Genomic DNA, 126,384 nt, shown 5'->3' with positions numbered 1-126,384 from the left:
AGCAAGAGCCGTCTCGAACCACCCAGCAGCACTCTCGTTGGAGCCAAACAGGCAAAGCCGCCTCTGAAACCCGTCCTTCAACATCTAAAGCTTTGAATATATATAGTAGCAGTTGCAGTCACTAGCGCAGCAGCTCCCACAGGTTAAGGAGTAGCACTAGTCGTAGGCGCAGCTGTTCACCTGCAAAAGGAAGAAGAATGCAGAGGTAAGGAGTAGCCGTGCAACGTCTCTGAAAGCAGCAAAACACTAGAGCAGTGACTGCTTCATGTTGCTGAAAGCCTGGTTGCAATGGAAAATAACGAGCCACGTAATGCACTCTGTGTTTTTTGACTCTCGGTTGCTGCAGAGAGCTCATATTCAACTTCTCTTTGTCTCTGGTGTTCGACTGGCAGGTGTCGCTACTTAAAACTGCAGAAGTTTGCGACAGTAACAGCTGCAAAACAGGTGAAATTGCAGAAGCAACTACACAGGCACACGGGCAGTCAGCCAGATGAAGCGCAGAAGAGAATCGACTGAAACTCCAGTGACTAGAGCAACAGCTGCCACACGAAAAAGCAAGAAGAAAACTGCACTAGCACCACTTAACCACTACAAATCGCGCATCAATCTTTCGCCTTCTACTAAAGATTGCCGTGTAGTTTCCGCATATGCGCAGCCTCCACTGAAAAAGCGCAGCAACCGTAGAAAGTAGAGCAGTAGTAGTAGTAGTTGTTGTTGTTGTTTAAGGAACGCAGAGCAGTCGTCAGGAAAACGAGAGCGCAGCAACAAGCAGCCAGTCAGGCAAGGTTGAGAGAGAAGAGCGACTGCACTACCAAAAGTCAACAGTTATTGGCTCAGCCTCAGTATTGGCACAGCCTCCTTTCATCAGCAACAGCAGTCGCCTTCGAGCGGAAGGCTGCAGCTGTCGAAGCAGTGCTAAAGCTGTACAGTAGCGATAGGCAGAAAAAAAAAACTAGCCTGCAACAACAGCTGTCTCAGCAGCTTCAGCTCCTTGCATATTTTGTGCACTTGCTACGTGACATTGTGGAGCCACTTTGGCGTTAAAAACAGTATAGCAAACAGACGCGAAGAATAGTCACAGCGTGAATTCTGTTTGCCGCGCAACAACGCAAGAAGTATCCACACATGCACGCAGAACTGCAGAGAAAAAAAAGCTGCAAACACGAAAAACAAACAACGACTGCAGCAGCAGCAGCACACAGAGAAGCAGCATGCAAACCCTATCAGCAGCCACCAGGCTTCTCTGCTGAATCAGTGGAAGCTGGCGCTGTGTGGACGGCTGCAGTTCCTAGTCGCAGAAGCACCTCACCGCAGGAGCAGCACAAGCAGTCGCAAAAAACGCCAGATGGAACAGCACCATCGAATACTGGCTTTGTCTCTATTTCCAGGTGGTAGACGGATTTTCGGCCGATTGATCAAAGCGTTAGAGAGAGAGGAGCAGCGACTTCAGAAGAGCGCGAAGCAGCAGCAGCAGCTACGTCAAAAGAGACGAATGCACCACACCTCATGTGTCTTGCTGTCACTGCTCTTGCACAAACTACTGGTGCTGACGCTGCCGAATATTCTGCTAGTCCTGCTGTCTCAGCTGCTGTTGCTGCTAAGCTACTACGGCGCTGCTGCAGAGTTGCTGCTTTACAACAAACCGCACAGCAGCTGCTGTCGTGGCGTGTCTCCACAGCAACAGCCTAAATTGCAGCAGTTTCCTACGCTGTCACTGTCATACAATAGTCGGACACAGTTTCTTTGTGCTGACGCAATAGGGAAAAAACAGCAGCAAAAACTGCCCTGCAGCTCAGCAGGACTGTCTCTGCGCAGCTGCTTTAGTCATCAAAAGGCTGCTGCTCTTTGCCCTTCACTACTGAGTCTGAAAAACGTTCACTTACAGCCAGAAGCAGCAAGGAGAGAAACAGTCGCAACGGCAGCCACAGCTAAGCCTCTTTGGGACATTGCTGCAGCATCTCTCTGTGTCGTTCTTTTCCCATTCTTTTCCACGCCACCACAACTCGCTAAAAAAGAAAGCAAAATCCGTTCCAGTCTGACGCACGCGAAAAGCACAAGTAAAATTCATCCAAAAAACCGTGTCACTGCTGCTGAGACTTTCGGCACTTCGTCTGCTACTGCCCGTACTACTGCTGCTGCAGCTGTTGCTATTGCCTCTGCTGCGAAGTATATAAAGTTACTGCTCGAGATTGCGGGCTATCTAGACATACACGAGTCGATTGAAAAAGAACGTTTGCTACAGCGGCAGGAACAACCAGAGCAGAGACAGCAATCTCGTAAGCGACAGTCGAACAAAATTCCCTTTCTTGAGTCTGCGTATGTTGCCGACTGCGTGCAGCAGCATGCCCACCAAGTTTCTCCTCATTTTCCGCTTAGGTTCAGCAACCAGTCAAGAATCGCTGGCGCGTTGCTACGGCTGCCGTGGACTACTATCATCAGCCAGCAGCAAATTCGCTACACTCTGCTTGTGTTTCTCTGCCTTGTTTCTGGTCCACATATGATCTGCAGGTTCAGTTACAACAGCATGCGCAGCAGGTGTAGACTTGTGTCGCCTAGAATCTCACACTTAATCAATGCTCTCCCGCAAAACTCCGATGCTTCTTGAAGTCGCTTAGCTCTCTCGCATTTCTGCAGCTTCAGCTGTTACAAGTGCTGCTCGATCCACTTTAGATTCTGGCTGCGATTTCCTACACATGTAAACTGCTGCGCATTCTGGTGTTGCAGCCTAACCCGTTCAACAAGGTGTACGTGTTTCTGCCTGTCCAGATCTTTTCAGTTTTATTGAGAAATCTGTCCAGTGCAGGGTTGCATTTCGTAATGCGGTGGCTCTTACAAAAGTGATCAATTCAAGCTTCTGTGTTTTCGCAATGTTGCAGCTTCTCTCCCCGCTCCTGGTGCTGTTGCCGCTGGCAATCTGTTGCTTTACTGACTCCTCTTGCACATCCTCAAGCAGCTTTTTATCATTCGTTACCAAGAAATTCCGTTTTTTACATCTGTCTTCGCCGCTTTTGCTTGTCTCCTTTGCTCTCTTTCGCTCTGCCGCTCCTTTCGCGTCTGCTACTGTCGCTGTATTCGGTTTTGCGCTGCTGCAGCTTCTTTTCCTTCACCCAATTCAATTGCTGTTACTTCCCCTGCGGGTGTTGCCCTCTTTCAGGTTCTGCTTCTCCCAGCTTCGCGGCTGCAGTTTGCTTTTCAGTACCTTTAAAAACGTCGGCTCGCAACCGCCGCCACACACGTGCACAACAAACATATCACAAAAAAAAAGCATCTCTCCGAACACTCTCCTCACGCTATCGTATCTTATCTAAATTCGCAGTTTCTACACCTCCAGTTACGTTAAACCTACGCAGCGTTTTGAAAAGCTGCTCTTTGGAGAAATCTGTGCAATTAAGCAATTGCGAAGATAAGCAGGCTTCCCGAGCGGCTGTACAACGGCCCTTCCGTCCTTCGTCTACTATTTATGCTTCTACTGGGACCGCATCTTCCTCTGTCCTTGCTGTTGCTTTGGGTATTCGTGCTTTTCCATTCGCTGCTACAACGCCTCCTGCTACTATCGATGATTCTACAGCAGCTGCTTATGCTTTTATTACGGGTGCGGGTTGTCCTGCAACCGCTGCTGTCAATGTATGTGTCTGCTCTGCTGCTGCTACGCCTCATAGTTCTTGTGTTCCGGTCTCATCTGCCAAGCACTTCGATCATTTCAGTGCACTTAATAGCTCTTACGACTTTGCTCATGAAAAGGCAAACACAAGACACAGTCGCACGGTAGCACAGTCTGCTTCTTCTCTCTTTTTTTCCTCTGCGAGTATGAATGCACTTTCACCTCTTTTCAAATTTCCCGTTAAAGGTCGTAAGATTCTTTGTAAGGAATCACACTCTCCACACATAAGGAAAAAAACATTGAGTTTGCGACCAGCTTATGGGTATTCTTCCTCCTCTTCTGCAGTATTTACACTGTGTTGCCCATTCATCTATGGTAGCGAGAAGCGCCACCACACCGCAAAAAAGAAACAACACAGTGAGTGCAGAGAGAAAGTGCAACTCTCTGCTGCACTTTTGTCAACTGTCTTGCTTAATTCCGATAATTCTCATCCGAGAGGATTTCACCGTTGCTCAGCATTTGCTCACCGGCGTCATCTCACAGTATTTGACCATCACAAAGATCCGATTTCCTGCCGAGATAAACAACACATTTTTGGTTGTTCCACAAAATATACGTCAAATAGAGATCTGCTGCCTACTGACTTTGAAAACCAGAGTAATTACTTTTGCGGCAATAATGGAATAGAATCATGTCTCTGCTGTCAGAGCAAAGTTAAACAACCAAAAGGACTTCTCTTTCTCAAAGGTTCCTTAAAAAAGAAAATCAATTACGAGTGTTGTGAAACTGATCACAAAAGCAATATCGATGCAACGACACCGCAAACAGCACTTTCCGCTTTCTCTTCGCCGGCTCTCTTTCCTACTTCCTCGTCTTGGACACAACCTAAAATCAACACTAGTTCTTATCGGGCAGCTAGCTTGTATTTCACTTTGTCCCAGAGTACTCGATTCTGTGCAGAGAGCAGCATTTTGACAAATCAAACACCTCATACAACAGCTGCATTTTCAAAGTTCACACATTGGCGCTACAGTAGTGCTGCTGCTGGCTATTCAGCTGTCTCTGCTGCTTGTGCTTTCTCCCGGCTGAGTTCTGGTTTTTCTCTCACTTGCTTATACGCAATGTTACGTAGTCGTTATGGCCCTCGTCTCCTCACACCCCACCCCCAAATAAGAATTCGCAAGAAAGAAAAGAAACCTGTTAAGAAGCCGAAGGCCGTCTTGCAGTCGCCTTCCATTTGGCCAGCTGCACTCCTCACTTTCTCTCCTTATTCAATTTCAGTCGCAAACCCTGCATTCACTGCCTCACATGTGCTGCTGCCGGTTGCCCCATCAGTCGATTTCGCGTGTCCCGCTGCTGAACACATGCCGCACAGACTTATCGCCAATTTTCCACTTAGCAGTCATGCTGAAATGCTGCTTCAAAAAGTTATTTTACTGCAAGAAAGCGCAATGCAACATGACTTATCACAACAGCAACATCCACACGAGACACAGCAGCAAGCGAAACCACAATTCCCACCGCAAATGACACAGGTGAAACAGCAGGAGCAAACCGAGGCTTGGCAACAACCAGCGTTGCGAGTGCAAGATTTGGAATTTTCAGTGGATAGTAGTAGTCAGCCATACTTCGAGAGAATGTTGCAATTGCATGATAAGCAGCTACGGCGGGAGGACACAGTTGTAAAGTTACCCGAGCAGCTACCGAAAGAACACGTTCTGGAAAAAACCAGTATACCGAAAGCCCCAGATACAGCAACGACACCAAGTGAGGAAGTTTTGCTGAAGGAACTCAAAGTGAAAATTAGAAAAGGCGGTAGTGCTGAGCGAGCTGCAGCCGCAGAATACAAAGAACTACTGCTTGCTGTCGCTGCTATCAAGCAACAGGTGCATAGAGGGCAACGTCAAGATGTAAAACAACAGCGTCCGCTAGAAAGTAACCTGCAAAGGCTGGAGAAAGAGCAACAGCAGCATGATGAGGGAATGAGCGTAAAAGCCGGAGCATTGTCTGACTCACTTTTTTCTTTTGAGGAAATAGCGCAGGTTGCAGAGAAGCAGAAACAGTTTTACAAAGGGAAAAAGCCGTGGAGAGAAGATATTCATGGGGCCAAAAGTTTATTTGACAGACCAGGGTTTCCTGGTGATGCTTTGCCTCTCATCGAACGCTATAATGAAGACATGTTGAAACAGGGAAAATTCGATGAACTCATCAATACTGAGGAGCTCATATGTGTAAGTACACCATCATAATATGCATGTCAAGCCTACGCATATATATATATATATATATATATATATATATATTTTTATGTATTTGCGTGAGTATGAGCACATACATGTTGTCTGAGAAAGAACCTTTGTCGACCTTGCTAGTGGTGAAGACCCTCGAGCGTTCGCCTCAAAGTGTATCTGCTCTTCAGCGTAACACGCGTTCGTTATATGCCTTCAAGTCTACATACTCATATTCAGAAAGGAACCCTGTGAAGTCGGCTTGGCTGTTTGAGCTTCATGACGGAGCGGGCTTTGAACCCGGGTCTCCTAACCGCTGGCTCTCGCGTCGGTTGTCCAGATTCGTGCTGAGCAAGCTTTTCTCTTGGTTGTGTTCCCAGCGAAAGCCGACGACATTGTGGGGCCCGTGACCCACGAGCTGGACAAGAACGTGGTCCACCTGCGCTGGCAGGAGCCGAGGGAGCCCAACGGGCTGATCATCCTTTTACGAGGTGAACTACGGGCGCCTCGGAGATTCGGAGGTGAGGACCCCCTTCTTCCCCTCTCTACCTTTTCTGGCTTCCCGCCCCAGAGGATGCGCATGCGATATGCCGTTCTTAACCTTCTCCGACTGCCAGTAGCGTGATCAGGAAAGCGCCATTTCCCCAATAGGTTACAAAAACCCTTCCTGGCGCTCCCTCAGCGCTGTGATCCACCCAGGGCTGTGCAAGCCACTGCTCTGAAGGATGTGGGGTGGGGGGCGCCGGGAGACCCCACTGAGCATGCCGTCTCCCCACAGGAGCAGCGCTACTGCCTCTCTCGCCTGAAGTTCGCCGCTCAGCAGGGCTGCAAGCTGACAGGGCTGCAGACAGGCAACTACAGCGTCCGGGTGCGAGCCACGTCCCTGGCGGGGAACGGCTCCTGGACGGAGCCCATCTACTTCTACGTCTACGACTATTGTAAGATCCTGGGGGAGGGCAGGGGGGCACGGAGAAGGAGCTTGGCTCCCACAACCACCCACCCAGGGGACACGGTCCTCTCTGCAGGCAGGCGGGCAGTCGTGCGACTGTAGATTAGGGCTTTCCAGACAGCTGCTTTGGGACTATGATTCCCATCATCCCTGGCTAGTCCTGGGATGATGGGAGGTGTAGTCCAAAAGCAGCTGGAGACCCACATTGTTTCATACTTTGTGTGTGTCTGTGGCATGTGCGTACATACCGATTTTAGGTATTTACATCGATAAAGCATTTATAAATCCATCAAATATATCAAAGCGGTTTACAGCGACAGAGCCACATAGAAAAGCCACAATTGGGTACCAAGCGGCTGTAATTATTATTATTATTATTTATACCCTGCCCTCCCCATCCAAGGCCGGGCTCAGGGCGGCTTACAAGCAATAATAAAAACAAGTTGAATGATTACAACTTAAAAACAAAATTAAAATACATTAAAATAATGAAACATTAAAATATTAAAATGTGGAAAGATGAACCCTAAATTGCCCACGGATGGAGAGTTTTCAGTGGGCATTTGGGAGTTTGAACAGCAGGCGCTTGCTGCGGGATCTCTAGTGGCAGAGGGTTCCTCAGGACGGGGCCCGATGCCATGAAAGCAGGACTTGCTTGTTGCTGTGAGAGAGGTTGTGTGCCCTTTTGTGGGGGGTGAGAGAGAGGGGCAGGGCACAAGACGCTTTGGGGGGGTGATGGGGGAGGTGAGTCCTTTTTAACCCAACCTGACCTGGTCCTCCCTCTCTCTCCCCCACTGCAGTCCCCCCCAACAATAACCTGGTGAGCATCATCGTCCCCATCATCTTCGCCGTCTTCTTCCTGGGGGTCATCGGAGGCGCCTACATCTTCATCAAGAAAAGGTGGGGTTGCCCTCGTTTGCAGATTCCTCCCCATAGACTCTGGACTTCTTGCGGCGGGGGGGCGGAGCTGGCAGGTGCTTGCAGCCGCAACCAAGGACACCGCCTCCCCCCCCCCCGATCCACGAAAAGCTTTCCCACTGCGGCTGGTGGGCAGCGCCTTCTTCCCCCGTCACGGACCGGGCAGCAACATTTCCCACCCACCCAAAAAATGGGTTTTAGCTGTTCTTGTTTTATCCGTTAGACGCCTTGAGTCCCTGATAGGGGAAAAGGTGAGGTATCAGTTAATTTCTTCTTCGTCTTCTTCTTATAATAATAAGCATTGCGTAGGCTGAGTGTGTGGGGTCACATGCCCTCACCTGGTTTTGCTTTTTCTTTTCAAGGCTTTATTATGAAGCTTTTCCTTCCTTCCTTCCTTCCTTCCTTCCTTCCTTCCTTCCTTCCTTCCCTATCCCCTGGTTTTGCTTGAGCATGTCCCTTTAAGTGCCACAAAACACACACATGCACCGTTCTGAGGACTAGAAACCTCCTTGCGCCTTTAGGTGATCGCTCGAGTCCTTTTGGATTACGCAGGCCCCTCCGTGCCCATGCATGCCCCTCTCACACGCACAGCCATTGCCGCTCTGGTTTTTGGGATCCCCGATGGGTGACAGGCACCTCTCTGTGCTTCCTCCCCCCCCCCCAGGCAAAAGGAAGGACCGACGGGGCCGCTTTACGCCTCCTCCAACCCGGAGTATCTCAGCGCGAATGATGGTGAGTGGCAGGCCGAGGTGGCGGGCCCTTCCTCTCCTTCTTTGGCTCAGGGAGGGCACGATCCACTGGGAAGAACAGATGCTCCTCCTTCCCTCGCTGCCCTTCTGGCCACGGGCATTAAAGGAGGCGGATGCAGCCATTCCGGACTCGGACCAGAACCGAGCTGGAGAGAATCCTCTGGGACGCCGAGCTGAGCTGCGTGCCATTCTCCCCTGGGCCGGCCTCTGCCCTCCTAGAGACCCAAGCCTGGAAGGGACCCGAGGGCCATCTAGCCCAACCCGCTCCCCTCTTTCCCCGACTTGCAGTGTACATCCCCGACGAGTGGGAGGTCCCCCGCGAGAAGATCTCCCTCCTGCAGGAGCTGGGCCAGGGCTCCTTTGGGATGGTCTACGAGGGCATCGCCAAGGACATCGTGAAGGGCGAGCCGGAGATGCGGGTGGCCGTCAAGACGGTGAATGAGTCGGCCAGCCTGCGGGAGCGCATCGAGTTCCTCAACGAGGCCTCCGTCATGAAAGGCTTCAGCTGCCACCACGTGGTGAGGGGTCCCGAGGGTCATCCAGCCCAACCCCCTGCGATACGGGGGTGGTGGGAGGGCTGAGAAGACTGCTCCTCAGGGGGGGCAGTTGCAAGCGGGGGAAGACCGATTCCTTGGCCCTTCAGGTCCTTTGGCCACCGAGGGGACAGGCGGCCGGGCCCTTCCTCCGCTTGCTGCGGGGTTCTTCCTTGGCTGATGGGCCCTTCCCTCTCGCCCTCCTTCTCCCCAGGTCCGCCTCTTAGGGGTGGTGTCGAAAGGGCAGCCCACCCTGGTGGTCATGGAGCTGATGGCTCACGGAGACCTGAAGAGCTACCTGAGGTCCTTGCGCCCAGATGCAGAGGTAGCAACCGGTGTGGGGTTTTTTGGGGGGTTGGCGAGGCAGAGAAGCTGGGGCCCCCTTTTGCTCACGCTGCCTCCTCTCGGCTCCCCCAGAACAACCCCGGCCGCCCCCCGCCCACCCTCCAGGAGATGATCCAGATGGCGGCCGAGATCGCCGATGGCATGGCCTACCTGAACGCCAAGAAGTTCGTCCACCGGGACTTGGCTGCCAGGAACTGCATGGTGGCCGAGGACTTCACCGTCAAGATCGGAGGTGGGGCGGCTTTCCTCCTGGGGGGCGGGGGAGGACCCCAAAAGGGGTTCATTCCGAGCCCCTCTCAGAGCGCGGCACGAGCCCCACAGCTGAAACGGCCAAAGGGAGAGCCAGAAAGACGCATGTCCTCCTTGAGTGACATTTCTAGCAGTAAAACACACCGAACTCTCCATATCCTACAAGAAATACATTGGGGTTGGGGGATCGGGGAGTTATTCCATAATTGGGGTGCCCCCACTGCAAAGGCCTTTAATATGTGTGTGTGTGTACACACACACTTTTCTGTTTTCTGTTTTGTTTTGTTTTCTTTACATACCGCCCTATACCCAGTGGTCTCAGGGCAGTTCACAGAATAAAATCAAACCACAAAATACCTAATCAAAATAAAAACAACACCCCCATAGCAACACCCCCAAAAATAAGCACACAATTTTACAATTTAGAATATTCATTTAGACAACCTTAGAATATCAGTGACTTCCCTTCTTCTCTTTCCATGGTTCATTTAGCGGAGCATAAATCCCTGCATATTTTACATAAACTAAACCATTCAGTATTGCATCGTTTCCAAAGGCCTTTTCCCAGATCACCGAATAATGGAGGTCTCCAGACAGCAGGCGAGCGTTGAGGACGCCCCGTGTATCCAGGGGTGGTGGGGGCCTCTGGGTTGGGTTCCAAATGTGGCCCCCCAGGACGGGTCCCCCCCAGCCATGCCCCTGCAGACACACGTCCTTGAGGGAAGCTCTGATCTCCCCCCCCTTTTCCTCTCTCTCCCCCCTTTTCCTCTCTTTCCCCCCAACCCCCAGACTTTGGCATGACCAGGGACATCTACGAGACGGATTACTACCGCAAAGGAGGGAAGGGGCTCCTCCCCGTGCGCTGGATGGCCCCCGAGTCGCTGAAGGACGGCGTCTTCACCGCCTGCTCTGACGTCTGGTGAGTGCGAAGCCCCCCCACCCCCCCGGGGCTGCTCAGAGGCCCCCCCCCCGGCCGCATGCAGGAGGACACTGGCTCTCCTTGTGGGCCTAAGAGGCCGCAGGAAGCCGCTCTTGTCCCGAGTCAGGCCATCTGGCTCAATATTGCCAACTCAATATTACCTTTCCCGCCCCGCCCTGGCCACAGTGATCCATGCGACGGTCATCTCCAGGCTTGACTACTGTAATTCGCTCTACGCGGGGCTGCCCTTGAAGCTGTCCCAGAAACTCCAGCGGGTGCAGAATGCTGCAGCGAGGCTCCTCACGGGGTCTCTGCCATGGGAGCAGATTCACCCAGTGCTTTTCAAGCTGCACTGGCTCCCGGTGGAGTACAGGGTCAGGTTCAAGGTGCTGCTTTTGACCTTTCAAGCCCTTCACGGCCTTGGACCCTCGTACCTACGGGACCGCCTCTCCCGGTCTGCCCCACGGAGAGCCTCAAGGTCCATAAATAGCAACACCCTAGTGGTCTCTGGCCCTAAGGAAGTTAGATTGGCTTCAACCAGAGCCAGGGCCTTTTCAGCTCTGGCTCCGACCTGGTGGAACGCTCTGCCTCATGAGACCAGGGCCCTGCAGGATCTGATTTCTTTCCGCAGGGCCTGTAAGACAGAGTTGTTCCGCCTGGCCTTTGGCTTGGAGCCAATTTGATTCCCTCCCTCTCTTTCTTTTTTCTTTTCCTTCTCCCTCTGCGATGAGGCTACATTTTAATATTTTAATGTCTCAATATTTTAATGTTGTATTTTTTAATTTTGTTTTTAAGTTGTAATCATTTAACTTGTTTTTATTATTGCTTGTAAGCCGCTCTGAGCCCGGCCTTGGCTGGGGAGGGCGGGGTATAAATAAAAATTATTATTATTATTATTAACTCTGGCTGGCAGCAGCAGCTCTGCAGAGCTTCAGGCAGGGGGTCTTTATCCCGGCCCATCCTGGGAAGGGAGCCCATTGGGGAGAAGGGAAACTCTGATCCGAAACCTCCGCTGCCATGTGGGGTATTTGGGGAGAAAAGGCTCGGGAGTAAACCCCACCCAAATCCAGAGCGGAGTCCCTAAGGCAGTTGGGTGGCTCCTTCTGGCAACTCCTGCAGCCAAGCAGGTGGCAGACATCTCACTCTGCTTCCCTTTGGCCAAGAGGGGGGTCTTGCCGTCTGGGCAGCCCAGGACCTCCAGACACACGGCCCAGATTACGCCCCAGGGAAGTCACTTGGGTGCTGCTAACACAGTAGTTTGACTTCACCCCCGGAGGTGCGCTCCATTGTCTCTCGAGATAGACAGGTGCCATCATTTGGGACTGAACCTGGGACCTTCTGCATGCAAAGCGGGTGCCGTGCCGCCGCTGCCCAGCTCATTCCAATCTCCAAGGCTCTGAATGGAAGTGTGGGGAGCCGCCCTTTCCCGAGTCACAACAGTGTGGTCTGCACTGACTGGCAGCAGCTCTGCAAGCTTTAAGGCCGGGGGTCTTTCTGCGCCCTTTCTGCGGAGAGTCCTTCTCCTCCAGCAGTGCCCTCGGGGAGCCGGGGACTCCAGCCTTGCAGGAGTGGGTGGGCACCCTGGAACGGCTGCCTGGGGGACAGCCTCTGCCTGGGGAGACCCTTCTGCTTCCTGGCCCTCACCCTCCTGTGCCCCCCCCCAGGTCCTTTGGCGTCGTCCTCTGGGAGATCAGCAGCCTGGCTGAGCAGCCTTACCAAGGCCTCTCCAACGAGCAGGTCCTCAAGTTCGTCATGGACGGCGGGTGCCTGGAGCAGCCGGAGAACTGCACCGAGAGGCTGTGAGTCGGGGGGGGGGGAGAGAGGGGCTGCCCTCTGGGTGCCCCTCCGGGTGGGTGGGTGGGGCACCAGGCAACTCCTTTGCTCCCAGGTGGGGACAGTCCAGGGTTTGCTCCATTAGGGGGAACAGGCTCCCTCTGCCCTGCCAGCCAGTTTCTCAGGCTGGTCCCTTATGGCGGAGTCAGGGGAGAAGAAGCGGGCTCTGGCGCCACCTGCTGGCAGGCTCCTTGCCTCCTGCCCATCGGTCTCAGGAAGTGGTGGCGAATTCATGCCATGCAGCCAGGCAGCACTGTGCTCTAAACCAGTGAGCCTCTTGGGCTTGCTGATGGGAAGGTTGGTGGTTCGAATCCTCACGACGGAGTGAGCTCCCATTGCTCTGTCCCAGTTTCTGCCAACCTAGCAGATCGGAAGCTAGCGCAAGTAGATAAATAGGTACCTCTCTGGCGGGAAGGTAAACGGCGTTTCCGTGCGCTCTGGTTTCCGTCACGGTGTCCCGTTGGTCCAGAAGCGGTTAGTCCTGCTGGTCACATGACCCTGATAGCTGTCTGTGGACAAACGCCGGCTCCCTTGGCCTGAAAGCGAGATGGGCGCTGCAATCTCAGTCGCCTTTGACTTATCCATCCAGGAGTCCTTGACCTCACCTTACCTTTCCTGCCCCCTTGGCGCAAAAAAGGACACAGGTCCTTTTTTTTAGTGTAGGGGGGGGAGGTCTCAGCCTTCTTTGCCCCAGGGTTGCTAGTGGCAACCCCAGAAACAGAGGGCTTGGGGGAGGCAGCAATGGCCATTTGGCATGGGAATGGTTTTTGGGGAGCTGCCCGATTGACCCCCCGGTGCCTTTGTCCCCCCCCCGCCCCGCAGCCACGACCTCATGCAGCTGTGCTGGCAGTACAACCCCAAGATGCGCCCGACCTTCACGGAGGTGATTGAGATGCTGAAGGACGAGCTGCACCCCTCCTTCCGGGACGTCTCCTTCTTCTACAGCGAGGAGAACAAGCCCCCCGAGACGGAGGACTTTGAGATGGACTTTGAGAACATGGAGAGCATCCCCCTGGACCCGGCCTCCTCCTACTCCCAGCGGGACGACAACGGCCTCTCGGTGGCCCTCAAGGGCAGCTACGAGGAGCACGTCCCCTACACACACATGAACGGCAGCAAGAAGAACGGACGCATCCTCTCCATGCCCCGCTCCAGCCCCTCCTAAGGGCAGGGGTGGGGGCGCACCCGGCTTTTATCTCCCCCCCCCCCCGCTGCCCCAGCGGTTCCTCTCCCACACAAATCTCAGGACTGGCAGTATTTTTGCAGACACAACCGCGGACTCGCTTTCTACCGAAAAGACGGACTTTTTAATCGTCGTGGAAGATTATTCTTATTACTACTACTAGGACAGTGACTTTACTCCCCCAAATCATGTCGTATTTCTGGGTCGGGGTGGTTTTGTTTTGTTTTTTTTTTTTGAGGGGGAGGGGTTAGGGGCGTGCAAACGTCGACTCACCGTCAGCAGCCTTCATCTGTGAAAGACGCAAGCGGCCGTTTTGCCGCACTTCCGCCCGGCCCGGATCCCCCTTGCACAACGCTGTGGCTTTGAGACGGGAAGGGGCTTCTCGCGAGTAGGAGGGAGAGGGGAGAGCCCTCTGCCTGCCTCCAGTCCCATGGTGGTGGTGCTGGGGGGCTCTTTAATGCGCCCACAGCCCAGAACCACCTTCTCAAGCAGAACCCGGAAACGTGTTCCCTCTCTTCTTGCCTGTCCCCCTCTTTCGGAGGGGATTCCTTTGCCATTTTTTTCTCTCCTTTTTTTTTTTAAAAAAAAGAATTAGGATCTGAAGGATCTCTTAAGGCGTGTCCCACCCAGATCTGTCTTTCTGTCCCGATTTGACCAACTGCTGCTGCTTTTCTCAATGGGTTAATCGGTGCGTGTGTGTGTGTGCGCAGGGGGAGCGAGCGAGCGAGCGAGTCTTTTTGTACAGAACCGTTCTCTCCAGCCACGGAGGGGCGTGAGAGCCAGCCCCCGCCCCGGAGTGAATGGATTCTCAAGAGATTATTTTTATACTGAAGAACTTTTGGGGGTGAGGGGTTCCCCACCCTGTCGTCGTCGTCCCCCCCCCCCAGCAAAGCGAGGTAGCCAAAGCAGTAGCCAACCCCCCCTTTAGGATCCCCCCCCCGAGTGCTTTTTGGCGGCTTAAAAATAGCACAGAGTGAGCCACTTCCCTTTGGGCCCTGTCCGGTTAGCGTCCCATGCGTGTGTACATAAATATATATATATATATATGTTTGTTGTGACATATTTAAGTCCGAGGTAGCCAACCTCCTTATAAATTATTGTTGCCTTTGTTGATTCCCCCCCACCCCAAAACCTTCTAGGGTGGGGGGGAGCCTTGCTTGGTGGCGGAGCTGACATGGAGACTCGCTAAGTGTTTGGGTTTCTGTTTTGGCAAAGTTGGCAGACGACGCTAGGGAATTTTGGTGGGAAGTTCCCGCAGGATCCATCACGGCCTCCTAGGGTCCCGCAGCCCCTTGGCCAAGCCGCTGGTCTGCAAGCAGGATGTCCGGTTAGACTGGGGGGGTGTGGAGACACCCCCCTCTTGAGGGGCCGCCTGCCAGCGGATGGAGGGCCATAGTGAGGCCTGGCATATTGCCGGAAGGAAGGCAGACCCGCCGTCAGAGCTCCTGCTTGGCATACAGAAGGTCCCTGGCGCGCGCCCTGCTGGCAGCGTCTCCAGGCAGGACTGGCGAAAGGGCTCCCCGCCTGGAGAGCATGCTGCCGGTCCGTGCAGACAACACTAGCCTAGGTAGGCAAACGGTCTTGCTCTGGCCTTGTGCCCCCTGTGCCTTTGCCTCAGCCCCCCTTTTTCTTGGGGGGGGGGATAAGCCCAAACGCTGTGATTATTTGCCAGGGAGGCAGAGATGGAGGAGGAGGAGGCGGCTGGGGAAATGTTTCTGCCCTGCTAAACCTGGTCAGTTGTGCAATCTGCCTGTGTGTCTCCCGCCTGTGAGGTGGGGGCAAGAACTTCACCCTCTTTAACCCCTGGGTTTTTTTTTTTTTTTTTAGGGTCCCCCCCCCCCCCCGGCTAACCTCCCAAGTGTTGCACTTTAGAGCTTTTCTGCTCCAGTCAGTGGGCCCCACAGAATCTGTGGGGTCCGCCCTCTGCTCCTCCCCCCCCCAATTCAGATTTCCTCTTCAGTCCCAGGCGATTGTTCGCCTGCTGGAATTTGCATCGCCAAAACCTCTCTCTTACCTCAGTGTCATTTGAAATAAGCTTTTTCTTTAAAAAAAAAGAGAAAAAAGGAAGAAAAAAACCCCCGTATTTCCTTATAATGTGAATCGTTCTGAGAAAAAGAAACCGATGTGGATCTTGTCAAGTCGACGGAATAAGCTGATCTGTAGGCCTTGAACAGACTAATTGCACATAGGTGGTTCTGTGCCCCCCCCCAAAAAAAATCCACTCTGCTTGCCTTCGTTGAAAATGCACCTTGATTTATCTTCTTTTTTTATGCTGAGCACAAAGAGGATGGAGGTTTGAATTTGATGGGGGGGGTGTGCTGGGGAGAGAGGGAGCTTGTTTGGGGTTGTGTGCCTCTCCCAGGAAAGCAGGGTCGTTGTTAGGAGCTGCCTCAAGGGCCTCCCTCTCAGAGCGGTGGGGTTTTTCGTGGGCGCCAAGGTCACCGTTAATAGCACATTCGTGGTGGGCTCCTCCTGGGCCTTCCATGCAGCGTTCCTGCGACGCTTCCTCAATGTTGGCGCCTTATTGCCGCCTGCAGGGGCATCTCTTGGTGGGACAGAGCGGGAAGTGTGATGTTTGGGAACGAAGCAGCCCCGAAACCTTTGCAGGGTGGCGTCAACCCACCCCTAAGGCCATCGAGTATTGATGCCTAGAAGGGGGGCGGTCCTTAGCCTCTCCTGCCAGTCTGCAATTTTGTTTTGCGCCCGTTTGAAAGATTAGCGAGCCTCGAGCACCCCAGAACTTTCCAGTCCCTCCGGACGCCTCTGGCCCTGGTTTGCACAGAGAGAGAGAGAGGAGGCCTCACATCTGCCGGCCTGGGTAGAGATGTGTCACGTTGCCGTTCAAAAGTTTTTGGTGCTATCCATATCGCGGAGCCTCTTGCACTTAGGGGAGAAGGGCCCAGAGTGCCTGTCCATTTGAGGGGAGCCGGGGGGGGGGGCTGGTGTTGGAAGGGATTGCAGAAAGGCACACAGAAAAAACCCTTTTTGAAAAGATTCCTATCCTGAGAACCTCAGCTCAGTGGTTGAGTACTTGCTTCGCGGGGGGGGGGGGGAGAAGGGGGCTTGTCCTCCTGCAATCCCCAGCAACCTCTCCTTGGCAGTAGGGCTTTTAAAAAGCTCTCTTTGTGCCCTGGGCAAACTGTGTCATCTCCAACGAAGTCCAGTTCCTCGATGGCATCAGTGGGTCTGTTCTGCGTTGGGTGCAGTGCTGCGTAGACGAGTCTTGTGGGGTAGGGAAGCAGCTCCCTAGATGTTGGCCAAGGGGTGAGGGTGGAGGCTGGTCCAGTGGGTGCAATGGGGTGCTAGGCGGTCAGGGTCCCCCTCTTGTATGGCCATTGTAGCTTAACTGATGCTGCCATCCCACTGCTGCCCCCTGAGGCAAGGGCCTCGCGCTGTCTAACGGAAGGGCCGGGCGCGGCCTTCGGACCGCTTTGTGCCAGGATTGCGGACGAGGCGCTGTGAACTGGAAGTGAACCAGGCCGGCTGCTCGGCTTGTGTGTCCTCCGCCTGCTCTCCCTCCCTCGCCTTCCCAATTGCCCCTTCTGCCCGCAGCCACCATCAAGTAGCTGCCCTCCAGTGCGGTTCCTCCTGCCAGGACGGAGGGGAGTTTCCGTTGTGCCTTGCCTCCCTTCGGAATAGTTGCAAGCAACTGGCAAGACTTTTCTAAAAGTGGGGTTTCGTTTAGGTTGTTTCCCATTAAGGTTACAAACTCCGGTTTTTGAGTTCCGGCCTGCCTTGAGAACTCCGTCTCGCCAGCCTTTCGTTCTGTCCGAACCCCGTGGAGGATCCTGCAGAGTGGAAGAAGCATCCCTCTCTGTTTTGCCAAGCGAGACCCACAGAGGCGACTCCAGCTTGCTTTGGAGTCAGCCGGCGTTCTCTTGCTCGTGTTGCAGGGGGTTGGGCTGGATGACCCCCGGGGGTCCCTTACGATTCTGTGAGCTCTGCGTGTTCTCTAGGACTTTTGCTGGACGCAGCCATCTCTCTTGTGTGTGCTCCTTCACCCCGGTTTATTTCTGTGGAAATCCGTTGAGCGCTTCTCAGCCCTGTCCCGGAAACAGAAGGGGGATTTTCCCACCGTCTTGCCTGTTGGTAAAATCACCTCGCCACCAACACACACTGCTTTTTGTTGATTTTTGTTGCTGCTGCTGCTGCTGCTGCTGTTCAGTACTGGTCCAGCTGTCTTAAAGAATCACAATGCAAGCGTTTTCTAGGGACGTTTTGAATTGCCCCATTGCCGGAACGTTGGAAAGGTTAACGGATCTTTGCACGGAGAAAGCTGGGCTGGCTTCCCCCTTGCGAGGCGGGCAGGCAGGGGGGGCCGCCTCCTGGGTCCCACCGAGGTCCAAGCAAAGGCCTCGCCGGGTTCCCCAAGCCCGCCGTGGAGTGCCTGAGAAGCCAGCCCCCCCCCAACCCCGCTGCCCCTCTTTCCCCATACGTGCAGACGATGGTCCCCGAACACTGAGAAGGGGCGGCATTGGAGAGAGAGAGAAAGGAAAGAAAATACCTCTTGTTTTTAAAATAAAAGGATCAATATCAATATGTGCCATGGTTTTGAGAAGAATTCATAGAAAAAGAGTAGGCCCACTTGATTTTTATTTCTTTTGTCAGTGCTTTTCATATCGGAGCCCAGGCAGTGATGTGTACAGAGAGTATCTTTGAATATCAAACGGATTTTTCTTTGCTGTGTGTAAAATATTGAACAATTAACTGTTTATATTAAAAAAACACAAAAACAAAATTCTGAATAAATTATCCAAGAATGCCTCCGACTCCCGAGGGTCCTGGTCTGCGCTGCTAAACGCTGCTTTGTTCTCCGGCCTTGCAAACCCCAGCCTGCTGCCTCCTCCTTCTTCGCTGTTTCTGGGCCCCTTTGCAGGCTCACAAAATCTCTTCCCAGCCTGAAGCTACCAGGGGGTGTTGCGTTAGACCAAGATAAAAATGGATTACTGATGATAATAACAATAATACTGTAATAAAGAAATGCAGGCTTGTGTCCAGTGCCGCTGTCCTACTCAAGAGTCATTTGAGCCCTTCATTTTGGTGAGTAGGACTTCGCTGGAGGCAACCCACTGCCAACTCGGTGGATTTAAATGGCAGGACAGGAGATTCTGACCACAGTAGGAAGAGCTTCCTGGCGGTTTGGCAGGTCGGAAGGTGGCGGGCTTTCCTTCCCTGGGGGGGGGGGTTTCAAGCAGAGGTTGGGCGGCCACCTGTCATGGGTGCTTTAGTTCCTGGGGGTTGGGCTAGATGACCCCAGGGTTCCCTTCCAACTCTGCGTTTCTAGGATTCTGTGAAGCCCATGATTTCTTAAAGTTGCTCCCGCAAACTCTGAGTAGCAAACCAGTTCATGTTCCCATAAACCTTAGTTTAAAAGCCTCTTCTTTCAAAGCCTGGCAATGGGCAGCCAGCGATCGATGTGGGACTCCCAGCTCCTGTTGCCCGTGCTGACAAGAGTTTGGGCTGCAGGAGCTGCCTTCTTTGTCCAGAGTCCGACCCTCGCTCCGCCTAGACCAGTATTGTCGACGCAGGTCCACCGCGGCACGAGGCGAAGACCTCGGGGTCTCTGCCAGCCCCAGCTGCATTTGGAAGTGGGGTTCTTTCTGCACACCAAGCAGGCACTCTGCCAGGGAGCTATGCGCAGCCTTCTCCCCGAAGCAGCATTCTGGATTCCTGCACTGCAGCGGGGTGGACTAGATGGCCCTTGGGGTCCCTTCCAATTCTGTGGTTCTTCAAGATAGAAGCTGCCTTATCAGCTTGTCGGTCCATCTCGCTAAGGACTGTCCGCACTGGTTCTCAGGAACCTGCCCTGCATGCGTCCCTCGGGCTGAATCGGCCTGTGGCTTTGAGGCTGAGAAGCGGCTGCTTAGCAGTCAGGTTGCCCAACTTCCTTCGCAAGGACCAGGCGCCTGAGATAAGCCAGAGGAACTCCCAGCCCTGCCGGTGTTTTGTTTCAGGAGTGTGTCTCTGGACGCCCTTTGGAAATGTGGCACATAGAAGCCCCCTGCTTTTTGGCCTCCTTGGCGACTCTTCCCCCAACCAAGCGCCTTGGGACTACAACTCCCATTGGCCCCCACAGCCTGTGTAATATTGGAGCTCCAAAGCTCAGGAGGGTGTCCCATTGAAGAAAGGCTCTTTCTGTGAGTTTTAGCACAAGGGGGGAGAGGAGGTACATTAGCAGTTGCTCTGTGTGCCCAGGTACGTTTGTGGCGGCTGCCAGGCGCCTTGACGAGTCCTGAAGTGGCCCTGCGCTATGTTTCCCACAAACGGTAGCTAGATGCAGCGCTGCTGCTGGCAAGAGTGAGGCCTTGCCGGCCTGTAACGCCTGTGGCTCAGAGATCTGCTGCCGGGCCAAGTTCATAGAATCGTAGAATGGTAAAACTCAAACCCACAACCCTGAGATCAATAGCCTCATGCTCCCCTGGACTGAGCTACTCAAGGTGTTACTATTAGTACCCCATAAGTGCCTGTTAATGTTAATTGAGTATCTTTAAATGCTGCTGGCTGGTTTTTATTGATGGTTTTAATATTCCCTGAAAAACCACCTAGCAGTTCCATTGCAATTGAGCGGTATGTAGACTTTGTTAACTGAAACCAAACAGCATTCCATATCGGAATCCGCCTTAAACCATGGCAGGACACCCCACTCGAAAAGCCTGCAGAGCTGCTGCCAGTCCGTGCAGGCAATACTGAGCCAGGTGGGTGCCAAGGACTCCGTACAAGGTGCTGCCTGTATATTTTGTGGCCCCCAGAAAAGGAGGGCCATTAGCAGAAAGCGAGAGGCATGAAGAAGGGGTGAGTCAGTCTCACCTTCCGGAGATGGGAGGAGGTTTCTTAAGAGAAAAAGGAAGTGGTTGGTTTCGAACTGGTTACCCTAGCGAGCCAACTGCCTTTATTTCACTTTATTTTTGGCTGCTCCGAGTGCCCAGCAAGAGAAGTGGCGGCAGGAAGCAAGAGAAATAGAATCTGGGTAAGTCCGCCCCAGCAGAGAGAGCAAGCTTCTGAGCTCAGCAGAACGCTTCTTCAGCCTGGATGTTAAAACGCAGAGGGAAGTGGGGTTGAGAGAGCGAGGAGGAGAGAGCGAAGATGCTTCTGGTCCTCCTGCAAGTTTTGCCACAGTCTTAAAGGGAGGAAGGTCAGCAGGAGGAAGAAGGCGATGCGGGGAACCAGCTGGGGGCAGAAGGAGGTCGGGTGGGGCAGGGGCAGGGTCACCTTTTGCCCCAGCAGACCTCCCAGCGCCCTTCTCCAGCTTCACCAAGTGCCTCGGTCTCAAAGAAAGTCCATAAAACCCCCAAACCCAAGTTTTGGAAGAGGGAGGGAGGCTCTATTCCACAAGACAGAACAACATCCCCACTGGGTGGTAGCCTGGGGGGGGGGTCAGTCGCTCAGTCTCTGCCTGAGCTACCTCACAGGGTTGTTGGGGGGATAAAATGGGAAGGAGGGGAATTGCGTAGGCAGCCTCGAGCTCCAGGGAAGGAAAACGGCGGGGCACGAATTTAACAAATGGATGAAATGGGTGATGAGAGACCTGCCCCTTCTGTGCCCCAGAGTCGTCTCCTGACCCCTCCGGCCCCGCTTCCAAAGTGACAGCGACACCCTCTGGCCCCCTTTAAGTGGGGCAGTTGCTACAAAGCCTGCCTTTTATTCAGGCTCGAGGTGTGTGCGTGTGTGTTCAGGTATTTCTTGTGCTGTGCGCTGATCCCCGAGGCTTCGCCAAGTCGCTCTGAGCCACTTTCATGCCAGGAGGCAAACGGGGGTTCCGAGTTAAGGCTGGAGATCCCATCCTCACAATGCGACGGCCGTGCACAAAGGGTGAAAGACGCAGGATTTCACTGGAGGGAGTTAAGCAAAATGCCAAGGCAGCGGGCGTCCCGATTTGCCTCTCCAGAGCTGCCTGTGCGCTCCGGTGGGCGCGCCCGAGCAGGTGCCAAGGCTGCCGGCTTGCCTCTACTCCTGTGCTCCTCCTCCTCCATCATCAGCTGATGCCTTTGACAAAGTCCTTGCCTGTCTCCTCTCTCCCAGTCCTCCTCGCTGGCTTCCCCGGGAAGAAGCTGCCTCCCTCTTTCTTTTCCTTTCTTTCTTTCTTTCTTCCTTTCTTCCTTTCTTCCTTTCACAGCTTCTCCCCTGCAAAGCCCCCCCCCCATGGCCGACTCCCTCCTCAACCACTCCTGGCCGTCTTTCTCCAGGCGATGGATGAAAAGGTGGTCCTTCAAGCGAGGTAACCTGGCCAAAGGGCAGCGCCAAGCGGGGTGGGGTGGGGTGGGGGGTGGAGGCTGCCTTTGCAAAGGGTGGCAGAGTGGGGCGGGGGTGTGGGGGTGTGCACTAGGATTTGCTTTGACCCCCGCCAGCACCCGGGGCTTCCTGCTTCCAGGGAGGAGAAAGGGGCGGCACAGCGAGGGTCCTCCGGCCTCAGGAGACTTCTCTTTGAAGTGGGTTCCGTTGAATGAATCGATGCAACCCCATTAATCAACTGTTGACCCGCTCTACTATTTCTGCCTGCACGGTTTTAATTAGGGGCGAGGTTGGTTTGACATGCATGCTGCTACGTGGTTTTTACATTGTGCCCGGAGTTCTACAGTATGCCGTAACCCCGGGGGTAGCGGGTTTGGTATTTCAGGCTGGAAATTGCAATAATAAATAGCCGGTGCATAAAATGTGGGTTGGATGTAGCTGGCAGGATTGGGCTGTGCCTGTTGAACCTCCACCTGCCCTGTTCAAAGGACCAGCTGCTTCTGAGGCAGGAGCCAACCTCTCCAGGTAGCCAGGAACCCCTCCAGTGCCTCAACTCCTTTTCCTGGACCCCGTTTTACTCCGTCGCCCCCAAATCTTGACTCTGTCTTTTGCAAAGGGAGGTGTTGTAGCTCAAGACTCTCTCCCTGGAGAGCCCTGGTGCTGCCAGTCAGTGTTGGCGGCCCTGCGCTCTGGCACCGGTTCAGGGCAGCTTCCTCTGTTCCTGAGCGAACAGATCCTTTTGTCGCAGCCGTAGGGGCTGAAACCTCCAAGGACAGGCCCATCGCTGGCTGGCAAGAGGTGCTGTTTTTCAGGAAGAAGGTCCCAGGCTCAGTTTCTGATGGCGGCATCTCCACCCCCTGCCTGACCCTCTGCTGCCGGTCAGTGCAGACTAAGCCTCTGACTAAGCCACAGGAGGCAGCTCCCCATGGCCCTATTTAAACCAGCACCTTTTTCACGGGTGTCCCCTGCCCAAAATCCTGGAGAGCTGCTACCCGGTGCCTGGGCCCTGGGGCAGAGGCCGTTCCGCTTCCGTGCTGCAGCCATAGCCTTTTATGGTTCACCGTTGGAGATGGGCAATTTGCAGGATCTGCTTCATGTCCCCAGGAGCTTATTAAGAACATCGGAAGCGTCCTGAAGCAGGATGTTTGTCATGCCAAAGGGGGCCCATGGGGTCCGGCCTGCTGTCCTCGTGATGGCCAGACATGAGTCCCCAGGGGAAGAATGTCCCCAAGGAGGACTGGGCGCAGCAGCAGCAACTCACTGCTTGCGATTCCGGTCTTATCCTCTGTGAATTTCTCTAATACCTTTTTAAGGCCATGCTTCCGAAAAGCCCTATGGCTGGATCAGGCCACGGGGGCCCCTGCCTAGTCCAGCACCCTGTCCTCACATGCCCCCAAAGGGAAGCCCCCCTAAGCCAGGGCCTGAGAGCAACAGCCTCTTTCCACTCTGGTTCTCCACTGTTCTAAGGTAGGCTGGCTCTGCCCATGGAGGCTCCGTGGAGGAATCAGAATCGCAGCAATGCAGGAATCTCAGTTAATGCATCCATGACTGCTGACCGTCCAGCCCACAACCTCTCGAGGGAGACCGTTCCCCCGTCCAACAGCTCTGACTGTCAGAAAGTCCTTCCTGATGTTTAGTTGGAATCTCCTTCCTCGTCACTTGAAGCCATGGGTTCGAGTTCTACCCTCTGGAGCAGGGGAAAACAGCCCTTCAGATATTGGAAGATGGCTCTCCTAGCTCCTCTCAGCCTCCTCTTTTCCATGCTAAACATACCCAGCTCCTTCAACCCTTCCTCGTCAGGTTTCCAGACCCTTGATCCTCTTGGTCGCCGTCCTCCTTAAACTGTGGCGCCCAGAAATGGTCTTCCTAGAAGAAACTAGGAAAAGTCCTTCAGCAGCTGGGTCAGGCCAGAGGGGGGCCCCCCTTGGTTCAGCACCCCGTTCTCACAGTGGCCGACCAGGTGTCCCAATGGGAAGCAGCCCTCAAGCAAGGCCTGAATACAGCAGCAGGGACTCTCCTTTTGAGGTTCCCTGCAACTGGTATTATTCAGAGGCGTTTGCCGAGTTCCTGCATTTAAAGCAGACTTTTGCTCAGAGTCATGAGAACTTGCTTCATTGTAAAGGGGAGGACCATGTCTCAGTCGCATGCTTCTCCTGGGTTCAGTCCTCTCTGGGTAGGCTAGACTGAAGAGCTGCTGCCAGCCAGTGTGGACAGTACAAAGGTGGGTGGGGCTGGTGGTTAGAGGACCACAGCTCCTTCAGGGAGAAGCCATCTGGCCTGTCCCTTTCGCCTTCTCGATTCACGTGCCCCGCTTCTCTAGGTGCCCTGATAGATTCGCACCCCACATTTTCCTCCAAAGGGGCCTCTCCCCTCCCCCCCGTTAGTTTTCTTCTCACAACAACAGACCTGTGAAGGAAGGCCAGGCTGAGGAGAGGGGCTGAACATTGTTCATTGGGGCTCCGGGCTGAATCCAAACGCTGACCTGAGCACGCACACCCATCCCCAGCCATTCCTGAATTGGGTTGTGGATGGGAGGAGAGTGGGCCCTATTCTAGTCTGTGGGCTGCATTCCCTTTCTGGGGGCCGCACAGAGAGCCTTGGAGGGCCACATTCTGCCTCGGGACGCGTGTGCTGAGGATCCCCTCCTGCCCTTTTGAGACTGCCCTTTTTCCAAGAAGGCTTCAAAAGCTGAGGCTCTCGTCCTGGTTTCTATCTGGTTCAGGTTGTTTTTATGCCCGGTTTTATACTGTTGATATAGATGCATCTGTTGTTAAGGTTTTTTATTGCTAATTGTTTTAGGATGTCTTTTATGGGAAGTGACTCATAAACCGAAGTAAACCAACGAGAGGGCCTGGGAGGGTGTTGTTTTCCTGGGTGTGCAGGCCGCACCTCGGGAGGCGAAGGGAGAACTTTCCCCGGTGCTTGTATCTCGGCCAGGAGGGCGGCCCTCTTGGAAGCCTGGAGACAAGGTGGCAGGAATCTGGGAAAGAGGGAGAACTCCCCATTGAGAGGGGAGGTGAGCAGAGGCCCCTTGCGTCTCCCATCTTCTTCTCTTCCCTCCAGATCCTCTGCGTTCTGCATTGTCTCACTGATGCAATAACTGTGGGCCGTCCACACAGCTGTTCCGCTTTGTGAGTTTGCTTCCCCAAGGTTGCCACCCTATTGCTATCCGGGGAGGGGTCAGCTCTTGTGCTACACAGCAAAGGAAGCGGGGCACAAAATTAAATTCAGGTTAACTGGAACTCTTGTGGCGTGGGAAGTTTCAGGAAGTCAGCAGCGATAGGGAATGAAAGTCAGAAGAGCACGCGGGATCAGGCCAAATGCCCCCCCCACTCTCTTGGGCCCCCCCCCAAAAAAAATTTAAAGGGAAAAAAGACTGGATGTCCATTTCCAAAATATAAGATAAAAAACAAATGAAATAAAACCTACATCCAGCAACAGTGTTTTGTGTTGTGTCAGCAAGTCATGGGCCCCGCCTGCTCCCTAAAATATCCCTGGTTTGCCCCTTTCTATATATAGGGTGTCGACATTCTGCAGGGACTGGTTGAACGGCAACATGTGCAAATGGCTTAAGATACTTAGTAGGTCCATAAATTACTATATAGCATATGTTCAACACAAAAAACAGTGACAATTTGTTGTTGACAAAGGACAGCTGGACATTTAAAGGGCCCCATTACCTTCAGGAACTTAGGGCCTCATCCAACCTAAATCCGGCCCTGGTCAAGATGGTACTGAAAGTTGGGTGGGAAGGGCTGCCTTATGGGGCGCTGCACATTTCTGTTAATAGGCTGCTGAGCAGGATTTGTTTTCAGGGCGATGTCCACTCGTTTAAGGAGTGTCCCCCTGCCTCCCATTTTTTTATGGGGAACTTAGAGGACTCAACGGAGAGGCGAGATGATGGGGCGGTGGCTGCTGCAAGGCAAGCGATGCCCCGGAGCGACTTCCCCACCGCCCTCCTCGTCACAACCCCCACCCTCCAAAGGACCTTTGGAGGAAGTGGGTTTTCGCTGCGCAAGGCGTCCCCCCGTCACCCCTGATTGCACAACCTGAGCTTGCTGCTGGCCTGTGAAGCGAAAGATCCAATAAGGGCCTCCTCCCGTGTCTGGTCTTGATCCAGCATTTGTTGTTGTCCTTATTTTTACCAATGTTGCCATTTATTACCTGCCCTCCATCCTAATGCCCTGCAGGCTGTGGCTGGCTGGCGGGAGGGGTCACCAGAAAGGAGCATTTCATCCTGGTTGCCTTGCAGGCTGCCCAGAGCTCTTCCTGTCGATCTGCCGGACGCTTTTCGATGCATTTACTCCCTTGTCGCTTTCTCAGCTGCAAAGGCTTTGCTTCTCTTTGTGCACGCCTGTTTTTAAACAGAGTGGATCTGATGCCACAATCTGCTGGAAATGTGCAGCCCCGAGGTTCTGGTTTCCTCCTGACTCCCTCCTGAGAAACAACAGCAATCTGGAGCAGGAACTGCGGTGGGCACTCTTATGCAGTGGCTCTGCTCCTTCCTCCTGGGCCGTGTCCAGAAAGTGGTGTTGGAAGATGAGTGTTCAGACCCCTGGGCTCTCACTTGTGGGGTGCTTCAGGGCTCCATCCTCTCCCCCATGCTTTTTAACATCTCTATGAAGCCGCTGGGAGAGATCATCAGGGGGTTTGGGCTAGGTGTTCATCAGTATGCAGATGATACACAGCTCTACATCTCTTACAAGAGAACCAGTGAAGGCGGTGAAGATCTGGTGTGAGTATCTGGAGGCGATTGAAGGATGGATGGCAACTTAATGGATTGAGGTTGAATCCTGACAAGACAGAAGTACTGCTTATGGGGAACAGGGGTGGGGGACTCCCTGATCCTGAAAGGGGTAACTGTGCCCTAAAGGACGAGGTGTACAGCCTGGGGGTCATTATGGACTCACAGCTGTCCATGGAGGTGCAGGTCAATTCTGTGTCCAGAGCGGCTGTCTACCAGCTCCATTTGAGACCCCACCTGCCTGCTCCCTGTCTAGCCAGGGTGGTACGTATTCTGGTTATCTCCTGCTTGGACTACTGCCATGTGCTCTACATGGGGCTATCCTTGAAGGTGACTTGGAAACGACAGCTAATCCAGAACGTGGCTGCCAGACTGGTGACTGGGAGTGGCCGCCGGGACCACACAACACCGGTCCTGAAGGATCTTCACTGGCTCCCAGTGCTTTTCCAAGAACGATTTAAAGTGTTGGTGCTGACCCTGAAAGCCCTAAATGGACTTAGCCCTGTATCCCTGAAGGAGCGTCTCCATCCTGGACACCGGGATCCAGCTCCAAGGGCCTTCTGGCAGTTCTCTTCACTTGCAAAAAGTGAAGCTACAGGGAACCAGGCAGAGGGTCTTCTCGGTGATGGTGTCTCCTAGAGCCATTCGAAAGTGGAACAGGCTCCCTCGGAAGGTGGTGGGGTCTGCTTCTTGGAGGTTTTTAAGAGGTTGGGGTGGCCACCTGTCAAGGGATGCTTTAGCTGTGAATCCTGCCTTGCCAGGGGTTGGACCCGATGACCCTTGGCGGCTCCCTTTCAGTCCTGTGATTCTACAAAATGGTTTGCCGAAAAAAAGGTGCTTATTGGGAGAATTTAGCACTAAAATGCTAATGCATCTTCACAAGGATTTTGTTGCAGAAATGTGGAAAAGGGAAAAGCTGGAGTTTGACAGCTCCTTCCTCCACCTGGGCTGGAGGGACGGCTGGGGCCAGTGGTGTGACCTGCCTGGCCTTCCTTGATGGAGGGGGGGGGGGTCTCCCCATCCCCTCCTGCCTCTGGTGCTCCTTCACTGCCTCTCTCCATGGTACTAACTGGGGATTGCCAAGCAGACCAGACCGCAGAGGGCCTTGTGTCTGTTGTTGGTGCTGCGTGTGAGAGCGAGCCAACGAGAGTGCCTGGTGTTCTCATCCATGGCAGCCTGCACATTGCCTAAAATGGTCTCCCTGCAGCCTCGGGCGCTTCCTCTCCCCTCGAAGCAGCCGCCCCTCCTGCGCACGGCATGTCCCGGAGCCCACAGGGCCTGATTTATCGCTTGTTGAGGCTGGAGCATCTCCCATCTCTCGGGTGGCGGGGGGAGAGGTTCGGGTTTATGGATCAATGTTAGAGAGGCCCTGGGTGAGCCTAGGACAGCACATCTGGGGCTGCAAAACATCCGGGTGTTTCTCTTCTCCCCACCTCTCACTTGAAACAGCAGCAGTTGCAAGCACAGCTGCTCTTCTGTGAACAGAGTTGAACTGTGGAACTCCCTCCCACAGGAAGCTCTAAAGAGGAGAGGGCAAATTCACGGTGGATCTCATGCCTTCCTGCTGAAATCCAGCAACTTCCCACGCCGCAAGAGTTCCGGGGTGGTGGTTCTTGCCCCCGCTTCTGTTTCCTCTCTACTGCGAGTCATGGGGGACAAGGGCTGTCAATGGCTCCTGGCAATGGATAGTAGGGTTGAAGGGTTCAGGTCCTGCCTACAGTTAGTGCCGCACCTTGTTTCTCCAAAGGCCTCAGTTCAGACAAGAGCTGTTTGCCCCTCCTCTCAAGTGGGCAGAGGGGAAGAGGATGGCCAGAAGGTTCCCTGTAAGTGGGAAAGCAATAGAGCCCCTTGGAGGCTCGCTAGGTGGGGAGGAAGCCGGACAGAGAGGGGGGGTGTAGGGAAGAGGTTGGCACTGGGAAGCGGCCCCTCTGCAGCGGAAAACGTGGCCCTCGGCCCTGCCTCCTGTCATGCCTGCTTGGCACGGCAATGGAGTACAGTTGAAGCTCAGAAAGAAGAAAATGTGTAGAGAGAGAGATAGTCTGGAACAAAGGTTCTGGAGTCTTAATCTTTGTGACGTGGAGTTTGCGAGCACACTTCGTAGGATGTATGAACTGCCGTGCTTTTCTTAGTCCAGGGGTGCCAAAAATCAGTTACAGGGGCTGAATGCGGCCCCCAGGCTCCTCTTTCTGGCCCACAGAACCTTCCTGAGGTTCCCTCCCCCCATCTTCCTGGAGTGTTTCTGTCCGGTTGGAAAGTGCCCTTGAACATCGAGAATGTCTCTTTCTGGCCCAGATGGAGGACACAAACTCCTCGCTCGGTTGGGAGATTCTTTTTCATGGGGGCCGCAGTTAACTCCCTCCTTCCTCTTCAGGGTCTGAGTGCAAGCCGGCAGCGCAGGATTTCCCCGGCAGCCGGACCATCCCGGCCTCGGGTTGCAGCAGCCCAGACGCCTTGTCCCCGTCCTTGACCGCTGAGGATGAGGTCTTCTTCAGCAGCATGGCGGAAGAGAGGGTAAGGAAGCGCCATGGGATCCGTCCCAGCAGTGGGCTGGTTGCATGGGTGCGGAGCCTTGGGCCAGGGAGCGGGATGCGGCCCTCGAAACCCCCTTCGGCCTCCAGCCCTCCTTGAGAGTTCCTGCCTCTGGGCTCCAGGGATTCCTCTCATTTGTCCGGACGGAGGGCAGAAAGCAGCCTACAGTCAACATCATGGACTGGTTGCAGGCAGAGGAATGATGAGAGGCACCAGCTGGGGAACTCCCAGGTGAAGAAGGAGGCAAATGAATGTGATAAATATCATATTTACTGTGCCCCGGTTGGTCTCTGTTGCCTTTCTGTCCCTCCAGGGAGCTCGAGGGTGGCACCCCTGCGAGGTAGGCTAGGCCTTTTGCCACTCTGACCCCTCCCTCCCTCTCTCGGCAGGAGGACGCCTCCTCTCCAGAACAGGACGCCTCCCCGGGCACGATCCACAGCAGTGCGGAGGACCTCCTCTCGATAGACTCGGCTCTGCAGGGCTCAGAGTATTACAAGGACTTGGGACTCTCCTGGCCGCCCATGGAGGTTGCTGTGGCTGGCGGTGTGGCTTCCGCAGCGGCCTTGTCCCTCGAACGGACATCCCGGGGGGCCGCCGGCTGTTGCACATTGGCTGAGAGGCCCAGGGGCCACGGTGGGGTGCTTCCCCAGACCCCTTGCCCCTGTGGCCCCGAGGGGCAGGCCAGCTTGGACACGACACCTCACTACCTGGATGCGGACTGTGCCTGCTCGTGCGGAGCCGGGGGCCGGGGGGCCTTCTCCGGGGAGGAGTCGGGAGCCGCCTTGGAGGGCACAGAAGCATTTCCCATTTTGGCCCGGTCCATGTCCACCTCTCGGAGGCACAGCTGGGAGGCGCCCTTGTCTCCGACGGACGGACAGCGCAGGTGAGTCTGGCTAGGGTCATTCCAAAGAGCCCCTTCTCCATACCAGCTGGTGAGGCCTTGCTGGGGGTGGCACCGCCAGGGGCAGCCCAGTTGACTTGCAACAGGGCCTTTTTGGTAGTGGCTCCCCAAGTGTGAAATTGTCCTCTACAGCAAGGCCTGAAGGAGCCATTCAGCGGGTCGGAAGAGTTGGGGGAAAGCCACCCCCTACTGGAGCCTTCTGCTCCGGGACACACTCTGCGTGTGTTCAGATGAATAGGCTTGCCTGGGCTGAGCCTTTGGCTCTGTCGGGTGTTTCTTTTTTCCAGGAGATTTTCTGGGCAGCCTTGACAAAGGAGACGGTCTCTGTTCTTTCTCTCTCTCTCTCTCTCTCTCCCCAACTCTCTCTGACCTGCTGTCAAGTTGCTGCTTCTCATCACCCTTAAGAGCCTTGCGGACTCTGTGCGGTTGTGGGAAAATAGCTCCACTCAGACAAAAAATAAACAGTGGAAGGGGGGCGGGAAGAAGCCTCCTCCTTCCATGGTTTTGCATCTACTTGGAAACAGGCCCGCTGAAGTTAATGGGCCTAAGTTAGTCATCTCTCCATGGAAGTCAATGGGTCTGCTCTGTGTCACTGGATCTACAGCCCCGTCTCCCTGGCCTCGCAGCCAGGCTGGTGCAAGCAAGGCCTCATCCAGGCTTCCTTCTGGTGGAGAACGGCAAAGCAGAAGAACGTGGGGAATCACAGTATTGCAGAGTTGGAAAGGGAATGCGAGGGCCGTCCAGTCCTGGGCAATGCAGGGATCTTTTGCCTGACGTGGGGATCAAACCCACGACCCTGGGAGGCGGTTTGGCCCTTTCTGGGCTTGACTCTTTTAACCTAAGGCAGTTGACTTGAAGGAGGAGGGGAGGCATCCTGGTGGGGTGCTGAGCTTGCAGCTGGGAAATGGGGATCCCTGATGGTGGCCGAGCCCCTCTTGATCTCCCCATCTGTGAGCATAAGGAGGGCAATGACCCACCTCGCGCACCATCCTGCTCTCACAGTGGTTAATGCCTTGACACGAAGCCCGCAAGGAGGCCAGGAGAGCCTCTGTGAAACCTCCCCTCCTGTGATTTCCAGAGTTTGTTATCCAGAAGCTGCGGAAGGCAGAGTGATTGCCACGAACGCGTCCTTTCCTCTTAAAGCCATCTGAGAAAAGGCGACATGGCAGGAGTTTATAAAATTATGCGAGGCATGCAGAAAGTGGAGACAGGTACGTCTCCTCCCTCTCAGAGGCGTACCTGGGCTCCTTAAGCAAGGAGTTGTAATGGCGCCTCCGAAGCTGGGAGAGACTCAAAAAGTTTGCTTTGGGAGCCTTTTGCACTCTGCCAGTGACTTCCTCCACAGCCATTGGAGTCAGGCCTGCTCTCCTCCTCCTTCTCCACTGTTGGTCCATCTGCCTGACTTCCTTGTATCCGTCCTCGGAGTGGAGAGGAGAGGTTTTTGTGCCGCACCCCTGGGCCTGCGTGCTGGGGGGGGGGGCAACCTGTTCAACCTCCAGTACAGCCTTTGTTCCCTCTCTCATAACACTTGGGAAGGTGAATTTTGGAAGGTTCTTCTTCATGCAGCGCGGAGCCAAACCACGGAACTCCCTGCCACAGGAACGCAAGGAAGGCCAGCAACTTGGCTTTTTAAAAAGGATGGGACAAATTCCTGGAGGAGGAGAGGGCTAGCGATGGCTGCTAGCCAGGAGGGCTCTGAATATCAGCTGGAGGGGAGAGCTGCTCATGTGCTTTAGCTGGGAATGGGGGCAGCCATTGTGGGCTAGAAGGGCCCCTGGCCTGATCCAGCAGCTTCCCTGGTGCTCCAGTTGGCCACCCCTGCCTATGCCGTTACTCAGCTCTTGCCTTGCCACGGAATGTGCCCTTGATTCAGCTGCCTTGGGTGAATGCCTGAATATTCTGCCAAGTGCCCCCAGTTTGCTCCGGTGACCCCCGGCCTCGCAAAGCCGGCTTGGCTCCTGTTTCTCGTTCCCAAAGTGACGCCGCTCAAAAGCCATCTCATTTAGGGTGCCAAGCGACAGAGACAGAGACAGCTTTTGGGCTTTAAACCTGCCCTGCCACTTCTGCAGAGTGGAAACGTTGGCAGGGCCTGCAAAGGAGAATTAAAAATACATTTTGTTCCGTGGGGCTACGGAACTGATGCCAGGCGGCCACCCTTTTTAAGGCTGCGGCTGAGCAGATCTCTCGCGGGGGAGATGTCCCTCCCCTGCGGCTCCGAAGGGGCACTATTGATCAGCCAGGAGAGAGAGGGGCTATTTTTAACTCTCCCCTCCTTATAAGGTGCCAGGGCAGGGTGGGGGTGGGGGAAACAATCTCCCTTGGCGATCTTGGCAGGGCTCTCTTGTCGAAAAGGGGCAGGAGCTGCGCTGCTTGTGTCTGAGGCCTGGCAGACGGGGCAACACTGGTGGCAACCTGAGCCAAACTTGCACATAGATGATTTTTTTGCAAAGGGGCTGGAACCCCTCCCTGCCCCACATCTCACCAGCCCTCACCAGCGAGCACAAAGGGGTAGAAGTATCTGTACATTTCCTTCTGTCAGTTTCTGTCAAGCTCCCTGCATTTCTTTATAAATTCTTTATAAATCCTCAAAACAAAATAAAAAAATTCCTTCCAGTAGCACCTTAAAGACCAACTAAGTTAGTTCTAGGTATGAGCTTTCGTGTGCATGCACACTTCTTCAGATACACTGGCTATAAATCCTCAGTTTAGGGCAAATTCTGCCAATACGCACTTTCTTTGGTGACTGTACAAGCAATCCCTCTTCCTCTAATGAATTGTTGTGTATTATTTTCCACGAACAACATATTCATTTCCATGCCCGCTTCCCTCTCCAATATGCCCGTTTTCCACAAAAGGTTCTCTGCTTGGAAAACGGCCTCGCAGGTTTCAGAGGAGCGTGGACTGTGGAGGGAGTCCTGCATTTCGGTCCTCACGGTGTCCTGGAAAGAGTGGATTTGATCATCCCGGCTTTAAATGTGAACCGGGTCGAATTCCTCCCCCATCCCTCACCACCACTTCCTCTCCAGCATTAGAGAACGACTGAAATTGACCATGCCCATTGATTTCAAAGAGGGCTTTGCCTCCCTGGCTGTCGAGTCTGAAATTTTGAGGGGGAAACTTGAGCAAAGAGCTGTAAGGGGTGGGGAGAGTCAGGGCCTGTTTCGTCTTAGGACTCGTCACTTCCCCCAGGGAACCTCTGACTAGGATGGCTTCAGAAAGAGATGATGAGACGAACCCAAGGAGGACATTGGTGACTCCTAACTGCAGAGTTTCTCTCGTTGCCGCCAAACCTCTCCTTCCTTCCCCAAAACAACCAGGTTCAGCCTAGACGCCTCCGAAATGGGAAGCGACGCAGAGCAGGAGGAGGATGAAAAGGAGAAGCCGCCTCCCGATCCACCACACGCGCCTCTAGCAGGACTAGCAGCTTGGAGCAGCGTCGGCAGCAGCAGCACAGTGATCAAAGTGGAGATTGAGCCCTTGCGCCTGGACCTGGGCCTTGTCCAGCAGCCTGGCAAAGACGTGAGTCGCCTTAGGTGGTAGCGATAACGCAGAGACTTATCTGGCGTATGAGACGAGATTCCGGGTATTAAATAAGAATAATAATACTATTTTGCAGCACGAAGTTTTCTATGGAAAGGGATTCAACCAGATTTGTGGTTTGGGGATGGTTTTGGAATAGGATTCAAAGCCCTACAGGGCCCTTCATGCTAACAGAATCCCCTCCTTCCTTCCTTCCTTCCTTCCTTCCTTCCTTCCTCCCTCCTCCTCTTCCTTTGCTTTTCCCAGGGTTTCAGCAGTGCTGGAGGGAAGCGGCTGAGGTCCAAGTCTGTCCCAGCCCCCTGCGATGGCGCCTCCTCCTTGCGCATGTCCCGCAGCCTGGAGGTCTCGCTTCCGGTCACCATGGGTCAGTGGTCCTCGTGGGACATGGTCTTTATTGCATGCAGGCACAGTGAGAGGAGTGGGAGAGGGCTTCTTGTCCAGCCCCAAATTTGGTGGGACTCATTTATGCAGGCTGATGGGTCCAGACCCAAAGAAAAGGGAACTCTCCGTTTTTCCTTAGAAGTTGTTTTTGGAAGAGAGGTTCTCCCAGGCTTCTCCCTACGGCAAAACCATCCCAGGGAGTCTATAGGCCTTGAGCTGGAATTCTTGGGCCCTTCTGGAGTCTGCTGCTATTTCATTCCATTCATTTCATTTATATAATGCACCTCTTTCCAAGGGCCGCAGGGTGGTTTGCAGTATGAAAACACCAAACTGTGTTTGTGGATGGGGATGCAAATCACACAGCGGCAAATTTGGCTTGCTTGAGCAAAGCTGCTTTGGCCATCTGGCGCAATGACCCCATTCCCGCACCTATCCCACCCCAAAAATATATCAGCCTCCCTTTCTCTTTTGCCAAGAAGATGCACAGGAAAACGTGGGGGTGATAGCACTTTGCTCTGATGCCGTGTTGTTTTAACTTCCCTGTGCAAGTAAGTTGGAATGGATGCTCAAGAAGCGCGAGACGTTGTCTAATCCACATGTCTCCCTACCATCCCCGCCGCAAACTTTCATGCAGACAAATCAGGATGTGGGGCTGTTGTGGTTTTGTTTTTTTAAAACACAAAGGCTGATCGTTTTACAATGTGATCAATTTATCCATCTTTTCAAATAATAAGTACCGTACTTTTCCATGTACAAGACTAGGTTTTTTTTCTTTAAAAACTAAGCTAAAAAGTGGGGGTCATCTTATACGTGGATAGTGCATAGGGTGGATAATTAATTGGCAGCTGCCGCGGCTGTAAGCAGCTATTGGGCGTGTTATTGGCAGCTTCTGCTGGCAAGGGGACAGACGAGAGGCGGATTTTTTAACACGTGCGGGTGAGTGATTTTCAGCAAACCCCCCCCCCAAAGATACATGGAAAAGTACAGTGAACAAATGTTGCTGCTTCTGGTGTTGCATTTCAGGGATAGCGCCCCCGGTGCTGGAGCTGATTGAAAAGGACCAGGTAGCCCCGGAGCAAGTGTAAGTGGCCTCTGCCCTTTGCTCCCAGTTCACACACCCCACAGACTCTGAGGATGCCCCCAAACACTTCCACCACCGTCTGCTCTGAAGCGCTGCGTAGTGCAGAACTGGAGAGCCCCCTCCCACAAGGACCCAGGTCCGTTTGAAACGGAGCTGTGAGGAATCTCCCGCCGGGAAAATTGGCCTGATGTATTTTCTTTAGGGACGCGGGTGGCGCTGTGAGTTAAACCACAGAGCCTAGGAGTTGCTGATCAGAAGGTTGGCAGTTCAAATCCCCAAGACGGGGTGAGCTCCCGTTGCTCGGTCCCTGCTCCTGCCACCTAGCAGTTCAAAAGCACAAAGTGCAAGTAGATAAATAGGTACCACTCCGGCGGGAAGGTAAATGGCATTTCCGTGCGCTGCTCTGGTTCGCCAAAGTGGCTTAGTCATGCTGGCCACATGACCCGGAAGCTGTACACCGGCTCCCTCGGCCAGTAAAGCGCGATGAGCGCCGCAACCCTAGAGTCGGCCACGACTGGACCTAAGGGTCAGCTGGGTATTTTCTTTACACGATAGAATTGCAGAGTTGAAAAGGGACCATGGGGGTCATTTAATACAACCCCCTGCAGTGCAGGGATCTTCTTTTGCACTTGAACCCACGACCCTGAGATGAAGGGTCTTGTGCTCTACCAACTGAGCTGCCCATGGGTCCCAGGAAAAGATCCAGGGCTGTGGACATAGCTGTACCCCTGATGAAGGCAGGGAGGGGGGCAGATGGACATGACACGGGCATCAATTCTCGCCTCAGTCCCGTCTCTGACGTTATCCCTTCTCTCAACAACAGGCTGATGGTGCAACAGGTGCTGAAGGAGCTGACTCAGTACCACGGGTGAGTCTTGGTGGTTGTGGGAATGAATCATCATCTCAGAGTGGGACGGGGGAGGCTGGAAAATGGTGGCAGCAGAGCATGTGCTTTGAATGCAGAAGGCCCCAGCTTCTGAGCCCCAGCGCTGAGCCTGTTCCCTGAAGCATCTCTGTTTCGTAGCCACCATTTTGACACTCAGCTCAGAGGAGACACACACCCACCCTCCTCCTGACATATTTCCACGCCTGGTTCCCGTTCCAGGGCAAAGCATGGGCTGTGCGCCCCCGAAGGCAACGGCGAAGCCCCGCAGAACCTGACCTGGTTCGAGTTCCTGTCTAACGAGTGAGTGATGCACTCTTGCGGGGGGGGGGGCAGCGTGCTCTAAAGGTGTAAGAAATAATTTAATAAAGCTCACACGAGCTCCCTGAACCACCCTCCGCCCTTTCTTTCCCGACCCCAGGACTGAAGACAGTGGGAAGAGCGACAAGGCCGAGAGAGGGACCAAGGTGAGGCGCCGCTTGAGCAACCTCCGCAACCGGGTCACCGGATCGTGGCAGAAGGAGAAGGTGAGGGGCAGAGCCGGGCGGAGGTTTGGGTGGTCTTTGCTGGTTGGCTCAGGAGGGAGAGCGCTCTCCTGCTCCACCCCAACCAGTGGAGGTGGGTGCCCACCGGAGATTTGCGGGGTGGGAAGCAGGGAGCCTGGAAAGGAGGCGGAGCCAGAGGCAGGGAGAGGCGGAGCTAAGGCTTCCCTGAAAGGCAGTGACGGCTGGTGCCCAGAAAGGAGGCGGAGCCAGAGGCAGGGAAAGGCGGAGCTAAGGCTTTCCCAAAAGGCAGTGATGGCTGGTGCCCAGAAAGGAGGCGGAGCCAGAGGCAGGGAGAGGCGGAGCTAAGGCTTCCAAAAAAGGCAGTGGCGGCTGGTGCCCAGAAAGGAGGCGGAGCCAGAGGCAGGGAGAGGCGGAGCCAAGGCTTCCCTGAAAGGCAGTGGTGGCAGGTGCCCACTGGGAAAGCAGGGAGCTCCAAAGGGAGGCGGAGCTAGAAACAACAAGAGGTGGAGCTAAGGCTTCCCCAAAAGGCAGTGACGGCTGGTGCCCAGAAAGGAGGCGGAGCCAGAGGCAGGGAGAGGCGGAGCTAAGGCTTCCAAAAAAGGCAGTGGCGGCTGGTGCCCAGAAAGGAGGCGGAGCCAGAGGCAGGGAGAGGCGGAGCCAAGGCTTCCCTGAAAGGCAGTGGTGGCAGGTGCCCACTGGGAAAGCAGGGAGCTCCAAAGGGAGGCGGAGCTACAAACAAGAGGTGGAGCTAAGGCTTCCCCAAAGGGCAGTGGCGGCTGGTGCCCACTGGAGCCCGGGAAGGAGGCAGAGCCAGAGGCAATGAAAGGTGGAGCCAACTAGTTCTAGCGTTGCCCCCCCCCTTCTTGAGTTCTGCAAGGGGCAGCAATGAGCTGGAGGAGGAGGGTCACCCCCTTGACCGGTTTTAAGCAAGGAGGTGGGCAGGTGGGGGGCAGGCTGAGAGGTGCGGAGGGCCACCTCTGGCCCCTGGACCTGAGCTTGCCTGCATTTGGCCCCGGTGGTTCCCACGGTCTGAATTTTCTGCTCTTCTTTTCAGGGTAAGAGCAAAGGCCGCGAGAAGGAGGCGGTGGAGGTGAAGGAGCGGCCGCGGGCACTGCATGGGCATGAGCTGACGCCGGGCGCCTTCTCGGCCACTGCCTGCTGCTCCCTCTGTGGCAAGAGCTTGTTGAACAAAGCGGGGCTGCAGTGCTTGAGTGAGTAGCGCCCCCCCGAGGTCACCGGGGGCTCCCCTGGCCCACGCACGCCTGCTTGGCGGGGGGGGGGGGTGTGTGTCCCGGGCACCGTTGCACCCTGGCTTGGCACCTGCTCCCTGCAAACTCCTCTCCCTCTTCACATGCGATTCCCAGCCACGGGCAGAACTGCTTTCGGACAAAGCTGCAAGTTTTGTGGCCAATCGGAAATCGGTTCCGTTTGGGTATCGATTGCTCCGTTTTGCGGGGTGGCATGGAAAGCGGCACAAAACAGCGCCAAACCCAGCACACACAACCCTGGCACTGGTTTGGGGTCAGGTTGGGTTCGGGGGCCATTTGCTTGTGGACCCAATTTGAGTGTCGATCGCTCGGTTTTTGGTGGGGAGGCGGCACAAAACATAGGGTTGGCAGTACAAAACCGGCACAAAAATTTGGCGCCTGTTTGGAGTCCATCAGAGGACCAGCATTAATTAACTTGTGACCCCGATTTGCTGCGCCAATTTCTCCACTTGGAGGGGAGGCACGAGAAATGCAAGGTTTTCACCACAAAACAGGCGCATTTCGGGGTCGCCCGTTAACGGAGCTGGCAGCCGTTGAAATATTGCCTTACCATCAGGGTGGATTTGATTTGATTCACGATTTAAAGCATTAGTCAGTAAGAGTTGATTCAAATCACTTTTTTTACAGAATGGCTCAGCCTTGCTGGTATAATCTTAATATTTACAACCAGATGCAGGTTTCATTTTTGGAATAATAAATTTTTAGAGTAGTTTTTACAGTTGTATCAAAAATTGCAGATTTGGTTATACTTTTAGAAATACATTGACAGATAATTATGAAATTACGGTGAGTTTTAATAAGTTAACTGTTTATATTTGGACAACTTTTCTGCTGTACTTTATTTCCTTAGTAACAATTCAAACATGTTGTATCCATTTTTGTTAACTGTATCCATGTTTGTTAACTGATGTGGTTAAATGGATTTTATTTATTTATTTTAAAAAAGCTTAAACTGAGTTTTAGCGCACATGAAAAACTTAAAACAAATCATCATTTCCTGATGAATAGCCTTTGGTCTATAATGTAACTTAAATAGAAAAGATTTTTCCTCCGAAAGCATTTTATTTTTAAAATCCGATTTAAATGAAAAACCCCCGGATTTAACCCAGAAAAAAACTGAATTTTAAATTATTGTTTTAAAAAATAATTGATTTTTATTCACCCTACTTACCATCCACCAGGAATCCACATCTTAAAGCCTTTCTGTTGGTATCTGTCCTTCATCCGGGCAGCTTCTAGGCGTGGGAACGGCAGCTAGGGAGATAAATAAGAGCAAATAAATTGAATGTCTGAGTGCAGAATTCTATCGTGGAATTGGAATAGGGTTGGGAGAAAGGGACCCCTGTGGGTCATCTAGTCCAACCCGCCAACATTGCGACACATAAAAAATATTATTGGTTTGTTTGCCCGAAGGTTGCAGCATTGGAAACAATTTGAAACAGCTCAATGAGCTTATTTATGCAGCTTATTTACGCAGTGTAAATAAGATGACATAAAATGATGACTAAAAGGTTGTTTTATTTTGTTTTATTTTTGTTTGTGAAAAATTTAATAAAAAGCATTTTAAAAAAAAAAGAAACAGCTCAATGAAACCAATGGCTGTAAACATCTATTTTGAATGCAAATTAACAGTGATTTAAATAAAAATTAAAAGAATATTATTATTTTTGTAAACATTTACAACTAAGGAAACAAGAGTAAAGGTTAATAAATAACAATCTGGGAATTAATTAAATGCAAGATGTAATTGGAAGAGAATTGGGTATAAAAGTGGTAAGAAGATAAGAGCATTAAGTTTAAGATGGAAAATAAGTCAAAAATTAAGCAGAAGTAGCAAATAGTTAAAGAACCAGAAGGGGAAGCCGAGGGTGGGGGAATTGTGCTTTATTTTTCTCTTTATTTTTCTCTTTTATATGTTAAATGTATTGAATATTAAATTGCAAAATCTAATTTAAAAATAAAATTAATAATAATAAAATTAAAAAAAAAACATTATTAGTTTTCAATTACCATCCAATAATATCCTCATTATAACAATACCAATTTATAATACAATTATTAATACTGATTAAAATATTAATAGAAAAATCAAATATTTGTTAGCCAAGCCAGACATTTTCTTTTAAATTGAGCGGGTTTTTTAAATGTTTGATCAGACTTTGTGAACCGAACAGTTCAAGCAGAAAACACCAAACATCGTAGAATTTAATTTAAATCCGAGGGGAAATAGGTTTTATACTCAGAGCAATGAAAGATCATGACTATTAATTTCAGAGTAGAATTGAGATGGATCTGCTAAAACGCTAATTTATTTCCTCAGGACTTTGATGGACAAAGACGCCAGCCGAAGGCGGACATTCAATTCAAATTTTATTACATTAAGTTTAAAGGCGCTTTGACTTTAAAGCTGAGGTGATTTTGATGTTAAAACACTAAAACATTAAAATCACCTCAGCTTAAGGGTTTCAAGGCGGCCTGTCAAACCGCCTTTAAACTTAATCAATGTAATAAAATTTGAATTTTGTGTGGTTAAAAATGATTTTGCGTATATTAAATTGATATAAAACACGTCTGCATTCTCCTCTTCCTTCATTAAAACCAAGCTCTGTGTGGGGTGTTTTTTTAATATATAAATTTCATAAAATTTAGACACGGCCTGATTGTTAAAAATGATAATAAAAAATCCCTCAAAGCATTTTGTGAGGAGATAAAAAGACGACACTGAGGAAAATTTGCAACCCTGCTTTAAAATTACCTCAGCTTTTCTTTTTTTCTCAAAGGCAGCCTCTCAAACTGCCTTTAACTTTAATATTAAAGAGTGAATTATCACAGTCCACGAATTCCCACGAGTTACAAAGGGGCGGTGTGAGGAAATAATTAATAAAAACTGAAGGAGATATCTATAAAGTCAATAAATAAATAAATAAATAGTCGGCTGAAACTAGAAAATCGAATTAAAATACAAATAAATGAAATTGAAATTGAAATAAATTGAAATTGAAACACAAATAAATGAAACGTATTCTCCCCCCCCTTTATTTTGCACTGACGAAAAAAAATGCGAGTTAATTAAAATAAAATAAAATAAAATGAAGGGGGAAATGTAAAAAACCCTATAAAGCAGTGAGAAAAAGGAGCGTGTGTTGTTTTATCACGATATTATTATTATTATTATTATGTGATTTGCCGGTATTATTTTCCCCGCCAAAATAATAAGACCTCGAAAAGCCGACGCGGTTGCCATAGCGACCAGCCGTCGCGAGAGGGAGCAGCAGAGGCGAAGTCTCGCGATACCTTGAGCCTCCGCCTCTGCTCCTCTCTCTACCGAGCCGCGGGAGCTTTCGAAAGGACAGCCGCGGGATCTCGCGAGATCTCGGGTGGGGGGGGCGTGGCCGACCTATCCCTGCTCTCCGTGGCCTGAGGGGAGGCGCGCCTCGCGAGAGCCTGCGGGAATGGGCGGGGAAGTCTCGCGAGATGGAGGGCCGAGGGGGAAGTGGCTTAGCGAGGAGGAGGAGGAGGAGGAGGAAGAAGAAGGAGGAGAGGAGGAGGCTGCGCCGGTCGGGCTTCCTCGGGGCGCCAGGAGAACCCGCCGCCGCTGAGAGAGAGCCGGGTAGGCGACGCGGGCCTGAACGGCCGGGCCCCTCCCGATGACGTCTGGCCCCTTCTGATGACGTCAGAGGTCAGTGGTTGCCAACCTGTTATGCCAAGCGAGGGGGGGGGGTGTTATTCCGTGTGTGTGGAACTGCATGGAGCTGGGTGTCTTGAACGTCAAGTTGCTAGTCCTCATGCATCTGAAACGAGGATTGGAAAGCCTATGGCTCTGCCAGGTGGGGAAAGTCAAGTTGCTAGTCCTCTTGAGGAAACAAGTTCCTAGTCCTCTTGTATCTAAAATGAGGAGGGGGAGCCTGTGGCCTTCTCAGATGGGGAAAGTCAAGTTGCTAGTCCTCTTGCAGAAAATCAAGTTGCTATTCCTCATGCATCTGAAACAAGGATTGGAAAGCCTATGGCTCTCCCAGATGGGGAAAGTCAAGTTGCTAGTCCTCTTGCAGAAAATCCTAGTCCTCATGCGTCTAAAACGAGGAGGGGGAGCCTGTGGCTCTCACAGAGGTGGGAAGTCAAGTTCCTAGTCCTCTTGAGGAAACAAGTTCCTAGTCCTCTTACATCTGAAATGAGGAGGGGGAGCCTCTGGCCCTCCCAGATGCAGAAAGTCAAGTTCCTAGTCCTCTTGAGGAAACAAGTTCCTAGTCCTCTTACATCTAAAACAAGGAGGGGGAGCCTCTGGCCCTCCCAGATGCAGAAAGTCAAGTTCCTAGTCCTCTTGCAGAAAATCAAGTTTCTAGTCCTCATGCGTCTAAAACGAGGATTGGGGAGTCATTGTTGTTGTTGTTGTTGTTTAGTCGTTTACTGGTGTCCGCCTCTTGGTGACGCCCTGGACCAGAGCACGCCAGGCCCTCCTGTCTTCCAGTGCCTCCCGCAGTTTGGTCAGACTCATGCTGGTAGCTTCCAGAACACTGTCCCACCATCTCGTCCTCCGTCGTCCCCTTCTCCTTGTGCCCTCCATCTTTCCCAACATCAGGGTCTTTGCCAGGGAGTCTTCTCTTCTCCTGAGGTGGCCAAAGTCTTGGAGCCTCAGCTTCAGGATCTGTCCTTCCAGGGAGCACTCAGGGCTGATTTCCTTCAGAATGGAGAGGCTGGATCTTCTTGCAGTCCATGGGACTCTCAAGAGTCTCCTCCAGCACCAGAATTCAAAAGCATCAATTCTTTGGTGATCAGCCTTCTTGATGGTCCAGCTCTCACTTCCATACATCACGACTGGGAAGCCATTGTAGTGAGAGGAAACTGCCCCCTCCATCACCATGGGGCCTCCAGACTGCAGAGTATGTATGGGGATGCTGGAGGAAGATCTCTGGCCAGGTGGAAGGACGGTGGTCCCTGGTTCAAATCCAGAGTGCAAGCCCCACCCCACCCCGGGAAGGGAGGAAGGGGCTCCTGTGGTGCTTGGAGAGGCCTGCCCCCCCCCCCGCTGTCCTCAGGACTTGCGCCCGCAGAGCATGGCAAGAGGGCACTGGGTCCTGGTGGCGTCCAGCCCCCTCTCCCTCTCCCCCCTGGGACATAGAAAGGGGATCCCGGCAACCCCTCCCACACATGGGGGACCCTCAGAGCACCCGGGATGGAGGAGATCCTGCAAGACGTCTGAATAAGGCCAGTTGCCTGGGAGTCACAGGTGGGGAGAGCCTCTACCATGTCGCTCAGATCCTCTTTCGGGCATTTGGTCACTGTGGGGACAGGAGAACGACCAAGGAGTCTGCCGGATCCATCCCAAGAGGGCCCATCTAGCCCAGCATCCTGTTCTCACAGTGACTGACCAGGATTCGAATGCAAGATCAACGCCCCTTCTGTAGTTTGCCGCAGCCAGTGGGGGGGAGTTCCACCGTTTAACGCCGTGCTGCATGAAGGACCCTCCCACTGTCTCTGACCGCTGGCCGGGTTGCCTGAGACGGCCGCCTCTGTTGACTGGGGCGAGCAAAGCCCTGCCTCTCCCTAGGCGTGGTTTGGCATCTTGCCTCTGACCAATTCCCTCCGGCCGCTTCTGGTTAACTTTCAACGGATGTTTTGGCCGAGAGCGTTTTGGGCGAAGGGGAAGAAGGGAGCGAACGCCGACCTTGCGAAGGACAAGTCCTCGCTGGCGCATCCGAGTTTGTGGCTGAGGGCCGTGTCGCCCAGAGGCTTCTGCAAATACCAGCCCAAACCACCAATAATAATAATAATAATAATAATAATAATAATAATAATAATTTTATTATTTGCACCTTGCCTATCTGGATGGTTCACCCCAGCCACTCTAATCAGACGTTAGAAATGGCTTCTAAAAGCTGTATAGTTACAAAAACCAACTGAGCTCTCTAGGCATCAGATTTAGATTATTCCTACAGTTTTAATTTTGGACACAATGTGGTACATTATAGGCATGACAGTGCTATAATATAACAATTGTAATAGGTTAAAGGAAAGCAACAATTTATCAGTTTTAGAGTTAGGCCCGTAACTAGTTGCATTTGTCATGACTTTACTGTTCCCTGCGGGTTCACCCAACGCCTTAATTATACAGTTTCCTTTGTGTGTTTAAGACGCACCTCTTTTAACTTGGACTTTTGACACATTAGGAGCCACCCTATAAGAACACTTTTTAAAACTGCGTTTTAAAATGGCTCTATCCTGCCAGTGGACCTTAAAGGGGGATTATTATTATTATTATTATTATTGTTGTTGTTGTTATTATTATTATTATTGCCGGGAGGACTGGAATCCTCTTGTTTTGCGGGCTTGCGGTGTTCGAGAGCCAAAACAGATGAGTACCAAGGTTACGACTGTATTACTACACACAAGGCGGTTTATGGCAACAAAATATATGACGAACATGCACCTTATAATAAATTCCAATACTAAAAGTCACAAGGAAGCAGAACTTCAAAACAGAACGGCTTGTATCAAATAAAGTAATATTCAGTGATCTGTTAGAATATAATAGTACACAATAAAATAAACTCTCAGGTCATCAGCAAACAGATAAATTCCTGTCCGTGGTCGCCCTCCCTTCGCCACCTCCCTCTGGCAGGGAAATTTGGGGGGGGGGGGTCTGTTAATTCCTTTTCCTAAACATACCCTCCCTCACTGTTTATATGCCAAGGGGTTGGAGGAATCCCAGGAAGGCCTTGGCAGGACTGGGAGGGCCGTGCTGGGGGTCCGAGAGCTATACAAAGTTTGCACAGATGTTGAAGAGAAGCCTCTCCTCTCAGCCTCCTCTGTTCCAGGCAAAACATACCCAGCTCCTTCAACTGCTCCCCATAAGGCTTGGCTTCCAGACTCTTGGTCACCCTTCTCTGTTAAAATCTAAATTTTTAATATCTTCTCATTTTCATAGCTCCATTAGAATGCATGGTGCTTTATTAAGCAGCATAAAGATTAGGTCCCTGGCCCCAGGGGCCATATATGCATGCATGTGGCAAAATGCGAAATTTTGTTTATTTATGATAATCCCATTTATCATCCTTATTGTCTCATTGACATCCCCAGCAAAACTCCTAATTCTAATGTATTGCATGCATTATTTTTAATCAAAGTAAACATAATGGTTATAATAATAAAATGGGAGGATGGAATTGTCAAGGTGGAAGGGAGACTGTTCAAATCAAACCCAAAACCTTGGCGTTACCAGCACCACGCTGGAGGAAAGACCTTCCTGCTGTGTATCTCTGGCTGCACATTTCCCCCGCTCTTGGAGTTTTCTTCCGCAAGCAAGGCATGGCCAGAGGTGTCTTGACCAGCAGCTCGTGTTGTTCCCTCCAGATGCACTCCAAGCTCAGCCCTGTGATGCAGCAGCAAGCAAGGCCGATGCAGTTCCTGGCTGCATCCACAGAAGTCTAGCGTCCAGGTCAAGGGGAACTAGGCAGGGCCATATATCAATATATCGCCCGAAACCAGTTTAAAGTCCGGGGGAAATAGATTGGTATATGCTTAGCTGATGGTGCATCACGATGCTGAAAACCAGATATTGCCCTAGTAGAAACCAAACCTTATGAGCAGCCGTTGAAGAAGCTGAGCATGCTTAGCCTGGAGAAGAGGCCAGACACAATAGCCATCTTCAAATATCGGAAGGGCTGTCACATTTTTATACATATTTTTATTTTTGCCGCTCCAGTGAAACCTGGAAGTAAATGATTCGGTTTTCGAATGGTTTTCGGAAGCTGAACGTGCCTTGTGGCTTCCGTTTTGAGTTTCCCTGTTGTGCCGAGGCTTCCGCTTTCAGTTTTCAAATGTTTTGTTTGTTTGCTTTCAATTTTTTTTATTAATTTTCCAAAAATTTAAACCAAACATACATACAACCTGTTTGAATCTTGGTAACATTATTAAGTGACTTCCTCAAATCCCCTTGGTTGGATTTCATTATATATCATTTTAAGTTTTCCAAAATCAATTTTCACAAAAAAAATTAACTTGATCACTTAACATCTTTCATTCTTTCTAATTTAGCTTTAAGCATCTTAAATCCTATCCTTACATATTTAAATCCTAAGCCTATCTGATATTTGCAAGCTTTTCCAATTAAGTTATCTTAACATATTTAGCTAAATAGTCTTTAAATTTCATCCATTCTTCCTGGTACTCCTCCTGTTGAGGCTTCCACTTTCAGTTTTTGAATGTTTTGGAAGCTGAATGGTCTTCCGGAACGGATTACGTTCGAAAACCAAGGTCCCACTGTAGCAGGAAGCTGTTTCTGAGTGTTAAGAGGGGTTTCGACAGGGGGCTGGACTCCCCCAGAAGGAGAACTCTCCTCTGTTGGCGGTTTTCAAACAGATATTGGGGGCCAAGGATTCCTCCGCTGTGACGTCTGCCTTGCAGAGGGTCCCTTCTGCACCTGCAGGCCTCAGCCGGGTCTCGCTTTCTTTGCCCCACCTGTCCGGACACGTGTCCTGGGGCCGGTCCCCTCCCCGCCCCAAGCCACTAACTGCACTCCATGAATCCTCCCCAGATTTTGCCCCCAAGAGCCCCTGCAGGAGTTTGTGTTTTTAAACAAGGCAGACGGGAGGGGATCTCTGGAGCCCGGCCTGTTCGGTTTCTGTTTATTTTTGCCCTTTCCCACTTCCTAGATGCTCGGAATACCTTTCGGGGTGAGGTCATCCCAGGCACGGGAGTTCCTGGTTTCCTTCACCCTTTCCTTGCTGCCTAAAAAAAACCACCGTTCTGATATAGCTGGTTTTGGGGCTGAAACGTGTTTCACCTTGGGACTGTCGGCCTTGAGGCGAAGGATCCTTTGCAGGTAGAAAGAGATGCCTTTTTGTGGAGTGGGGGCCATTTAGAGATTAGCTCAGTGGCTCTCATCTGCCTCCCCCTCGCTCTTTCCAGACCCCATCCCCTTTTAGCAACGTGTATAAAACAGAGCAGTTATAAAGGATGAAAATTAAAAGTGGGAAACATCTGGTCCGCTCGGTCGGTAGAGCACGAGACCCTTTAATTCTCTGGGTTGCGAGTTCGAGCTTCCTGGTTGGGCAAAGTTTTCCTGCATTGCAGGGGGTCGGACTAGGTGGCCTTTAGGGTTATGAGCACTGCTGCCAGCCTCATAAACAGCCACTCCCCTGTGACGAGCGGAGATCTTCTCCAGGCGAACAGGCTTGGGGATGAACAGAAGGCTCCTGTTTCCTGGGCCCCGAGTGCCCAGGCACACATGGAAGTTCTGTTTTTATCTCCCAAGGGGGCTTAATTCCCTGGTGCCCATGGGTTTGCAAAGCCAGTTGCCCCCTGACTATGGGAACACCCTGCTGTGGGCTCCCCACCCCCTTCCCACCGGCCTCTGTCTTGCGTGAATTGCTGAAGCCAGTTCAGCTTGTCTTGGAGACAGCAGCCTCCAATTCCTGACGTCTTCTGTGCTTCCGGCAGCGGCAGGATGAAGGCAGCAACGAAACTGGTGGTTGCCAGTTCAAGAAAGAGCTTTCAAGGGTGGGTGTGTTTTAAGCAAGAGCCTCTTTATCCAAGGAACCTTGTCGGAGCAGCCAAACTGTCTCTGGAGGTTCCCAGGGTCATCCTCTGCTACCTGCAGACCTAAGGATTTGGCATCTCGGCCTGAGAGCCAGACTGAGCACAGGCCTGCATGATGGACCTGTGGCTTAGCTTTTAAAGTTTTCAACGTTTGATGTTTTATCATGTTTTTAATATTCTGTTGGGGCTGCCCAGGGTGACCAGGGAAACCCAGCGGGGTATAAATAATAATAAAAAGGTCAAGGCCCCGTGGGCGGTTAAGTCCTGTCCAAGGCAACTCTGGGGTTGCGGCGCTCATCTTGCTTTCAGGCTGAGGGAGCCGGGGTTTGTCCACATACAGCTTTTCCGGGTCATGTGGCCGGCAGGACTAAACCGCTTCTGGAGCAACGGGACACCGTGACGGAAGCCAGAGCTCACGGAAACGCCGTTTACCTTCCCGCCGCAGCTGTACCTATTTATCTACTTCCGCTGGTGTGCTTTCGAACTGCTAGGTTGGCAGGAGCTGGGACAGAGCAACGGGAGCTTATTCCATTGTGGGGATTCAAACCGCCGACCTTCCGATCGGCAAGCCCAAGAGGCTCAGTGGTTTAGACCACAGCGCCACCCCTCTCCCTTTTTACGAACAATAAATATTATTATTAGCATGGGATCATAGAATCATAGCTTTTTGGAGTGGGAAGGGATCCTGAGGGTCATCTAGCCCAACCCACAGCAACGCAGAAATATTTTGCTCACCATGTGCTCGAACCCACAACCCCGAGATGAAGAGTCGCGTGCTCCACTGAGCTATCCCGGCAATCAGAAACTCAGATATATAAGCCAGGCGCCAAATGGCTCCATAAACCAAGGTTGCACTTCCCACAATGGAATGTCCAGTTGCCATTTATTTATTAAAAAGTCTTTATTTTTCAAAGGATGGACTTGCCGTGATTGATTCTCATTGAAAGATCTGGCTAGTTCAGAGGACCTTGAGCTGTGTTCAGAGTTTTGAGAACTTAAAAGAAAAGTCCCTTTCTCCTGGGACAGTCTGGCAGTTGCTGTTCCCTGTGCGCTGCATGTCATCTCTGTGGCACTTGGCGTTGGCTTGTGACTTGTGGGACCGGCCTGGCGAGAAGGTAGACCCACGCTTCTTTTTCTTCTTCCCCTCCTTAGATTGTGCAGTAAACGTCCACAAAACCTGTAAGGCCCTCTTGCCTGAATGCAGTGGGGCTAAGCCCAAGGTAAGCCACCTCCCTTTAAATCTCGGGCCGGGGGAGGGCGGGGAGACACAGAAGGAGCTCTTGGCCTCCCTTCATCGCCAGCTAAACACTGTGATACAGCAATGATAGATCATGACATCTGAAATAAGGACCGGGCTATGCAAAGGCGTCGGCTGGCTTCGTGGTTTTCCCCGCACCCTGATTTTTGCCTTGCCTGTTCTTGCTTGTAAAGGTAAAGGTACCCCTGACCATTAGGTCCAGTCATGATCGACTCTGGGGCTGTGGCGCTCATCTCGCTCTATGGGCCGAGGGAGCCGGCATTTGTCCGCAGACAGCTTCCGGGTCATGTGGCCAGCAGGACTAAGCCGCTTCTGGCAAACCAGAGCAGCGCACGGAAACGCCGTTTACCTTCCTGCCGGAGCGGTTATCTACTTGCACTTTGACATGCTTTCGAACTTGTAGGTTGGCAGGAGCAGGGACCGAGCAACAATGGGAGCTCACCCCGTCATTGCAGGGATTTGAACCGCCAACCTTCTGATCAGCAAGTCCTAGGCTCTGTGGTTTTACCCACAGCGCCACCTGTTCTTGCTTAGGGAAGTTTTTAACGTGTGATGTTTTATCACTTTTTTATCATCATTCTTATTAATATTCTGTTGGGAGCTGCCCAGAGTGGCTGGGGAAACACAGCCAGATGGGTGTGGTATAAATAAATAATTATTATTGTTGTTGTTGTTGTTGTTGTTGTTTTTATTGAAATTCGCTGAGCTGGCTGAGTTAACAGGAGCTGCAGGAATTGAGAGAAGCTTTGGCCAGCTTCATGCTTTTCCCCAAACAGTGGTACCTCGGAAGTCGAATGGAACCCGTTCCATAAGTCCATTCGACTTCCAAAACATTCAGAAACCGAGGCACGGCTTCCGATTGGCTGCAGGAAGCCCCCACAGCCAATCAGAAGCCACGTGGGACGTTCATCTTCCAAAGAACGTTCACAAACCTGAACACTCTCTTCAAGGTTTGCGGCGTTCGGGAGCTGAAAGATTCGACCCGCAAGGTGTTCGGAATCTAAGGTACAACTGTATTGTGATTTTTGCATAGCACGCAAATGTCACGCGATTCATGATATCTTGCCACGTTGAAGCCCTTCAAGTCCCGTCTCCTGTTCTCATTGTGCTTTGTCTCTCCTGCCTCCCCTCCCCTTTTCTATCTTGCAGCAAAGAGATTTGTTCCTCCGCCCTCCGAGCTCTCCACCCAGTTCGCTCCGGAGCTACAGCCCAGGTTCATACCCCCAAAGTAATCTGTTTCTGCGGCTCTAGCTTTCCTTGCAGACGGGGCTGTGGCTTTTCCCCCTACCAGGAAAGGCGGCGGCATTTGGGCCTTTTCAGTTCAGAGGAGAGGCAGGGAAGAGGCCACCTGGTTGAAGTAAAATCACGCCTGGCGCATAGCAAGTGGGCACAGGAGCTCGCATGCACCCAAATGTTGGAAGACCTGGAACCGACAGGAGGAAATATTGCCTGCAGCACATGGTTAGACTGTGGAACTCCCTGCCACAGTGACGGCCACCAACATTTTAAAAAGAGACTGGACAACTTGGTGGAGGAGAATTGGGCTATGATGGCTGTGCCCTTTTGCATCTATCCAGGAGTTCTTCTGAATCCCAGTTTCTGGAAGCCACTGGAACCAGTAGAGAGAAGGTGCTCTCGTGCTCACGTCATGCTTGCGGGTATCCCATAATAGGCAGCTGGTCGGCCGCTGTGAGGTCAGGAACGCTACTAGATGGTCCATTGGCCTGATGGAATGCTACAAACGTGGGGGGCGCTCAGCAGCCCAGAAAGCGGCTCCCCCTTTTCCTCGCTCGGGAAAGCTCTAGAACGCTCCTGAGTGGCCTAAAATTTCCCTATGTGCGCCTTTTAATGCTTCTCCCCCCCCCCCTTTCATCTCACCTCATTGTGAAACCTTGACAAAAAAAGGGAACGAAAAATATCACAGAGCCCTGAGAAAATCGATAAGCTGTTTTCCCCCTATCGATTGCTTGCTTGGCAGCTGTGAAACGGGGAAAAATAGATATCTATCTATATTATCAGGTTGGCTGTTTGTGCAGGCGTGTTAAATTGTGCCGGCTTTCTTGGCTCCCGGCACTGAGTGGGGCTAAAAAAGAAGAAGAAGGAGCTGGGTAAGGGATTGGAGGCGGGTTTGGGGGGGGGGGAGAGCAGGCCTTTTTTCCCTCTCTGCCTAGCGGTTGAAACATCTCTGCGGTGCGCAGTCTGGTCTGTCAAGAGAAGTGGCCGGGGAATCAATGCCTTTCCTCGGCAGCCTGCAGGCCGTGCTAATTGAACTCAGAGAACGGCCTGCTTGCTTTTCGGGGAGCCTGGCTTGTGGGGGGCGGGGGGGGGAGAGAGCTGGCCGGACGAGAAACTGTTTCGGGGGCCGGCGGTTCTCCCACTCACCTCCTGGCCCCCCCTCCCAAGCCAGCGGAGGGCAGAAAATGAGATGGAGGGGGGCATCCGTTGGACGGCTCCAGGGCTGTGGAGTTTGCATGGCTTTCAGGGTGGAATGGGGGATGGAAGCGCCCGGGGGGACGACTTCGTTTCGGCAGCCCCCTCTGCATGGCCGTGGGCCTGTGCGGTGAGAATCGTTTCCGTGACGGACGTGGGAAGAGCCTGCCTTATCAGGCCCCTCCAGGCCAGCTTCCTCGTCTCACGGCGGAGAAATACCCCCGAGAACCCAGGAACCCAGGTAGACTGCCCCCGAGATGGAGGCTCTATAAAAACTCAAGCTGAGTCCGGCTGCCGCAGCATCGGACCAGCCCAGCCTCCTCACAGTGGCCAACCGGACGACTCAATGGGAAACCCGCAAGCCAGATTCGAGTGCGAGAACCCTCTGTCCTCCTGTGGTTCGTAGCAACCGGGATTCAGAAGCCGAGCCGCTGTGGCCGTCAGCCTTCGGCAGCCCTCTCCTCCTCCAAGGATTTGTCTCTTTGAAAGCCGCCTAAGGTCAGTGGCCGCCGTGGCCGCCTGCAGCAGTGCGTTCCACAGTTCAGATCTTGCACTACGCGAGCAAGCCCTTCCCTTTTGCTACTTAAAGCTGTTTTCCTCCTTCCGGTTTTTTCGCCCAGAAGAGCCAAAACGTAAGCTCCCCACATGTGGATAAAACCTGCATGGATCTTCCCAGCGTCTGGTTTGGGAGAAAAGGCTGGGCGACTGAAGCGATGTTGGTTCCTGGGAGAGATTTTCCCCCTCCTCCTGCCCCTTGCGGTTTCCCTAGAGCTCCATTCCAGCAAAACAAGCTTGTCAGGAGTAAACAGGCCCCCATGGGGAGAGGCCGGCCAGCCTTGCTGTCTTCTTAAAGTCCAATATTCCCAGAACCCCAATATCCTCAGTGCCGCCAGCACTGTCTGGCAGCAGCTGTTCTGGGGGCTTCTGCTGGGAGTCTGCAGGCAAGGGCATCGCTTCTCTGCTCAGCTGCGGCGCTTGCCGTACGAATGAAGCAAACCCACCCCCCAGAGTCCTTGCAATTCCAAGTTAGGTCCTTGGTCTCTTGAGCTTGGAATTGCCTGCATGGACTCGGCAGCAGCTCCCCAAGCTTCCAGAGCCAGCTCTGCCTCCCCTGTTCGAAATTCGCCCAGCACATTTTGCACCTGGCTTTGAACCTCTTGCGACCCGCTGACGTCTCCGTCTGGGAATCCTTGGGTCGTTCCTGTTTCCACACGCTCAGACCCCATCCCGTTGAATTCTATCCGTGGTGTTTCATCTGTACAACGGGAATGAAATTTGGGGACCCAAATGCTTTTTCTGGGTAGCCCAAGCGGCAGCAGCAGCAGCAGCCGACGTTATAGCGGATTGTCTGCCTCTTGTCTTTGTCTTAAAAAGAGATGAGAATAGACCAGGCTTCTTCCTCAACCTCGGCCCTCCAGATGTTTTTGGCCTACAACTCCCATGATCCCTAGCTAGCAGGACCAGTGGTCGGGGATGATGGGAATTGTAGTCTCAGAACATCTGGAGGGCCGAGGCTGAGGAAGCCTGGAATAGACCAATATATCGGTGGAGTGTCCCTGGATCAAGGGACTTTCCTGTTAGTTCTCAGAGCTCTTTACCTGGCTCCAGGTAGTCCTCTGAACTAGCCGGGTGAAAATCCATCCCAGTCAGTCCATCCTTTGGAAAATAAGACTTTAGAGCTGTCTTGCCCAAAAATGGCACCTGGGCGTTCCGTTTTGACAACTGCCACCTTGGTTTAAGGGGCTGTTCGGCAGCCAGCTTATATATTGTGAGTTTCTAACGCTGTCTAGCTCTGACCCTTCCCCTCCTGGCTCTGTGTGTGTGTTTGTCTTCTCGCATGTGTGTTTGTGTACCTTCTCTCCTCCTTTTCTTGGCCACAGCAGTGTGCAATTCTTAATTCGATTCCCCCTCCCCCCCCTTAATTGCCAATGTCTCCAGCCGACGAAACACGGCCTCCCCCTAATTATATTTCTTTTACACCGGGCCGTTTTGTGCATCAAACGCCACGGAGGGCGAATGTGCTGTGTCCGTTTGCTGACTCGGCTCGTCTTCCAGCTCCTCGGAGTCTCAGTTTGGTGGGGCAGCCGTGAACCACTCACCATTCCCCCCCCCCTTCCCTCCCTCCCTCGCGGTTGTAAGATAATTCTATTCTTTGACACATGGGAGCATTTTCTGCCTTAGGGAGCCGAGGTGTAAATAATTGTGGGCTCCGGCCGCCAAACGAGGGACTTAGCAATTTCCAGAGCACGCAGTGGGGGCCCAATTTCCTCCCCTCCAGACTTGCCTGCTGGTTCTGCCAATACGCCCCCTGCTGCTGAGCGGCCGCGCTTGCCTCTCTGGACACTTCTAGAAGGGCCGGGCGGGCAGTATAAAAGCGTGTCGTGCCCCCCGGGCCACTCTGCCGCTTCGCAGGCATGGGCAATGCCACGTCCAAGGGTGGCAGCGGCGCCGCTGCGCCCTCCGAGCTCCTCTTCTGTGGCTCCTTCTCCAACCGCTGGAACGAGAGCGTCTTCCTGGAGAATGAGCTGCTGACCTCCCGGATCCTCTCCGTCCTCCGGCCCCACTCGGACGGCCGGGGGCTCCTGCGGGCAGCCGGACCGCCCTTCGCCGCCCGCTTTCTGAGCACCAACTCTGCCTTTGCCTCCGTAGCCTCCGCCTTCCGGGAGCACCCTCACGGATCCCTCCTGGGCCCGGATGGCGGCGCCCTCGGGATGACGATTGCGCAGAGGGGGAGCTCGCCCACGCCGCTGGCCGACGCAGCTTCCGTCAGGGCTGCCGCTAAGCCCGGGTGAGTAGGCAAGCCTGCCCTGGGGGCACCTGGGGGAGGCAGCGGGAAAGAGCATCCCCTCCTTTGGCACAGCCCTCCTGTCTTTCTCTCCTCCTGCGATACAATAATCTTTCCTGTCATTGTCCCATGCAGAACAACGAAATTGAAAAATCTACATAAGGCATTCAAAACCCAACAAGTCTGCTATCCCAGCTGTCCCAACCTGGTTAGCCTCCCTTTTGCAGAAAAACATGGACCCCCCAAAACGGGGAGACTCTCCCCCCCAAACCCCGGACTTGTGACAGATGCAAGCATGATTTTAAATTGGAATATTTCTGGTTCATTTGGGGGGGGGATGCAGCTTCAGGAGATTTTCGTCTGGTGTTTTATAGCACGAGGCTGCTGTCAATACGAAATCCTTCCTTCCTTGGTTTTATTTCTTCGCTCAGAACGCGACTCAGGTCCGTGGGTTCGAGCCCCACGTAGGGCAAAAAGATCCTTGCACTGCCGGGGTTGGGCTGGATGACCCTCGGAGGTCCCTTCTGACTGAACAACTGTATGATTCTTTAGTTCTGATCCCTGCATTGCATGGGGTTGGACTAGAGCACCCTCGGGGTAACATAGAGAACATTTAGAACAACAGGTGGAGATCAGATGGGAAGCAAAACTGTCCGACAGGCATGTAGGCTTAGTCCAGTTGCACGGGGGTTAAAACTGCAGAGCCCGGTTGAAGGATATCAGCCGTATCTGGTTATCAAGTCTAGTTCAATATTTTTCCCCGGCTCAGAATGAGAGTTGCCTTGAAAATGCATGTGCAATAGAGAAAGCGCTTGGAGGTCCTTGTCAGAATCTCAAGTTGTGCATCCTTTGTTCCAGAGGGGGGGGACCAAGCGCCCCTCGTCCGGTTCAGGGCTGCTTCCCATTGAACTGGTGTGGGGTCTTGGTCCCCCTCTGCTCTGCTTTCCGAGTGAAGGAACGGCTCTCCCTTTGGGCTTGCAAACGTCTCCTGATGCCGGCAGGCTGAGGGCCAGCCCTCAAGTGTGGGGAGTGAGATTTCCAGGGGGCTGGAATTTGCAAGAATTTGCGAGGGAGAGGGGTGGGTGAGGGCAGGGATCAGCCCGAGTTTGCCGTCGGGGACAGCAAGGAGGGTGGGCAGAGGTATTGCCACTGGAGGGAGCGAGGAGGCACAGAAAGGAGGTTTATTACATAACCGAAACGCCAGCTCTTCAAAACTCATTGGCACACAGCAAAATCTGCTCTCAACATGCTAGCAAATCTCGGCACGCAGATTTCTAACGGATGGTTTTCTCTGTCCTGTTTTTGTAAATCTTTCTGCTGGGACGGGCTTGCGGGGTCCCACCCCGTCCCACCCCCTTACAGCCCCAGAGAGCTTTTCTTAATTTTTGGTTTAGAGAAAAGGCGAGCTGGGCAGTGGGAAAGATTTTCCCCTGTCCCCGGCAACAGATAAAAGAAGGACCTCCTTCGCTCGGCATGGAGTTAATCTGCGGAACTCCCTTCCACAAGAGACAGGGAGGGGGGCCCCCAACTTGGATGGCTTTGCAAGTGGAGGGGGCTTTCGAGGGCTCCTAGCCCAGGACAGCTCTGCCTCTGCCTCCACCGTCTGAGGAAGCGATGCTTCTGAGTTCTGCTTGCTGGAAACCACAGGAGGGCTCTTGGGTTCGAATCCTGATGGCCAGTTTGCCACTGAGGCTTCTGGCTGGCCAGTGAGAACAGGATGCTGGCGCAGACATTGGCCAGATCCAGCAAATGCGCCTTAAGTCATTGAGCTCTGGACCTGCTCCAGGCCTCCAGTGACAGAGGGAGTCGTGTGGTTTTCCCACCTTTCAGAGTTTTCGTTTGCTTTTTGCAGCACTGAATGTTCTCCCCAGACTTGGTGTTTTTAGATCCCTTCCTCGATGCTCTTAAACTGAAGCAGCCCCCTGCCTCCCCCAGTTCTTACAGTTAGCGGAGCATGTGACTCTTCATCTCTGGGTTGTGGGTCCGAACCCCCCCCCAGGGGGTTGGACTAGATGGCCCTCCGACTCTACAATCCTACGATGCTGCTTCTTCCTCTTTCGTGACCTCCGCCGTCCCATTCCTAAAGGTGTGAGGGCCCCCCCCCATACCGTGTGACACCCGGCTAGGCGGTCAAACGGGGGTGGCAGCTCCTCTGACACCAGCTCTGCATTTCCCCCTGTTCAGGCTCACGGGGGCAGAGATGGACGAGGGGGATTCGGGTTTCCTGAAGCCCAAAGCGGCCTCCGAGGACGTTGTCTCCGTGGCCTCCTCCACGGCGGAATCGGTCTTTGTGGAAGGTAAGTGGGGGCCTGATCCTGTGCTGTAGATGTGGGGGTTGTGGTGACAGTGCGCTGGGACAGGGGATGTTCATGTGTGTGCGAGAGAGAGAGCGTGCGTGTGTGTTTGCGCGTGGAGAATCAGAATTGTGTAGTCAGAAAAAAGCCCCCAAATATCTAGTCCATCGCCCCGCAGGAGCCACAGTTAGAGACAAGCGAGCGGCAGAATTAGCAGGGCTTTGCTTTCCGGCCGCAAAAAGGCCAGAGCTCTACGTCGGACGGCGGGGGGGAAACCAACCGTCAAGCACTTTGTCTGCAGCAGCCTCTTCCTCCCCGCAGATGCTCAGTACACCTCTTTGCGAAATGAGCTGGAGACGGACGCCCGGGAGTTTGAGGCCCCGTCGTGGAGCCTCGCGGTGGAGCCAGCCTATGCCAAGCAGCAGGAAAAAGAGGTCGCCAAGAGGCAAGACGTCATCTACGGTGAGGAGCCCGGAATCGCCTCCGCGGGGCCTTCTCTGTGGCGGCTCTGGCCGGGGCCCCTTGTGCTCGGATGGGGGGGAAGCAGGGAGCCCGACAGCAGGGGGCGCCAGAGGCAGGGAGGAGTCCCAGCTTTGTCTCTGCCTTCTGCCTGCCTGTGTGGAGTTCTGCAAGGGGAACAACAGAGACACGAGGAGGCAGCTGGCAGGCAGGACCCCTGACTCCAGACCCCTAAGCTAGCTGGGAGGGCAGGTCCCCAGTCACACAAATGGAGCTGCCTAATGCAGTTATAAAAGGGGGAAACCGGTGAAATAGAATATTAGTAGAAATAAGTCGATCAAGAAGATTTGGTCTTGGGGAAGCTCACCTAACAATGCTTAGAAAAAATAAGGATAAGACAAGAAATTGTATTGTTTGTATTTCTGTGTGTATTGTTTATTTGTGTTATAAAATGAATAAAAAATTTTGAAGGAAAAAAAGAGGATCAAAAAGATCAGTTAAAAGAGGCGTGGGAAAAGGAGACAACAGGGGAGATAGTCAAAGCTAGGGGGAAACAGGAGAATCGTGCGTTGAAACTGTCATCTATAAGAATAAAAGAAAATTACTATAAGTTAGCTTGGAGATGGTACTTAACACCAGTCAGATTAAATCAAATAAACAAAGGATATTCGGAGTTATGTTGGAGGGTGTGCCAGGAAACCGGGAATTACATTCACACGTGGTGGGGGTGTAAATAAATGTACAATTTTGGGGGAGTCGGGAGGGATGCAAAGTCGGGAATCAAACGAGGGTGATGTGCTTCCCCCTGCAGAGCTGATGCAGACCGAGATGCACCACGTCCGGACGCTGAAGATCATGCTGAAGGTCTACTCGCGAGCCATGCGGGAGGAGCTGCAGTTTGGCCAGGCCACCATCCTCCGCCTCTTCCCCTGCGCGGACGAGCTGCTGGAGCTGCACGGAGCCTTCCTCTCGCAGCTGAAGGAGCTGCGGCAGGAGGCGCTGGAGGAAGGCAGCGAGAGGAACTACGTCGTCCAGCGGATCGGGGCCCTCCTGGTGCAGCAGGTGGGTCCGGGGGGGGGGCGCCTCTCTCCCCTCACCCCCGCCTGCAGAGCAACAACCCAATAGCCCACCCCAAATTAAAAAAACACATTAAAAAAGGGCATAGGATGTCAACCAAAGGCCTGGTTAAAAAGGAATGTTTTTGCCTGGCGCCTAAAGATGTATAGTGAACTTTCCTGGGGAGAACATTCCCACAGACGGGGAGCCACTGCAGAGAAGGCCCCGTTCTTGTGTTGCCACCCTCCGCACCTCTTGAGGAGGAGGCGCACGAAGGAGGGCCTCGGAAGGTGATCTCAGGGTCCGGGTGGGTTCATATGTCAAGAGGTATTGCAGTCCTGAGATGCAATCCCCCCCCTTTTTCTCCTGCCTCCCCGGTTTCCAGTTCTCGGGGGAGACGGGCGAGCTGGTCAAGGAGAAGTACGGCGTCTTCTGCAGCAGCCACGGAGAGGCGGTCGCCCACTACAAAGAGCTCCTGCAACAGAGCAAAAAGTTCCAGAACCTGATCAAGGTAAGGGGGCCAGGAAAGGAGAGCTGGGGGGGGGGACCTTCAGCCAGCGGGGCATAACGGTGAAGAACAGATTATGACCTTGGGAGACCTGGGTTCGAATCCCCACTTGCCCCTGAAGCTCCTTGCAGGGTCCTTGTGAGGATGGAAAAAGGGGGGGGGGGAGAGGAGGAGAACGTTGGAAGAAAAAAAGGAGCGTATAAATAAAAGAATAAAAGGAAATTACAGGGGTACCTAGGTTCCCCAACAGCTTGGCTCCGGGACAAATCGGCTCCTGAATGCCGCAAACCCGGAAGTGAGTGTTCCAGTTTGTGAACGTTTTTCGGAAGCCGGACGTCCAACACGGCTTCTGATTGGCTGCAGGAAGCTCCTGCTGCTAATCAGAAGCCGCGACTTGGTTTTCGAACCGTTCCGGGAGTCGAATGGACTCCCGGAATGGATTAAGTGCGAGAACCCAGGTTCCACTCTGTGTGTGTATATAACCAAGCCTCTGCGTTCAGTTGGCAGTCTGTCTCGGGAGAGCGAGATTTGGGGGTCTGAATTGGGCAGGTTGGGGGCTGCAAAGCCTTTCCCACGAAGCAAAGCCCTCCCCGCCCAGACCTCTCGTCTCCCTTGCCCTCTAGAGAATCAGCAACTCTTCCATCGTGCGGCGGCTCGGGGTCCAGGAGTGCAACCTGCTGGTGACGCAGCGCATCATGAAATACCCTGTCCTGGTGGAGCGCATCATTCAGAACACGGAAGGTGCGGCTTGCGGGGGGGTGGGTGGGATAGAGGACCTCTAGAGGTCCCTCCCGGCTCGATGGCTCTATCCCTTTCCCCCTCTTGACTGAACTTTGAGGTCCATTCGGGTGTGGGGAGAACCCTTTCCAGCCTCAGGGGGGCTGCCTTGTTGGGCCCCCCCCTGCATTTAGGTGGTGGGTGTTGCTAAAGGGGAAAGTGGGGGGAGCGATGGCTTTGATTCCTCCCTGTGGGTCCTGGAAGCTTAAAAAGTTGCAAGGTTTCCACCAGGGTGCATTTGATTTAAATTGATTCAAATCACTAGTCAGTAAGGCTTGATTAAAATCACTTTTTTTTTACAGAAAGACTCATTATCGTGGGTATACTCTTAATATTTACAACCAGATGAATGTTTCGGTTTTGGAATAATAAATTTCCAGAGTAGTTTTTACAGCTATATCAAGAATTACCAATTTGGTTCTGCTAGTAGAAATACATAAGACAGATAATTATGAAGTTATTGTGAGGTTTAATAAGTTAACTGTTTATACTTGGACAACTTTTTCTGCTGTGCTTTATTGGAAGGAGAAAAACAGTCATTTCCTTAATAACAATTTAAACAATTTATTTAACTAAAACAATGACATTGTAGCACATCTATCCTTGTTTGTTAACTCATGTGGTTAAACAATAAAAAAATAAAACTTAGACTGAGTTTTAGCACACATGAAAAACTTAAAACAAATCCTTATTTCCTGATGAATAGCCTTTGGACCGTAACGTAACTTAAATAGAAAATCCTTAGAAGCTTGGGGGCTTCCCTGCGGGGGGGGGGCTCTGTTTGCCCACTTTGAGGACAGGATGCCAGCCCAGAAAGCCCCCCAATGGCCTAATCCTGCAGCTAAGCTCTCCTTAGCTTCTTGCAGTCCCTGAATGGACAGAGCCCCCCCGCCTTCCTTAGAACGAGGAGCGAATTCCTTCCTCCAGCGTCCCCCACTTTCTTCCCCGCAGCCGGCACCCAGGAGTACGAGGACCTGACGCGGGCGCTGGCGCTGATCAAGGAGGTCATCACGGCCGTCGACGCCAAGGTCAACGAGAACGAGAAGGGGCAGCGCCTGCGCGAGGTGGCGACAAAGATGGAGGTGAAGTCGTCGGGAAAGTTCAAGAACGGCCTGGTCTTCCGCAAGGAGGACATGCTCCAAAGGCGGCTCCTGGTGGACGGCGTTCTGTGCTGGAAGGCGGCCTCCGGGCGCCTCAAAGGTGGGTCCTTTCGGCTGCCCCCCCCCCAAAGTTTGCTGGGACAGAGGACGGGATTTGCAGGCAAGCAGGACGCGGATGGCACTGTGGGTTAAACCACAGAGCCTACGACTTGCCGATCAGAAGGTTGGCGGTTCGAATCCCCGCGACGGGGAGAGCTCCCGTTGCTCGGTCCCTGCTCCTGCCAACCTAGCAGTTCGAAAGCACGTCACAGTGCAAGTAGATAAATAGGTACCACTCCGGCGGGAAGGTAAACGGCATTTCCGTGTGCTGCTCTGGTTTGCCAGAAGCGGCTTAGTCATGCTGGCCACATGACCAGCATCTCGCTTTACTGGCTGAGGGAGCCGGCGTACAGCTTCCGGGTCATGTGGCCAGCAGGACTAAGCCGCTTCTGGCGAACCAGAGCAGTGCACGGAAATGCCATTTCCCTTCCTGCCAGAGCGGTACCTATTTATCTACTTGCACTGGTGTGCTTTCGAACTGCTAGGTTGGCAGGAGCTGGGACCGAGCAACGGGAGCTCACCCCGTCATTGTGGGGATTCGAACCGCCGACCTTCTGATCGGCAAGCCCAAGAAGCTTGGTGGTTTAACCCACAGCGCCACCCGCATCCCCATTATTAATTAGTTTCCCCGTAAAACACATTTTGACGGTTTGGTTTGAAGCCGACCCTGCTGAATGAACTTGTACGGGAGCGGGGATTTTTCAGTCCACCCACAGATTTCCCCCCCAATCTCTGCTAAAGCCTCTTGGTCTGACTCCCGTTTCTGTCGACTTTTGGCAGAGATCCTGGCCGTGCTGCTGACCGACGTGCTGTTGCTGCTGCAGGAGAAAGACCAGAAGTACACCTTTGCCTCTGTGGTAGGTGGCCCAGCCGGGCGATACCTGCTTCCCCATATATATTGCCAGCTAAACCTCGTGATAACCCCATTATCTTACAATGTTGGGAGGAGGCAGATGAGCAGCGCCACTATTTGCAGTATCTGTGAATTTATTGGTGTTAGCCGCCCTGAGCCTGGGGAGGGCAGGGTATAAATAATTTATTATTATTATTATTATTATTATTATTATTATTATTATTAATTATTATTATTATTCTGTTTCCGCCTAGTTTCTTTTTTTATAATATTTTTTATTAATTTTAACATATAGATTATAAAATACACCACAAAACTTATCCCTTATACAATCTTTTTAGACTTCCATCAGCACCTCTGATGATCCACCATTTTAACCACTTCTTGTGCATTTCTTAACTTTATATCGCCTTTCCCTCTCTTAACAAATCATCCTCCCCTTTGTCCATTTTTACAATACTTCTAATAATACTCCTCACAAAACTTATTGCAACCCTACAAACATTGTCTGTTCTTCACAAATACTTTTCAAATAGTCCGTAAATTTACTCCAGTCTTCTGTGAATTTCTGGTCTCGCCGGTTTCGAATCCTTCCTGTTAATTTATCTTCTTCTTCTTCTTCTTCTTTATTATTATCTGCCGTTTCCTGGTGAGGCTGGGCGTGTGGCACGCATGGCACAGCAAACGCGGAGCCCCAGGGTCGCCGGCCGCTGGCTCACCCCGACAATAGCCAGGTGCCATACAAACTCAAAACCACCACAATGCCTATATATAGGGCCCTGCAGGATCTGATTTCTTTCCGCAGGGCCTGTAAGACAGAGTTGTTCCGCCTGGCCTTTGGCTTGGAGCCAATTTGATTCCCTCCCTCCCTCTCTTTCTTTTTTCCTTTCTCCTTCTGTGTTGGAACTCCTATTTGGGGATTCCCCTCGCTTTTTTCTGGCCCGTGTAGGACCAGTCTGGATAGTTAGCCTTGGTGAAGACTCGACGTTTTTATCCCCAAAAAGGTTTTTGATTGAGTTTCCACTGAAATGAGGCTGCATTTTAATGTTTTAATGTTGTATTTTAATCTTGTTTTTAAAGCTGTATTTCAATCAGTTGTTTTTATATTTGGTGGTAGCCGCTTGGCTGGGGAGGGCGGGGTATAAATAAACTTATTATTCTATTATGCGAATCCCAGTTGCTAAAGCACGTGAACGTAATAGGCTGTATGATAACAATCACAAAGTTATTTACCAGAAACGACTTCTCAAGATTTAGATGCAGCTTCTCATAGTGTCAAAATCAACAAGGCGACATAATATATTAAAGCGTAATAATATATTAAAGCGTAATAATATATTAAAGCATAGCTCATTTGGTTGGCCACCAAGTCCAGTATGTACAAAATACAAATCCTATTTTGTCAGTGCTGTAGAAACGTTGGTTTCTAATTTCTTCATCTTCTCTTGTGTTCTTCTGTCTGGCGTATTCCTTAGAAGAGTGACATCATCATCATCATCATCATCATCATCATCATCATTTTTTATGTATACCCCGCCCTCCCCAGCCAAGGCCGGGCTCAGAGCGGCTTACAAGCAATAATAAAAACAAGATGAATGATTACAACTTAAAAACAAAAATAAAATACAACATTAAAATAATGGAACATTAAAATATTAAAATGTAGCCTCATCGCAGGAGGAGAAGGAAAAGAAAAAAGAAAGAGAGGGAGGGAATCAAATTGGCTCCAAGCCAAAGGCCAGGCGGAACAACTCTGTCTTACAGGCCCTGCGGAAAGAAATCAGATCCCGCAGGGCCCTGGTCTCATGAGGCAGAGCGTTCCACCAGGCTGGAGCCAGAGTTGAAAAGGCCCTGGCTCTGGTTGAAGCCAATCTAACTTCCTTAGGGCCCCGGACCACTAGGGTGTTGCTATTTATGGACCTTGAGGCTCTCCGTGGGGCAGACCGGGAGAGGCGGTCCCGTAGGTACGAGGGTCCAAGGCCGTGAAGGGCTTTAAAGGTCAAAAGCAGCACCTTGAACCTGACCCTGTACTCCACCGGGAGCCAGTGCAGCTTGAAAAGCACTGGGTGAATCTGCTCCCATGGCAGAGACCCCGTGAGGAGCCTCGCTGCAGCATTCTGCACCCGCTGGAGTTTCTGGGACAGCTTCAAGGGCAGCCCCGCGTAGAGCGAATTACAGTAGTCAAGCCTAGAGGTGACCGTCGCATGGATCACTGTGGCCAGGGCGGGGCGGGAAAGGTAAGGGACCAACTGCTTGATGCGGCGAAGGTGGAAAAATGTCGCCTTGGCTGTTGCTGTAACCTGCGCCTCCATGGAAAGGGAGGCGTCAAGGATTACACCCAAACTCTTAACGGAAGGCAATGGCACTAATTGGGCACCCGCAAGAGAAGGGAGTTGGTCCCTCATCCCCATGCCATCCCGACCCAGCCATAGGACCTCTGTCTTTGAAGGATTTAGTTTCAATCGGCTCCCACAAAACCATCCAGCCACAGCTTCCAAGCATCTGGTCAGTGTGTTCGGGGTCGAGTTGGTGTGACCATCCATCAGCATATTGAGCTGAGTGTCATCAGCATATTGGTGACAGCCCAGCCCAAAGCTCCCGATAATCTGGGCAAGGGGGCGCATAAAGATGTTAAAAAGCATCGAGGAGAGAATTGCGCCCTGCGGCACTCCACACACCAAGGAGTGGCACGACGACATTTTCCTCCTTAGTGCCACCCTCTGTCCCCGACCAGAGATAAAAGAGCACAACCAGTTATGGGCTATGCCCTGTATCCCCACGTCTGCGAGGCGGTGGTCCAGAAGATCATGATCGACCATGTCAAAGGCTGCTGACAAATCTAAAAGGATCAGCAGTCCTGACCCACCTCGATCCAGTTCTCTACGGAGATCATCTGTTAGGGCAACCAGAGCCGTCTCCGTCCCAAAACCAGGACGGAAACCGGACTGAAATGGATCTAATGCCGATGTTTCCTCCAGGAACCTACCAAGCTGTTCAGCAACCGCTCTCTCAATTACCTTACCCAGGTATGGAAGATTTGAAACTGGGCGGTAATTGGATAGGTCTAAGGGATCTAATGAAGTTTTTTTTAAGAGTGGATACACCACTGCTTCCTTCAGTTCCCCTGGGAATGTCCCCGTGTCAAGGGACAAATTGATAATTTCAACCAGGGGGGTCCGCGCAACATCTGGACACTCCCTAATCAGCCAAGACGGGCACGGATCGAGGAGACAGGTGGTGGGCCTACCAACTTGGAGGAATCTATCCATGCAATAATCGAAGTGCCATACAAGGCTCCCTGGGCTCCCTCTTCTAAGAACGCTTCAGAAATAATAATAATGAGAATAATAGTAATTTTATTATTGCTACACCGCCCATCTGGCTGGGTTTCCCCAGCCACTCTGGGCGGCTTACAACACACACAAAATCGTAAAACATTAGGCATTGAAAATTTGTAAAGAGGGATTTTCAGCAGGTGTGTAAAAGGGCGTTTTGAGGCTTGCAGAGGTTGCCTGCGAAAGATTCTTACGGGATTTTTCCCAGAGGCCTTTGCTGCCCTGTGGTGTCATGACGGTGGCCGCAGCTCTCGCCAGATGGGCAGGATATAAATAATAAAATTGTCGTTGTTGTTGTTACTGCTCCGCAGGACGCAAAGCCGCCGGTGATCTCTCTGCAGAAGCTGATTGTCCGGGAAGTGGCCAACGAAGAGAAGGCCATGTTTCTGATCAGCGCTTCCCTTAAGGGGCCGGAGATGTACGAGATTCACAGCGCCTCCAAGGAGGAGAGGAATTTCTGGATGGATCAGATCCGCCGGGCGGTGGAGAGGTGAGCGGGGGGGGGGGGGGGAGCTCCCTGGCCCTGACTCCTGCTGGGAATGCAATATTAATAACTTATTATTTGTACCCCGCACATCCGACTAGGCTCCCCCAGCCACTCTGGACAACTCCCAACAGAGAACAAAAAACAGAATAAAACATTAAAAACTTCCCTGAACACGGCTGCCCTCAGATGTCTTCTAAAAGTCAGATAGTTGTTTATTTCCTTGACATCTGGTGGGAGGGCGCCACCACCAAGAAGGCCCTCTGCCTGGTTCCCTGTAGCCTCACTTTTTGCAGTGAGGATACCGCCAGAAGACCTTTGGGAGAGGGACCCCGGTGTCCGGGGTGGAGACGCTCCTCCAGGTCTACTGGGCCTTGGAGGCCGTTTAGGGCTTTCAAGGCCAGCCACAACCCTTTGAATTATGCTTGGAAACGTCCTGGGAGCCAATGCAGGTCTTAGGAAACAAAGCCGTCCTAAAGAGGTTTTTTTGGGCGCTTCTGTCTTTTCCGCTCAGCTGTCCTGACGAGGAGGAGGAGCTTCTTACTGACCCTGAAGAGGAGCGGAGGCAGGCCGAGGCGAGGGCAGTGAAGCTGAAGGAATTCCAAGGTAGGAAGGCTTTGACTAGATGACCCTTCGGCAGGGGGGAGGCCTGGCCTGATTCCTACGTCCGAGCTCTTCAGGGGCTGCAAGGAAGGTCGCCCAGAAGGGAGAAATTCCTGTCTCCCCAGGAAGGGGAGGTGGCCCTCTGCTCTCTTTTTTTCCTGCTGTTCTTGGCTTGGCTGCCCCCACCCCTGGGTTCTGCGCTGCCCTGAACTCTGCCTCCCGCCTCCAGACCGCCTGAGCCAGAAGGACGAGCAGATCTTGCAGAGCCTGAGCGACAAGCAACAGATCTACCTAGAGATGGCGGAGATGAATGGCTTCGAGGACCCGGCGCCCGGCTCCCGGCCCCGGCTCATCGGCAGGGCGGACTCCCCGGAGAGCCTCCAGGGGGAGGCGATCCTCAAGAAGGCAGTGGCGGAAGGTGGGTGCCGCGCTCGCGAGACGCCCTGGGTGCTCGGGACTGTGACTCCCAAGGGCCTGGGGAGCGCCCGGCAGGCAGAGGCTCGGCTGGGTGCTGGCCTCCTCTCCTCCGCCTCCCCGCCGAAACCAGTTTTTGTGTTTGCAGTGGAAGGCCTACAGAGCCTGATCTTCACTCAGCTAGGGGGGTCCGCGGCCCCCGCCCGCTCTGAGGACACCACTGGCGGGTCGAGCCTGCTGAGGCGTGCTGAGACCTTTGGGGGGTACGACAGCGCCACGGCCGGCCTGGCCAAAAGTAAGTGGCCCCCTAAAATGGGGGGCGAGGGGGAGACAGAAAGGCTTAATTGTCATGGAATGGTTGGAGGCAGAGGGATGGTGGGAGAAACTAGCTCGGGAACCCCCAGGGGAAGGAGGCCCAGAGCCCAGGAAGTGGGGGTGGGAGGGAGAAACCTGGAAGGAGGTGTTGGAAGCGAAAGAGGCAACAGGGCTTCATGAGCGGGGAGATTCCATGGCAGAGAGAAGTCGAGAATCAGAGGCAGAAGCGGAAGCAGGAGAGAGGAGGGAAGCCAAGAGGCAGAGATGAAGTCACAGGGGTCTCCCCCTTCTGCGACCAGCTCCCTCTCTGCTGGTCTCCCAGAACCAAGAGTGGCATGAAAAGGACAGGGGAGAGGTTGGCTGCCCGCAGACATAGTCTCCGATTGCTTGGGGGAAACCCTGGAGAGAGGGAAGGGGACTTGGGCAGCTGGAGGCAGGCAAGGACTTCCAGACTTGGCCACTGATTTCGAGAGCTGCCAGAGATGGGTTCCTGTGCTCATCAGGACTGGCGCTCCTGGGCAGATTGTGTTTTTGCCAACGAAGAGTAACCACCTGTTTCTGAACAGTGCTGCTCCTTTGACAGCACCCTTGCCTTGCCGTTCGAAGCAGGGCGCCCCCTCTCACCCCGCTCCCTGCCTTCTCTTCCCCAGTGGGCAGTTTCAAGAGGAAGGTCTATGGCGGGGAGCAGCGCCTGCGGGACCGGCGAGCCAACCCGGAGGACCCCCCCTCGGCCGGAGGAGAGGAAGGGCTGCGATTGGTAAGGGGGTGGGGGGCAGGCACCCTTGGCAAGACACAAGTAGGGAGGACCAGAGGCCGGAAGAGGTCCGTAGAGTGGTGTCTCGCAAGACGAAATTAATCCGTTCCGCGATTCTCTTCGTCTAGTGTTTTTTTCGTCTTGCGAAGCAAGCCCATTGACGGCTTAGCGGATTAGCGCTATTAGCGGTCTAGCGGCTTTTAGCGATCAGCTGAGAGGCAGCTTATCAGCGGAACAGCTGATAAGCGGCTTAGTGGCTTAGGAAAGGGGGGGGGAGCGAAAAAAACCCGCGGGAACTCGCAAGATTTTTTCATCTTGCGAAGCAACCCCATAGAGAAATTCGTTTAGCGAAGCGCCTCCAAAACGGAAAACCCTTTCGTCTAGCAGGTTTTCTGTCTTGCGAGGCGTTCGTCTTGCGGGGCACCACTGTATTTGGGAACAAAGTCTAAAACAAGCTGGGTTTTTTTAAAAAAAAATTAAATGCCCCCTCTCCTGCCTTTCTTTTTCATCTCCGCCAAGCTAAGCAGTTGGCTCCTTACCTCTCTCGCCCTGACCTAGCCACTGTGATCCACACGACGGTCACCTCCAGACTGGATTATTGCAACTCGCTCTACATGGGGCTGCCCTTGAGACTGACCCAGAAACTCCAGCGGGTGCAGAATGCCGCGGCAAGACTCCTTACGGGGTCTTCGCTGCGAGATCACATTCACCCTGTGCTATACCAGCTGCACTGGCTCCCGGTGGAGTACAGGATCAGGTTCAAGGTGCTGGTTTTAACCTTTCAAGCCCTATAAGGCCTAGGACCCTCGTACCTACGGGACCACCTCTCCTGGTATGTCCCACAGAGGAACTTACGTCTTCAAACAAAAACATCCTGAAGGTCCCAGGCCACAGAGAGGTTAGGCTGGCCTCAACTAGAGCCATGGCTTTTTCGGCTGTCGCTCCAATCTGGTGGAACGCTCTGTCCCAAGACACTAGGGCCCTGCGGAACTTGACATCTTTCCGCAGGGCCTGCAAGACAGAGCTGTTCCACCAGGCCTTTGGCCAGGGCGCAGCCTGACTCCCTCCTTTGGCAATCTTCACAGAACTCTAGCCCAATGGTTGCCATCAATTTGATTTGAATTAATTTTATAATGAAATGAATGTTGTATCATTTTATTGTTGTTAGCCGCCCTGAGCCCAGCTTCAGCTGGGGAGGGCGGGATATAAATAAAATTATTTATTATTATTATTATTATTATTATTATTATTATTATTATTATTATTATTATTATTATTTCTGCAGGGTGACAGTGTAAGGCAGGAACGTCCCGGCGGCTCCCTGGAAACTGAGTCGGAGGTAAGCATGCGGGCAGGATCCTGGGCACTGCCCTCCTGCCCTTGGGGCTTCCTAGCCGCTTCCGAGCGCAAGGGCACGTGCAAAGCGGTTCGGGGTCTGGGCGAAGGGTTCAAACGGGAGAGGGAAGCTCTGGTGGGGCTGAACCAGCAAGGAGATTTTCCCCTTGGAAGATAGATCTCCCCAAACCAGTTGGAAGTCCATATTGTGATACCGGTTTCGTAATTTTTGACCTGGCAATATATCGCGGTGTTTGTGTGCTGTGCAAAAATCACAATGGCGGAAAAACCGGGAAGCCAGCCATATTTTCTCTCGATTCCTGCAGCCCCTGTTAACTCTGCTGGCTCCGTTTTGCAGGGGGCAGCGAATCGCAAGAGCAGTTGCCAGCAAAAATATCAATACAGGGAAAACTGTGCCTCCCCGTAGCTCCATCCTTGATTCAGACATTGTGATCTATCGGTACAGTGGTGCCTTGCTTCTCAAACTTAATCCGGTCCGGGAGTCCGTTCGACTCCCGAAACGGTTCGGAAACCAAGGCACAGTTTCTGATTGGTGCAGGCGCCCCGGAAACGATAGCTGACAGCCGCGTCGGACATTCGGCTTCCAAAAAACGTTCACAAACTGGAACACCCACTTCCAGGTTTGCGCCGTTTGAGAGCCAAGCCGTTCCACTGTATATTGCAATCTTTAGCTGGTGATATATTGCGATGTTAAAATTCGGGGATTGCTTAGCACTGCTTGTCAGCCTTTTTGTTTCTTCCTTCAGCTCGTCCAAAGGATACAGACCCTCTCCCAGTTGCTTCTCAGCCTCCAGGTAAGGGGACCCCCATTTCTCCCTCTGCGCCCCCCAGATTTAGGGCAGCAGACGGGGTCACAGGGAGCACATTTAGCAGAGTGAAACAAGGCCCTGCAGCTAGAAACCCACGGAGGATACCCCCTCCTCCCCCCTCTTGACTGTTTTCTGTGCATCAGACCCCTCCCTCTGTCTTCGCGGAGTCCCGAGGGACCCTCTCTGTTCTACTTCATTCAACACCTCTTGCGATGGTTTGACCCCTTTCCGTTTTAACAGCACAGATTCTACAAACACCATCCTTATCTCCTTGAAATCATTTCTCCTGCATGCTCCCCGTCTTAGCTTAACGGCACACGTTAATTTATCATTAATAGCTATATCCCCCACCTCTTTATACCATTCTCCCATTTTAATTCTGCTTGCCCCTTCCGCTTCCTAGCTACCATAATTCGTGCCGCTGTCAATGAATCTGTGAACCAGTCCTTCATAGCCTGTGAACCTTCCGCCCCGTCGTAAATCGATAATAACGCTACCTCGGTTAGCTTTGACCCAGTGATTTCTGTCACAGTCGGACCTCGGTTTTCAAACGTAATCCATTCCGGAAGACCGTTCGGCTTCCGAAACATTTGAAAACTGAGTCGCAAAGGGCCGTCTGTGATTTCCATTGAGAAAATTGAAGGGAAAAACCTCAGTGGAAGCCGTTTGACTTCTGAGGCACATTCGAAAATGGAAACAATTACTTCTGGGTTTTTGTGATTGAAAAACTGAAATGTTTGGCTTCTGAGAAGCTCGAAAACCGAGGTACCACTGTATGTCCTTAAACACGCTTGGCCAGAAAATTTCTTTCTTTCTTTCTTTCTTTCTTTCTTTCTTTCTTTCTCACTCACCCCTTTCTCCCCCTGGCAGGCCGTCATGGCCCAGCAAAACAGCTGAAATAATAATTATAATATTATTATTTATACCCTGCCCCTCTGGCTGGATTTCCCTAGCTTATCATCATCATCATTCCTTTTTCCTTCTGTGATGGAACTCCTACTTGGGGACTTCCCTGGCTTTTTTCTGGCCCACGTTAAGACCAGTCTGGATAGTTAGCCCTTGGTGAAGACTTGACGTTTTCATCCCCAAAAAGGTTTTTGAGTTTCTGCTGAAATGAGACTGCATTTTAATGTTGTATTTTAATCTTGGTTTTTTAAGTTGTATTTCAATCAATTGTTTTATATCTGGTGTTAGCCGCCCTGAGCCCAGTCTTGGCTGGGGAGGGCAGGGTATAAATAAAATTTATTATCATCATCATCATCATCATCCAGCCAGTCCCTGACATCGAGGCCCCTGGCTTTCCTCTCTGTCTCTTGCGCTCTGCTTTGGCGAGTCCCTTCCTTCCTTCCTTCCTTCCTTCCTTCCTTCCTTCCTTCCTTCCTCTCTCTCTCTCTCTCTCTCTCTCTCTCTCTCTCTCTCTCTCCCCTTTCTCCCCCTGGCAGGCCATCATGGCCCAGCAAAACAGCTGAAATAATAATTATAATGTTATTATTTATACCCCTCCCATTTGGCTGGCTTTCCCCGAAATGTTTGGCTTCCGAGATGCTCGAAAACTGAGGTACCACTGTATCTCCTTAAACACACTTTGCCAGAAAATTTCCCTTCCTTCCTTCCTTCCTTCCTTCCTTCCTTCCTTCCTTCCTTCCTTCTCACTGCCCCCTTTCTCCCCCCGGCAGGCCGTCCTGGCCCAGCAAGACAGCTACCTGGAGGTCCAGCGGAGCGCCCTGCTGGACCGGGAGCGCCAGTTCCGCCTGCAGTCGACGCGCGGCAACCTTCTTCTGGAGCAGGAGCGCCAGCGCAACTTTGAGAAGCAGCGGGAGGAGCTGGCCCACGTCCAGAAACTGCAGGGCCAGCTGAAGGCAGAGCAGCGGCGCTGGGAGCGAGAGCGGGAGCGCCAGCGCAGGGAGGCGGAGGCGGCGGAGGCCCGGCTGCGCCTGCGGGAGGAGGAGGCCCGCCAGCTGAAGGAGCGGCTGGGCCAGGAGCGCCAGGAGCTGGAGCGCCAGCGAGAGGCCTACCAGCACGACCTGGAGCGCCTGCGCGAGGCCCAGCGGGCCGTCGAGAGGGAGAGGGAGCGGCTAGAGCAGCAGCGGAGGCTGAAGAAGCAGAGCGCCAGCGCCTTCTCGCCTCCGGAGGCAGGGCAGGTGAGACCATGCTCCTGGGCGGGCGGGCGGGCGGGCGGGTGAGATGCCTTGCCACCCAACTGCTGCCGACAGTGGCAGGGGCACAAAGTGGGGCAGACCGGTTGCATGCAGATGAATTGGGCGGGTGGGAATAATAATACCTTGGACCTTAACGGACGCAGGTGGCACTGTGGGTTAAACCACAGAGCCCAGGGCTTGCTGATCAGAAGGTTGGCGGTTCGAATCCCTGCAATGACGGGGTGACCTCCCGTTGCTCGGTCCCTGCTCCTGCCAACCTAGCAGTTCGGAAGCACGTCAAAGTGCAAGTAGATAAATAGGTACCGCTCCGGCGGGAAGGTAAATGGCCTTTCCGTGCGCTGCTCTGGTTCGCCAGAAGCGGCTTAGTCATGCTGCCACATGACCTGGAAGCTGTACGCCGGCTCCCTTGGCCAGTAAAGCGAGATGAGCACCGCAACTCCAGAGTCGGCCACCACTGGACCTAACAGTCAGGGGTCCCTTTACCTTTACCCTTACCTTGGGTTACAGACGCTTCAGGTTACAGACTCCGCTAACCCAGAAATAGTACCTCGGGATAAGAACTTTGCTTCAGGATGAGAGCAGAAATCGTGCTTTGGGAGTGCGGCAGCAGCAGGAGGCCCCATTAGCTAAAGTGGTGCTTCAGGTTAAGAGCAGTTTCAGGTTAAGAACGGACCTCCGGAACGAATTAAGTACTTAAGCCGAGGTACTGCCGTATGGGAGGGTCCAGCCTAATCCTTTGCGTTGTTTTTCCGCAGGGCCCCTTGAGCCACTCGGCCAGCTTCAACGGAGAAGGCCTGGAGGGCAAGCCGGGCGGGCGAGGGAGCGTCGTCTCCGCAACGGACTACCTGGAGCGGGGGGAGCTGGCCCGCCGAGACAGCGCCGCCTCGCCCGCCCTGGAGGGCGTCCGGCCGGTGCTGCCCCTCAAGACCGAGGTGCCCCTGCACCTCCTCAGCGCCACCAACCAGATCCAGAAGCCGGCAGCCGTCCAGCAGCAGATCCCCACCAAGCTGGCGGCCTTCACCAAGGGCAGCAAGGAGAAGGCGGGCAAGGGCTCCGCCAAGGCCTCCCACCGGACGGAGAGCTCGGGTGAGTGGCGCGGGGGCCGCAGAAGGGGGCGCGGGGGCCACTGGGGGCGGAGGTTGCCGCCCCAGGATGAACAGGCATCATGGTGAGCACACAGGGTGAATGAAGATGCAAAATGAGGGTTAGAATACAGTGGTGCCTTGGTTCTTAAACTTCATCCGTTCCAAAAGCAAAGCGTTCCGAAACCAAGGCGCGCTGCTTTCCCGTAGGAAGTCATGCAAATTGGATTAATCTGTTCCAGACTTTTAAAATCAACCCCTAAAACAAGAATTTACAGTGGTGCCTTGCAAGACGAAAAGAATCCGTTCCGCGAGTCTCTTCGTCTAGCGGTTTTTTCGTCTTGCGAAGCAAGCCCATTGACGGCTTAGCGGATTAGCGCTATTAGCGGCTTAGCGGCTTTTAGCGGCTTAGTGGATAAGCAGATTAGCGGCTTAGCGGCTTAGAAAAAGGGGGGGGGGAGGGAAAAAACCCCGCAGGAACTCGCAAGACATTTTCGTCTTGCAAAGCAAGCCCATTGGAAATTCGTTTTGCGAAGCGCCTCCAAAACGGAAAACCCTTTCATCTAGTGGGTTTTCCGTCTTGCGAGGCATTCGTCTTGCGGGGCACCACTGTAACATGAATTTTACTATCTAATGAGAGTACTGATCCATAAAATGAAAGCAATAAACAATGTACAGTGGTACCTCAGGTTACAGACGCTTCAGGTTACAGGTGCTTCAGGTCACAGACTCCGCTAACCCAGAAATAGTACCTCGGGTTAAGAACTTTGCTTCAGGATGAGAACAGAAATCGCGCGGCGGCGGGGGCGGGAGGCCCCATTAGCTAAAGTGGTGCTTCAGGTTAAGAACAGTTTCAGGTTAGGAACGGACCTCCGGAACGAATTAAGTTCTTAACCAGAGATACCAGTGTACTGCAGTCACACAATCAATCAGTAGCTGAGCTAAGTTCACACAATCACAAAAACAAAACAAAAAGAGCCGCAAAAACAAATTAAACAGCAAAAACAGACAGGCCTCAGCGTAACATTCAAAACGGAGCACATTCGGCTTCCAAAAAAAGTTCGCAAACTGGAACACTTACTCCCGGGTTTTCTGCATTTGAGAACTAAGGTCCCGCTGTATGGTTTTTGCTGTATGGATCTCATAGAGACACCCTTGTTATACCACCTAACTGGCACCCCACAAAACCTGCTGACGTTCTGCAGTCCTAGAATGCAGGCGTTTCCCCTGGCTTCTATTAATGGAGTCACCATTGGCAGGGACCCTGGGGGTCCTCTCTTGCCCCAGCCCCCTGCAAGGCAGGAACCCCAGAAAGCTCCAAGGACCTGCCGAAATTTTCTGAGGGTCTCCTTTCTGTAAGTCATTCTGGACTCACAGCTGTCCATGGAGGCGCAGGTTAATTCTGTGTCCAGGGCAGCTGTTTCCCAGCTCCACCTGGTATGCAGGATGAGACCCTCTCTGCCCGCGGACTGTCTCACCAGAGTGGTGCATGCTCTGGTTATCTCCCGCTTGGACTACTGCAATGCGCTCTGTGTGGGGCTACCTTTGAAGGTGACCCGGAAACTACAACTAATCCAGAATGCGGCAGCCAGACTGGTGACTGGGAGCGGCCGCCGGGACCACATAACACCGGTTCTGAGAGATCTGCATTGGCTCCCAGGACGTTTCCAAGCACAATTCAAAGTGTTGGTGCTGACCTTTCAAGCCCTAAATGGCCTCGGTCCAGTATACCTGAAGGAGCGTCTCCACCTCCATCGTTCAGCCCGGACACTGAGATCCAGCGCCGAGGGCCTTCTGGCGGTTCCCTCATTGTGAGAAGTGAGGCTACAGGGAACCAGACAGAGGGCTTTCTTGGTAGTGGCGCCCACCCTGTGGAGCACCCTCCCACCAGATGTGAAGGAAATAAGTAGCTATCCTATCTTCAAAAGACATCTGAAGGCAGCTCTGTTTAGGGAAGATTTTAACATTTAACGCTGTATTGTTTTTAATACTTGATTGGGAGCCGCCCAGAGTGGCTGGGGAAACTCAGCCAGATGGTCAGGGTATAAATAATAAATTATTATTATTATTTCTCCTTCCAGCGTCGGTCGACCTGAGGCAGCTGCTTCCCCGGCCGGCCGGCAAGGACGAGCCTCCCTCCCGCAGCCGCAACTCCATGAGCCCCGTCTTTCCCCACAGCCAGAACGTGGCCTTCCTGCCAGGTAAGTCGTGCTGTGGGCGAGAGAGGGGGCCCCCTCCAGCCCGCCATGCGCCCGTGGCCCACTCTCCCTCTTCTCCCCGCAGAGCCGCCTGCTGAGGGTGCCCACCCGGACCCCCTGCCCCCTGCCGCCAACCTCTTCAAGCCCAACAGCGTCCACGCCCTCCCGCCAACCCCGGACGATCTGGCCAAGGAGGACGTCATTTTCTTCTGACGCGCGCCAGCCGCCCAGCCTCCGAGGGACCGGGCCCCTTCCGCTTGTCAGGACAGAGGCCAGAAAACAGCAAGGACGCTGCGTTTTTTGGGGGAGAAGGTGTCTTTCTCCGGACAGTCGTTTGGCTGCGCACGGATGCCCTGATTTCACCCGCCTCGCTCGCTCTCCGGGGCAGTTTCACCGCTATCGTTTTTTAAGCACTTTCCACAGCGGGGCGAGAGAAAGCCGACTTTGCCAACAGAGGTGCCAGCTCAAAGTGGTGGACCCCGCTTCCTCCGAAGACAGGCCTCGGCGGGCACAGAGAAACTTTGCGGCGATGCCCCTTTGTCTTGGGCAAAGGGGTGCCTTCCTTAATCTGCCGGGAGCCACGCAGGGGCGTCCGGCTTTGTGGCAAACGACTCTTGTGTTTCCCCCCAAATCTGGCTTCTCGCAGGCTGGTGTGTTCTGCGTCCAACCCAACGCTCCCCTCGCCGCCAAACGCTCATCCGCTTCCTTTGCAGGAATCCCCCCTCCCCAATTGATTTTTTTATTTGCCCCAGATTCAAACCCCTACCGCCACCGAGGGATCTCTTCGGAGTAGACCGTGCCACTCTCTTCCCCTGTTTCCTGCAAATGCTCACCTCCTAAAGGTTGCTTTTCTTAACATTTTTTGGGGGGAGTTTTGGATTGCAGCCTCGCAGCGATGCGAGATGGGCTCTTTGTTCCTCCCCAGATACCTGCGTTCTCACAAAAGTTGCGGCTTCTGCGCTCGGTCCTCGGGGAGCGTCGGAAGGGCGAGCCCCCCTGTCGCAAGAGGCTCCCGACCGCCCTTCCATCGCGGCGGGGCCGTTTCTCGTAATAACTGCGTATTTCCTCCGCGTTTCTTGAAAGGGAAGCCCTCTTTCTGCACCAAATCGCTGACCTGTCCATGCTCTGCTTGCCTATTAGATTTCTCCCTCGGGGGAGCTCCCTTCGGGGATGGGACCAGTGGCAATTTAAAGGGCCCCCCCACTGCCTTTCACGGGGGGGGGCAGGCACATGCGGCCGTGGGCAGGCGACTCGCCAACTGGGGTCAGGGGGAGAAAGTTCCCCAAAAGGCAAACATTTCCCTCTGTCGCCGCTGCCCCCCGCCCCAGGGGGAAAAATTGCTCTGTGTTTTGAATATTTATTTGTTTACTATGTGTACGCCCCCTTGAGACCCCCTTGAGTGCGAGAGGTGGCCCGTGCATAAATAAATGAATAAATATAGATATATATTGCCTTTTGCCTGGTTGCTACGACTTGAGCAGGAAGGAATCGCAGCCAAGGAATCTCCCCACCCCCAGGGAAGAGGCTGCAGACCCTCTGAAACTCCCCACTGACTGAAGGGGGGACCCCCAGACCCCTAATCCTGTCCCGGTTCTAGGGATTAAGAGTGCAGGAACTAGAGATCTTAAGGGGGGGTCTTTTGGGGGGATGGAATCCTGACCGAAGGACCTCTTTGCTGCGTCCGGAGTCGGAGCCCATGCCTGGCTTGCAAAGCCAGCCCCCCCAACCCGTGCAGGATCCGTGGGTCAAGGAGGGAGGCGTTTGCGGGGGTCGCAAGCAATAAAGGAGGCTCCCCTCTGACCCCGGTTTGCAGGATACTTCCTCTCTGCGTTTTATTAGCTTGCCCGCGACCGGTTTACATGGTGTGCATTGGACGGGCTTCCGATCCGTGCCTGCGAGGGGCTCTTCTTGCCCCATGGCCATGGGGGGGGCAGGCTCTGAGTTTCCGAGGGCAGAAAGCTCCCCGTTTCGCGGCACTGGCAGGAATTTCGAGGGGGCTGTCTGGTCTCACGCGGCTCCCCCCGCGTAGGTCTGGTAGACTCCGATGAGGGACGACGTCGTCCCCAGCAGCCCCACGAGCCACGGGGGGAACCTCCCGGCCCACAGCACCCCCGGGGGCAGCCAGTGGACGGCGTTGCAGAGGTCCGCCAGGTTGCCGGCGACGGTCAGGGCTTCGGCCCGGGCTCTTGCCCTCGCCCTCCGAAGGGAGTCCTTGCTGCGGGGAGACGGAGGGAAGGAGGATCAGTTGGGAAGGGTCCCCTAAAGCCCATCCAGACCAGCCCCTCCGAAGCATGGAAGTGTAGAGCTGGGCTTAAGGGGCTTAAGGTTAGCCTGGACTGAGCAGAAGACAGTGTGTGGTTTTTTTTGGGGGGGGGTATCCCATAACCGGGACTCAGGTGGCGCTGTGGGTTATACCACAGAGCCTAGGACTTGCCGATCAGAAGGTCGGCGGTTCGAATCCCTGCGGCAGGGTGAGCTCCCGTTGCTCGGTCCCAGCTCCTGCCAACCTAGCAGTTTGAAAGCACGTCAAAGTGCAAGTAGATAAATAGGTATCGCTCTAGCAGGAAGGTAAATGGCGTTTCCGTGCGCTGCTCTGGTTCGCCAGAAGCGGCTTAGTCCTGCTGGCCACATGACCCGGAAGCTGTACGCCGGCTCCCTTGGCCGGTAAAGTGAGATGAGCGCCACAACCCCAGAGTCGGCCACGACTGGACCTAATGTTCAGGGGTCCCTTTACCATTACCTATCCCATAACCAGGACGGAGGGAGGGGGCCCTCTTGCCTGTCGCAGGAATAGGGGGCCGGTTCAGAAATATTTGCCGTGAGAAACAGCTCCTACCTGGCCTGCTTCGGCCGCCGGCTTCTCAGCTGGCACAAAATCCTCAGGGATCTGGAATTGGGAGGGTCGGAAATGAGCCTTTTGCAGAAGGGACCCGAGGGTCATCTAGCCCAACCCCCTCGAACCCACAACTTGCAAGGCTCCACCAGCCAGCTGGAGGCAAGGAGCTGTTGCGCCCAGGGTCCCTTCTCTGCCCCCCCCCCAGCGTTCCTTACCGTGCGATTCCCAGCAGCAGGGAGGTGGCCCACAGCAAGGTGCTGAGCACCCACCACTTCCCCGATTCGCCCCGGATGACCTTGGCGTCCGCTGCCCAGGCCAGGTGTTCGCAGGGGTAGTAGAGCTGGTCAGCCACGTTGCTAGCCACCGAGAGCCAGCGGATGGCGGGATCCTCCTCCTGGGAAAGGGGGAGAAGGTTGGGTCCCTCGCGAGGAAGACCAGGGTCAGCGCTGCCCGCACGGGCTGGCAGCAGACTTTGGACGTCTTCCCTGGAGATACTATGAGGCAAGGTGCTAGTCCCCATTGTGGTCACCTCCCTGGAATTGGAATTGACCTCCGCGAGGCCCAAGCCTGGTCTGGGGGTCCTGGGCTGCCCAGACGACAAGACCCCCTCGCTGATGGGGGGTGGGCAAAGGAAAGCAGAGATCCCTGCATGATAGGGGGTTGGGCTAGATGACCGCGGGGGTCCCAACTCTATTTTTCTTTTCTTGGCTGCAAGGGTTGCCAGAAGGTGCCACCCAACTGCCTTAGGGACTCCACTCTGGATTTGTGTAGGGTTCCACCCCCCCGAGCCTGTTCTTTTCCTGAAGTATTCCACCAGGCTTCCCTTCTCCCCGATGGAGTCCCTTCCCAGGTGGATGAGCCCCCCCCCCAGCCCCCACTTCCCTCTCTGGCCTGGGCAAAACCAGCCTTCTTGACCCTTGGCCCTGGTCTGCTCCAGCCCTGTCTTGGCCTGCAGGGGAAGCCCCTAACTCCCTTTGGGTTCGAGACCCCTTGGCTCCCCTCGCCCAGTTCAGCCAAAGCTATTCCCAGGATCGGGGCCTCTGTCACAGGCTGGCAGCTTCGAGTCCAAGTGGGAGATAACCAGAGCATGCACCACTCCGGCCAGACAGTCTGCGGGCAGGGAGGGGGTCTCATCCTGCGTCCCAGATGGAGCTGCCCTGGACACAGAACTGACCTGTGCCTCCATGGACAGCGGTGAGTCCGAAATGACCCCCAGGCTGCGCACCTGGTCCTTCGGGGGCACAGTCGCCCCATTCAGGACCAGGGAGTCCCCCACACCTGCCTTCCCCCTGCTTCTGTCTTGTCAGGATTCATCCTCTCCCCTCTTGCAACTCCCAGCAGTTCAGAGGCATTGGGTGCCTCTGAGCGCGGGCAGAGTGCCCAGCCACCCCTGTGAGTCTTCGCCACTTCCAGGAATTCCTGCCATTCCCTTTGGTGGCCTCGCCTAGATGGGGTTCCTCGCCCTTGGGTGCCGGCCACCCCTTGCCGCTCTTCCTGGGTGGGGGCGAAGGTTCGCCCTCCAGCTACCCCCCTCGCCCCACGGGCGGTCAAAGGGCGCCGGGCACCCCATGCCTTCTGCAGCTGCAAACACCTTTTTGTGTGACGCATACTTCAATCCCGTGCTCCTCCCGTGTTTGCACAACCGAAAAAAGAGGAGTGTTTGCTCTGAAATCACATGGGGAAAGTCACTTTGCTCCTTCTAGGAAGCAGGGGGAACCGGCGTGAGCAGGATCTCTGCGGGGCCAGAGGGCGGGTGTGTTTTTGCTGTCCGAAAATATCCCTCTGATAGGCGAAGGGTGGAGCAGTGCGGCTGGGGAAACCCGGTCAGGTGGGCAGGGGTACAAATAATAAAAATATTATTATTATTATTAACAGGCCAGCTGTTCGAATAGAAGTTATTGACACGGATAGAAGCTATTGCAGCTGTTGCAGAATATGGGATTATCATCTTGATTGGAACGTAATGGAAACTAATGAGATTTTTGGAACGCAGGTACAAAGAAAATCATTCTAGCACGCAGGCAGGCCCCACCTAAATTGTCAAACCTGTTGCAGGAGACCGTTTGACAACAAAAAACCGAAAGCTTCATTACAATAGGGAAACTCAAAAACGGAAGCTGTGTGACATGTTCGGCTTCTGAAAATGGTTCGGAAACCAGAGCAGTTGCTTCCGGGTTCCGGCCTTCGGGAGCCAAAGCATTCCAAAATGTGGACTGCATTTGTAAAATTGGTATTGACAGCTGCATTGCAATTTGGCATCGTCATAACGAGGCTACCACTGGGTTGTAATTGAAAATTACTAAGAATATATATACAAACAGGCCAGCTGTGCCACAGCTGCCACTCTCCCCAGTATACTGCCTCCGACAGGGGAGGGACAGCATCGCCCTCGTAGGTCGACAGCCTTCCCCAACCTTTCCTCCGACCCCCTTTTAACGCTGAGAGCCTGCAGGGCCAGCAGGAGAACCGTACAGCTGGGAGGGACCCCAAGGGTCTTCCAGCCGAACCCCCAGCAATGCGGGAATATTTTTTATTTTTTGACCCCTGAGTTGTGCTCCTTTCTCACAAAAATGAAGTGATATTTCCTGGTGCCTGTGCTTCCGAGCACAGCGCTTGTGCCAAGTCAGGGTCCCCAGAGGTCATCCATCCCAACCCGCTGCCGGGGAGGAAAACCATGGCTAGCTCAGTGTCGCTGGCGCTGGCTGGCAGCTCTCCTGGGTTTCAAGCTGGGTATCCTTCCTCAAATTCAGGCCCTACAGCACCTCCCCACTGCCCCAGGGCCACCCACCTTCGGCCCCAGGCCGTACTGGCGGCTGTAGGCGAGCATGGAGAGGTCGTCGAAGAGGCGGAGGACGGTCCGGCAGTGGCTGAGCTGAGCCGATATCGCCAGGAGGCTCTGGCCGAGCGGGGACTCCGCGGGGTGGCTCCTGGCGGCCAAGGCCCCCCCTGTGAGCTGGCAGCCATAACCGAGGGTGCGGACCTGGCAGAAGGGGGGGGAGACGAGATCGCGGTTACCTCTGCGCTTTGGATACGCTGCTTCCATTGTCGCCGGGGGCTTGTTATTCAAAAAGCATCACAATTGGGAATAAAAGACGTGTTTAAACAATCCTAGAGTTGGAAGGGGACCCCCAGAGGTCATCCAGTCTGACCCCTTGCAATGCAGGAATCTCAGCTAAAGCCTCCAGGACAAGCTCTGCTTCGAAACCTCCAAGGAAAAGATCGAAACCCATCTGGGATTCAGCTGTCCGTAAACGGCTGCTACACTTATGGAAAAGTAAGCGAGGCAATGTCATTGTGCTCGCTGCGATTCCTGCATTGGGGTGGTGTTTTTTGGAGTGGGTGACTTTTAGGTCCCCCCCCCCCCATGATGGACGGACGAACCCAGCTGCTGCTTTAAAAAATAGCATAAAAATTATTTTTTCTTAGATTTCCAAAACGCCACGAATTTAAACTCAAATCAAGTATTCACACGTCTTTGTTTCCTAAACTGACTTTTCCAAACCCATTTTTCCTGCTGCCTCGTATCTCAACCTCCCATCTATCACACAATCACCTCCGACGCAATTACCGTATTTTTTGCTCTACAAGACTCCCTTTTTCCCTCCTCAAAAGTAAGGGGAAATGTGTGTGCGTCTTATGGAGCGAATGCAGGCTGCGCAGCTATCCCAGAAGCCAGAACAGCAAGAGGGATTGCTGCTTTCACTGCGCAGCAATCCCTCTTGCTGTTCTGGCTTCTGAGATTCAGAATATTTTTTTTCTTGCTTAACTCCTCCAAAAACTAGGTGCGTCTTGTGGTCTGGTGCGTCTTATAGAGCGAAAAATACGGTATTTTGTTGTTTTCCTTCTGGAAACCGGCTTGGATCTGGACTCCCATTCTGCACTTTGTAAGGAATTGACCTTTTTCTCTGTGGCCCGTTGGAACTCCCCGCCAAAGGATGGTGCCAGGCAAGGCGCTTTTGCTCCGCTGCTTCTGCTGCCTGCCGAAAAACCTTTCCATCTGGACGAACATGTCCAGACCTTTCAAATGCTGGCATCGCTGAACTACGGGGCCGAAAGGGACCCGGGGGTCATCCAGCCCAACCCCTGCAAGCCACAAACTTTGCATAGGTTCATCTCTTGCTGCTCATTTCCACCACCCAATTCCAAACAAAATAAACCCAAATGTGTGTAAAAACCCTGGTCCAAATAAATCTACAAATCCAGGCAGCTTGCAGAGATCCCTTCATGGCGCCTCACTTTCCTGCAAGGTTCACTCATGTTTAGCCAACATCTTTTGCAAATCTGGAGGAGGAAGGCATGGGAGCGCCAGAAATTTGGGTTTCCCCTTCCTCCATCCAGTTTGCTTTGGTTTTAAATAGAACAAAATGTGTCGCTTGCGTTTCTTTCCTTAAGATAAGAAAGGAACAATCGCATTTATTTATTAACAACGATCGCATTCATTTATTTTTAGCAGGCGAGGGACAAGGTCAAAATTTAAAGTCGGACTAGGAAGTGGTGTGTTTTTTTTAATGCCCCTTCCCGCTTTCGGACATTACAATTTCAGGTTTTCTCTATGCTCCGTTAAGAAGCAGGGGGGGAACGGTTGCCAGTCAGTGCATGCAGAACTGAGGCAGCCAGATCAGCGGTCCGACTCGACACAAGTTAAATCTGAACCATGAGGACTGGGATTTTGATTTATTTCCAAGAGAAGGAGCGTCGCTTTTCTTATTAGGTGATTCTGAAAATCTAGCCTGCTTTCCAGGCCACGCCCACTAACCACTAGGCCACGCCCCTGCCTCTATTAAGCCTCGGCCTGCCTCTCTTAACCGGCTCATCCTTTATCAAGTCCTGCCCACTACCCCTTAAGCCCCGCCCATACCAGACTCCTCCCATCTCTATTAAGCCCCGCCCCACTGCTCTTAACAGGCAGCCCAGCCTGCTTTCCAGGCCACGCCCACTATTCATTAAGTCACGCTCACTGCCATTAAGCCCCGCCCATATGAGGCTCCTCCCACTTCCATTTAACCCCGCCCCGCTGCTCTTGACAGACAGGCTGCCTGCTTTCCAAGCCACGCCCACACCAGGCTCCTCCCGCCTCCGTTTAGCCCCGCCCCGCTGCTCTTGACAGACAGGCTGCCTGCTTTCCAAGCCACGCCCACACCAGGCTCCTCCCGCCTCCGTTTAGCCCCGCCCCGCTGCTCTTGACAGACAGGCTGCCTGCTTTCCAGGCCACGCCCACACCAGGCTCCTCCCGCCTCCGTTTAGCCCCGCCCCGCTGCTCTTGACAGACAGGCTGCCTGCTTTCCAGGCCACGCCCACACCAGGCTCCTCCCACCTCCGTTTAGCCCCGCCCCGCTGCTCTTGACAGACAGGCTGCCTGCTTTCCTAGCCACGCCCACACCAGGCTCCTCCCACCTCCGTTTAGCCCCGCCCCGCTGCTCTTGACAGACAGGCTGCCTGCTTTCCAGGCCACGCCCACACCAGGCTCCTCCCGCCTCCGTTTAGCCCCGCCCCGCTGCTCTTGACAGACAGGCTGCCTGCTTTCCTAGCCACGCCCACACCAGGCTCCTCCCACCTCCGTTTAGCCCCGCCCCGCTGCTCTTGACAGACAGGCTGCCTGCTTTCCAGGCCACGCCCACACCAGGCTCCTCCCACCTCCGTTTAGCCCCGCCCCGCTGCTCTTGACAGACAGGCTGCCTGCTTTCCTGGCCACGCCCACACCAGGCTCCTCCCACCTCCGTTTAGCCCCGCCCCGCTGCTCTTGACAGACAGGCTGCCTGCTTTCCAGGCCACGCCCACACCAGGCTCCTCCCACCTCCGTTTAGCCCCGCCCCGCTGCTCTTGACAGACAGGCTGCCTGCTTTCCAAGCCACGCCCACACCCGGCTCCTCCCACCTCCGTTTAGCCCCGCCCCGCTGCTCTTGACAGACAGGCTGCCTGCTTTCCAGGCCACGCCCACACCAGGCTCCTCCCACCTCCGTTTAGCCCCGCCCCGCTGCTCTTGACAGACAGGCTGCCTGCTTTCCTGGCCACGCCCACACCAGGCTCCTCCCACCTCCGTTTAGCCCCGCCCCGCTGCTCTTGACAGACAGGCTGCCTGCTTTCCAAGCCACGCCCACACCCGGCTCCTCCCGCCTCCGTTTAGCCCCGCCCCGCTGCTCTTGACAGACAGGCTGCCTGCTTTCCTAGCCACGCCCACACCAGGCTCCTCCCACCTCCGTTTAGCCCCGCCCCGCTGCTCTTGACAGACAGGCTGCCTGCTTTCCAGGCCACGCCCACACCAGGCTCCTCCCACCTCCGTTTAGCCCCGCCCCGCTGCTCTTGACAGACAGGCTGCCTGCTTTCCAGGCCACGCCCACACCAGGCTCCTCCCACCTCCGTTTAGCCCCGCCCCGCTGCTCTTGACAGACAGGCTGCCTGCTTTCCAAGCCACGCCCACACCCGGCTCCTCCCACCTCCGTTTAGCCCCGCCCCGCTGCTCTTGACAGACAGGCTGCCTGCTTTCCAGGCCACGCCCATCAGCATTCAGCCCCGCCCCGCTGCTCTTGACAGACAGGCTCCCCCCTTCCCTCTCACCGCGCGGTCTCTGCCCCGATGCGTCTCCAGCAGCGCCACCAGCGCGCCCAGCCGGCCCTCCGCTCCCGCCGCCATGGCAACGCTTCCGGGTTCCCCCGCCCCGCCCCCTGAGGCCGCCCAATCACGCGCCGCCCGGAGGAGGCGGGGAACTACAAGCCCCAGGAGGCCTTGCGCGGCGGGGGACGGGCAGCCGGAGGGGCCAAAAGAGGGCGCGAGCGGAGGAAGAACAGAGAGAACGCGGGGCAAGAGCGGGGTGCTTGAGCCCGGGTGGCTGCCTGGCGGCGGGTTGGGATGGAGGACCTTTGGGGGTCCCTTCCCACTCTGCCATTCTGTGCTTCTTGGCTGCAACTGCTGGCCAGAAAGGAAAACGAGAGAACTCCCCTCGTATTGTGAAGCCATTTATCGCCTTTGGTGCAAATCTCTGCCTGGCATAATAACTATCTATTCAATTAATTTCATTTATCCAGTGCTTTTTTTCCTTTTAAAATGTTAAGGGGTACACACTCATTTTGACTCGAGAAAAATCACCATTTTGCAGTTCAAATCCGGAAAAATAAAGACAGTAAATGGACTGGTTTTGCTGGCGGCTTTGCAAGGGGTTGGGCTGGATGAGCCCTGGAGTGCCCTCTGTGGCTCCAGGTCCGGTCCTTTTGCTCTTTTGGCAAATGTCGCAGCGAGACGAATGGCGCAAGCTTCCGGGGATCAGAGTCCATTCCTTCCAGCGTTGTCCTCACTTGACAGGCGCCACGAGGGCACAGAGATTGAAAAGTTGGCAGGAAGCCCTTCCCATGCGCGGACGGAAAGAGAGAAAGCAAACAGGGAGGGCAGAGAGCCACAAGTTTGAAATGGCCTCTCCGTTTCTTGAAATCCCTGCATTGCAGGGGGTTGGTCTGGATGACCCTCAGGGGTCCCTTCCGGCCCTTCCCATTCCAGTCTGCCAGTGTCTTTCTGTTTGAAAGCTAAAGGCTGTGGGTTCTCGTTGCGACAAATTGAACGCTATGCGGACGATTATACGGCTGTGCAACTCCCAGCGCCCTGAACGATACTACAATTCCCAGTATTGTCGTCGTCCCTCCCCAAAAATTCTGGGAACCCTAGTGAAACCATCACGGAGCCACCTTTCCCAGGAAACTTGCTATAATATGAAATAATAAGAGTTGTGAGTATATAATAATAATAATAATAGTAATAATAATAATTTATTATTTATACCCCGCCCATCTGGCTGAGTTTCCCCAGCCCCTCTGGGCAGCTTCCAACTGAATATTAAAAACAATATGATGCAAACTACTAATAATGATAAATAGCAGAATGTCGGCACCCTATATATAGAAAGGAGCAAACCAGGGATATTTTAGGGAGCAGGCGGGGCCCATGACTTACATCCGAGGAGCCTATGCAGCACAAAACACGGTTGCTGGATGTAGCTTTTATTCTATTTGCTTTTTATCTTAGATTTTGGAAATGCACATCCAGGTTTAATTTTAATTTTTTGGGGGGGCCCCAAGAGAGTGGGGCCTTAAGCTATAGCCTGTTGAGCTTAGACGTAAATCCAGCACTGGTCCCACCTAGCCTGGCCCAGCCCCACACCGGATCCGGCCCCGTGCCTTGGTGTTGCCACCACAAACCTTGTTTGCCACGCATGCCACTCTGGGCGGGCGATTGGCACAGCTGCCATGTGCTCAGAAGGGATGCCCTCCTGGCAATGGGTTTCCCTCCCCGTGCCGCAGCCGCACGGGCTCGTAAAACGCTCGGGACGTGCGAGGATCCGGGCCGGGCCGGCTTGGCGTGCGCCCATAAAACCCATCTCCTTGGGCAGCCCAAAAAATCCTGTAAATCAGGGCTTGGCTCAGTTCCCAGGGAAGGACAGCTGCTGGGCTTGCAGAAGGCTCCAATCTGTGAGCAGGGCAGGTGTTTCCCTAAAATGTATTTTCTCTAATCGACTTTTTATTTCTGTTCTTCGCATATTGTATTGTTGTTGGCTGATGAATAAAGGTTCATTCATTCATTCATTCCCAGCGGAAGGGGGATTTGAATCCGGGTCCTGCTCTGACGCTCTAACCACTAGGCCGCCGCTGCCTCTCCGTGGAACGAATTTTGGCCCTTATTGCTGGCATGGAGGTATTCTCGCATGCCGGGGGAGCAGAGCTGGGGGTGTGTGCCTGGGACGGCTGTTTCTCGCAACACCTGCAGTTGCCAAACGTCATAGAATCAGAAAAGAGTCGATTTGGGACCCCTGCGGTCATCTAGCCCAACCCCCTGAAGTGCAAGAATCTCTGCTTTCCTTTGGCCCATATCAGGGAGGTGGAAGGGGGGGGGTCTTGTCATCTGGGCAGCCCAAGACCCCCCGCCCCCCTGCCCAGCCTTGCACCCCGGGGAGCTCATCAGTTTGGCCTCACCCCCGGAGGTGCACTCCATTGTCTGCCAGTTGAATTGCCCTTTCCTTTCCTTCCTTCGCCTTTTCCCACAGCACCCTGGGGAGCCCCTTCGGGTCTCAGCCAGGGCCGGATTGAGGTTCAATGCGGCCCTCAGCTCCTGAAGGCAATGGGGCCCTTTCTATGTCCAGTTGTCCCTTGTCCACAACAAATGGTCGCTGTTTTTTAGGTTGTTCCAAAACATTACCCAAAATAATAAGAATAATTACATTTTCACACTGCTCTGTATACATTTGAGTTAGCTTCATCACAGTTCCTAGGGACCAAATTTCCCCAGCCCATTCGGATATAGTAGGAGATGCTGTATTTATGCACAAATTTTAGGAGTTATGCGGAATCTTTTTTAGCTCCTATGATCTTAGCGGCAATTAGACGGTCAAAAGCTATTTGTGGGAAATGCAAATAAAAGGGGTTTCTTTGTTTGATGGAGGAGGCAGGATCAAGGGAGGCCAAGAACAGGTCCAGCGAGTTTGGGGAAGCAGTTTGGTCCGCTTGGGGCTGGCCATTTATGGGATCTTGCTGGCGCCAGACCAGACCAGTCGCCGCATGGAGACTAGAAGTCATTCCCTGGCCTGGCCAGTTTGAAGGCTTTGGCTGCGGGTGCAAAGAGCACAATTCCTCGCCCCCCTCCCAAGACACTCATTTGCTGAGCCAGTGCCAGATTCACGTAGAAGATCAACAGGCTATAGCTTAGGGCCCCCAAAAAATGTAAAGAAAAAATATATATACTGGATGTACAATTCCAAAATCTAAGATAAAAAATGAATAAAATAAAAACCTACATCCTGCAACCGTGTTTTGTGTTGTGTAGGCTCCTCGGGTGTAAGTCATGGGCCCCGCCTGCTAGCCTGCTCCCTAAAATACCACTGGTTTGCTCCTACTATATATAGGGTATATAGCATCTTAAAAAGCAGAGACATCATCTTGCCGACAAAGGTCCGTATAGTCAAAGCCATGGCTTTCCCAGGAGTGATGTATGGAAGTGAGAGCTGGACTACAAAGAAGGCTGATCGCCGAAGAATGGATGCTTTTGAATTCTGGTGCTGGAGGAGACTCTTGAGAGTCCCATGGACTGCAAGAAGATCCAACCTCTCCATCCTTAAGGAAATCAGCCCTGAGTGCTCCCTGGAAGGACAGATCCTGAAGCTGAGGCTCCAGTACTTTGGCCACCTCCGGAGAAGAGAAGACTCCCTGGAAAAGGCCCTGATGTTGGGAAAGATGGAGGGCACAAGGAGAAGGGGACGACAGAGGACAAGATGGTGGGACAGTGTTCTCGAAGCTGCCAGCATGAGTCTGGCCAAACTGGGGGAGGCAGTGGGAGACAGGAGGGCCTGGCGTGCTCTGGTCCAGGGGGTCACGAAGAGCCGGACACGACTAAACGACTAAACAACACTGAACCTGAATATATATACACATAGCCCTCAATGGGTCTACTCTGAGGACAATGCGACTCGGAACTCCATTGTTTCATTGCTCAGTTATTTTTATTTCGCAAAGGAGAGCCTGATGCGTAAGGTGACCAAGTTTCCCACCTCCTTGAACTGAGAAAAAGCTTAGGAATGCGGCCTGGGAGATAACCTGTGCCAGAAAATACCTGCCTGACTCCCGTTGCTTTGGCCTGGTTCCAGATCTGTCCTGCTTGGTATCTCTGCCAAGATGCAAAGCGACCCAGGAGGTGTTTTTCCCTCCCCACTTTCTGCTTCTCTGCCTTCCTGGTTGCAGTTATTTATTATTGTTATTTTTTAAAAACCACTTTATTTTTTATTTTATTTTTACATATGCATTACATATTCAAATACTGTAGGTATTATAAATAAAACACCTCATGTGTTCTTCAACTTTAACATGACAAATGATATACTCACATTCGTCAAGCATTTATACATCTTTCCCTTTCCCTGTATTCCCTTGTGATGCGTGGCATCTTTAATTCTACCTCCTAATATTACTGTTGCGTTTATATTTATTATCTAGCGTATGCAAAATTCTTTTTCTCCTTGACATCTGGTGGGAGGGAGTTCCACAGGGCGGGCGCCACCACCGAGAAGGCTCTCTGCCTGGTTCCCTGTAGCTTTGCTTTTTGCAGCGAGGGAACCGCCAGAAGGCCCTCGGGAGATGGACCCCGGTGTCCGGGGTGGAGACGCTCCTTCAGGTCTACTGGGCCATTGAGGGCTTTCAAGGTCAGCACCAACCCTTTGAATTGTGCCTGGAAATGTCCTGGGAGCCAATGTAGGTCTTTCAAGACCGGTGTTATATCGTCTCCGCTCCCAGTCCCCAGTCTGGCTGCCACATTCTGGATTAATTGTAGTTTCTGGGTCACCTTCAAAGGGAGCCCTACGGAGAGCGCATGGCAGTAGTCCAAGCGGGAGATAACCAGAGCATGCACCACTCTGGCCAGACTGTCCGCGGGCAGGGAGGGTCTCATCCTGTGTCCCAGATGGAGCTGCCCTGGACACAGAACTGACCTGCGCCTCCATGGACGGCTGTGAGTCCAAAATGACTCCCAGGCTGCACACCTGGTCCTTTGGGGGCACAGTCACCCCATTCAGGATCAGGGAGTCCCCCACCCCCTGTTCCCCATAAGCAGTACTTCAGCCTCAATTCATTAGCCGCTATCCATCCTCCAACCGCCTCCAGACACTCACACCGGACATTCACTGGCTCTGATTTGGGGCAGGAGCCTCTTCCTTTCTGATCAAATTAGTCCTTTATCCAGAGCCACCAGGACTGGAAGCCCAGCCAGATGGCCAGGGTATAAATAATAACTTCTTATTATTATTATTATTATTATTATTATTATTATTATTATTATTATCATGTTGCAGTATGATGCATGGAAGTGAGAGCTGGACCATAAAGAAGGCTGATCGTCGAAGAATGCATGCTTTTGAATTCTGGTGCTGGAGGAGACTCTTGAGAGTCCCATGGACTGCAAGAAGATCCAACCTCTCCATCCTTAAGGAAATCAGCCCTGAGTGCTCACTGGAAGGACAGATCCTGAAGCTGAGGCTCCAAGACTTTGGCCACCTCATGAGCAGAGAAGACTCCCTGGAAAAGACCCTGATGTTGGGAAAGATGGAGGGCACAAGGAGAAGGGGACGACGGAGGACGAGATGGTGGGACAGTGTTCTCGAAGCTACCAGCATGAGTTTGACCAAACTGCGGGAGGCAGTGGAAGACAGGAGGGCCTGGCCTGCTCTGGTCCAGGGGGTCACGAAGAGGCGGACACCACTAAATGACAACAACAACAACATTATTATCATTATTATTATTATTACTTGGTCCTTTGTCACACTGCCTCGCCATCCGAAAGCATCTCGTGGGCACCGGCTTGGGGAAGCCAGCAAGCCCCCCAATGCCCCTCGGATTTGGTTTTTCACACGGCGGGGGGGGGGGGACTGAGGACTTTGCACCCCGATCTTGCGGCCTGTTTTTCCGCTTTGGGAATCCCCAAGGCTGCCTGTGGTCTTACCTGCCCCAAGGAGGGCATGTTTGCCGGTCCAAACTCGGCCGGAACCTTTTCCAGGAGTTTGCACTCCAAACCTGTTTTCCACTCGTCCGTTTAAATTGGAGAAAGGGGGCGGCATTTATGTGGCAGGGGCAAAAGTCATCTGAGGACAACAGAGGTAGCCGACCTCTGGCTCCCCCGAGAGCAGACAAATAAATACGGCAGACTGCGCAACTGAATGCAAATAAAACGCCAGCGCATTCTTTATTTTTAAAAAATAATGTTTCATTGAGAATTTTCAAACACATTTCATTCCCACCGTTCTTTCTGATCGACGTGGATTTCCCCTGCTGGTGAATTTTCCTTTATATATATAAAATGTTTCATTGTGAATTTTCAAGCGCACGCATTTAATTTCCAATGTTCTTTCTAATCAGTGTCAACGTCCACAGCTTCCCGGAAACCCTGGCGAATTTTCACGAGAATTAAAATGGATAAATAAATAAATCGCGACGTGCTGGAGGATCGACCTTAAGGCTGGGGGTGATGGGAGGAGAAACTGAGATAAAAGTGAGACCCCTGGGCTGTATATAAATTCCAATAATAATAATAATAATAATAATAATAATAATAATAATAGTGAAGAAATGGCCTGATTTGACCCTGCCTAGTTGTGGGAAGACAAAGTTCCTTGGTTTTTTTGAGAGTGCGCTGAGATTGACATTTCCCCCATCCACTTTTGTGTGCAAACATTTGGAGACAAAGATCTCTCCTGCGTGACTTGTTTTTTTAAAACTGTGCCGGTCAAAAATAGCTAAATTTAGCCGCCGTTCCTGATATCATCTCGGGGTTAAGAGGCAGGCGGCGGGAGCAGGTTTGGCCCAGGCTTGCAGAACAATGGAGCGTGTTTCTCTTGCAAATGTTAAGCCGCCCGTGGGGTGTGTGGGGTTTTTAAAAACCTGCAAATGTTTCAACGTCCTTACAATGATTTTGCGTATACATAATAAACATTTTCCTCTTTTTTTTTTTGGAATTTCTTGTCCTCTTGGTTTCTGAGCTTCCCAGTTAATTTTGCTGTTTCGGCATACAGTGTTACCTTGGTTCTCAAACTTAATCCATTCCGAAAGTCCGTTCCAAAACCAGAGCGTTCCAAAACCAAGGCGCGCTTTCCCATAGAAAGCAATGCAAAACAGATTAATCCGTTCCAGACTTTTGAAAACGACCCCTAAAACAGCAATTGAACATGAATTTTACTATCTAACTCAGGCATAGGCAAACTCAGCCCTCCAGATGTTTTGGGACTACAACTCCCATCATCCCTGACCACTGGTCCTGTTAGCTAGGGATGATGGGAGGTGTAGTCCCAAAACATCTGGAGGGCCGAGTTTGCCTATGCCTGGTCTAACGAGACCATTGATCCACAAAACGAAAGCGATAATCAGTGTGCTGTACTATAAAATAAATAAGACAGCATTGTAGATGATCATTATCTTGTTGGGCTGAGCATTGTAGATGATAAAAATTAAAATTAGCATTTTTTCTTTCCTGCACTGATGATGGTCATTGTTTGGATGGGGGGCTTTTATCCTTTTCTGCAGTCACACAATCAATCAATCAATCAATCCATCAATCAATCAGTAGGTGAACTGGGTTCCACACAGTCACAGAAACAAGCCACAAAAACCGAGTCACAAGCCACAGTCACAAGTCAGTCCCATAAAGCGAAGAACAAGTCACAGTAAAAAAATATGAAAAAGCCACGCAAACAAAATCGCAAAAGAAATAGCAAAAAAACCAAGGTGCCACTGTATTCCATCAACTTGATTTGCCATTCCTTTCTAGTCGGGGTTATTTCTTCCTTCCATCTCTGGGCTAGTGGTATCCCAGCGGCTGTTGTCGCGTACATGAGCAATTTCCTCTGGTCCTCTGGAAGAAAAATAAAGAAAGCCCTCTGTCTTTCTGGAGTCAGTGGCAATGGCTGAGAAACTTTGTGTGATGAAACTGTTATAAGAAAAAACTGCTCCTTTTCCCTTATGGGGTATCTAAGAGCCCATATAGAGTCCTTAAGTGGGTTCCCTATCAGTAGGAGAAAATAGCAGAGGCCAAGCAGAGAATATTGAGAAGCAAAGCGACTAGTAAGCATAATCTTTATTAAACTGTTGCAACAGGGTCCTCACTCCCCACACGCAGGAGGGAGGAGGGACCCAGAACAATGGGGTGCAAGCTCTTATATAGACTTTTGAAACTGCCCAGACATCACCTTGCCAACAAAGGTCCGCATAGTTAAAGCTCTGGTTTTCCCAGTAGTGATGTATGGAAGTGAAAGCTGGACCACAAAGAAGGCTGATGGCCGAAGAACGGATGCTTTTGAATTCTGGTGCTGGAGGAGACGCTTGAGAGTCCCATGGACTGCAAGAAGATCAAACGTCTCCATTCTGAAGGAAATCAGCCCTGAGTGCTCCCTGGAAGGACAGATCCTGAAGCTGAGGCTCCAAGACTTTGGCCACCTCAGGAGAAGAGAAGACTCCCTGGAAAAGACCCTGATGTTGGGAAAGATGGAGGGCGCAAGGAGAAGGGGACGACGGAGGACGAGATGGTGGGACAGTGTTCTCGAAGCTACCAGCATGAGTCTGACCAAACTGGGGGAGGCAGTGGAAGACAGGAGGGCCTGGCGTGCTCTGGTCCAGGGGGTCACGAAGAGGCAGACACCACTAAATGACAGCAACACCCTGTAGCTCAAGGCCACCACCCCCCAAACATAATATGTGCATGACAGAAAGAGGTGGTCCGCGATCAGTGCAGACGGTGACAGCAGCCATGAAATTAAAAGATGCCTGCTTCTTGGGAGAAAAGCAATGACAAACCTAGACAGCATCTTTAAAATTGATTTTTAATATATATACTGTATATATATATATATATATATATATATATATATATATATATAAAGAAACCTTGTGTTGATCTCCTTGCCACCAGGGGGCGCTTGGAGAAAGCAGGAGGCAAAGGTGCCTTGGGGGGAGATGGGTGCTGGCGTCCGAGAGTCTGGTGAAACTGCGTTACTGACCAGCTGTGGCAACTGACCATATAATGATTCTGTAGCTTTAATTATTTTTTAAGACACCTGACGGCAGCCCAGTATAGCGAAGACTGTGTGTGTCTGTGTGTGTGTGTGTAAATTTACAATTTAGAGTATTCATTTAAACAACCTTAAAACATCAATTTCTTCTCTTTCCATGGTTCATTTTGCATATCACAAATCCCTGCATATTTTACAAAAAAACCAAACCGTTCGGTATTCTGTTATTGCATCCATCAAAGCTTATTTACCTCCCTCAATTTATCTTAACGCTGCCAGTGTTTTCAGCTGTACACCATAATTTCCCATATATTCAATAAACGTTTTCCGGCTTCCTCTATAAATGGATGTTCTTCTTGTTCTCTTATTCTATATATTAAGTCTGCAAGATGTGCATATTCCATCAGCTTAAATTGCCATTCTTCTTCGCTCGTTTTCCATTTTGGGGCTAACGAAACACAGGCCGCAGTAGTGGCAGACGTAAAATAACCTTTTTGGACACCTGGGGATTTCTGTCTGAATTGTCCCCAAGAGAAAGGACTCTGGTTTTTTTCTGGAAAGGTGCTTTTAAAACATATTTTCCAACCTGTTATAAATTATTTCCCGATACCCTTTTCCAGCCCCACCACATACAAAAGAACATTCCCTCCATCTGATTGCACCTCCGGCACTTGTTTGATTCAGACTTATACATTTTACCAAGCCTGCTCAGAGTTTGTATGGGCAAGGCTTTTAGGGTGTATGTTTTATTCTGTTTTTATATCTGCTGGAATCCACCCAGAATGACTAAGGCAACCCAGGGTGCAAATAATAAAATCGTTGTTGTTAGTGTTATGATTATTAGCTGTGATTCCTGTATGGCTGCGGGTTGGGATAGAGGACCTCTGAGGGGCCCTTTCTGACAAATTACAATTTCTGTTGTGGGAAATGGGAAAATGCTTGCCCGCCTCTGCAGAGAGGGGGATGTTGGGGAATTACAAATTTGTCGTCCCTCTGCCCACTGAAATCAGGCTGTATCTTGGCAAGCGCTTCCACTTCCTGACCAGCAGATTCCCAGCTGCCGGGACTAATCCTGTTCTTGGAAGGAGAGGGCAAATTTGAACATGTTTGTGCCACTGTTTGTGTGACTAGGCATGTGATAGCGAGAGGCAGGGGGGATGGAATAGGACGTCCCTATTTTCAGGGGAGAAACGGTGGAGGGGATGGAATAGGACATCCCTATTTTCAGGGGAGAAACGGTGGAGGGGATGGAATAGGACGTCCCTATTTTCAGGGGAGAAACGGTGGAGGGGATGGAATAGGACGTCCCTATTTTCAGGGGAGAAACGGTGGAGGGGATGGAATAGGACATCCCTATTTTCAGGGGAGAAACGTTGGAGGGGATGGAATAGGACGTCCCTGTTTTCAGGGGAGAAACGTTGGAGGGGATGGAATAGGACGTCCCTATTTTCAGGGGAGAAACGTTGGAGGGGATGGAATAGGACGTCCCTATTTTCAGGGGAGAAACGTTGGAGGGGATGGAATAGGATGTCCCTCTTTTCAGGGGAGAAACGTTGGAGGGGATGGAATAGGACGTCCCTATTTCAGGGGAGAAACGTTGGAGGGGATGGAATAGGACGTCCCTATTTTCAGGGGAGAAACGTTGGAGGGGATGGAATAGGACGTCCCCATTTTCAGGGGAGAAACGTTGGAGGGGACGGAATGGGACGTCCCTATTTCCAGGGGAGAAACGTTGGAGGGGATGGAATAGGACGTCCCAATTTTCAGGGGAGAAACGTTGGAGGGGACGGAATAGGACGTCCCTATTTCCAGGGGAGAAACGTTGGAGGGGACGGAATAGGACGTCCCTATTTCCAGGGGAGAAATGTTGGAGGGGATGGAATAGGACGTCCCTATTTTCAGGGGAGAAACGTTGGAGGGGATGGAATAGGACGTCCCTATTTTCAGGGGAGAAACGTTGGAGGGGATGGAATAGGACGTCCCTATTTCCAGGGGAGAAACGTTGGAGGGGATGGAATAGGACGTCCCTATTTCCAGGGGAGAAATGTTGGAGGGGATGGAATAGGACGTCCCTATTTTCACAAGAGAAACGTTGGAGGGGATGGAATAGGACGTCCCTATTTTCAGGGGAGAAACGTTGGAGGGGATGGAATAGGACGTCCCTGCTTTCAGGGGAGAAACGTTGGAGGGGATGGAATAGGACGTCCCTATTTTCACAAGAGAAACGTTGGAGGGGATGGAATAGGACGTCCCTATTTTCAGGGGAGAAACGTTGGAGGGGATGGAATAGGATGTCCCTATTTTCAGGGGAGAAATGTTGGAGGGGGTGGAATAGGACGTCCCTCTTTCCAGGGGAGAAACGTTGGAGGGGGTGGAAGAGGACATTTAATTATCTGCTTATATATTTCAGAAGCTGCTTGGCCTCTGGAATTCTCCCCAGCCTGCAGTTATTTCTTCCTATAAAATGACATTGGCAGCACAGCCGCCTTCCTGTTTTCCTCTTCTCCCAGACCCCCTTTTGGGAAGCCTTGCCTGCCCCACCGTCCAAAGGCCAAACATGTTGCTGGACCTCGTGGAGGAAACTTATTTTGGCCTCGTCCTCGAGGCAACCCTTTCCTGTCCACTCCCTTCCGGCGACTTTTATGTGCAAGGAAGAGCTTTGGACTTGACTTTTCGCCAGGGTTTTTTGAACCTGAGTTTTTTGTGGCAGGGATTTCGTGTTTTTTGCCTCGTACTGTGCTTTGAAATGCTGCAATCCCATTTTTTAAAGAAAAAATGCGCACGGATGCTCCTGTTTTACCGGTTTTATGTCGTGATATTGTTTTGGAGCTGTCTGGCCAAGGAGACGCTATTGTCTCTTAAATTAAGCCCCTTGTAAATGCTTTTGGAGGAGGAATGACGGAAGAGAAAAGCTGTTTGGCTCAATTTCAGGGAATCCAGGAGAATGGAAAGATACAGGAGGAGACCCAAAGGCAAACGCAGGGAGAATCGAGTGCGCAATGTGGATTTCATTTTGCGTAACTGCAAGTTTTCAAAAGTGTTTCTCATGCCTTTTTAAATTATTTCCAATTTTTATTTATTTTTTAGATTGGCAAGCGAAAATGATAAAGTTTGTACAGCTCGCAAAAATGACCTGGAGAACAAGAGGAAGCACAAATCAAAAAGTTAATTAAAGTCTGGAAAATATTTAGAGAATATCTCAAAAAATTATTGTGATAACGCAAACCTCCTGACAGGCTGAATCCTGAAGTATAAAGAAATTATAAAATAAATTTTTTGCTGATGAATAACGGGAAAGTAAAACCATAACAAAGTGCATAAGAGACTTGCAAACTGTAAAAAGCATGAGATGAATCGGAAGTTAAAAGTGTGTGTGTGTGTATATCTCGTTAGTTAGTGTCCATGTTCTTTATGTTGTTATATGTATTGTCTATGTATTGTCTGTCATATGTAGATTGTTGTATAATAAAGGTTATTTTAAAATAATAAATAAATAAAGAATAAACAAACAAATAAATTTTAAAAAGGGGTTGTTTTTTTAAAGTGCACTAGATGTCTGTGGTGTTCCTTTTCCAACTTAAGGATTCTGTGTTTATAATATATATCAGGAATGTACAACTGGTTCATCGCGATGTACCGGACGATTGTGGGGCGCCCCATCGTGGTCGATTGCATGATCCTGATCGGTCAGGGGCCCCCCCCAAAAAATAAAATAAAGAAAACCTCAACAACCTGGGGTCTTCCTCCCCGCCAAAAAGCTGAACAACGTTGATGGGTAGATCACGGCCAGTTATCTGAAGAAGCGTGCATGCACAGGAAAGCTCATACCAAGAACTAACTTAGTTGGTCCCTAAGGTGTTACTTGAAGGAATTTATAAAATTTCATTTTATTTATTTTGTTTTGTTTCGACTACGGCAGACCAACACGGCTACCTACCTGTAACTAGTTATTTTATAATGGGAGCAGATTGCAGTCTCTTGGAAGTTGGACGTGCCTGGTGTGTATTAAGCAGAGGGTAAAAGGGTAAAGGGACCCCTGACCGTTAAGTCCAGTCGTGGCCGACTCTGGGGTTGTGGCGCTCATCTCGCTTTATTGGCCGAGGGAGCCGGCGTACAGCTTCCGGGTCATGTGGCCAGCATGACTAAGCCACTTCTGGCGAACCAGAGCAGCGCACGGAAACGCCGTTTACCTTCCCACCGGAGCGGTACCTATTTATCTACTTGCACCTTGACATGCTTTTGAACTGCTAGGTTGGCAGGAGCAGGGACCGAGCAACGGGAGCTCACCCCGTCATGGGGATTTGAACCGCCAACCTTCTGATCAGCAAGTCCTAGGCTCTGTGGTTTAACCCACAGCGCCACCCGCGTCCCCTATTTAAACAGAGGGAGCAAGAGATTGAAAACGAATGAATGAGGCCCAATTGCACAGCTATAATGAAATCCAAGGGAAGCTGATCAGGGCCATTGAAAATACACGTTTGCAAGGCTTGTGAGGGAAGGGATGTCACGAAGGAATGCCTGTGGCCCTTTTGCCCCACGTACCTGCGCTGTCCTCCCTCGGAGACAGAGCGCTAGGCTGGCCCAAAAAATGAAATGGGAGGAAATTCACCCTTCTGCAACCTTTCCCCTGCCTCTGGCTTCCTGGAAGGGGCATTCATTCATTTATTCATTCAAACTCTTTCTTCCCTGGGGCCATTCCCACCCTGAGACTGACTGCCTTCGTCACCAGTCCCATGTTGTCAGGCAAAGGCCCCCCAGGCATTCCCAGAGGGAGGAAGAAGAAGGAGGCCGTGTTTGGATGGAAAAACACACCTGGCTGCTGGACAGACAGGTCTCCAGAGGATCTCCTTTCACTTGGCCTGGGTGTTTGCAAAGTTTGTGCGTCCCCTGGGGGGTCTGCTGCAGGAATCTCCCCTTTCTCCCAGTTGCCTCCAGGAGTGGCTCTGGTTTCTGGAAAACAACCCTGCGTGTTTTTCCCCATCCCCTCCAACGTTTCTCCTGTGAAAATAGGGACGTCCTATTCCATCCCCTCCAACCTTTCTCCCCTGAAAAGAGGGACGTCCTATTCCATCCCCTCCAACGCTTCTCCCCTGAAAATTGGGACGTCCTATTCCATCCCCTCCAACGTTTCTCCCCTGAAAATTGGGACTTTGCAGGGTCTGTTTCCCCCCTTGGCGATGGGGCGGCCATATTGGGACATTCGGCTCCAGGCCTCTTATTTCCTCCCAGGGTGGAAATTTTCCGGATCTTGCGCAAAGGTGTTTTTCTCAAAGTGGAGCAAAGCAAGAGGAGTTTTTCTCCTGGGACTGAAAAACAACGTGATTTTGGGTAAACAGAAAAACAGCCCCGGGTGGCGAGACTCCCCCTGAGGGAGGCGAATGCTGTTTCGTTATCTCTATTTCCTAGAGTCTCGGGTGACGAGGGAGAAGTGTTTTCGCTCCTCTTGTGTCTGCTGGCAAAACACACGCCGTGTTTTGCATTCCTCGTGTAAACGGATAAAGATTTGCTAGAGCTGTAAAAACAGGCCAGCCTGATTCGGGGAATATGGGGCCGCCAATTGATTTGCAAAAAGGGCAGAAAGATGTGCCCCCCAAATGGAGTCTCTTCTCGGGGGGAATCCAACCCATGTTCACGTGTGGAGGCAATGCAGCCTAGTGGTTGGGTGAGATAGAAAAGCAACAAAGAAATAATGGAATTGTAGAATTGAGACCCTAAGACTCATCCTGTCCAGAATCCCTGGCAGATGACCATTAATTCCATATTTAGGGAAGTCCTTGTTGTTGTTGTTGAGTCGTTTAGTGGTGTCCGCCTCTTGGTGCCCCCCTGGACCAGAGCATGCCAGGCCCTCCTGTCTTCCACTGCCTCTTGCAATTTGGTCAGACTCATGCTGGTAGCTTCGAGAACACTGTCCCACCATCTCGTCCTCCGTCGTCCCCTTCTCCTTGTGCCCTCCATCTTTCCCAACATCAGGGTCTTTTCCAGGGAGTCTTCTCTTCTCCTGAGGTGGCCAAAGTCTTGGAGCCTCAGCTTCAGGATCTGTCCTTCCAGTGAGCACTCAGGGCTGATTTCCTTAAGGATGGAGAGGTTGGATCTTCTTGCAGTCCATGGGACTCTCAAGAGTCTCCTCCAGCACCAGAATTCAAAAGCATCCGTTCTTCGGCCATCAGCCTTCTTGATGGTCCAGCTCTCACTTCCATACATCACTACTGGGAAAACCAGAGCTTGAACTATACGGACCTTTGTAGGCAAGGTGATGTCTCTGCTTTTTAAGATGCTGTCTAGGTTTGCCATCGCCTTTCTCCCAAGGAGCAGGCGTCTTTTAATTTCGTGACTGCTGTCACCATCTGCAGTGATCATGGAGCCCAAGAAAGTAAAATCTCTCACTGCCTAGGGAAGTCCTAGTCCCTCTCTCTTCTGCCTTGGTCAGGCCACACCTGGAACACTGTGTCCAGTTCTGGGCACCACAATTTAAAAAGGAGATGGACAAGCTGGAACATGTGTAGACAATGGTGACCAAGATGGTCAAGGGTCTGGATACCAAGCCTGATGAGGAATGGTCGAAGCAGCTGGGGATGTTGAGCCTGGGAAAGAGGAGACCGAGTGGAGATAGGAGAGCCACCTTCAAATATCTAACATGGAAGAGGGAACAAGCTTGTTTGCTGCTGCTCTGGAGGGCAGGATTCGGACCCATGGCTCCAAGTTCCAAGGAAGGCGATTCCGACTAAATATCAGGAAGAACTTTCTGACAGTAAGAGCTGTTTGACCGTGGGGTGGTGGCCTCTCCTTCCTTGGAGGTTTTTAAGCAGAGGTCGGATGGCCCTCTGTTATGGATGCCTTAGCTGAGATTCCTGCATTGCAGGAGGGGGTCAGGCTGGATGACCCCTGAGGGTCCCCTTCCAAGTCTACAATTCCTCACAGCGGCCAGCCAGAGGAGAAATCCACAAGCAGGACCCGAGCGCAGCAGCAGAGTCCTTATCATCCCCAAAGCACTTGCAAACCCCCCCCCGCCGCCCCCAAAAACCTGATATTTGGAGAGATGTGGCCTCTAACAGTGGGGGGGACCATGTAGCCATTGCGGCTGGCAGCCCCTGGTCCCCTTTCCTCCCCCCTCCATGAATCGGTTCAGCCCTGAATAATAATAATAATAATAATAATAATAATAATAATAATAATAATAATAATTTATTATTTATGCCCCGCCCATCTGGCTGGGCTTCCCCAGCCACTCTGGGCGGCTTCCAAAAAAATATTAAAATACTGTGATACATCAAGCATTAAAAGCTTCCCTAAACAGGGCTGCCTTCAGATGTCTTCTAAAAGTCTAGTAGTTCTTTATCTCCTTGACATCTGGTGGGAGGGCATTTCACAGGGCGGATGCCACCACCGAGAAGGCCCTCTGCCTGGTTCCCTGTAACCTCACTTCTCACAATGAGGGACCGCCAGAAGGCGCTCGGAGATAGACCTCAGTGTCCGGGGTGGACGATGGGGGTGGAGATGCTCCTTCAGGTATACTGGACCAAGGCCGTTTGGGGCTTTCAAGGTCAGCACCAACACTTTGAATTGTGCTCGGAAACGTCCTGGGAGCCAATGTAGATCTTTCAGGACTGGTGTTATGTGGTCTCAGCAGCCGCTCCCAGTCACTAGTCTGGCTGCCACATTCTGGATTAGCTTTAGTTTCCGGGTCACCTTCCAAGGTAGCTCCACATAGAGCACATTGCAGTAGTCCAAGAGGGAGATAACCAGAGCATGCACCACTCTGGCCAGACAGTCTGCGGGCAGGGAGGGTCTCATCCTGCATCCCAGATGGAGCTGCCCAGGACACAGAACTGACCTGCGCCTCCATGGACAGCGGTGAGTCCAAAATGACTCCCAGGCTGCGCACCTGGTCCTTCGGGGGCCCAGTCGCCCCATTCAGGACCAGGGAGTCCCCCACACCTGCCCACCTCCTGTCCCCCCAAAACAGTACTTGTTGAATTTCCCAATGTTCATCTTCGCCCCATGCCCCCACGACTTCTAGCCGTATCTCCTTGGTCCCTTTGAGAAGGTGACGTCAGACCCAAACATAAGAACACCTCTTACATTCTCATGTGAAAGCAGAGGAGCACCCTTTCGGTTCCTTTTCCTTAGAAAGCCTGAATTATCCCCAAAAATGCGACTTCGCCGTGACCTCTGCAAAACACTCACATGCCAAGCCTTGCAGGAATCTTCCTCCAGATATTATGATACGGCGAAAAGGCAAATAGACCTTCCTCCGACCCCACCGAGAAAGATAACACCTTTAAAACCCAGCGATAACAACAACAAAAATCCCATAATTGTGCAGAACCTCTGGCTGCCTCGGGGATATCCCCCCGCCCCCCGTGTCTCGCTGTCGAGAAAAAAAAACATCTCAAAAGTTCAGAGCATCTGACTTTGGAGAAAACAGAGGCTGTTGACAGATTCAATAGAGATAAAAAATCCCAGCCTCTGTCCATAGGCCAGACGGAGACTGGAGACTGGGGCTGAGAAGGATCTCAGGGCAGTAAACAAGCCCATAATGGGGGGGAAAGGTTTCTTTTCCCAGAAAGGAAAGCGAAATTTCCCAGTGCTGCGACCTTCAGGAGATCATCATATCATTTTTAAAACTAAAAACAAAACCATAACTTGTTTTTCTCTGTGCAATATCTGAGCTCTGCTTTCTTGGAAAAGTGGACAACTGTCTTTTAACTCTGACGACCGTTTCCTTTCTCTCCAGATTATTCTGTTAAAATCAGACTTTGCATTACAGCCAGAAGTCTCTTTGGGGCAAAATCAATCTTGCAGTTTCCATCAGAGAAAGGTTGGAGGGGATGCATACCCCCCAAACATTTCCCCCCTGAAAATAGGGACGTCCTATTCCATCCCCTCCAACGTTTCTCCCCTGAAAATTGGGACGTCCTATTCCATCCCCTCCAACGTTTCTCCCCTGAAAATAGGGACGTCCTATCCCATCCCCTCCAACGCTTCTCCCCTGAAAATAGGGACGTCCTATCCCATCCCCTCCAACGTGTCTCCCCTGAAAATAGGGACGTCCTATTCCATCCCCTCCAACGTTTCTCCCATGAAAAGAGGGACGTCCTATCCCATCCCCTCCAACGTGTCTCCCCTGAAAATAGGGACGTCCTATTCCATCCCCTCCAACGTTTCTCCCCTGAAAATAGGGACGTCCTATTCCATCCCCTCCAACGTTTCTCCCCTGAAAAGTGGGACGTCCTATTCCATCCCCTCCAACGTTTCTCCCATAAAAATAGGGACGTCCTATTCCATCCCCTCCAATGTTTCTCCCCTGAAAAGTGGGACGTCCTATTCCATCCCCTCCAACGTTTCTCCCATAAAAATAGGGACGTCCTATTCCATCCCCTCCAACGTTTCTCCCCTGAAAATAGGGACGTCCTATTCCATCCCCTCCAACGTTTCTCCCGTGAAAATAGGGGCGTCCTATTCCATCCCCTCCAACGTTTCTCCCCTGAAAATAGGGACGTCCTATTCCATCCCCTCCAAAGTTTCTCCCATAAAAATAGGGACGTCCTATTCCATCCCCTCCAACGTTTCTCCCCTGAAAATAGGGACGTCCTATTCCATCCCCTCCAACGTTTCTCCCCTGAAAATAGGGACGTCCTATTCCATCCCCTCCAACGTTTCTCCCCTGGAAATAGGGACGTCCTATTCCATCCCCTCCAATGTTTCTCCCCTGGAAATAGGGATGTCCTATTCCATCCCCTCCAACGTTTCTCCCCTGGAAATAGGGACGTCCTATTCCATCCCCTCCAACGTTTCTCCCCTGAAAATAGGGACGTCCTATTCCATCCCCTCCAATGTTTCTCCCCTGAAAATAGGGACATCCTATTCCATCCCCTCCAACGTTTCTCCCCTGAAATTAGGGACGTCCTATTCCATCCCCTCCAATGTTTCTCCCCTGAAAATAGGGATGTCCTATTCCATCCCCTCCAACGTTTCTCCCCTGGAAATAGGGACATCCTATTCCATCCCCTCCAATGTTTCTCCCCTGAAAATAGGGATGTCCTATTCCATCCCCTCCAATGTTTCTCCCCTGGAAATAGGGACATCCTATTCCATCCCCTCCAATGTTTCTCCCCTGGAAATAGGGACATCCTATTCCATCCCCTCCAACGTTTCTCCCCTGAAAATAGGGATGTCCTATTCCATCCCCTCCAATGTTTCTCCCCTGGAAATAGGGACGTCCTATTCCATCCCCTCCAATGTTTCTCCCCTGGAAATAGGGACATCCTATTCCATCCCCTCCAACGTTTCTCCCCTGAAATTAGGGACGTCCTATTCCATCCCCTCCAATGTTTCTCCCCTGGAAATGGGGATGTCCTATTCCATCCCCTCCAATGTTTCTCCCCTGGAAATGGGGATGTCCTATTCCATCCCCTCCAATGTTTCTCCCCTGGAAATAGGGACGTCCTATTCCATCCCCTCCAACGTTTCTCCCCTGGAAATAGGGACGTCCTATTCCATCCCCTCCAACGTTTCTACCCTGAAAATAGGGACGTCCTAGTGATTTTATTGTACTGAACCTTTTAGGAATTTTGTCTGTATGCCAGTAAAGGTTTGAGGCTGAGATCTGTGATTCTAGGATGAGAGGCCTCCCCTTATGGCCTAGGTGTGCCTAGACTCAACTGGCAGCTCACAGGAAAATACCTCTCTCCAACAACAACAAGAAAAAGCACTTTTCCACCTGCCTTGTTCCTGTTTTCTCCAAAAATATTTGTACTGTCTTTCACACGGAAGTTGTGACGGCCACCTGTTTCACCAGCCTGTTGGTTGCACAACTTGCTGGTGGGGGCAGAGAAGGCGGGGGGGGGGGGACAGGTATTAGTCACACAGGTGGGGTTTTGGCAGCAGAGGAAATTCACAGGCAAAGTGTTTTTTTCTGCCTCTCGGCTGGTTTCTCTGCGAGAAGAAACGGAATCAGATATATTCATTTATCCTATTTGTTTCCTATAATTTATACACCAATCAATTGCTTAGATAACATCCAAACAATTAAACGACAAATAAGAATTGGCAACCCTAATTCAAGGGATTCAATGTCAAAGGTGCAATAGGCTAGAAGCCGATTAAGAAACTCTAAATATAGAGCCGCCTCTGTTTGTCCTAAAACTTTTATCGATTTTAAAACCCGTGTTTACCGAGAGGTTGTTTCGCCATGTTTGCCTTTGAAAATAAATAAAAAGTTGGAGCTGCGTTTTATGGACAGCTTTCTTTGTGTGCTGCTCTGAAACTCCAAAATAAGCAGGATCCGATGAGTGTTGTCCCGCTCTGACTGGCAGCAGCCGCTCTCCAGAGGGGTGCGGGGCGGAAAGAAAAACCCATTTTTTCCAGATCACCTGCACACTTTAATGTGGAGATTTAGAGTCTCTCCTCTTGTTCAAATCATTTTGGGGGTGGAATGGGCCTTGACCCTAGCCGGACCCTGGTTCCATTGAGCGCAGTGCTGTCTACACGGACTGGCAGCAGCAGCAAGCCAGGGTTTTGGGCAGGGAACCTTTTCCCAGTCCTACCTGGGCATTCTGCACTCCAGGCAGGCGTTCTGCTTCAGAGCTGCAGTCCCCTTCCTAATAGCAAAGCGAGATTCCGACTCTGCAATTCCATGATTCTCTTTTTGTTCTTTATAACAATTTATTGATTTTCCAAAAGTAACAAAATAAAAAACAATAACAATACCAAAACAAATTGACTTGTCTCTAGTCCCTTCCTTGTTTCCATTATTTATTAATATTCCAAATGTCCAGTGTTCAGCTTGAAACCCATTTGAATTATCCATTTATGACAAAACTGCAAGTAATTTTAAAACCCTGTATTGACCTGTGTAAAATGCTTCTGTATATATGCAATGAAGTCCTTCCAATCTTCGTTAAGTTCATTATCGTCTCTTCCTCTTAATTTCATTGTCGATTTTGCCATTTCACCATATTCCGTTAGTCTAATTTGCCAATCTTCTTTAGCTGAGATACCTTCTTCTTTCAAATATTGCGCTAATAAAGTCCTTGCGGCCGTAGTTGCATACATAAATAAATTCTTTTGTGATTTTGGTAAGTCCACTCTAATAATACCTAATAGGAAAACTTCAGGGTTTTGTAAACAAAGGTTATTTTAAACATCTTCTTCATTTCGTTATAAATCATTTCCCAGTATTTCTTTATGGTTTTACAATCCCGCCATATATGAAAAAAATCTCCCTTTCGTGATTTTACATTTCCAACACTTTCTTTCCTTAGTTTTGTACATTTTTGCTAATTTTACATTAGCATACATAGTCTTTGATCTACCTTTGCAATTTCTTCCCCAGCAAAAATGATTCTGGTTTCTTGTCTTATACATTTTAGCAAGTTTCTCTGGTGTTAAATACTGTCTGTACATCATTTTCACCCCATTTTCTTTAAGCGCACTGCTTGCAGTAAAACTGATGGGTTCCTCCAACAACCTTTCCCAGATTTCTAACTGAATATCACATCCATTGTATCATCACCCCTTTAACCTCCTCGTCTTGAGTAGGCCAGTCCAATAATAATTTATGCATTTTTGACAATATCTTCCTCTTAAAAAGGTAAAGGTAAAGGGACCCCTGACCATTAGGTCCAGTCGTGGCCGACTCTGGGGTTGCGGCGCTCATCTGGCTTTATCGGCCAAGGGAGCCGGTGTACAGCTTCCGGGTCATGTGGCCAGCAGGACTAAGCCACTTCTGGCGAACCAGAGCAGCGCATGGAAACGCCATTTACCTTCCCGCCGGAGTGGTACCTATTTATCTACTTGCACTTTGACGTGTTTTCGAACTGCTAAGTTGGCAGGAGTAGGGACTGAGCAACGGGAGCTCACCCCGTCACCGGGATTCGAACCGCCGACCTTCTGATCGGCAAGTCCTAGGCTCTGTGGTTTAACCCACAGTGCCAGTAATTCTATCTTGTTAATGGAAAAATCCGAGGGCTCCCTTGGACAAGAACAAAGACACCAACCAGGATAACTTGGAGCAAAACAGCAGCCTGTAGTCTTGGCCTTTATTGATCTGTTGCAACAGGGTGCTCCCCTCACTTGCAGGAGAGAGGAAGGACTCAGAAAAATGGTGTGCAAGGGCTTATAAAGACTTTTGAAATTCCCCTCCTGTAGATCAAGACCACCCCCAGAAACATCATGCATACATTACAGAAAGGAGGGGTTGAGGGAGGAGTTGTGGTGGCAACCTGAGTGTCCTGTCACCTGGCTGGTTCCCCCTTTCCCCCTCCCCATGAGTACTTTCCAGGTGACAGAGGGGAGTTGGCAGTTTCCTGCCCCCAGAGGGAAGAGCTGATCATTGTCCTTTGTTCCAGTCCATGCCGAATCCACTCCCATATGCAAGTTCTTTGTGGTCTTGGTGGTCTTGTGTCTAGGACCATCAGGGTTGGCATAGCAACTGGGCAGGGCTCCTGTGGATGTGCTGGGATGGTGAAGGGATTATGGCTGCCCTGTATCAAACCTTCCCCATTTTGTAGTCCTTCCTTCATGGAGCAAAATAAAAGTGGAACAGTGCAAATCCGATGTATGGTTGATTTTCTATGAATTCATAACAGAAGCATAGCGTATGTAGTGTGTGAGTGTGTGTGAAGTGTGTGAAGTTTGTACAAACTGAATGATTGGGGGGGGGGGTTCCCTGCGACAATCTCAGACCTAAATCTTCCTGTTTCATAAACATTTTCTCTTTTTGTCCTCCAGGTATTCTCACAATTTCACCTGCCACTGTACTTCGGAGTGTCAAAACAAGGTCTCCGAGGGCAGCTGGCTCCAGGCATGTTGACAAGCCGGGTCCCTGGGTGGGGCACCTTGTTTTTCCCCCCAGACGGAAGAACCTGGAGGGCGTCCAGGCCGGCTGTTCAGGAATCTGCCGGGCAGCAGAAGATGTCGGTCCACAAATTCGCCCTGGAAGCGGAGCCTGACTCAGCTCAGCGCCTTGGCCAAGAGGCACATTCCGTTCCCAAAAGCGCCCGGCAGTGCCAAGTCGCCGCTTGCCAGGCGGGCACCCTCAGCCTCATGAACAACTTGGCCACAATCAGGAAATGTGGCCCATGGCATGGTTATTTTTCACCTTCCCATCTCAACTCTCTCGCTCCCTATCTGTGCAAGCTAGCAATTCTAAAATATAGACGCGCCTGGACTAAAATTGTCTATCAAAAACTCTTGTGGTTTGTCACTACAACAGCTACTCGCTTTGGGTTTTAGTAAAGCAAACAGTCCAATTTGTTGGCGCCGCTGTGGTTTAAACCACAGAGCCTAGGACTTGCTGATCAGAAGGTTGGCGGTTTGAATCCCCGCAATGACAGGGTGAGCTCCCGTTGCTCGGTCCCTGCTCCTGCCAACCTAGCAGTTCGAAAGCCCCTCAAAGTGAAAGTAGATAAATAGGTACCATTCCGGCGGGAAGGTAAACGGCGTTTCCGTGCGCTGCTCTGGTTCGCCAGAAGCGGCTTAGTCCTGCTGGCCACACGACCCTTGGCCAATAAAGCGAGATGAGCGCCACAACCCCAGAGGCGGCCACGACTGGACCTAATGGTCAGGGGTCCCTTTACCTTTTAAATGATATTGAGCATCGGAACAACTTAGCCACAATAAGGGACTTTTGCCCATGGCATGACTATTTTCCACCTTCCCCTTTCGGCTCTCCGGTACCCTCTCTGCATAACTGAGCAATTCCAAAATATAGACATGCTTTGACTCTCGCAAGATTGAATGTCTTCCCTCAGCTGGAGTTGAGGAATGATTCCAACAGATCCCACACAAAAAACGTCCCTGTGGAGACGGCAGTCCCGAATCGGCAGCACATGCCCTTCTGGCTTGCCCTCTTGATAAAGACTTGGGGAATGAGATTATCACCCCTCTTTATCATCCATCCCGGGTCGCCCAGCCACTGCCCCAGGGTCCTTTCTCCTGGCAGATCAAGATGAGCGGGTGATGGCAAAGGTGGCAAGGTTTTTAGCTGGGGCAATCAGAATAAGGTCCACCATTTGACCATAGATTCAAAGCCCTAAAATGTATTTTATATCACTGACTTTTTATTTCTATTCTTTGTATATAGTATTGCTGTTTTATTGCTATGGCCGACGGCTGACGCAAATAAAGATTAATTAATTAATTCCTTCACCCTGAGCCTCCCCAAACTCCCTTCTCCCGTCACCCCGGCAAAAGAGCTTCCCTCTGCCACGAGCGAAAATAAAGCCCCCTATTAATTATTAGGATTCGAGCTCCTCGCCTTATGCCTTGGTTTCAAAAATGGTTAATAATAATAATTTTATTATTTATACCCAGTGCTTTTTTTCTGGGGGGGACGCAGGGGTAAGCAAGCCCCTAAACATGTTGTGAATCTAAGTTGTTATTGATGTTGTTGTTGGCCCTGCCCTGAAATAATCCCCGCCAGACAGGAACGGCAAACTAAGCGGATGGACTGCGCCGAAATGGCAAAGGCTGTCCGGGAAACTCAGGAATCGAGAGGACAAAAATAATAATAATGGGGAAAATACATTTTCCCTGAAAAGTGGGACTTTCTGGGATCAAACCAGAAACCAGGACGGGTTCTGGGATTCTGGGGAAATGGGGACACTGGGAGTGCCTGTTCCGCTCTAGATGAGCAAGGAGGGCGAGAACTCGGAGGCATATAGATAGCAAGCGCCGTTTTATTTTTAACCAGGTGGTCTCGGAAATATTTCCCCTGGTGCTATAAATACCCGGAAAAACGCCCTGTTGTTGACGAAACCCGATCCAGAGATGTCTCTGTCCGGACTCGATGTGCTGAGCTGGGTCTGGGATCCGGGATCGGGGCCATCGGAAGTGACCAGGGTGCCTCTGATATTCTAACTTTACATTATTACATTCAGTTACACATTTGAACATTCTCAGCACTCCATTCCCAGCGATTATTGCTATATATGTAAACCTCTATGTATATAGATTTTCCTTATTCCTATTCCCTCCACCACTTTAACACAGTCGCACAGTCACTCAATCAGTAGCTGAACTGGGTTCCACACAGTCACAGAAACAAGTGAAAAAGCCTCAAAAACCCGCAAAAGAAAGAGCAAAAACAAAAGCGCCAAACTTTCTGGGAGTCCGTTTGACTTCCAAAATGTTCAAAAACCAAAGCATGGCTTCTGATTGGCGCAGGTGCCCCGGAAACAATAGCCGACAGCCGCGCCGGACATCCGGCTTCCGAAAAACATTCAAAAACCAGAACACTCCTGGGTTTTCAGCCTTTGGGAAGCAAGTCCCACTGTACTTAAATAAGTATTTCTGGACCTAAATTCCTAATAAAAAAGCTTCATTTTACAAAAGTTATTTTTAGCATTATTTTTTTCAACTCGTTATAAATCGTTTCCCAATATGCTTTTGTTGTGGGGGTTTTTAACGGTCTCCGAAGTTGATCACCGGCCCTCCAACAGTTTGGGGCAACTGACCCCTGACCCCAGCCTGCTCTCTGGACCAGAGACACCTTGCATGTCCGAAAGCTCAGGCGGTCAGGGGATGATCTCCGCTTGGCAAACCTGGGGGAAAAAACACAAATCTCTGCCGACCGGCAAAGTTGACTCAAGAGAACTGACTGCAAATGGTGGACTTTAGCCGAAAAGTTCAGGGTTCGATGTGACGTGAGACGAGGGAGAATTTCCCTCGTAAGGTGGGACCCCATCTCTTCCTCTCTGTCCGCAAACACGTCAGAAAAGCCGCCTTGAATACTGAATATTTGCAGAACAATTGCAAACAGACAAAAAAAAAAAGCATTGGCAGGATTCTTTAAAATGCTTCATTGGTTGAAAACGGTATAACAGAAATAATCATGTTAAAGACAAGATAAAAACAAATCATTATTCATTTCTTAATTGATGCTTGTTTTGTACATCATTTTGTGATGAAATTTAACACGACCGCCGACCTTCCCATTGCCTTCCCAGATTCGGTTCCTTGATTAAGCCCTATTATTTAAATTTTGTAAAATTATCCGATTTGTACACAGAACTCAATCGAAACCTGCCAATGGATTGATCTCTGAGGCTCAGTCCAGCAGGAGAACAAAACACGAAACGAAAGACATCGCGTACGGCAGACCAGGACTCATCTGCAAGCTCCAGAATTTAGGGACGTTCCTTCTAGCCGGTTTCCCTACGAATGAGTGACGGACCTTTGGCCATGCGCAGATTGCCCCCCACCCCCTTATATATATTTATATATCTTAGAAGCCACTCACAGCGGCTGGGGCTACCCAGTCCAGTGGGCACACCATAGAACCGTCGATATTATGAATATTACAGCATGGACCAGGCAGAGGCAAACTCGGCCCTCCAGATGTTTTGGGACTACAACTCCCATCATCCCTAACCACTGGTCCTGTTCGCTAGGGATGATGGAAGTCGTAGTCCAAAAACATCTGGCGGGCCAAGTTTGCCTAGGCCTGGCATGGACCTCCCTCTTTTCATCCTGTACGGAGAGATTCACACTCAGAACCCCAGCCGGACCTTGCCCCAGCGGGACGGAGACGCTTCCATCTCTCCATCCTTCTTCTCTCTTCCCTGCTTTCCTTCTGCCTCCCCGCCGGCCTGACCCACTTTTCCAGGAAATCCCAAATATGTTCTGCCAGCTTGGTCCCGTCCTCGCCCCGTGAGCACAGAAATAGCCAACGGGATGGGGGCCAAGGACACCCCTGTCGTGATGGCCAAAGGCAGGACTTCTCAGATGCCTCGGACGCCCCCCAGACAGGGGTCTCCGGTTTCAGACGCTGCCGGGGCCGAGAGAGTCCAGTGTTTTTCCATCCCGGTCATTCGCTGCATTACTGTAATCGAGTCTTCGATCTGTTGCCTTTTTCCTTTTCCAGGGGGTACCTGGTCCCCCCCCCCCAGCCATCATTTTAATTCCCATTATGACCCTGCAAGGGAGGTTAAGCAGAGACTCAGAGACTGGACTCCCCACCCAGCAAGGGTGTCCTGGCTGAACGAGGATTCGAACTCAGGCCTCGTCCAGAGAGAGAGAGAGAATAGGGGCCAGGAACCTTTTCTGTTAGGTATAGTAGGTCAGGAAATTCCCCCCAAAAGACCCAAATTTCTTTATGTATGCAACGACGGCAGCAAGGAATCTTTTAATCCAAAAATGGAAGCAACAGGAAAACGATGATGGAATATGCAGGATTGTCGAAGCCGACCGGGAAAATTCGAAACCGGCGGAATCAAGCTTTTCCCAAAAGACCGGAGAGAATTTGTGCAATATCCGAAGGGCGATCGCAAACGATTAGCTGGGGTCGTTCTAAGGAAACTTGCAATGCTAATGATTTGTGCCTTTTTTAAAAATATAAACGCGACGAAGTGATAATGAATTATGGAAACCGTGCGACGGGAGGGAGGGAGCAAATATGTAAGAGTATAATAAGGATTTGGTGAAATGTGATAAAATGGAAACCTAAAAAATATTATATATAAAAAAAAAGAGAACGGGCCAGGAAAGTTTGGCTACCTCCCTCCTCTTATAAAAAGGGCTCAGAAATCTTCAGAGGGGCTTCTCCTCGGACAACTTACTCGCAAGTAGAAGCCTAGCGGGCGACAGGCAGAGTTACTGCCAGCTGAAATAAATGTGCCGTGTTTTTTCCGTGTATAAGACGACCCCCAACTTTAAACTTTTAAAAAAATGGTGGGGAAAGATAGTCTTATACACGGGAAAATACAGCATACCGTATTTTTCGCTCTATAAGACGCACCAGACCACAAGACGCGCCTAGTTTTTGGAGGAGGAAAACAAGAAAAAAATTATTCTGAATCTCTGAATCTCTGAAGCGAAAGCAGCGATCCCTCTTGCTGTTCTGGCTTCTGGGATAGCTGCGCAGCCGGCATTCGCTCCATAACACGCACACACATTTCCCCTCACTTTTTAGGAGGGGAAAAGTGAGTCTTATAGAGCAAAAAATACAGTATATTATTTCCGTGCAATTTGTATCTTTTATTTGTTTCACAAAATGTGCACACCGCCTGGGTGCCAAACGGGAAAAGGTAAAATAAGAATAAGAATACAGTGGTACCTCAGGCTACATATGCTTCAGGTTACAGACTCCGCTAACCCAGAAATAGTGCTTCAGGTTAAGAACTTTGCTTCAGGATAAGAACAGAAATCGTGCTCCGGCGGCGCGGCAGCAGCAGGAGGCCCCATTAGCTAAAGTGGTGCTTCAGGTTAAGAACAGTTTCAGGTTAAGAACGGACCTCCGGAACGAATTAAGTACTTAACCTGAAGTACCACTGTAGTAAACAACAACAACAACAAATTTAAGGTTTTGGAAAAGTTAAAATGACGATCATCCGGGTTGACTTGGCTTAAACAAAAATGTGGTTTTTTTTAACAGGTGCAACGATGGCACCTGCCTCTTTGCTTCATCCATTGGCAGGGAGTTCCCAAGATGCTGCCCCATTGCAAAATCCGAGTTCTTGCAGGCAGGCGGAGACGGCGTTTCGGAAACGCGAGGGAGAGGGTGTGCCAATATTGGGTGAATTTGCAGGGTGTGTTTCTTCCTTGCGAAGGGCAAAGAGTCGATCGCAACTGGGTGTGTGTCCCTGGGGAAATGTGCCAAGCGGGGGACAATTACTTTCTGCAGGGAGTTTAGAGACACTCCCAGGTTTCGGGATTGGCCAAGGGAATTTGGCAAAGGAAAAAGCTGATCAGATGTTGGGTTTTTTTTGTTCCAAGTCCGGCACGGTCTGGGTTTTCTGGGGTTGCTCAGCCAGAAATCCCACTGGCGAAGCGGCTCTTCTGACGCACATTCAATTTGCAGGCCTTTGTCGATTCTTCCATACGATTTATGTTGCAATTTGCTGCATTCCTGCGTTTGCAGGAGCGAAAACAAAGCCCCTTGTTCATTATTAGGATTCAACCTCCTCGCCTTGTGCCTTGTTTAAAAAATGGTTAATATAAGGTGACCAGATTTTTTCCAATGAATCTGGGGACACTTTTCAACTAAATAGATGGATTTTGCCAGGGACTGTCCCTGGGAAATGGGGCTGTCTGATAACCTTAGGTTAATAATAATAATAATAATAATAATAATAATAATAATAATAATAATAATGCTGTTATTTCTACCCAGTGCTATTTTTCCTGGGGTACCCATACCCCTAAACATTTTTTGGGCCCCCGACAGAGTGGGGCCCTAAGCTATAGCTTGATTCTTTATTAGGATTCGACCTCCTCGCCTTGTGCCTTGTTTAAAAAATGGTTAATATAAGGTGACCAGTTTTTTTTCAATGAATCCGGGGACACTTTCTTGCTAAATAGATGGATTTTGTTAGGGGACTGATTTGTAAATCCAGGGACGTCTGGTAACCTTAGGTTAATAATAATAATAATAATAATAATAATAATAATAATAATAATGTTATTTATACCCAGTGCTTTTTTCCCCGGGGTACCCATATCCCTAAACCTTTTTGGGGCCCCAAGAGAGTGGGGCCCTAAGTTTTGGCTTGTTTAGCTTAGACGTAACTCCGTCGCTGGGGGGTGGGACGCCCAGCCTGTCTCAACGCACGTCAAGCTATCCAGGCCAGGCACAGAGCCAGGTGTCTGCTGGACGTCTGACCAAGTGACCAGCAGGATACAAGATGTTCTGGGGGAGGGGGAGGGGACGGCGGAAAAGGGGACTGGGTGCTTTTAATCCTTGGAAAGCTGGACACCCAGGCAGGTGTCCCTGTCCCAGGCGCGCTTGAATCCGCATGATCTGAATGGGATAACTGTTCCCCTGAAGGACCAGGTGTGCAGCCTAGGGGTCATTTTGGACTCCCAGCTGTCCATAGAGGCACAGGTCAGTTCTGTGTCCAGGGCAGCTCCATCTGGTACACAGGATGAGACCCTATCTGCCTGCGGACTGTCTGGCCAGAGTGATACATGCTCTAGTTATCTCCTGCTTGGACTACTGCAATGCGCTCTATGTGGGGCTGCCTTTGAAGGCGACCCGGAAACTGCAACTAATCCAGAATGTGGCAGCCAGACTGATGACTGGGAGCGGCCGCCGAGACCACATAACACCGGTCTTGAAAGACCTACATTGGCTCCCAGTACGTTTCCGAGCACAATTCAAAGTGTTGGTGCTGACCTTGAAAGCCCTAAATGGCCCAGTATCCCTGAAGGAGCGTCTCCACCCCGGACACCGGGGTCCATCTGGCAGTTCCCTCCCTGCGAGAAGTGAGGTTCCAGGGAACCAGGCAGAGGGCCTTCTTGGTGGTGGCACCCGCCTTGTGGAACACCCTTGTTGTTGTTGTTGTTATCGTACCCCACCCCAGGGATGGGGACCCCTCCAGAGTGATGCCAGTTCCCAACATGGGGACTGACGTGAGTTGAGGGCCGGATTTCGGTTTGATGCGGCCCTCAGCTCCTGAAGGGAACGGGGCCCTTTCTATGTCCAGCTGTCCTTTGCCAACAACAGATGGTCACTGTTTTTTTGTGTTGAATATCTGCTATATATGGTCATTGATGGACCGAATAGGCATCTCAAGCCATTTGCACAGAACAAAATTATGTATTTTATCCAAGTCATGGCTGAACTGAAATACAATTAAGAGGAAGCATAGCAATAGTGAAATAATAATAATAATTTATTATTTATACCCCGCCCATCTGGCCGAGTTTCCCCAGCCACTCTGGGCGGCTCCCAATCACATGTTAAAAATACAATGAAGAAGTATATTAATAGTGAAATAATGATTAAGCTCAAACTTAACGGTGTGGTTTTTGTGTGTGTTGAATAGATGCTATAGGATCATTGATCTCAAGCTGTTTGCACATGTAGCCGCGCAACCAGTCCATGCCGAATGTAGCCACTTGCTAGAACATGAAATAATCAGAGATGTAAATATATGATGCAAACTACTAGGAATTATAAATAGCAGAATGTCGGCACCCTATATATAGAAAGGAGCAAAGCAGGGATATTTGAGGGAGCAGGTGGGGCCCAGGACTTACATCAGAGGAGCCGACACAACACAAAACACTGTTGCTGCATGTAAGTTTTATTTTATTTGCTTTTTATCTTATATTTTAAGGGACACGGGTGGCGCTGTGGGTTAAACCCCAGAGCCTAGGACTTGCCAATCAGAAGGTCGTGGTTCGAATCCCCGCAATGACGGGGTGAGCTCCCGTTGCTCGGTCCCTGCTCCTGCCAACCTACAAGTTCGAAAGCACCTCAAAGTGCAAGTAGATAAATAGGAACCGCTCCGGCGGGAAGGTAAACGGTGTTTCCGTGCGCTGCTCTGGTTCGCCAGAAGCGGCTTAGTCCTGCTGGCCACATGACCTGGAAGCTGTACGCCGGCTCCCTCGGCCAGTAAAGCGAGATGAGCGCCACAACCCCAGAGTCGGCCACGACTGGACCTAATGGTCAGGGGTCCCTTTACCTTTACCTTATCTTATATTTTGGAAACGTACATCCAGGTTTTTTTTCCCTTTATATTTTTTGGGGGGCCCTAAGCTAGAGCTTGTTGAGCTTATACCTAAATCTGGCAGATGCTTGCATGCGGAAGGTGCTGGGTTCAAGAGCCCGCCTGCCCCCAGAGGGCCATTCCCGCCGGTCCGTTCCGAGACGGGACCCGTTGCTGTTGGCTCCTCAAGAGACAACGGAGTGTGCTTCCGGGGGTGAAGGTAAAAAGCAGAGGGACCTCTGCTTGGGGTGCAAGCCTGGGCAGGGGGTTTGGGGGGTCCTGGGTGGCCCAGACCCCCCCCCTCTCGGTCTCGCTGGCGGGGACCAAAAGAAAGCAGATATTCCTGCATTACACGGGGTTGGGCTAGATGACCCTTGGGTCCCTTATGGCTCTACAATTCTACAATCCTTTCCCGAAAAAGAGCTTCTGCCAGCCAGTGCAGGCAGTATTGAATTAGATGGATGTTTGGACTCAGTGCGAAAACAGCAGCTTCTTATCAATTTCCATTATTGACATTATTCCTACGATCCTGGCCTGAAATCCCAGACAACTGCTGCCAGCCAGTGTAGGCCATATTGAGTTAGATGGATGTTTTGACTCAGTGCGAAAACAGCAGCTTCTTGTCACTTTCCAATATTGACACTTAGGGCAATTTTTGAAGATTTTAACTGCATTAGTCCTACAATCCTGGCCTGAAATCCCAGAGCGCTGCTGCCAGCTTGTTCAGGCAATATTGAGTTAGATGGATGTTTTGACTCAGTGGGAAAAACAGCAGCTTCTTATCACTTTCCAATATTGACATTTAGGGCGGTTTTTGAAGATTTTAACGGCACACAAAGGTTCCCCGGAAACCACAGGAGTCCCAAGTCAGGTTAAAGACCCCAGCCCTCTCCCCACTCCTTGAAATTTTGGGCAAGAAACTCAGGACACAGAGTAAATTTCACAATTTTAATTTCAACACTTGTACAAAAAAGCCACAAAGCCTGGTTTCCAAACACAGGATTGTTGGGGTTTTTTTGGGGGGGGGGGTTGTCTCTGAAAAGGCTGCAGGTATTCTATAAAAATATGAACCGGGAAACCGGTTCTTTGGTGTAAGTTCTGCACCGAGCCACAGCATATCAGGAAAATCATATTTACACATATTTACAACGTAAGGCCACTGTCCCAACATGGGGGGGAAATCAAAATACGTCCCTCCCCTGGAGACCAGCAAGCTTTGGAAAGTGGAATGCAATTTCAGAGAGAAGAAGAAGAAAACGATTTTCTTCCATCCCCCCGACAAGGTCTTCAAAATGCCCAGAATTTGGGGTCTGATCTGCACCCCGAAAACCCCACACAACCCCCCAAAAAACTCATTTTCTCTGCCTTCAACAGCGCAAATCTTCCTTTCTCTCGTCTGCCAAGCTGTTCCGACCCTCTTTTCCCCACCTTAAAAACCCACAGGGTGGATCTTCCCAGAGCGGCGAGTTCGAATCCCGTCTCTGCAAAGCTTAGTGGGGCAGGAGATAAAATCGGGGGGGGGGGGTGTCACCCCAAAACTTTCGCTCAACCCCGCAATTTCTCCTGCTGCCTGGGGAATCTCCCCGCCCTGTTTTCTCGCCCGTAGGTGTCGTCGAAACCGGGACTGCCGGATAGTGTCTGAGTCACAAGGCAGGCATTCCCCCCTGGGGGGTCCAAGCATCCCCATTTCCTCCTCCGTAAACCCCGCAGGATCGGTGCCGTCGGTCTGGGACACCCCAAACTCTCGCCTCTGCCGCCTCTGGGGGGTCAAGGAGCCGTCTCCCCGCCGGAGCCCCTCTCCTCGTTCACACGCAGATCGCGGGGCCTCCTCCTTCCTCGCCCGATCCCGTTCCCGGGAAAGCAAAAGAGATCCATTCCAAGAGATCCGATGGCAGGGACCTCTCAGCAGGTCATGCAACGGGGGCGGATGGTGGCGTCCGATTGGGGATTGGGATCCACCTGGGGAGGAGAGGAGGAGAAAGAGGTGTTAGTGAAGGTTCGTCGAATCCTGGATGGGACCCCGGCGGTCATCTAGCCCAACCCGCTTCAAGGCACGGGGTTCGAGAGCGGAGGAGGGCATAGCTGTCAACTGTTCCCTTTTTAATAATAAATAATAATAATAATAATAATTTTTTATTTATAGCCCACCCTCCCCAGCCAAGACCGGGCTGAGAGCGGCTAGAGGGAATTCCCCTTATTCCGAATAGGATTCCTTGCAAGAAAAGGGAAAAGCTATGGAGGAAGGAAAGCCCAGCATTTGCTTTAAGGGGTGTCCCCATTGAAGGGATCTGAGGGGTCACCCAGCCTGTGCAAAGAGCCCCAAAACTCAGGGCTCTGGGTTCGAATCAAGGTCCCTGCGTGATATGCGGGTTGGGATGGATGTCCACTGGGGGTCCCACACCCAAAACAGCCTTGCTCCTTCTCAGGGCCGTGGGTTCGAATCAAGGTCCCTGCGTGATATGCGGGTTGGGATGGATGTCCACTGGGGGTCCCACACCCAAAACAGCCTTGCTCCTTCTCAGGGCCGTGGGTTCAAATCAAGGTCCCTGCGTACTAAGTGGGTTGGGATGGATGACCGCCAGGGGTCCCACACCCAAAACAGCCTTGCCCCTTCTCCCCACCAGCGAGACGGCCAAATACGGCCAGCCGTCTTTCGAAGACTAGGGTTTCTAGTCCTCAGTAAGCTCACCTCGGAATAGAGCGGAGGCGGCCGGAAGCGGAATTCCTGGATGTAGGCGAAAAACGGCCCTTCAAGGACGCCTGGGGGGCTGCTGTCCTGGCCGGGAGGCGAGAGGGTCTCCAGGGGTCCCTCGCTGGACACGACGGAGGAGTATTCGGGAGGAGCTGCAGAGAGAGAACAAGGGGAAGAGTTACGGGGTTGCTTGGAGCAGGTTTTCTTTTATTTTATTTTTAGGGGGTCATTTTGGGACCCCGACTTTTTCACCTCCCCAAGGCTTCTTGGCGCACCCGGTTGTTGTTCCCCCTCACAAGAACCCTGCCAGGTGGGATAAGCCTAAAGCAACCAGGATGCTGTCGGACTACAATTCCCATTGTCCATGGTCACGCCGGCTATGGATAATGGGAGTTGTAGTCTTTTTTTAAAAAGTTCTTTATATAAAATCATGTTTTTTTTAAAAAAAGTTCTTTATATAAAGCTATTTTATAAGAAAAGCTTTATAGATAGATAGATAGGTTTCCAGTCTTTACGCAGGTTCTTTGTATATGCAGTTATTTCGTAAAGTTGCTTTATAAAGTTCCCTTTATAAAAATCGTTTTTCAAAAGTTCTTTATATAAAATCATTTCTTAAAAAAAGTTCTTTATATATAGCTATTTTGTAAGAAAAGTTATTCATATATATATATATATATAGAGAGAGAGAGAGGTTTCTGGTCTTTTCTAAAAGACACCAAATTTTATCGATTGGTGCCGATGGGTCTACTCTTGAGTAGGACTTAGCTGGCGAAAACCCTCTGCAACACATGCACAATGTATAAAATTGCCTAGCAAGGTTTCTTTACGGGGTTCTTACCCTCGGGCTCTTCGGGAATTCCCATCCGGACCCAATCCAGACTGACGCTGTACTGGCTGCTGACGCTGGAGGTGCGGCTGCCAAAGGGGTGCAGGGGGATGGTGCCGATGACCAGAGGCAGCTCCAGAAACAGCTTTGACGTCCCCGGGATCTCGATGCAGACCTGCCGGGCGGGCGAAAAACAGGGAAATTTTAAATATAAAAATGAAATAATGGCCTCCTTCGTCTCACGCGGCGGATCCGCTGCGGAAAGTGAGTTCCCCGCTCTGAGAATTGCAGAGATGCTGAAATCATAAAATCAGAGAGCTGGAAAGGGACCCGAGGGTCATCTAGTCCAACCCCGAAACCCCCATATAGGGCGGTATATAAATCCAGAAAATACTGTATTTTTCTGTGTATGAGACTATATTACCTCCCAATAATAATAGCACTGGAACGGGTTACGTCTGGGTTTCGGCGCTCGCGCATGTGCAGAAGCACTAAATCACACTTTGCACATGCGCAGGAGCACCAGTTGCAACCCAAGGTTCCACTGTATTAATTATTATTATTATTATTATTATTTAAATACCGCCTTATACCCTTGGGATCTCTTCCAACTCTATGAAGATCCCAAGTCCGAACTCTCAAAAAGCCCCGAACCAGTGAGCTTTGCTGCCGGCCCGTGTCGGCGACACTGGGTGGAGCAAGCGGCCTGCAATGGCTCTCTGCTCCGACCACTAGGCTTTGCTGCCGGCCTGTGTCGGCGACACTGGATGGAGCAAGCAGCCTCCATTGGCTCTCTGCACATGCCCTGGAAACAGCAGAGTGTCCCCCCCCCAGCAGAGGTTTCCGGGGTTCCCCCTCCCTCTCCCGCTCCGCCCACTAGGCCATACTGCTCACCTTGAGGGTGTACTCGACGTGGATGATGCGGCACTGGAGGATGGAGGGTCCCACGGGGGGGATCTTGAGCGCCCGGCCGTGCCACACCTCCCTCTTGCCGGCCGCGATGGCGTCGCCCACCATGGAGGCCACCACCGACTTCTTCTGCTTCTTGGTGCCGCGCGCCACGAACGTCTGGGTCTGGATGATGGCCGCCTTGGGCACCACCGTCCGGGTCGTGCAGTTGTCGATCTCGGCAAAGATGGGGATCACCTCGCCTGTCAAGGAAATGGGCGCAATGCTGCGTTGGTGGGAGCAGGAAAACACACCCCTTTTGGGGGGGGGGCACCCTGTTCCTAAAGCCAGGAAAACTTAGCCGGGCTCCCTTGACAGTTTTCCTGCCGGCTTTTTATTACACTGTGAGTGCCGGTAATGCAAAGATTGCGGGTTCGAGACCCGCTACATCACAGCTGGTTGGATTAGATGACCCACCGGGTCCCTTTGCGACTCTGCGATTTGACATTTTTATCACCGTTCCGCAATGTGTTTTTAAGGCTGCATACGGAGCCCTGGGATCTTCTGATAAAGGGCAGTACATAATAATAATAATAATAATAATAATAATAATAATAATAATACTACATCCGAAAAAAATCAGGGAAATTTTCAATGTTTGAATTTTTATTCTGTTTTTAATTCTCTGTTGAAAGCCGCCCTGAATGGCTAGGGAAACCCAACCAGATGGGCAGGGTATAAATAATATATTTATTATTATTATTATTATTATTATTATTATTATTATTATTATTATTACTATTATTATTAAATCGCAATTAGCTGGACTTTTGGGAAGAGAGGAAATCTCTTGTGGGGAGCGAAGGGCTGGCAGCCAGCTCTCCATCCTCAGGGGGTTATTTAAACGGGAGCCGAGCAGCCGGGGACGCCTGCATTTTCAGGGGGTCAGGCTGGATGACCACTGGAGGACCCCGATGGTTCGAAGCAACTGCATTTCCGCAGGGCCACCGGCAGATTCCCCGCATGCCAACCCTGGAGGCCACAGAGTCAAGTGCCCTGGGTCCTCTGGCCGATGGGCTGAGCTTTGCCATGAGCCCCAGGCACCCCAATTTCCACTGCCCCCCACGACTCACCTGGGGTGTAGCCTTTCCGGTCGATCTTAGCCGAGACAGAGACAAGCCCTCGGTTGCAATACCAGGCGCGGGCCAGCTTCTCCTTGGCACCGGCTTGCGGAGCCTGATGGGCACAAGCAGAGAAGGGAGACAAGTTATTATTATTATTATTAAATAATCCATTTTCCAGATTAAAATTCACATCACAACATAATATATAAAAGCGAGATTCCCAAGAATCTCCTGCCTGGAATTTCCCTCCTCCTCTTACTGTTAATTCTTTCCTTCTGCATCCAAATTTTAATATCTCCATTATGTCCATAGTCATCGTTACACTACAAGTGTTATTCCAGAATATATTATTATTATTATTATTATTATTATTATTATTATTATTATTATTATTATTGGCAAAACGTCCTGGGTTCAAAAAGGGCTGGGAATAGCCCTTCTGAGCAGGAAAAAATGGAGACCCAACGTTGCCAGGCAGCCATAGAATTGCAAAACTGGCATCCCCCCCCCTTTTTCAATGTTATTTTGATTGTTTTAGACCTTAAAACATTTCTATCCTGCATTTTGTAATTTTCATTTTCACCTTTGAATATGTGGTCCATTGTTTTCTTTATTCCTTTTTTGTGAATTCCGAAAATGCAATAAAGTGTGTGTGTGTATATATATATGGATGTGTGAGTGTGTATAATGAATCTCAAAACTTGAAGGAACCCCAAGGTTCATCTAGCCTGACCCCATAATTTGCCCGGCGCGGGGCTCAAACCCGCGACCCCGAGGGTCCTCATGCCCTACCGGCCGAGCTATCCCGAAATCGGGGAATCGGTCGCAGAATTGGAGACTTGCAAGGGAGCCCTGGGGTCATCCAGCCTGACCCGAATGTTGCAGGGGTAGCAATGAGCTAAAGGGGTTTCAGTTTAAGGCTGGGTGTTTCCCTTTGTTCCTAATCCGACCCAAATCCCTCCCCAAACCGCTTTGCCTCCCCGACTCACCAGTAACGCCGGCGTGTTGATATCGATGGGCTCAATAATGGTGAAATCCTTTTTGGCTTTCCTGACGGAGGACCAGGGACGGTGGAGCTTGGCCTTCACCCAATAGCGAACGCTCCCATGTTTTCCCTCGAAGGAAGTGGCCAAGGATCTGTCAAGGGAAGGGAAAGGAAGTATGAAAAACGAGGCCTAATAATAATAATAATAATAATAAACTATTATTTATACCCAGCCCACCTGGCCAGGTTTCCCCAGCCACTCTGGGCGGCTTCCAACAAAATATGAAAATACAATAATTCACCCACTATTAAAAAGCTTCCCTAAACATTTTCCTCCTGCGATTCTGGAACCCAACCCAAAATATCTTGCATTTCGTTCCATTTCGCTTTTAATTTGTGCGCTTTTTATGTGACGACACAGAAGGCAGTTTAAGGCAACCAAACGTACAAGAACAGACGTCGCAATAAGAGGTGGCTTTAAGATGGAACGGTTCCCACCGAATAAAGGAATATTCCGCAATTGATTAGAATAGGACCCAGTAAAATTGACTCTCAAAACATCGGCAGATGTTTAATAAAAGGCTAACTTTAAGGTGGAACGGTTCCTATCAAATAAAGGAATATTCCGCAATCGATTAGAATAGCACCCAGTAAAATTGACCCTCAAAACATCGGCAGATGTTAAGCCTCAATAAAACGTTAACTTTAAAATGAAACGACTCGTCTCAAATAATAAAGGAACATTCCATAATCTGTAATAGGACCCAATAAAAATTAGCTCTCAAAACAATATAATAGCTGGACAGAAATTTGCTCCTGACAATAAATAAATTACTAAACCACAACCAACAAAAGTCGCAAGGCATAAAATAACACACAAAACCACGTAAATGGATCACATTGAGAAACAAAGACGAGTAACTTAGAAAACTATTTTTTTTATATAAAAAAAAATCTGGGTCGGTATTTTGTACTGGGATTTGAAGTTCTTTTTATGTATGAAATTGCCCGAATTTGTTTCATAGAGTTGGAAGGGATTCAAAGGCTCATTCTGTACCCTCCAGAAATACCTGTGGGGGCACCAGCTTGGGCAAAGGCTGATAACGAAACAATAATCGTAATAAACGCAACGGGGACATGCAATGGTGTCCGCGGCGCTGACATGCAATGGCTTATAGGTTTTTGCCACCAGGTGCAATCGCCCACAAATAAAATAAGAAGAATAATAGTATTTTGAAGACGTGTTTGACTTACTCTGGCAGCTGGAAAGTAAAAGGGAATTCGTGTCGGCCAGCCTGAAGGACGGTGACGTCTCCGTTGTCTGTTGGGAAAACAAGAAATAAAGGAAGTTGAAATGAATAACAGACCTTTTTTTAAAAAGGAGATGTTTTTCTGGAGCAGAGCTTGGTGTTTTCCTGCAGCGGTCAAACGAAGGAAATTCAACACAACATCCACACTCTGCCAAAAAGCATGTGACTTTTTTTTGGCTCCCCATAAACAACCGGGGAAAATTCAGGCACACAGAGCGAAAAGACACAAAAGGAAGGTATTACACAACAATATTTCTCTCTCCCCCAAAATATATTCGATTCCTACAGCCCAGGTGCCCTGCAAAAGGGAGTTTTTAACAGAAGGTGCCCCCCTCCAGAATTGCAAATATGCCCCAAGATATCCCAGGGGGTCTTGAAAGAGCCTGGCGTTATGTAAGCGCCCGGCTCCCAGGAATAGAATTGGCTGGGCAAAATCTGCTCCTCAAGGAAGTTGAGCCAAGGTCAGCAAGGCCGGGGGGGGGGGGGTCCCCAAAAGCCGGCAGCCGCTAATTTACCCCCTGGAAAGTTGCAAACAAACACCCCACCCCTATTCCAGAAACCTGCAAATCCTGTTTTCCAATGGCAGCTGGCCTTTCTTAAGGGAAAGCTGGGCCAGAGCATGCAAAAGAATCCTAGAATTGTTGGGAGGGGACCCTCAAAGGTCCTCCAGCCCAACCCCCGCCATGCAATGGGGAAGGGTGGCGAAACGGTTCGTCTTCTGCCGGTAGGGCAACTGCCCTGCATGCAGAACGACCCAGATTCAATTTCCAAGTCTGGGGGGGGGGGGGACTCCTTGCCTGGAAATTTCAGAGAGCTGCGACTGCCAGCCTGTGTGGGCAATAAAGGTGGGCTTCATATAAGCTCGAACCCACCACCCAGAGTGTCTCCTGCTCTCAGGAAGCAGGAGATATGTTGAGGTGCCTGGACCACGAGAGCCTGACTTGTGAGGCTCTGGGGTTCTCTAAGCAGCGGCAGCCCTGTCGGAGGGCTGCTGCCAGCCAGTGCTGGCACTACAGAGCCGGGTCCAAAAGCAGCTTCCCTGTCGAAAACTCCTTTTTAGGATTAGCAGAGCCGCTGCCCGTCCGTGTCGGCACTGCTGAGATAGAGAGGCTTCGCAAGCAACGTGGAGAGAGACAGAGAGACAGACTGGGCGCTTGAGCGGCGCTCCCGAGGAGGGCAGAATGGCAGGGGAGAGGAGAGCGCTGCCAGCCCGTGTCGGCCCTACAGAGCTGGCTGGAAAAGCAGCTTCCCTTTGGAAAAAAAGAGTTTTTAACGTTGCATTAAAAACTCCGCCGAGGCGGAGAGGCTTTGCAAGAGAGAGGCAGATCGCTCCAGGCAGGCGAGCCGGGCTCCCGCGGAGCGCAGGGAGGAGAGCGAGCTTGCGCGCTCTGCCCGCGCTCAGAGGCCGCCTTACCTGGCGGGGCCAGGAGGGTCTGCCGGTGGCTGAGGAATTCCACTTGGTCGCTGTAGCTCTGCGTGTAAGCGGTGCTGGATCCGGCGCTGCGAGACTCCGTCCAGTGGACTTTGGCCGCGCCTTGCGCGTGAAGATGGAGCGCACCCAGGCGCGCCGTGCCGGACAACTCCAGCACCACGCGGCCGGCCACGCTCTCCCCGGAGCTGAAGACCGGCGGCGAGGCCACCTCGGGGCAATCCAGCTCCACCGAAAGGCGTTTCACACGGTCGAAAAGCATCCTGGCAAACTCGAGTGTCAGTGAGCCTCTTCGGCTGTTCTGTGCGCACTGCGCCGCGCGTAAAGCTTTTTCAAGGCTCTCCAAACCGCGCCCCCTGGATCCCAGCGCCCTATGGGCGCAGGGGGGGCGGTGCGCGGCAAAAAGCCCTCCCCCAGAACCCCCCCATCCACCCCCCTTTTCCCACCCCCAATGCCCCCAGGTCTGGCCGGCAGCTGCAGGCTTTGGCAAAAACAAGGCAGCGAGCATGCGCGCCCGAGCTGGTCACTTTTGGAGAGATAAACTTTCCTCCAGTTGGGCAGGGAAGGGAAGGCAAACAAGAAAGCTGAAAAGGCTGAGCCAACAGACAGATATCCATCTCTCCCTTTCTCGCTTATTTATTTTCCAATTTGTTGGTTCTATTTGTATCACAACTTAGAAGCGTTTCCATTGAATTTGGGGGGTTTGTATCGCCGCGTAAAGTTACAAAAAGCAAACGCGAATTGCCCAACGGAAAAGCCGGTGGCGAAGCTATAATTCACCCTCCGACGCACGCCTGTCAATGTATTTATTCTTTCATTCCTTCCATTTATAAACCGCCCTTTGTCAAGATTAAATCGGGATTAAACAACGTAACAGCAGTCAGTATGAAAATATATACAGTAAGAACTATTTCCGTGCAAAGTATGGGCCAGTTCAAACCTTCGAGAGAATAATTTACTGTTGGCCCCTTATTTTGGGCTTAATAAACTGAAACGATAGAATTCCAGAGTTGGACAGGGATCCCTTGGGGTCATCCAGTCCAACCCCCTGCAATGCAGGAATATTTGGCCCCGTGTGAGATTCGAACCCACAGCCCTGACATTAAGTTACTCAGCCAGGCCAGTTTTGCCTACACTGGCTGGTAGCAGTTCTTCAGGGTTTCAGATTTGGTGTCCCCCCCCCCCAAGCCCTACCCGGAGACGCCAAGGGGGACGTTTTGTACACCAAGCTCTGCTTCTTCAAAAGACACTAAGAATCTAGTCCTCATGGTTTACGGCCACCAGAAACGGCACAAGGATTGAATCCACAAACAAGCCTTTGCGACAGGTAGTTTCCATTGTGAAGAAACGCAAGCGAAAGGCAGCGCGTTGTTAACTTTCGCAACTCACCGCTGCTTGTTCCCGCATCACGGGGGTTGGGCTGGATGACCCCCCCGGGGTCCCAACTCTGCAATTCTACCATTCAATTGCAGCTGTGACGTAACTGACAATTAAATCTGATTTTTCCCCCAGAGGGCTGTCTGAAGAATTTCCTCTTCTTGCGTAATTCCCAGCTGGATTCCTCGCTTGGAACATAGGACAACGGGCCCATCTTACTTGATATTGCCTGCACTGACCGCCAGCAGCGGCTTCCTGGGGTTGCAGATTCAAGCGTCTCTCCCAGCTCTGCCTCGAGACTGAACCCTTCTGCATTCAAAGCAGGTGTTCTAACCCTTTCCTGGAAAACTAAGATGGCCTGGTACTGCGTCGGACAAGGGGGACCTCAGAGATGCCTACACTGACTGGCAGCAGCAGGCAAGGGGATATTCCCAGACGCCTTTGTAGGATTGAGCTGTGCCACCAACATGTGCCAAGTGGCCTGCACATTTGAATTCTCCCCCAACCCGCTTTCTGCCCCCCAACCTCCTGACCTGGGCCTGCCCTAGATTCCCCCCCCCCAGTCACTTGGTCCTGGGCCAACGAGCTTTGGAAAGAGACGAAAGGCGTGCCCGTGTTTCTCCGCCGACGGGCAGGGCACCTAATCTGGGGCATACGGGGCGTGCCTCTGGGCCCACGCCAAACTCCGTGGGAGACAGGTGAACTCCTGGCCTCATGGGGCTGAATCGTGCCAGCA

The 126,384-nt window shown here is 51.7% G+C and overlaps 4 protein-coding genes across 5 annotated transcripts; 2 read left to right on the top strand and 2 right to left on the bottom strand.

The window, feature by feature from the left end:
• Positions 1 to 5,052: 5,052 nt before the first annotated feature.
• INSR (insulin receptor) lies at positions 5,053 to 15,610 on the top strand (the record flags this gene model as incomplete). The annotated part of the gene is given in 12 exon segments (XM_081845967.1): positions 5,053 to 5,832; positions 6,170 to 6,313; positions 6,315 to 6,350; positions 6,608 to 6,767; positions 7,579 to 7,678; positions 8,361 to 8,428; positions 8,734 to 8,963; positions 9,193 to 9,303; positions 9,396 to 9,555; positions 10,362 to 10,491; positions 12,156 to 12,290; positions 13,147 to 15,610. Coding segments are annotated over 12 exon segments (2,397 nt in total). The 3' UTR covers positions 13,490 to 15,610.
• A 4,663-nt stretch (positions 15,611 to 20,273) lies between these two features.
• Positions 20,274 to 75,682, top strand: ARHGEF18 (Rho/Rac guanine nucleotide exchange factor 18). 2 transcript variants are annotated; one of them, XM_081846022.1, is made up of 31 exons: positions 20,274 to 20,474; positions 28,852 to 28,991; positions 29,399 to 29,892; positions 33,228 to 33,429; positions 33,697 to 33,814; positions 34,855 to 34,912; positions 35,736 to 35,780; positions 36,018 to 36,098; positions 36,217 to 36,322; positions 37,356 to 37,512; positions 48,256 to 48,323; positions 49,511 to 49,574; positions 53,441 to 53,579; positions 55,761 to 55,873; positions 56,192 to 56,332; positions 57,141 to 57,391; positions 57,771 to 57,896; positions 58,517 to 58,634; positions 59,622 to 59,870; positions 60,650 to 60,726; positions 64,369 to 64,547; positions 65,056 to 65,147; positions 65,374 to 65,562; positions 65,707 to 65,853; positions 66,524 to 66,630; positions 67,913 to 67,966; positions 68,730 to 68,777; positions 70,469 to 70,933; positions 71,707 to 72,037; positions 74,115 to 74,234; positions 74,317 to 75,682. In XM_081846022.1, exons 2-31 carry the CDS (start codon positions 28,977 to 28,979, stop codon positions 74,442 to 74,444), a joined length of 4,482 nt encoding a protein of 1,493 aa, XP_081702148.1. In that variant the 5' UTR covers positions 20,274 to 20,474; positions 28,852 to 28,976; the 3' UTR covers positions 74,445 to 75,682. The 2 variants fall into 2 exon arrangements, with proteins under 2 accessions (XP_081702148.1, XP_081702147.1); XM_081846021.1 differs by lacking the exon at positions 20,274 to 20,474 and adding an exon at positions 21,619 to 21,722.
• Positions 75,683 to 76,032: 350 nt separating this feature from the next.
• PEX11G (peroxisomal biogenesis factor 11 gamma) lies at positions 76,033 to 83,739 on the bottom strand. The gene is made up of 5 exons (XM_081846458.1): positions 83,623 to 83,739; positions 79,856 to 80,047; positions 77,283 to 77,461; positions 77,068 to 77,118; positions 76,033 to 76,446 (listed from the first exon to the last, which is right to left on the bottom strand). The coding sequence occupies exons 1-5, from the start codon at positions 83,695 to 83,697 to the stop codon at positions 76,239 to 76,241; spliced, it is 705 nt and encodes a 234-aa protein (XP_081702584.1). The 5' UTR covers positions 83,698 to 83,739; the 3' UTR covers positions 76,033 to 76,238.
• A 32,212-nt stretch (positions 83,740 to 115,951) lies between these two features.
• ARRDC2 (arrestin domain containing 2) lies at positions 115,952 to 124,572 on the bottom strand. Its single transcript, XM_081846332.1, has 8 exons — positions 124,257 to 124,572; positions 122,787 to 122,853; positions 121,537 to 121,684; positions 120,557 to 120,659; positions 119,430 to 119,686; positions 118,548 to 118,710; positions 117,707 to 117,861; positions 115,952 to 116,976 (listed from the first exon to the last, which is right to left on the bottom strand). The coding sequence occupies exons 1-8, from the start codon at positions 124,531 to 124,533 to the stop codon at positions 116,920 to 116,922; spliced, it is 1,227 nt and encodes a 408-aa protein (XP_081702458.1). The 5' UTR covers positions 124,534 to 124,572; the 3' UTR covers positions 115,952 to 116,919.
• Between the last annotated feature and the right edge of the window lie 1,812 nt (positions 124,573 to 126,384).

This window comes from Podarcis erhardii (assembly GCF_964252035.2).
Source record: "Podarcis erhardii genome assembly, chromosome: 18".
NCBI lineage: Eukaryota > Metazoa > Chordata > Lepidosauria > Squamata > Lacertidae > Podarcis > Podarcis erhardii.
Note: the sequence above shows the minus strand (reverse complement) of the source record. Positions and strands in the feature narration are given on the sequence as shown.

Coding starts and splice junctions, on each gene's coding strand:
- ARHGEF18 (XM_081846021.1), top strand. CDS start 21,647: ATGGCCGACTCCCTCCTCAACCACTCCTGGCCGTCTTTCTCCAGGCGA. Junction 65,563..65,706: donor CAAGAAGGCAGTGGCGGAAG/GTGGGTGCCGCG, acceptor TTGTGTTTGCAG/TGGAAGGCCTACAGAGCCTG. Junction 68,778..70,468: donor AGTTGCTTCTCAGCCTCCAG/GTAAGGGGACCC, acceptor TCCCCCCGGCAG/GCCGTCCTGGCCCAGCAAGA.
- PEX11G (XM_081846458.1), bottom strand. CDS start 83,697: ATGGCGGCGGGAGCGGAGGGCCGGCTGGGCGCGCTGGTGGCGCTGCTG. Junction 80,048..83,622: donor ATCGGGGCAGAGACCGCGCG/GTGAGAGGGAAG, acceptor CCCTTCTGCCAG/GTCCGCACCCTCGGTTATGG. Junction 77,119..77,282: donor CTGCTGCTGGGAATCGCACG/GTAAGGAACGCT, acceptor TCCCAATTCCAG/ATCCCTGAGGATTTTGTGCC.
- ARRDC2 (XM_081846332.1), bottom strand. CDS start 124,533: ATGCTTTTCGACCGTGTGAAACGCCTTTCGGTGGAGCTGGATTGCCCC. Junction 121,685..122,786: donor TTTACTTTCCAGCTGCCAGA/GTAAGTCAAACA, acceptor TTCCCTTGACAG/ATCCTTGGCCACTTCCTTCG. Junction 120,660..121,536: donor TCAACACGCCGGCGTTACTG/GTGAGTCGGGGA, acceptor TGTGCCCATCAG/GCTCCGCAAGCCGGTGCCAA.